This window comes from Lampetra planeri, chromosome 43 (genome assembly GCF_965212315.1).
Source record: "Lampetra planeri chromosome 43, kcLamPlan1.2.h2, whole genome shotgun sequence".
Taxonomy (NCBI): Eukaryota; Metazoa; Chordata; class Hyperoartia; order Petromyzontiformes; family Petromyzontidae; genus Lampetra; species Lampetra planeri.
Window position 1 is genome coordinate 8,588,850 of NC_136149.1, and position 121,896 is coordinate 8,710,745.

Below are 121,896 nucleotides of genomic sequence, written 5' to 3' on the forward strand. Positions count from 1 at the left end.
GTCTCGCCATCATGGCTCTGGAAGGAAGACTATTCTCCAGAGTTCATTTTAAAATATCCCAGCTATCCACAATGCACATTACATTTGTACCATCAGTGGTTAGCAGCGTCATCGCCGTTCCACCCACTATTAATGATTGTAATCTGCGGATTTTATAAAAAAAAAATAGTTGCAATGCCTCCGTGGGCAGCTCGGAACAAAACTTAACATTTTAGCTTGGCTCTACTTCTTTTTGCCTCGACCACAAGTGTGATCTGTTCTAAGACATGACACAGGCAGGATGGGTTTCACCTGCTGAACCAAGTAGGCGGCTCCAATTATACAATTTAAAAGGCACGTTCTTCTGGTCGAGGTGGCGGCCGTGTTGTCATCCAACATGATTTTAATTTGACACACTTACATATATTTTTTGAGTATATGGCCCTTCAGGTAAGGTACACAGTGCCATTCATCATTTTATCACCCACCAAACTAATGCCATATTTTTTACTGAATACTCTGATCTTAATGTCTATATACCACTTACAATCAAGATGTTACTCAGGTGATTTGAATATTCACGTCGATTCCCTGAACTGTTCCTCTGCGAATGAAATTTGATCCCTTCTGGATTGCGTGGGTTTCTCCCAACACGTAAACTTTTCATAATCTTGGTCATATCCTTGATCTAGTTATTACGTCTGGCTTGCCCATATCATATTTTAATTCGTGCAATGTTAATGTATCTTACCACTTTTACATTTTTTTTTTACTTTGTCACTTTCCTTAACCGCAATCAAACGCATCATCAAATATAAGAATTTAAAATCTTTATAATTCAACTTTCCAATAGTATGTAATGATATGTTTTACCCTTTCTGTCAATAAAACAGGTGTTAAGATGTTAAAACACCAAACATAAACATTTTGACACTGGCAAGTGAGGTCCCAGGACTTTACAAAACTCTTGACTCTTTGGTGCCATTTAAATCACGTCGTCTCCTACAATCGGCGATCTTCCTTGTATACTGACCATCTGTATTCCTTAAAATATTTGGGAAAACCTTGAGAATAGATGGAGGGATACAGGTTTGGAGATTCATTTTCAGATCTGGAAGCAACATCAGTATATGGGGATGCATTAAATTCAGCAAGGTCTGCATTCTGCTCTACGCTTATTAAGGATGGCGGTATAAACCCAATAACACTTTTTCCTACAAATGATAAAATCAAATTCTAAATCAATCTTACCTTGTTCCATCGTCACATGTTTAGTGACTAACTCTGAGATGATAAGATTTGGAGGCACTTTTTTATTAACAAGCACCATCGGGGTTAACACACTTAATAATTGGTCCGTCTATTGTCAGCGACGCTACTCAGCCAGGACAGTTGGTAGGCTGCCTGACTAGCGGCGCCCCGAGATGGTAGAGACGGAGACGACGATGAGAAGAATGGTGGAGACGACGAGCAGAATGGTGAAGACGACGAGAAGAATGGTGACGATGGACTTCAGCGGCACGACGGGGATCCCACTCCAACAACAGCTCCGAGGTCCCTCACAGGGGCCCCTCTTATACTGTCAGTGTGGCCTCGCTCTGCCCCAGCCACACCCCCTTTCTGGAACCTACTAGCGGGTTCCTGGTGTGCCCCTTCTGTGACCTTTCTCTTAGATCCCCCTCTCGTGTATATCCTGGCCTGCTAACATCAGGACTGCCGTACACCGCAGATCCCCTTTCTGCCAGCAGCCAGTGCTATGCCACTACATCACCCTTACACCCCCCCCCCCCCGTGAAAAAAGACTAAACCAGCCGTCTCGGCTGACACCAATCACATATGGAGAGGGGGTACTCACAAGAATGCGATAACGCAATTAAGCTAACACGGAGGGATAACGAACTTTAGAAGAGAAAACTTATAACTATGAACCCGAGCATCGGGAAGGACCCCAAATCAACCAGTAGTCACAGCCCGGCTCGCGTCTGGGGCCACCCACCAGACGGCATCGGAACTCCATTGAAGGACCAAAAGGGAGCGGTTCATCAAAACGAAGCACTCTTTCAATGGGTCCTCGCCGCCGGGCCCCCATCTGGGATGGGAACTGGCATGCTGGGGACCCCCGGGACATTACACAAATGGCCTAATGGGCGCGGCCCCTCCCGGGGAGAAGAAAGCCACCGGTCCCTCACACCCGGTCCATCCTTCAGAGGTGCTGCTGATGGGTCTGTGGGCAGAATCTTACGGGTGATACAACGGAATCCTTCTGAGGAGCAATTTCCAGGCTCGCCCGCCCTGGCTCGTCAGACACGTCAGACACCCGGCACTCAGGAGGTGGAGATGAACCGTCAACATAGGGTGGAATGTAGGGTTTCAACCGTGACAGGTATACAAACCAGCGAAGGCGACCGACCTGTATATGCACTCACTGCGGCCTCTTGACCTCAATCACTTCAACAGGGCCCTGCCATAGCCGGTGCAATTCAGGGGATGTACCCAGGGGCACCTGGGGACAATGCAACCACGCCTTGTCCCCAGCGGTCCATGGGGTCCCGGACTCTCATTGTCCTACGAGTTTTTCATTCGTGCCCTGTCATTTAGCCAAATTCTCCCGAGACACCTCCCGCGCCTCCGTCAGTCGCCTAATCGTGACCTGCATGGACATGGGCATAACGGCCTTCTTTTTCCCCATGTCCATGCCCAACTGAGCCTCCATGGGGGGAAACTTTCCCTCCCATACATGAGGTAAAATGGGGAGAATCCTGTTGAGGCGTGAGGGGCCATCCTATATGCGGCCAGGACACCGAGAATGTGTAAGTCCAAGTCCGACTGTGCCTCATTGACCTATTGGCACAAGGACATAAGGGTCCTGTGCAAGCGATCCACCATTCCGTCCATCTGGGGATGGTAGGGCGATGTCTGGATGTTTTTTGTTCCCAGGGAATCGCACACCTCAATTAACAATTTTAAAGAAAAATTATGTCCCTGGTCCGTAAGAAGTTGTTCCAGAGCCCTTTTGTCCAGAACATACCCGTGCAGAAATGCGTCTGCAATGGATGCGGCCGACTGGTGTGGCAGAGGTCATGCCACTTGCCACCGGGACAGGTATTCCACCCCGACAAGGAGGAATTTGATAGCCCTCTGAGTGGCGGGAAACGGCCCGAGGATGTCCATAGCAACTAGCTCATTAATACGAGACACCGCGATGAATTGTAACTGCGGCTGGACCTGCCTCGGCGGCGGCTTGCGGTGTGCGCAGTCAGTACACCCTCTCACCATGTGGTACACGTCCGTCATCCCGGGCCAAAAGAAGTCACGTTTCAGTGTCAGAAAGGTTTAATGAAGTTTGAGGTGCATTAATTTCTCGTGGAGAGACCGTGTGAGTTTACCCCGCAGAGCAATCGGCACCACCATGCAATGACGTTGCAGCTCCTCATCCCACCTCATCAAAAGTCCTTGATGGAGGACTATAAGGGACATTCCCGCTGGCACATTTTTACTACTTCTTGCCCCAATGCGACGCCGCCACTTTAACGAGAAGGCGTCCTTGAAAAAATTCTAACCAGCGGGATAGTTGGCCGGAAGGCTGGTCAACCTGTAAGGCATATTGAAGAGCCGTGTGGTCTATGCACACTACAATGTTCCGTCCATAAAGGTACGGGCTGTATTGCTGCACAAAGTGCACTATGGCAGGGTATCCAAGGGAAGACGCGTTGAGGAGGCCATCGCGCAGCACAAACGCGGCCTCCTCCCCCCACCAAAATCTCTGGCCCTTGGCAGTGAGCGCTTGGAGCGGTTTAGCAATCATTGCGAACTTGGGGACGAACCAGCGATTATACGACATGAACCCGACAAAACTGCGGACTTCACCCACTGACATGGGGTTTGGCCACGTGCGCACGCACGCAGTTTTGTCAGGATTCGTGGATATTCCAGACTCGCTAATAATGTGGCCCAAATACCCCACCGTTGTTTGCAAAAGATGGCACTTTTGCAGTTTGAATTTGAGATTGGCTGCCTGCACCCTGATAAACACTGACCGCAACTGCTGCAGATGCTCCTGAAACGTGCACCCGAATACAATTACGTCATCCAAGTAAATGAGGCACGAGTCCCATTGAAGACCTGCCAAGACCAATGAAACGTGGCTGGAGCAGAGTGAAGACCCATTGGGAGGCAATTAAATTGGAACCCTTGTGGTGTCCAGAACGCGGTTTTAGGCCTGGATCCTTCATCCAAGGGCAGCTTCAAAAACCCTGACAAGTCGAGGGTCGAGAAAAACCGTGCACCTGACAAGGCGTCCAAGGAGTCATCCATCCGGTGGAGCAGATACGTGTCCATCACAGAGATTTTATTCAATGTTTGGAAGTCAACGCAAAAGCGCAGACTCCCATTCAGTTTTTTGACCAAAACAATGGGAGCCTCCCAAGGACTGGTGGAAGGGAAGATGATGTCCGCAGCTAACATTTCGTCAACTGCCTGGCGAATGTGGTCCTTCTCCTTGGGATTGAGCCTGTACAAATTCTGCCGTATTGGAGCAGCGTTGCCCGTGTCGATGTGATGTTGCAAAAGTGAAGTGCAGCCAATATCAAATTTCCCTTGGCTAAAAATATCTTCGAATTCTCGGAGTAAGGCACGCAGCTCGCCCTACTGTTCCCCGGACAATTTTGAATGTTCCCCAAACAACGCTTCCATCCAAGCCCCGTCCGACTTGCCTCCCCACTCCACCGCAGCAACGACCTCTGCAGCGTCTGCACAGGCCTCCTCACAGCGTGCGGCCGTTGCGTGGGCTAAAACTGTACCAGCTTGGACCACCGCAGCCCCTAGCCCGACGTTTAGCACTTTTCAATAAGGGCTCCTGGTACCCTCTTACTATGGTTTGAGCACCCACCAACGCGAGACCCCAAATCGCCGTGTTAGAAGGGGTTCAAAGGACCCCTCCAACATGATCTGGCAAATACAGTTGCTTTCACAACCGCAAGGGCACCAACATCTGAGCACCTGGTGGAACCGTAACAGTTTCCTTTGCCAGGGCCTGAACCGTGGTGTTGGCCCTTGCTAATCGGGTTGGAGACTTCAGAAAGGCCAACCGTTGTCCCAACAGCAATTCAATACCTTGATCAACAAGGATCTTTATGGGCATCCTCCTGAGAAAATCACAGCAGCTCCCTGTAAAGAATCGACTTCAAGATTCTGCTTCTCACGTTTATGGACTTGAATGGGCTGGCTTATAAAAGTCTCGCCAATCTGCTCGAGTTTTTTTTAATACAGTATACCACTGTGAAAACTTAGTTCTGCTGATTCTGGTATACTCATCATTCAAAAGACAAGACTGTAATGTTCTATGGGAGATAGATCCTTCTGCAGCTACACGATTGTGGATTCACTTTTTAAATCTTATCTTAAAACTCACCTATTTTTACAGGCTCTCCTTGAAACTTAAGATTTGAAAACCAATGTTGGTGTCCAATTTGATTAATCTATAATTGTTATCATTCCCTTTTATCATAGTTCTTCATTTTATTTGAATTTCGAGTGTAGTCATTGATACTGTATTCATCAGCTTTCTATTTCGCTAAAATTTTATGTATATTTTGAGTGTAGTTTCATTTTAATGTACAGCGCTTTGAGATACTTCAATAAAAAAGGTGCTTTATAAAATATGGGTTATTATCATCAATTTCATCAGATTCGCAGAGAAATGTAATCAGATTCGCAGGTGACTGATGTAACCAGAATTACAGGGACTGATGGAATCACATTTGCGAGTGACCAATGGAATCATATTTCCAGGTGACCGATGGAATCAGAGTTTCAGGTGACTGGAAATAATAAAATAATACAAATAAAACATGATAAATTAATTCTCACGACGTTTCGGCCACAACGCAAGCAGCCGTTCTCAGGTGAAGAACAGGTCTGTCAGAAAGACAGCGTCTGAATGAACACCACCAGGCTTGGCAGCGTATATTTAAGCTGGGTTGGAGGGGGAAGAGCGCCTTGACAAAGGAATTTGTATATCAAGAGGAATTTAGCATATTTATGGGAAATGCAGGTATGTGATTAGTACTACTTATGCCCGTGCATTATGCAGGATTAGCAGCATCAAAGGGAGGGGATATGGGAAATGCAGGTATGTGATTAGTACTACTTATGCCCGTGCATTATGCAGGATTAGCAGCATCAAAGGGAGGGGATATGGGAAATGCAGGTATGTGATTAGTACTACTTATGCCCGTGCATTATGCATTATAGCAATACAGTATATAATTTAATGTTGGGTTTGTCTATGGCAGTATATGGTGCGGTGTAGACTCGTGTGATGTAAGAAAATAAAGTTTAGATGGAAGCATATTATATTTTTTACGACGTAGAATTGTAATGTATTACTTACTGTTAGTAACTCAGCTCATTGTAGAGTATATTTAGTATACTGATGATACTATGTAGTTTATACTTTAGTTGTTTACGTGGTGGTTTTAGTTACTGCAGCTACATAGTATTAACACTCCTTCCCTTTATTAATGCTACCCCTATCCCCTCCCTTTGATGCTACTAATCCTGACTTTACCGAAATAACCAAGAAGATGAATCCCTGCAGTCACGAAAGCTTTAAATCGAAATTTCAGGTGACTGTTGGGCAGTCGCAGGTGATTGGTGGAATCACAGCCTCAGGTTACTGATGGAATCAGTCGCAGCTGACTATTGCTGTAATTGATAAAAGTTTGGGGAAAAGAGACAGTGGGAGGGAATTCCGAAGTGGAGCAGTGCAGGGAAATCTGCAAAAAGAGAAGCGTTGTGACCTGCAGTGTGGCGAGTGGATGGGTGAGTCAACCCATGGCACTGTCTTGTGACCTGTTAGCGAGCCTTCAACAATTCACGTAGTCTCAAAGTGAACATCGCCTAGCATAAGCGCTGTGGTGACGTTTACCACCACTTAGTGGCAAATCGCGGCTGTTGTTGTAGTCCAGTGGCTGAGTGTGGGAGTGAATTAGAGAGTGGGTGAGTGGGTGGCTGAGTGTGTGAGTGAGAAAGTGAGTGCATTGTTGTAACTTGCAATGTTGGTGGTGGTTGAACATAGTGTAGATGAAACGGAAGTCAGTGTCGTAGACCAAGTCTTCAATACTGTTTTAGGAATCAACGAGCAAATTGAAATCGAGCAAATTAAAATGGCCGATTATGATTCCCTTGCACGGCATTGAGTCACACAGACACATGGCTTGAACCTTGACCTTAGCAACTCGGAGGGTGTTGTTTCTGACACTCACCCTTTTAGGAAATAGCGAATGCACCCAGCGCTCGAGTCTTGAACACAGGGATCTCTGTGACGGCGTCCTCTGTGTGTGTAACATGGCCATTATACATCTCCAGAGAGAGAGAGAGAGACACACACCCGACTACAGTGTAAACTGATCTCTTGTAACCACAAAATCAACAACAGAGTGCTCTGGCTCCTCGGCTCAAGCCTGCTGTAACAGTTTCGCGTGGTTGTGTAATTATCAGCACGTGTGAGCCCACGTTAAATTAGATCTCTCAGGAGTTAATTTTAAACACGGCGAGCGCCACTCTGTCTTCTGAGCCCTGGAGCTCGCTGGGTCCTAAAGAATCAAATTTCTTTGTTTTTCTTTCCACGAGTGTGCCCAGGCAGCTGTGCGGTGGAACCATCAGTATTTTTGGGGTTGCGAAGTCCAGATGCCTTCAGGGTCGCGGCCAGAAATATACCTGTCCGACACACACACGTACACATTATTAATAAATGATCCCCCCGAATAGCCTTTCTACAGGCTGTTAGGGAGTGTTTGTCAGCGAGCACCTATTCAAGCCAGCAAGACACACAATAGCATGTGTGGCCCAGCTCCATGTTTGACCGCAGTTATCTCTCCAGCGCTGATGTTTATACACACACACCACAATCGGTAAGCATTTATGATCACATTTATGAGACTGAGTTGACCTAGGGGAGGTGCAGGACTGGTTCAGATTACTACTGATGCTCACCGTGGTTGAACTCATATAGCCAGTTTTATAGCGCAGTGCACAAAGCACTGCGCCATCACTCCATCCACAGGAAGTTCTGGATCAGTGGTGGCCATGACACCATGCATTGTGGATCCATTTTGGTGGATGTCAATGTGCTCCTCGATCCACCACAAGCCATGACCAACAACTACCTGGATTAAACCCTGCAATGTTCAAACATTTTTCTACGGAAGCTATTTTATGTAAATAGATTCCGTTTCTTTAAAAAAAATCTCCTGTCCTGCCATAATGTACTGTAAACGCAAAAAACATGCAACTAGAGCATATCAAATATAAACTTGCATAATTTTTTTACGCATTTAAAACATCTTAAACAGTATTATTAAAAATAATCTCAATAATGTAAACAAGTATCCTAAATTGTGTTTTTTTATTATAAAATAAAAGCAAAAATAAAAAAGTTAAATAACCATAGGGACACATCGTGTTTTTTTACATTCAGTGCATCAAAAGCCAAACTCAGGCTCTGCCAAAAGTGCGACCCACTGGGCTGGACTCAACCATGGGTGGGATTTACTAGGCCGAGCGTAGGTCTGACAATGTGCACAATTAACTAGGTCCGGGTGAAGGCCCGACCATGTGCACAGCCAGCTAGGACCAAGGCAAACGCTCAACCACCCACTTGATTGTCTATGCCTGACTCACAAATGTATATAACAGCGGTGACCAATCCACATTTTGGCCACCATAATGCTATATTAAATACCACAAATAATTATTTAAAATTATAACTTCACCATATAGCATTGGCTCATTCTAGAAGAGGGGAGGAATTAAAAAGAGCAATTCCCCAATCTCTACAGTCCTCCATATGTTAATATGTTACTGGCCAAGTAATGACTATTTATACACGTTGGGAGAAACCGGAGCACTCGGAGAAAACCCACACTTGTGAGGTGCCAACATTATATCCTATACAGACAGAACAGGTGAGGTCCACATTTTCGGTAATGCCTTCTCAACGGTATGGTGTGCATAGCCACCACCGCCTGGCTAAAGTAAAGGCAGTCATTTTCATAATGAATTTTTAAAGTGACTCACATCGTCAATGTGATCGAGAGTAAGATGTAGAATAGAAGAGAAAATGGAATGGAAGCTGTGTAGAAATGTAAACCAATGGTTCACATCTCTGCAATCTGTAATAGTAGGCATGGGAGCAATTGTAAACGAGACGTACAATGTATCTCTGCATGTCCAAGTTAATGCTAGAGTTTTCCATGACGTGTTGTGAATGTGTTGATTTGGCATAGTTTAGCACAGTGTCTAGCCGCCTTATTCTTTCCCAGTAGTGTTTATTTGTTTTTACCGCACCGGGTACATAATAGGACGAGTCGACCTAAAGGAAGCCAAGGCAGGACCGGTTTAGATATTTGTCACCGATGTTGGCCATGAACAGATAATAATCTAACTCAGGTCACTAGGCTTGTAGTGAACTAACCATTACACTACCACTCTACACAAACACAATCGCTGTTCACCACGAAGTAGCTGTGATGTCACTATGGCGCTTGCAGAGGCGTAGCTAGGGGGGGGCAGGGGGGTACATATGTCCCCGGGCGCCAAGATAAAGGGGCGCCAAAATTAGGCTTACAACGTTACATTATAACTTATTGCGGCGGGCGCGGCAGCCTGAAACTACTGCACAAATCTACACCTCAACCTAAAAGTTTATATATCCCGCCACACACAGCCTACATGTCATGTAATTACATTTTGGTATGCGGAAAATTTGAATGCGGATGAGGATAAAAATGTTGGAAACTTTCTCGCGCTGATCAAACTCGTTGCTCAGTATGACCCATTGTTAGCAAAACACGTACAGCACGCAGGAGAAAATCCGGGATCAGGTTCTTATTTGTCACCGGAAATACAGAATGAATTTATCCACATAATTGCGTCGACTGTAAAGAACCAATTGTTGAGCGATATCAGGAAAAACAAGTACTACGGTATCTTACTTGACTCAACTCCTAATCTAGGACATCGGGAACAGCTTTCTCAGGTCATATGATTTGTGGATGTGGATTTTCAAACTAAAAAAGTAACTATCAAAGAATCATTTTTAGGTTATATCGAGATACATGCAAAAGATGCAGCAAGCCTAGAAAGAGTCATCGTCGAGAGACTGAAATCTGACAACATACCTCTAGCCGACTGTCGGGCACAATGTTATGGCAATGCTGCTGTGATGACTGGGCATATATCCGGCCTTCAACAACGAATATGTGACAAAAATCACAGAGCATTGTTTGTCAACTGTGACAACCACAGCTTAAACTTAGCAGGAGTACACTCAGCTAAACAGGATCCACTTGTCACATTTTTTGGAACAGTTGAAAGTATATATTTGTTTCTCTCTCGTTCAACAATTCGTTGGGAAGAGTTAAAAAAAGCTGTGCCCATCACAGTAAAGCGGGAGGCTGAAGCACGCTGGAGTGCACGATCAGAAGCTGTTAAAGCTATCTATGAAGGACTGGATGAACTAGTAGGGCTGCTAGACAAATTATCGGAGGACGTAACTATGACGCCTGAAACCAGAAGTGATGCAGAACAGTTACAGGTGTAACTCACTACACAGCTATGCGTATTAAATTTTAACTTCATAGTTTTATTACATTTCTGGAATGTCATTCTTGGAAAAATTGATCGTGTTCAGAAGCGCTTACAGGATCCTACTATGAATTTCAAGGAAGCAGCAACTGATCTTGAATCTTTGGAGCATGAATTTGTCAAGCTTCGTGATGATTTGAGCCAAGTTGCTGTAGAAAACGCCAAAACAAGATGCACAGCCTGGGGGATCGATGTGGACAGAAGAATTAGGCGACGTCGGAAGATGCCAGGAGAACTGGCAAGAGTTGCAGGACTTTCAGCAAAAGAAGAAATTGTGCGCGTTATGAAGAGTATATTTTATCGACTTCAACAGGAGATGTCAACACGGTTTTTACGACTAAAAGACCTGAACACAAAATTTGGATTTCTGCTGGACGTCAAAACTCTTCTATCCGACACAGATGTCGATGCAATTCGTCGAAATTGCACAGATTTTGGAAATTTCTATGACACCGACATCAATGGCCACGAACTTTTCACAGAAATTGGAGATTCCAAAATGCTGCTCAGTAACCGGAATGAAGTTCTACCAGAAACTCCTTTGGATCTTCTTGGTTTTATTGTGTTTTATGGAGACGACATATTTCCGAATTTGCGAATTTCACTGCAAATTGTATTAACAATAGCAGTTTCAATTCCAAGCTGTGAGCGGTCGTTCAGCAAATTGAAACTTATTTTGTCGTATTTGCGTGCTTCAATAGGACAAGATCGTCTCAGCGATCTTGCTCTTCTTAGCGTTGAAAGAGAAACATTGAAAAAAACAGATTTTGATTACGTGATTGACCAGTTTGCGACAGTGAAATCAAGAAAAATTAATCTTTTGTAGACTATGTCAACCAGTCTACGACAGTGACTGAGTGAGCCATGTAATATAATTTCTATAAATTTGTGTCTTTAAATACAATGTTTCATTACAATTTAAATTGGTATTCCTTTTTCGATGTAATTGGAAAATGTGAATAAACGGGGGGGGGGGGGGGGGGTAGGCGCCAATTGAAGGCTCACTGCCAAGTCACAGGACTCAGGTGTTATTCGTTGTCTGACTTAGATGATTGCCAGATGAACCACCTGTTTCCCACTGTGCCAACTGGCTGCGTTTTAGCCACCTGTCGCCCCCTTGTTATTGCGAGTGTCGATCCTCTCCCTCAGTTGATATTGGAGGGTGACTGCCTCCAACTACCCAGTAACATCCTTCACAGACCTCCTCCACAGAGGCTGATCATGACACCACTGGTACCAGTTATTGGAAAGCTACACATTATCCCTCCTGGATTGAATCAGTCCATCTTTTGTCTAGCCCGTGCTACATCCGTTGAGCCCCCTCTCTCCTTCCAAACATAAGCTGCTTAGGCATGTGGTGGCTGGGACTTTGTCTAGATATTTACAAACAATCCAGTCTGGTTAAATCCAGGATAGATTGTAGGCAGGCCATCCTGAATATTTTAAACCAGAGCAGGTGTTCCTTTTAAAAGTTGCACGTTTCACAAGCATAGATAAGGGAGGGCATAAAGAAGACCCAAAGCTTTGTATAGAGCGGTACGCCAGGTAGCTTTCACATAGCATTACACAGTTGATGAAAAGATGATGTTGCTTGACTGAGTCGGAGTTCTCCACTGCCAAACCGGATTTGGTCAGAAGCACACTGCACAGGTACAGAGAAGTCTCCACTCTCTCAGCAACAAAGATCCCCCCAAGTATCCTCAACACCCGATTGGAGCAATGTTGTTAGTGGGCACTTATGAAGGCTGGCTCGGCACACCATGCCAGGCTTCCTTTGTCTCCTGAGTGGCGATGTTTACACATCGCACCAAGTACTCATTGGAGGCTGGGTCGACATAGAGGAGGCCCAGGACCGGTTCCAATATTCATCACTGGTGTTAGCCATGAGCAGCGTGCTAACCCTTGTGCCACCGATCCCTACACAAACATACACACACGTATACACACAGGGGCTCTGACACGCGCGTGCCCACACACACCTGCATTAGCCCATCACTGTCATTCACTGGAGCCCATTCCGTCCCCCCCTCTCACCTCCCCCCACGGTCCCAGCGCTGGGACGAGGCATTGACACTTGACCCCAGTGCTTCCTTTTCATGCCGCCTCCCTCCTGGATACAAGCTGTCACCATGGCACCCACCATGACATAACAAGGCTCATAATGGAAAGGTCAAAGACACCACGTGCCAGCACTGCTGAAGTCAAGATTCGAGGTCAAGATTCTTGGTTCTGCTATTTGTTTTGCGTAGGAGGTTCGTAACGGCCATGCCTGGGACACTGAGCCAGCACAGCTAAGACCTTGGGCTTAATCCGAGTTTCAGCTGCCCATGATTAAACCGAGTACTCAAGTGTCCTGAATTGTTCTCAAACCAGTCCCCAATGACTCAAAAGATATTAATACACCTACACAGAGTTATATAGACTTGCATAGACCGGGTTATTATTAAACCAGATTCTCTAGTTCTGCGAGTTGATAGTTTCAGCCTGGTCACCGTTGACCGACACAGAGATGCACAGACTCATATTGTGAATGAGGGTCTGTCGGAGCCCTCAAAGTAAGTGAAAACTTTGATTTTTGCTTGGTAACTTTTGCTGTTCCACTCTCCAGCACAGGAAAATATTGCTTCCCACTGTCTAGTGATAGTGGGGGGCAGTGGGAACCCAAAGCTTTGTAGTCCCGACATCAGCTGTTCCGCCAGGAGCAAACTCGCACCACCACTGTCAACGAGAGGCTTAACTCTGTCATGTCGTTTCACAATCTAGTGTTTAGAATAAGGTGTAAACATAGACATCAAACTAATATCTTGCTGTGTCACTGAAGAAAGTTAGCACGGATGGGTATGCACAATTTCTACCTGGAGTGTAGTTCTCAATTCACATCCTCTATCAAGTCACGAAATAAGAGTCTGGAGGTTTCCTAAATTTAGCTCAATACAAATGAAGTATTGGAAAATGACGGCAGGAAACTCCTTGACGGGAACACACTTCTTTTATTAAATCTTGACTTGTAACAATACAACGCGTGGCCTCTCTTCTTCACAATGCGCTTCTCTTGACTCTGGATTCTGTGCTGCTGGCTCTCTGTGCCTCGTGTAGACTCCGCGCCTCGGCTACACTCCTCTCTCGCCTCGTGTAGACTCTGCGCCTCTGCTACACTCTCCACTCGCCTCGTGTAGACTTTGCATCTCTCTCTCTGGCTACACCGTATGCATACTCGGCTCGTGTAGACCTTCCTCTCTCTCTGGCTACACCGTATGCATACTCGGCTCGTGTAGACCGTTCTCTCTCGCTGGCTACACACTATACATTACTCAGCTCGTGTAGACCGTTCTCTCTCGCTGGCTACACACTATACATTACTCAGCTCGTGTAGACCGTTCTCTCTCGCTGGCTACACACTATACATTACTCAGCTCGTGTAGACCGTTCTCTCTCGCTGGCTACACACTATACATTACTCAGCTCGTGTAGACCGTTCTCTCTCGCTGGCTACACACTATACATTACTCAGCTCGTGTAGACCGTTCTCTCTCGCTGGCTACACACTTATACCTTACTCTCCTCTACTCTCCATTACTCTCCATTACTCTCCATTACTCTCCATTACTCTCCTCTCCGGGCTCTATCTCTGCACCTTCGTCTTCATTCTTAGATGGTTCCACCTCTCCCCCTGCTCCTCTGTGCATCACCTTATATACCCCTTCTTCCCGGGAGACGGAGCGGATGCGGACCTCAACGTCGGCACCGCTCCTCAGTTACCCAATCCCCACGCGCTATCCCTACGATCCGGTTCCGCTCAGCGCGTGTTTCCACTCCCCGACCAATCACACCGCGCTGCTACCCGATCACTCCCTCTGGGCGCGTCACCGGCACACAGCCAATCAGCAGCACTACCCCCACCCGCGCACTGACGCCTGCTCCTCCCCGTCAGCGCGCGTCACCACACACACACCCGTACATACGCGCTGGCACACGACATATACACCCAGCGCGTATCACCACTACATCACCCCCTCCCACATAGCTCGCAGCCGGCCCGGCTGCTAACAACAACCAACCGCGACGATAAAACGACAACCAACAAAAAAAACCCCGTAACCCCCCGAGTGTGCCCCGTAACATAACACAACAACAACAACAACAAGAATAACTATGTACAGATTGACAATGAACCCGAAAAGTCAACAATAACACGATACGAGCAAATTCGAAACGAACGCGCCCCACGTCCCTGCGACTACACGCAGTGACGAGGCGCTCCAACTGCCCCGACTCCTCACGAGGCAGGTCATGCAAAGTAGCACGACCTGGCGCGAGTCCGTCTGGCTGGTCCATCGTATGGGGCGGGACACTGACGACCGTCCGGCGGTTCCGGCTGCTCCAGACGGCGCGGAACGGGCCTGAAAGGGCCGGCCCTGCCGCGGAGATCCGGCCGCCGGTGATCGGCAGCTGTCAGTTCCGAGACACCTGGGAGCAGATCAGGCGAAAATACGTGTGGATCAGGCAGAGACATTTCCCCCTCTGGGTCGCCGGTCACGTCACACGCCCGGCCATCACGACACAAGGGGAGGCCATATGGAGGCGAGAACGGTTTCAGTCGGGAGGGGTGAACGTACCAACGGCGCTTTCCCCACTTTATCTGAACGCACTGGGGCCGTGCAACGCGCACGACCTCCACGGGTCCCCTCCACGGTCTCAACAATTTAGGCGACGTAGCCAAGGGTGCCTGAGGGCAATGCAGCCAGGCCCTGTCACCTGGTTTCCATTCGTGCATGGACACCTTCCGTGCCCGCAACCGTTCATTAGCAATTTGGCGAGCCCGCGAATTAAGCCGCGCGGCCTCCCTCGCCTCTGTCAGCTTGTGAATATTAAACTTAATATGTTCTGCCAAATTAGAATTAGTTCGTGGAGCGGACAGGCCAAGTTGCATTTCTATTGGCGGGTCAGCTTCCCGACCGTACATCAAATAGAATGGGGAAAACCCCGTAGCTGCATGGGGGGCCATTCTATACGCGGCAAGGACTCCCGGGACCTGCAGGTCCCAATCTACATGTGCCTCGCACACCTGCTGGCACAGCATGGAAGTCAAGGTTTTGTGGAGTCTCTCCACCATCCCGTCAGTCTGCGGGTGGTACGGGGAGGTACGCACCTTCTTGGTACCCAACAGATCGCACACCTCTTGCAACAATTTACTCGAAATTTTTTTACCTTGGTCGGTCAGCAGGCGTTCGGGAGCCCCCTTGTCCAGGACATAGCCCTGGACGAAGGCATCCGTCACAGCCGCTGCCGACTGGTTAGCGAGAGGCCACGCCATAGGCCATCGGGTAAAGTATTCGACCCCCACTAACAAATATTTATTCCCTCTCGGCGTGACTGGGAAGGGCCCCAAAATATCGAGTGCAACGAGCTCGTTGGTACGCGAGACCTGAATAGATTGCAGCGGTGGATTAGCTGCCACGGCCGGTGGTTTACGCCTGGCGCACTCAACGCACCCCTTCAGAATATGCACCACATCACTTCTCATTCCCGGCCAGTAATAGTCACGCTGAAGCAGGGCAAGCGTCTTGTTAACTCCCAAGTGCAAGAGGCGTTCGTGTGCCGCCAAGACAACCCTCCCCCTCACAGCGGAAGGCACCACGAGTGCGTTCCGCCGGGACAAACTGTCCCATTTCAATAACACGCCCCGCTCAAGTACATAGGAGCCGGTACGCTCCTGGTCCCCCTCGGGACCCCCAACCTTGCGGCGCAATGCTAGCAGCGAGCTGTCCGCCATCTGGAGGCGGCCCCATTCGCTGAGCGACAGCGAGAACAGCGAGTCCCGACCCTGAGAGGCAGTGGAGTCATCCCCGATCGGTGCGCCCGCTGTCGCAGCCAGTGCCCCCATCTCCCCCGCAAGCGTCGGTTTACAGCGCGCCGATCCCGACAAACACGCGCATTCATCACAAGGCAACAACCGCGACAAGCAATCGGCATTCGTGTGTCGCAACCCCTTACGGTACGTAGTCGTAAACTGATAGTCCTGGAGGACTTCCAAACAACGCGACAACTGGCCCGAGGGCTGGGCGACCCTCAATGAATACTGTAGCGCCGCGTGGTCCGTTCGGACTGTAAAGTGACGACCATAAAGATATGGCCTAAACTGCTGCACAAAAAAAACAATGGCAAGCAGCTCGCGACGGGTGACACAGTAGCGCTGCTCCGCCGGAGACAACACCCTACTACCGTAGGCGACAACTCTTTCGACACCCCCAACGACTTGGGATAGCACCCCCCCAATGCCCGTGTTGCTAGCATCCGTGTCCAGCAAAAAGGGACTGGCAAAATCGGGATAACACAAGGGTGGGGCACCCACCAAGGCGTCCCGGAGGGAGCGAAACGCGGCCTCCTCCTCCGGTCCCCATTTGAACTTCACTCCCTTCGCCGTTAGAGCGTGCAAGGGTTTTGCAATAGTGGCGAAGTGCTCAACGAACCGCCGATAATAAGAAGCAAACCCGATGAAACTACGCACGTCGGAAACGGACGTAGGTGTCGGCCACGAACCGACACAATCCGTCTTCGCGGGATCGGTGGAGATCCCCGAAGAATCGACAATGTGACCCAAGTATCTAATGGACCTACGAAGGAGGTGACATTTGGCCGGTTTAAATTTCAACTTAGCCGATCGCATTCGCAAGAACACCCCTCTCAATCGCCGGAGGTGTTCCTCAAACGTTTTACTGAAAACAATGACATCGTCCATATAAATCAAGCATGTATCCCACTGCAAGCCCGACAAAACCAGCTCCATAAGTCGCTGAAACGTCGCTGGAGAGGAGTGAAGTCCCATGGGTAACCGGTTAAACTGGAACAGCCCCCCTGGAGTCCGAAATGCTGTCTTAGGTTTCGACTCTTCGTCGAGCGGCAACTGCCAAAACCCCGATAACAAATCAAGAGTCGAAAAATATCGCGCACCAGACAATGCATCGAGGGACTCATCCATCCTGGGGAGCGGGTACGCGTCAGCCACAGAGATCTTATTCAGGCGACGGAAATCAACGCAGAATCGCAGGGACCCGTCCTGCTTCTTAACCAGCACAATAGGCGCTCCCCACGGGCTAGAGGAGGGCGAAATAATATCGGCTTCTAGCATATCGTTAACAGCCGACTGAACATGTTCCTTCTCCACGGGACTCAGTCGGAAGGGATTTAGCCTGACCGGCGCCGCATCGCCCGTTTCAATGTGATGGTGCAACAAATCCGTGCACCCAATGTCATACTTATGTTTACTGAATACATCAGAGAATTCAATGAGCAACTCGCGCAGCGCACCCAACTGCGCCGCCGACAAATCGTCCGAGGCGGCACATAACGAATGGACCCACTCAAGGTCTTCCCTTGGCTCAACGTTCCGCGCGGGGCTCGAGCCCACCTGCGCAACCAACCCATCATCCCCAGGGACCTGCGCCGCGTGAGCCAGCACGGTGCCCTGCGGAATGACAGCTGGTCGCGACCCCGCGTTCAAAACCATCACAAACGGATCCCTGTCAGCCCGCACCAAAGTGTGAGCCACCGATAAATCAAGACCCCCGACAGCCTTGTTAGAAGGACCCAAAAGCATACTCTGTCCCGAAGCCTCCCTCACCCATGGTTTCCGCAACCGGAGGGGAATCAACATCTGTGAACCCGGGGGCACTTGCACTGTCTGCGTCGCCACCGCTTGTATCGTAGCGCACGCCGTCCGAATGTCAGTAGGGCCCGTCAAAAATGAAATCCGGCGACCCGATGGCAGTTCAATGCATCGTTGATCGATAAGAATTTTAATGGGCATTTTAGCCAAAAAGTCAGTGCCCAAAAGACACGGAACTGCCAAAGAAGACGAAACGAAAACGGGTCCCGACAATTTGATATCTCCAATGCAAATGGACGCCCTAACCTGACCGATAATGCCCAACGATCCCCCATTAGCGGCGTAAAATGGCACATCCACTGGAAGCAGCGGACGACATTGGACCGGAAGAATATTATAAATGAGGTCCGATATAATAGTTGCCGATGCCCCCGTGTCCACTAACACCCTAATCTCAACCCCATCAATAGATCCCGTAACAACGGACGAACCCGCCGAAGCAGCCACAATTCTATGCCCCAATTCCGCCCATTCAATGTCTCCCTGGTCCCGGCCGAACCCCCCTCGCCGAACCGAATCCCCGAACCTTAACCGGCCCTCCTCCGCCGCAACGCGGCGTCCCATGTGTGCCGAATAAACAGGCCGAGCGTGTGAGGTGCCGCGACTTGCCGGGGATTGTAGAGATGACTTGGGCTCTCGGTCGTCGTCCAGCCGAGCTCCCATGGCGCGCTGCCGCGGAGCGCGCCACCCGGACGCCACGTGGCCCCGGAGGCCGCAGTTATAGCACGTGACGAGGGTCGGAGTAGATCTTGGTTGCTCCGACTTTCGGCCCGATCGCAGAGGCGACCGGGCCCCCGGCCTCCAGTCCCCTGGTCGTCCCGTAGCGAACGCCTCCTCTCGTGGGCTGACGACTTGGGGTTCGGCGACCACCAAACCCGGGGCTGCGACGACAGCAGCGTTGCAACCAACGCCTTGCTTCCGTTGTAGGGCCTCGTGCGCTTGAATACTCGTGGCGACTCTCAAAGAAGAAATATCAATCTCGTCAGCTGTGTTGATAGGGACCCCCAGGTCCTGCGCCAACTTGAGCAGCTGCTCCAAAACCATCGCGTCTTGGCCCTCCTCGTCCATCCGAGGGAACGCAGCATCAGCAAGAGCCAGCAACGCCGTGCGATAGGCCAGCGCGGTCTCCGTGGCCGCTTTCCGTCTTGCGTAGAACTGATGGCGGCACGTAGAGGGAGGCCCGTAGACCCTGGCCAACAAACCCAGCACATCCTTCAGCGTGGAGCGGTCCGACTTCCGTGCAGCCCTGAAGGCCGCGAGCGCATCGTCGTCCAGCATGGCGGGCAATGCCCGCAGCGCCGTAGCATCGGACCACGCTGACATCTCTTGATGCGCCAAAAACCTTCGCTGAAATTGGCCCCAGTCTCCGCCTTCCGCCTTGAAGGCTGACAACGTGGGCAGGCGCTGCTGAAAAATGAAGTCATCCGCCTCGTGGTTCCTCTCCGCCTGTCCGTCGGTGTCTAAGATGGCGGCTCCAGCAGCAGACGTAAGATGGCGGACCCCCTCGCGCGCTGATGACGTCGATGCGCGCGCTTGGGAACCCACCACCACGTGGCGCTCGCCGTTCCCGCCAAAAGTAGGCCCAGGCGCAATGGCGGGAATCCCCCATTCGTTTTGGCGGGAATCTGCGGGGCGACCTTGTAAAATGTCCCCCACCGTCCCCGCTCCTCCCGACGAGCTGATCTCCGCCACGATGGACGCGGCGGCGAGCAGCAGCTCCGCCAGTCGGGAGTGCACCTCACGAAGCCCGGCGTCTGTCCCCGGTCGCTCGGCCGGCGCCGTCGACGGACCCTGCAGCGTGGGCAAGTCCTCTTCCTCACCCCCCGCCACCAGCGGCCCCGAGTCGTCCAGGTCTTCCTCGCGGTCAATCCTGTGGGTCCTACGGGTCTTCCTCGTCTCCATACTTGGAAGCCCGTTTCACTTCTGACGCCAGATGAAGTATTGGAAAATGACGGCAGGAAACTCCTTGACGGGAACACACTTCTTTTATTAAATCTTGACTTGTAACAATACAACGCGTGGCCTCTCTTCTTCACAATGCGCTTCTCTTGACTCTGGATTCTGTGCTGCTGGCTCTCTGTGCCTCGTGTAGACTCCGCGCCTCGGCTACACTCCTCTCTCGCCTCGTGTAGACTCTGCGCCTCTGCTACACTCTCCACTCGCCTCGTGTAGACTTTGCATCTCTCTCTCTGGCTACACCGTATGCATACTCGGCTCGTGTAGACCTTCCTCTCTCTCTGGCTACACCGTATGCATACTCGGCTCGTGTAGACCGTTCTCTCTCGCTGGCTACACACTATACATTACTCAGCTCGTGTAGACCGTTCTCTCTCGCTGGCTACACACTATACATTACTCAGCTCGTGTAGACCGTTCTCTCTCGCTGGCTACACACTATACATTACTCAGCTCGTGTAGACCGTTCTCTCTCGCTGGCTACACACTATACATTACTCAGCTCGTGTAGACCGTTCTCTCTCGCTGGCTACACACTATACATTACTCAGCTCGTGTAGACCGTTCTCTCTCGCTGGCTACACACTTATACCTTACTCTCCTCTACTCTCCATTACTCTCCATTACTCTCCATTACTCTCCATTACTCTCCTCTCCGGGCTCTATCTCTGCACCTTCGTCTTCATTCTTAGATGGTTCCACCTCTCCCCCTGCTCCTCTGTGCATCACCTTATATACCCCTTCTTCCCGGGAGACGGAGCGGATGCGGACCTCAACGTCGGCACCGCTCCTCAGTTACCCAATCCCCACGCGCTATCCCTACGATCCGGTTCCGCTCAGCGCGTGTTTCCACTCCCCGACCAATCACACCGCGCTGCTACCCGATCACTCCCTCTGGGCGCGTCACCGGCACACAGCCAATCAGCAGCACTACCCCCACCCGCGCACTGACGCCTGCTCCTCCCCGTCAGCGCGCGTCACCACACACACACCCGTACATACGCGCTGGCACACGACATATACACCCAGCGCGTATCACCACTACACAAATATTACTCCCTCATGAAAATCGCTTAAACTTGGTAACAGTTAATCACATTTAGAAATTTGGCCTTGCACTTTCATCTTAACGTTACATGTGTGAGCAGATAAACACCGTGATAAAGGTGGTTTTATCCAAAACTGTATGGGAAATTTTACAAATATGCAAACCCGACCAGGATTGTTCAGGTAATGTGGACACAGGTAGATTTTTGTGTAAACACTTTCATTGGAATCTTGCCTTTAACTGGGAAAAATGCAATTGAAAATGGGTCTGTCCGAAGATGATACATTAAAATGAGCGCTGCTTAATTATCACAATGAAAAATCATGTCTCTGTATCTGTCGGTGTCTGTCACTGTATGTCTCTTGTGTCCCTCCGTTTCTCTGTATCACTGTCTCTGTATCTGTCTTTGTGTATCCCTGTCTCTTGGCCGAGGGTAGATTTCCACCTAAATTTCACTGTGTAATAAAAACGCACCCAATTATTCAAATACCTAAATGTAGCAACATTTTTTTTGTTTCACTTACTATAAACACAGTGTCACTCCACCTGTCACTGTAGTCACACTACTTCAGTCCCCTCGCTCCTGGCCAGGTTCAGCGAAGGTCGGTCGAGTCTTCATCTGCAGACTTCCACCACCACCTGCATCGAGAGAAAACCCCAAAAAGGCTAGTCAAACACAAATTAACCGTAGTCCCTCGTCGAGCGATGCCCAGCTGTGGCCTCGACTAGTGTTTTGGCCAGCCACGCTACGACGAGCGGCTATGTTGGCACAAGTAGCACCTTACTGTAACTTGAAACATTACGTTACTTTTATAAACTTAAATCTGTAATAGAGGTTTTTTTGGGGGTTAGATCGCGTAAATACAAATGTGTCGTTAAACCTGCCACCACCTAATAAACAATTAGTAAGGTTTGTAACATAAACATAACGTACCAATTTGTTACTAGTACAGCACACCGGTGTGTTGGACAGTAAATCCACAACATTTACAATTTGAGTACGACGTGTCACCTGATGATGCTAGCTGTAATTATGGATAACATTGGTCGCTAAAGCCTACGTGTTATACAAACTTTAATCTATGCACGTGATAGCACAGCGATAAAAAATGGCCGCCACTAACTTTTCTCGCTCCCCCGACTCCTCCCACCTTCTTCCTTGCCCATGCTCTCTCCGCCCCCCCCTGGGTGTGGCTTGCGTGGTCGTTCTTCCCCCTGACCCACCACGCCCCCACAGCACCACCTCCCTCGCGGCCCACGGGCTCGGGAGGGAGGAAAACAAAGGGGGGGGGGGGTTGCCGCCCGTGCGGGTCTAAGGACCTTGAGTGTTCTATTGCTGCACCTGAAAGAGGCAAACCGATCCTATTCTATCACCGTCGACTGTGCGAACGCGCAAATTTTTACTGAATCGGAGAGCGTCACGCTGTGTTAAGGGGCCGTCCATAAATGACGTCATGCACCTGGGGGGGGGGGGGTCAGACATTTGTGACGATGTGTGACAAGGGGGGGGGGGAGAAATGTGACGTCACATCAAAATGCGCAACTTTAAATAAATATAGACAACACGTTCTACTTAATTAAATCGACTTTTTAATTTATGTTTTCTCCTACAACATCAGAGTGCAGCGCCACATTAAATACGCACTACAATGGCAATAGTTTAAAGCGATTTTAACCATATTTTATTTTCAAAATGGAAATATGGTTGGGGGGGGCAGAGCTTTGTGACGTCATATTTGAGGGGGGGTCTGACTTTGTGTGACGCCGTGTGACGAGGGGGTCCAAAATCGCGTGACGTCATTTATAAACGGCCCCTAATGAGTGTTTGTGAGCTCTGAGTGGAGCGATCATCGAGACGCTGTCGGGGATTTACAACCTTAGGACATCGATGATGATGATCGATGAAGATGATCGATAATGATGATCGATGATGGTGGGCCAAGGGTCTTGCACGTCATGGGAATCGCAAAGAGAGAAAAAATGCTTCATCACAACCCTTGCGCTCTGTTTGAGGACAGCGACTTTTCTATAAGCTGTCATACCATCACCACAGCCTACCTTCCACCACCCCCACCACCATTATAACCACCATTATTTACAATAAACACCACCCTCACCTTAGGAAGCCATAGGAGCTATGCCCTTTATAAATTTACATTGAAAAACTAATTTCTATTCAACTGCTGTTTGTGTCTTATTGGTTCTTTCGGTAAAGTCACGTAGAAGGGAAATAATAAAATAATAAAAATAAAACATAAAATACAATTCTGACGACGTTTCGGCCACAACGCAAGCAGCCGTCCTCAGGTGAAGAACAGGTCTGTCGGAAACACAGCGTCTGAATGAGCACCACCATGCTTGGTAGCGTATATTTAAGCTGGGTTAGAGGAGGAAGGGCGCCTTGACAAAGGAATTTGCACATCAAGAGGAATTTAGCATATTTATGGGAAATGCAGATATGGAATTAGTCACTAATTGTGGAATGCGTAGGAGGTGGGGGGGGGGGGGGTTCAAAGTCATATTATGCCCGTGCATTATGCAGGATTAGCAGCATCAAAGGGAGGGAGTAGGGTTAGCAGCAGTGGCGGCTCCTGCAAAATCTCTCAGGGGGGGCAAATGTCTGGATGATTGATAAGGATAAGGTCCACCCATGCAAAGGATAAATTAACTGCTTAAGCATGTAAAGGCAACTTCACTTCTTTAATATTAATGCAAAATAAAGTGACTCTTACAATACATCTTGTTTGTTTCTATACTCACTATTAATACAATCCACTCATGTTTCTTTTATTAAAGATTCCACTAGGTGGCGACAAATAATTTTGTTGGATGAAACGTGCTTACGTATGATGACGTAAGCACGTTAGTGCGAGCCCTCCCGGAAGCCATAGAGAATGCATTGCAGCGCCCCCCGTTCGAAAAAAAACATCTTTGAATGTAAGTCTATGGGACCACTCGGGGCGATTCTCAGCCGGAGGGAAATCGCCCAAAAAGAGGCGGTACTCCACAGAACGTAGCATGACGCTGATTGGACTATATCCAGAGGCACAGTGACGGCTAGCGTGACTCTGTGGTTGAATGACATTGGTGGTGTGTCGCCCAATCGCCCTAATGAAGAAACCGCCCCTGGTTAGCAGTAATAAAGGGAAGACATTTTAATAGCTAGGAGCTGCAGCAGCTAAACCACCACGTAAAAAACTAAAATATAAACTACATCAGTATCATCAATATACTAAATATACTCTCCAATAAGCTGAGCTACTAACGTCGCAAAAAATATAATATGCCTCCAGCTAAACTTTTTTCTCATACATCACATGGGTCTACCCCGTACTATATACTGCCATAGACAAACCCAACATTAAATTATATACTGCATTACTATACACCACCCTATACCTTAGACTATACATTGTAATATTACCCTACTGTATACCACACAGATCACGGATTTTATGTACTGTGTTGAATCGGACCTGGATCTTGGACCTGCTTTTTGTGTGTTCGTTTGTTGTCCACCCGCCGAACCTCTGATTAACACGGTTGGCTACGTACATACATCTCTAACCACAACACACATATATAACCACAACATACATATATAACAACCACCATGATTAACACCACGGTTACTATTGACCACCAGCAGCAGCACGGCGCTATTGCGCACGTGTGCACGCATAGCTTCCGTTGGACATCACGCGGCGTCGCCCCGACGCTAAATTAACCCTGCCGCTCTTTCCGACGCAAATAGCCGCAGCCAAATGCATCCCCTGTCAGAGCCTCTGCCGACTTCTATTACAAAGCGCTACTTTTGGCTGCCGGAGAGAGGGAGAGAGATGGCGAGATGGAAAGAGAGAGCTGGATAAGTTGGGAGAGAGAGAGAGTGGCGGGAGATGCAAGATGGGGTTGTGGAAAGGTAAAAAAGACCCCTTTGCAATTCACAAACTTGAGATGCTTATCAAAGTGGTGTGTGTCATCAGCCCAACCCCCCGGCCACCTTTGTCTCCCCTAGCGCTGTTGTTCACACAACATGCAGGTAATATTTTTTTTTGAACGGGGATTGAACCCAGGTAATCGAGATCGTGCATTGCTGCTCCCAAGATCCACAGACTCTCACTCATGCGTGTATATTCTGACATAAAGACAAAGATCCCCCGTATAGTATTAACATACTGTTGGGGCAAGTGCTGTTAGCGAGCACCTATGAAAGCCGGAACGGCACACAAGGGGGAGGGGGACCAGCACCACGCCCGACCGACTTTGTCTTCCCAGCGGCTATGTTTACACACCGCACCAAGCATGTACTCATTTAAGGCTGAGTCAACCTATGGTAGGCTCAAAACCGGTTCGCCACTGTTATTGGTCGTAAGTGGGAATACAACTCGAGTCGCTGGAGTTGTAGCGGAGTGCACTAACCGCTGCGCCACCGTTCCCCAGCTCCCTACTACATACGTACGTACACACACACATTCGTCCTCACACACGGACATATGTACATACACACATAACTGTGTACGTCCACAAGTAGACACGAGCGAACAGCACCCACACACGCGAGGCAGTGCTCGCCTCCCTCTGCGACCCTGAGCCAGTGGTGGAAATCCGACATTCCTATGACAGGTCCAGCCTATTTATTGACTTCATTGACTTTCCCGCAAAGCGATGCTATTTAAAAGCATTATGAATGCAATGTATTTACCAAGCAAAGCCTCACTGAGTCTCAAGGCTCTTGTTCGAGGGGGGGGGGGTCATGCTTCATCGGGATAGTTTTTCCAATTCCATGAATGCGCATTCATGCGAGAAACCCCCCAGAGAACCCGGAGAACCCCCACCCCCCTCCCACAAAAATCTTCCTCCCCACCACCCCTCACACGTACACAGCGCCGGTCACAGCGGCCACCACCATACATCGATGGGTCGCCACCTATTCCACTCGAGACCAAATCCACACACATTCCTCAGTCGGTACCAGGTCAAACGGAACTGAAGTCGGCGGCCGCGCGGCTTTGGTGGCTATGCACGTGGCCTGTACCCCAGCACTGTGGAGACAACAGCGAGGGTTGGTGGATTACCGCGCACAGGTGTTGCAAAACTCCCTCCCTTCGCGTGGGCTTCGAGGAGGAGACATACCCTTGCTTGCCAGAAGGCGGAACAGCAAAAATCCATCGGTATCGGATAGAGTGTCTCCCTCTTGCATGTGTGGGTTCTATTTCTAGTTTCATTCCACGTGAAAGCTCACTAATAATTGGTCAAATAGACCTTTCATTTATAGAGGACCGCAGAGCTTGGGAAATTATTGGCAGCACCGGCTCCTCGTCGCGTGAGTGCTGTTGCATAGCCGCTCATCTGTGGTTTCTCCTCGCGCTCCCGAGTCGTTCTCTCTGCCTCTCTCTCAGCACACCACCCACCAGCCTGCAGACGCCACCTGGTCTCTGGCTCAAACCACCTGTGGTGTGCCACAAGGTGGCACCTTTTATAGGCGGGACGTAATGGCGGCACGGGTGATTGATGTGGGATTCTGAATGTATAGCGTGATTGTCACTTGGGAAATGCTTCTTATATAACTTTCTTTAAAAGGGGGGGGGGGATACGCCCAATCGGTACTTTGCGTGCGATTGAGTTTGAGGACGACCGAGTTTATACGTGAATCAGTTTGCATCTGATTGCGTCTACGTGCGTGTGAGATTACACACACACACAACAGCAGTTCCATGACCATCATGAACCATGCAAACACACCGTGGCACCATCATCGAAAGCACAAACACCCAGCGGCGCCATCACCTGGCCGAGTCGCGCCATTGCCCCACTGAGCCGCACTCTCGCCCTGCCGGGTCGCGCTGTCACCCCACTGAGCCGCGCTCTCGCCCTGCCGAGTTGCGCCGTTACCCTGCTGGGTCACGCTTTCACCCCACTAAGCCACGCCAATCATGTCATGCTGTCAACCTGCTGAGCCGCACCGTTGCCCTGCCCTGTTGCGCTCGCGCCCCGCCGAGACATGCCCTCGCTCTCTCGGGTCGAGCTGTAGCCTGTTGTTCCACTCGATCGACTCGCTGCTCCACTCCCAGTATCACCGGCCAGGGGTTCCTGCTGGCTATGACCCAGTGGCTTGTTTTGGTGGTTTTCCGTTGCTCATCGGGATTCACCCAAAGCTTGGCCCTCCTCCGATGTGTGTATCTAGGCTACATTTTACTCAACCAACCACTTATACTCAACTCCAGCATGCCATCAAGTTCTCAAGCCTTATACATGCAACTGTCCTGCCAACCCTTAAAACAGTTCATTTGGATCTTGTTAGGTTATTTTAACACGTAGGAGGCTTTCGCGACCAATATCATCCATAATACAGGTTTTTTTGGGTTAGATCGTGTAAATATATAAATGTGTCGTTAAATCCGCCGCCACCCGTCACAGCCAATTAGTAAGGTTTGTCATGTAAAGAGAACATGCCAATTCATTACTTGTACAGCACATATTGTAAACGTTGTGGCTTTGCTCTCCAACACACCGGTGTTGCTGTACTAGTAACGAATTGGCATGTTCTGTTTACGTGACAAACCTCACTAATTGGCTGTGTCGGGTGGTGGCAGGTTTAACGACACACATATTTACGCGATCTAACCCAAAAAACCCTGTATTATGGATCTCGGGTATTATTGGCCAATCTCAAATGGGCGTCGAATATCAAAGACCTGTTGAAAGAATTGTCGTTGACAGATTCAGTGGACAGTGTGACAAGTACAATCGTTTTACCTCTGAACTGGTCCACCTGCCGGCTAGATCGCTCTCCTAAGATGGCCGTGGTGACCATTCTCAATGATATTCTGCGTGCCTGGACATAAGTTCGGCTATTGATACGGTGAATCCAAGAAGACTCTTCTCACGGTCCCTGGATCGGTCTTTCAGTGTATGGGACAGGGCGCTGGACTGGTCCACTTCATATGAATTTGAGTGCTCACAAACATTCTGTACACTGTGGTGTCCCACAGGGTTCTCTGTTCGTGGTCCGCAAGACTTTATAGCCCAGTACGGAAGATCTTGCTAACCTCGTCGGCGCGTTAGATATAAATCACCACGTGGATGCTGACGACACACAAGTGTATCTCCATCTTAAATTAACCGATATCCCTACGGCTCTTGTCAAAACTTCAAGAGTGTGCCACGGATATCAACAGCTGGTGTGCATCAGGGCGACTTCTACTGAAGTCAACAAAAACAAGAAATAATCTGGCTTGGCAGCCAGACTAGCGTACGGAAGACGAGCAGCTATGGCTGCAGTATTTCAAACCATGCTGCTGAAGTTGAGCCCGGTACATGTCGTTCGACATTTGGCGACATGCGACAAGTCAGGGTGTTTCCCCTGGTCAGGTAAACCACGGCTGTGCTGGTACAGGCGGGCCTCGCGAAGCGCTCTAAAGATGCGTTTCCTGGAGAAGTGAGCACTCATTGAATCAGCGTTCAGACAGGTCATTGTAACATGGCATAGATGGGGATGCGTTCCCGACAGCGTGATTTTCTTTCCTATGCGCAATATAGGAGGGCTTCGTTGTGGTATCGGTAAGAGCGCTAATAATGATACAGATGGTAAACATTATTCCTGAATGAAAAATAATAATTTATTCCAAGAGCATTAGTAGGTATTTTGAAAATGTGCTCGCCTACATCAGCAGTTTTTTTCTTGGTGTGGTTGTCCCACCTGATGACGATTGCTTGTGTTGCGATCGAAACGTCGTGATCTATTATTTTTCTTTCTACGTGACTTTACCGAAATAACCAAAGAGTATGGATTCCTGCAGTCACGAAAGCTTGAAATCAAGAAGTGCATTCTACTGCACTCCTACAAGACAGCGAGTGGTAGATGAGGCTGCAGGAGCTGGTGCGCTCCCAATTCGAGTCATTCTCAGAGAAGAGCTCCAGGAACTCCGTGACCGTAGTGATTGCTCTCCGTCTACATTTCCGTGGTGAGCGTTCTTTTACGTGGAGCCCGAGAGACTTTATCCTGGTCTCGTGAGTAGTTCTCACTTCGCCAAAATGTTTTTAATGCAATCGTCACCACGAATCGTGATGATCGTATCGCGGGGTGGGGGTTCTGGTTGGCTGAGAACGGAAGTAGCTCTCATTGGCTGCGTGAAGAATGGGGGGGGTAGCCTCCTACGTGTTAAAATAACCGAAATCATCAGGATCCAAATGAACTTTTTTAAGGATTGGCAGGACAGTTGCATGTATAAGGCTGGCTGGAAACACACTCACGTGAAATGATGCACATTATTGTAATTGCTGGTGGGTGATGTGCTGAGAGAGAGGCAGAGAGAACGACTCGGGAGCGCGAGGAGAAACCACAGATGAGCGGCTATGCAACAGCACTCACACGACGAGGAAGCGGATACGTTCCCTCGGCCAGCGCTGCTGCGTGTTCTCTCACTCGAAAGCGCTTTGTAAATTGCTTTAATTTTCTGAATTTTTGCTTTCGTAAAAAGATGTCTGCAGAACAAGGAGCGCTATAACGAATCAGCGTTCTTGTACAAAGCGAGGTCTGCCTGTATTCGTTTAAGACTTTGCCGCGATACTGTGTTCGCTCGTTCACCCACAATTCACAATCGCCTCCCCTTCACAGGCACGTGCAGAAGAAATTCAGCAGCCTATGCTGGTTACCACGTCTCACACACACACCAGCTCGCTCTTCCAGAGGTGCACTCGCTCCCGGTGCACGTCCGGATAGTGAATCAGCTCTGCTGCCTATGAATGCACGTGGCCGTTACAAAACAGAAAAAGTGTTCAGTATACACTTGTCCATAGCCAATTACACACCCATAGCAAAGACAAAGATCCTCCGTGTAGCCTTAAACAGACTGTTGGGGCAAGTGCTGTTAGCGAGCACATGTGAAGGCCGGCATGGCACACGAGGGGGTGGGTGGCCAGAACACACCGCACTAGGTACTCATTTGAGGCTGAGTCAACCTAGGGGGAGGCTCAGGACCGGTTCAGATAATCGTTACCGGTCTTGGCCATGAGTGGGAATCGAACTCGGGTCGTCAGGTTAATAGAACAGCGTGCTAACCGCTACACTACCGCTCCCCACAAACCCATAGCAAAACCTCATATCACGGGCTGGTCTTCGCTCTGCAGACAGCTTATCAGAAAGACGTTCCACGTGAAAAAAATAAATAACAAGTTTGGCGAGTATGACTTCTCGTCAGCTGATCCTCAGGCTTGAAACTCACTTCACCGCAGGCCGCGTGTCCATGAAACGTCAAATGTATATTTGAAACCTCTAAAACCTTATCTTTGCAACCTGGCTTTTACATTCATCAACTCAGAATTCATAAGGTGATGTGCGAATGGTCAATATTGTGAGAAGTGCATTATAAGTACATTTCGTATATCGTATGGTCGTAAACCGCGCGCACAGTGACATCAACATTACGAACCACGCACACATTGGCAACACCATCATAAAGAACGCACATACATAACGTCACTATCATCATTATCATCATAAACCATGTACACAACGGCACCATCATCACAAACCACGAACACATTGGCACCACCATCATAAAGAACGCACAAACATAACGTCACTATCATCATCATTATCATCATAAGCCACACATACAGCGGCACCATCATCATGATCATAAACCACGCAGACACACAGCGTCACCATCAAACAAGGCACACACAGCGGCATCAACATCATGAACCATGCACACACACACAGCAGCACCATCTACATATACAACGCACACACAGCAGCATCCACAGCACTGACTACATCCATCGCTCGTGGACGCATCTGAAACCGGTTGCTTCGAGCATTTGTTCTCCAGCAACGATCGATCCATGTCGTGGCGATTTACATCGACGGATTTTGTCTTCGCCGCGTGGCGACATTCGCGCGTCAGTGATCCTGGATGTTGCGCAACACTGCAATGTATAGTCATTGTTACGCAGCTGCTTGCTCAGATGCGGACAAAGCAGTTGCTGCGAGTGCTTTACAAAGGGCAATTGGGAGAAGGATGGGGGGGGGGCACGACTGATGCGCTCTGGTGTGGAGCCGGCCTGATTGCTGCTGTGCTGTGCAGTGGTTCCCAAAGTGGTGCATATTTTATCGACCCTGAAGTGATGATGCACGGAAGTTAATGTCCTAGTTTACGAATTCTCCTTTTGGATTTCCACGCGCACTTATTGCACTTCCGTCCACGCGAGTCCAAAATAGTGAAAATAAGTAAAAAAAAATCCGAACTGGCCAAACATTCTTGAAGCAGAAGACCCTTCTGAAAATAGAGCCGTTAGACTCCCATCAGCTTCCCTGTGCAAATACGGCGATTTGTCCCGTATAATTAGAACAAACGCACTGAGCGGATCAGATCGCATGAGATAGATTGATTAAGCTACTTGAGACTGCCGTGTCAGATCGCCCACTCGCCTGCTCGCCTGCTCTTACACCTCCGCGATCAAACCGCCGCTCTTCTCTCTCCCTGTGGCTCCGCGTGCCTCGCAGGGAGATCGTGTCATGGCCAGTCACGGGATAGAAGCGCCTGATTCCTAGGCGCCATTACCTACGAGCAGCCCCTGGAGACACCAGTGATGTATATTGCCACGTTGTTATGGCCAGTGGGGCGAGTCACAGGGAATCCACTTGTACAACATTTTCGAAATCTGCTCGCTTTTCAGCATTCCTCCGTTTGATGATATACCACATCGATGAACATGTTTGCCCATGACGTGACAACGTGATTGCATTGGCTCTGTCGGGTGGTGGAGAGTTATAATACATTTTTTGTATATATTTTGTAATATATTAAACCTCCACGAATTTCACTAAATTTAACTAATTGTGAATCAGGGCAATGACTGTTGACGGCCTCACGAAGTGGTACCCATTTTTATAGACCCCCCAATGGTAGGCTAACTGAATTCCACTCCAACCAGGGTTTGAACTCGAGCCCTTTCGATGACGTGCCGCTCTTCCACTGAGTAGCCGCCTGGCCCGAGAGCTCCCCAAGCTCTGATGACAAGTGTAATAAAATAAGTAATATTTAGAAATACTTTTTTTTTTAAACACGCTTTAATGAGATGTACCGTACGAGTAATGGCAGAACCCCACGACTCCAGCAAGTGGCCATAACGTAAGGGGCCGTGGTGATTTACAGCCAACGTCAGTTGAGCGTGGACAATTAGACCCAAGCCGAAACACAACATGTAAAAAAGATTGCTTAAAAATATGTTTTATTTTAAATGATAGAATATAGTATTGTCATCAGTATGACATACGTATACCAAGTTGTTTTTTTATACAAACATCTGTGTGTGTGTGTGTACATGTGTGTGCACACAAATAGGGAGCGGTAGTGTAGCGGTTAGCGTGCTGTGCAATGAACCCGGCGACCCAAGTTCGATTGCCGCTCACGGCCAACATCATTGACGATAATCTGCACCGCTCCTGCGCTTCCCCTAGGTCGACTCAGCCTCAAATGAGTACCTGGTGCGGTGTGTAAACATCGCCACTAGGGAGACGAAGGCGGTCTGGTGTGGTGCTGACCACTCACCCCCTCGTGTACCGTTCCGGACTTAACAGGTGCTTGCTAACAGCACTTGCTCCAAATGTCTGTTTAGGCTACACGGGGGATCTTTGCCAGTGAAGTGTATGTTTGATTAACTGCACTGGGGATCATTGTCAAGTTACCGAAGGAAGCTCCATGTAATCCCTCATCTCCATTCCACTTTCAGCGTGTAGTTAAATTACAGTTACTTAGCACTTGCCTGTTGATTACTTTTTTTCATGATAAGTTTCCTCCAAAACAACTCCATGAATAATTACGCGTACAACCCACAGACAGGATTCGCCACCTTCACCACAGAACCGAACCTAGACATATTGTGTCAGTCAGCACGAGATCTTTGCAGGTTACCGTGATAACGTTCAACAGAGCGGTGCCCAGTACCAGATCTCGGTAAAGCACAAATCAATTCCTGCCGTCCGAACGCGGATGCCAAATCCCGGACTGTCCTGGTTAAACCTGGGCAGGTGGCCACCCTACCATGCAACCACAACAACAACAACCACCGCCGTTCGCCAGGGCCACGTGAGGTGAAGAAGGCTCGCTGCCCAGGTTATGAATCGACTGACTGAGATGACTGGCAGATGCTTCACCTGTGCTCCCATGCTGTGCCACCACACTGTGCTACCTCGCCGCATTTTAACCGCCAGCACTCATCTGCCCTCCGCCGTTGTTGAAGGACAGCCGGCTCCAACTGCTCAGTAGCGTTCTTCACAAGCCACCTCCGCAGAAAACCAATGTTGACACCGCTGGTACCAGTCATCGGCAAGTCGGCTCAGCGCCAGATTCTCCTGTTCTGCCCATCTCTTCTCCAGCTCGTGCCGTACCAATTTAGTCCCCTCTATCTGGCCAAATTGAAGCTGAATGGGGATGTGGGCTCCATGACCCAGCCAGCGCAGCCTTGCCTGCCGGATGAGCTTACTGAATGTGTCTAAATCTCTCAAGGATATGTGAGCTCCTCATACAATCCAGCCTGGTGAAACCCAGGATGGATTTGTTAGGCAGGCCAGTCTGAATGTTTTAAACCGTCGTAGATGTTCCTTTAAAGGACTCCACATTTCGCAATTGTAGAGAAGGAAGGGCATGACTGTGGCCAAGAAAACCCGAGGCTTCGTATGGAGCAATATGCCAGGTAGCTTCCATATAACACAACACAGCTGATGAAAAAGATAATGCCGCTCGAGTGATTCGGAGTGAGACATCTGCTGCCAAACCAGAGTTGGCCATAAGCACACTGCCCAGGTATGGAAACTTCTCAACTCTCTTCACAACTGCCCCACTCGGGCATTAAAGCCAAAAGGATGACTCTATCCAGAGGGACCACTTTTAGCCAGTACTTGAACCAGGAAATCATAGAAGGCATCTGACTCATCAGCCTTGCCTGCATCCCTCCACTGATGTTCATCTTTGGTGAAGGCGTAAACCATCCCCACCATAATTTGCCTGCTGTTGATGGGGAGACGAGCCCACAATAGTGTAGGGTTGTTACGGGAGGGCTGTAGGTGCATGGGATCCAACGGGGAATAAACACAGTGGGCGGAGCTCCGGGAGTACACGGGGGGGGTGCCCGCAGCGACGTCCGCATCAGGCAGCCTGGGGGGTTGTGATCCTGACGGGGGGTATAAAGGGGGAGGACAGAGAGAGCTCGTGGCTCAGTCTGGGAACGAAGGAGGAAGAGTGAAGATCCTCTAGCTAGAGCCCTGGACTCCCCTCGACGCCGCCCTTGTCAGGGCTGCAGAGGATCGAGCCAGAGGCGTGGTTCCGTGAACCAGGGTTAGACCCTGGGACTCCGGAGACCGTAGCCCGACTCACCAGTGTCGGGCCAGTTAGCCTCCCCTAGCCCGTTAGTGGAGGACTTGGGGATAGGTGAGGTTAGCTAGGGGGTATCCCCAGTTATCCGGGTGAGGGGGCCGCTACCCCCTCTGGTGTTGTCCTGTACCGACAAGCTGAAATAAATATACGTGTGCCTCAACCTGGGTGTCCAGCGTCTTCACCGGTACTTCATCTGGTGTCAGAAGAACTACGGACATGGAAACACGCCAGACAGCTCGAGCCAGAGTACCGGAGGAGGACACTGCTGAAGTCATTGAGCCCGAGACGGCTCACCAAGACATGGCGCAGCCGGGGGCCGACGCGTTCCTACCGGGGCATCGGCATGAGGAGGGGCCGCAGCCAGACGCGCTGCGGCTGGCTCACGAGAGACTGGCGGAGCTACTGTACGCCGCTGCCGCCACGCTGGAAAACATCACGCGGCTGGGGGCTGGTGGTCCACCACGGGGCGAGGGGAGTCGTCGACCTGAGCGCCTTCCCGCCATTTCTGAAGACTCCAACTTTGAATTTCCCGCCATCGTTACGGCAGCTGCAGAGGGCGTGGCCGGGCTCAACCTTGGGTCCGACACCGCTCTCGCTGGGACAGCTGCGTCATCACCGGCGGAGGGAGCGTCATCACATCGGCGACAGGCGATTCCATCTGCCATTCGCGCCGACGCACAGCCGAGTCCCGGGAATAACAGCCTGCAGAATTCCAAGGCGAACGCTGCGCTGCAACAACGGCTGCCTCCGCTGAAAGAATTTGTTGGTGCAGAGGGCGACTGGGGCGGCTTCCAGCGACGCTTCATCGCCCACCAAGAAATGGCAAGGTGGTCCGACGATGAAGCCCTCTGCGCGCTGCCGGCGCTCCTCGACGCAGACGCGCTCGCCGCCCTCACATCGGCGCCGAAAGAGAAGCGGTCTACTCTGCCGAAGGCGCTACAACTGCTGGCCGGGGTCTATGGACCTTCAGCAGAATGCAGAGAGCAGTTCTACGAGCGCAAGCGGGGTGAAAAGGAGTCGCCCCTGGCATACAGGACGAGCCTCCTAGCGCTGGCTAAGACGGCTTTTCCCCGTATGGACGACGATGGCGTGGACGCGATGGTCACGGAGAAAATACTCCTCCTGGCAGACGACCTGGACATCGCTGTCGTCGCACAGGAGGACGCTGAGATGACCTCTCTTCAGGCGGCGCGCCTCCTTCACGCCAACCTTCTGTCCCTGCGGCGGAAAGCCAGCAGGGCATCGGCAGGGCGTGCGGTGGCTGCAGCCACCCTTCCGACGGAGGAGCTCTTCGCCGTCGACCATCGACGGCAACAGGCGCAAGAAGCACGGTCGGCCCGGGACGGGTCAAGCCGTTTCAACCGCCCATCGTCTCCACCGGGGCTCCCGCGGTGTTTCAACTGCGGCGTCCGGGGCCACGTCGCCTCGGGGTGCCGCTCTCCGCGACAGCGCGGGACGACGCCTCGACGGGACGCCGACCCTCCTCTTCCCAAGCTCCAGCAACATGATCCGGCGAGTCGCGGCACCACACATGCTTGGCCAAAGCACCCACCCGTTGCACACTCTCGCACCACAACGAACGGGGGGCCGATGTTGCGTTGCGACGGCCCAACGCGGATCACTGCGGGGACTCGAATCGAGCCCAAACAGTGGTCCGTCTTGGCCCATCGCGTGGTAGCCGCGTCGTCAGGGTCGTCGGCCGTGGTCGGACACATTGACGGGGTAGAGGTACGCATCCTGGTCGATACGGGGGCATCGGCGACAATCATTTCGGAGTTAATTTACAATATTCTGCCTGTACAAAGCCGGCCCTTACTGCCGGTTAACGTCCCATTCTATGCCGCTAACGGGGGCTCTCTGGGCATCATGGGACAGATTCGCGCACAAATTTGTATCGGGGACATCAAATTGTCGGGGCCGATTTTCGTTTCCTCCTCGCTGGCGGTTCCGTGCCTGCTGGGGACGGATTTCTTAGGAAAAATGCCAATTCGTATTTTGATCGACCAAGGATGCATTGAGCTTCCGTCAGGGCGACGCATGGCCTTCCTGCCTTCCCCTGCGGCGGCTCGGACGGCGTTCGCGACGGTACCGGCGTTTGTCGTCAGAACAGTTAGTGTGCCGCCGGGAGCTCAAATGCTAGTGCCTCTGAAACTTCGTAAGCCCTTCGCTATGGGCGTAGGGGATCAGGGTGTTTTGCTGGGACCGTCTAGGGCCGGGGTTAGTGCACCTAATTTGATTCCGGCCCAGACCGTCGTAAGAGGGGACGAGGACCCTTTCATCGCGGTCCTCAATGTGGGGTCGCAGACAGTGGTGGTTCCTCAAGGGACGGTGCTCGCTCACGCGACGCCGGTACCCTGCGAGGAACCTGTCGCGAACCATGTTGGCACTGCTTCCCGAATGCTCCCACATTCGGACAGCGATGAAGGGTGGCTCGACGCGCTTTGTGCGGGATCGACGGACCTGACAAATTCAGAGCGCCAACAGCTTAGAACGCTACTGAGGGAATTTTCCGACGTTTTCAGTCGGGATAAATATGATTTGGGTTGCACTCACCTGCTGCGTCACCATATTGACACGGGTGACAGCGCGCCAATTCGCCAAAATCCGTTTCGGTTAAGTCCCGCCGAAAAGGACCATGTCAAATCGGCTGTTGATGACATGTTAGCCGCCGACATCATTTCTCCCTCCACCAGCCCTTGGGGAGCGCCGATCGTCCTGGTTAAAAAGCAGGACGGCTCGTTGCGGTTTTGCGTGGATTTTCGGCGCCTTAATAAAATTTCGGTTGCCGACGCATACCCGCTCCCACGGATGGACGAATCGCTGGACGCCTTGGCGGGAGCGCGATTCTTCTCCACACTAGATTTACTTTCGGGATTCTGGCAGCTTCCTCTGGACGATGATTCTAAGCCTAAAACTGCTTTCCGTACACCGCACGGCCTGTTCCAATTCAACCGGTTGCCGATGGGCTTACACTCAGCGCCGGCAACTTTCCAGCGATTGATGGAATTGGTTTTGGCTGGATTGCAATGGGAATCGTGCCTGATTTATTTGGATGACGTTATTGTCTTTGGTAAAACTTTTGATGAACATCTCCAGAGGTTGCGGGCGGTTTTCCTAAAGATGCGGGCTGCTAATTTGAAATTTAAGCCCCAGAAATGCCATTTGTTACGCGAGTCGGTACGTTATTTGGGGCACATCGTAGGGCGCTCGGGTATTGCTACCGATCCCGCCAAAACGCAGTGTGTCAGCTCCTGGCCGACTCCCACCTCGGTGGGAGAGGTCAGGAGTTTTATTGGCTTCGCATCATATTACCGACGCTTCGTCGCTAATTTTGCAACGATTGCCAAACCCCTACACGCGTTAACATCTAAAGGGGTTCGGTTCCACTGGGGTCAGGAGGAGGAAGCTGCTTTCTGCTCCCTTCGGGACGCCCTGGTAAAGGCTCCTCCCCTGATTTACCCAGATTTTTCTAGGCCGTTTTTGCTCGACACCGACGCGAGCAACACGGGTATTGGAGGTGTGCTTTCCCAGGTGGTTGACGGCGTGGAACGGGTGGTTGCGTACGGCAGTCGGGTGTTGTCTCCAGCGGAGCAAAGATATTGTGTCACCCGTAGGGAACTGTTGGCAATTGTCTATTTCATCCAACAGTATCGCCCATATCTGTACGGTCGGCGTTTCACCGTCCGCACAGATCATGCGGCACTGCAGTACGCCCTGAAGGTTCAACAGCCATCGGGACAATTGTCCCGATGGTTGGAGGTCCTCCAGGATTTCGATTTCGAAACCACCTACCGTAAGGGCGTTCGCCACACCAACGCTGACGCTCTGTCACGGATGCCAACCGCCTCCGAATGCGCATGCCTCCTGGGGTCTGGGCGTTGCAAGCCGGCAGGGGACATGATGGTTCCGGTCCTGGCGGCCGCCGCCAATGACGAAACATTGGTCACCAATGATATCGCGGAACAGGGGAAAGATTCCCTGCTTGGGTTGCCCGTTAATGAATGGGGGCGCCTCCAAATGGAGGATACCTCCCTCCTCGCGTTGCGTCGTCGCGCCGGGGAGAGGGGGCGGGGGACAGGTGAGGCCGACGCTTGGGGCATGCACGCAGGGTTGCTCATGCATTGGGACAGCAAATCCCACCGTCACCGGCTGGTGGTCCCTTCGGGATTACGGGGTAAGGTGGTGTGGGCTGCGCATGAGCGCCTCCTCCACCTGGGGACCCAGAAAACTCTCGCCTTGCTCCAGCTGAATTTTTTTTGGCCAGGCATGACAAGGGATGTCACTGATCTGTTGGCAGCATGCCCTCGGTGTGCGCAGCGCAAACCACCGGCACGGGAGTCGAACCCGCCCTTGCAGTCCATCCAGGTCTCCCGAGTAAATGAACTGGTCGCACTCGACATTCTGGGGCCATTCCCCGCCACCCCCAGGGGAAACAGATATTTGCTTACTGGGGTCGAATATTTTACGCGCTGGCCTATGGCCTGGCCCCTGCCAAATCAGTCGGCAGCAGCCATCGTCGACGCCTTTGTCCAGGGTTATGTCATGGACAAAGGTGCTCCGGAGCGGTTGCTGACCGACCAGGGTAAAAATTTTTCCGGGAAACTCCTAAAACAAGTCTGTGATCTCCTAGGAACGAAAAAAATTCGAACCTCTCCTTATCACCCGCAAACGGACGGGATGGTCGAGCGTCTGCATCGCACCATCTCGTCTATGTTGTCGCAGCAAGTCTCGGACTCACAGACTGATTGGGACTTACAAATTCAAGGGGTTCTAGCGGCATACAGATTGGCTCCCCATGCTGCGACGGGATTTTCACCATTCTTTCTTATGTATGGCCGCGAACCCGACCCACCTGTTTCGGCACAGCTGCAGATCCCCGCGCCGCTGGGTAAAATTAAATTGGATGAACACGTTAAATTTAACCTTGACAAACTGACTGAGGCGCGGGATGCTGCGAGGCTAAATTCTGACAGGCGTCAAAAGGCGAACGAGCGCCTCAGGCTGGCTCGCGCGCACGTGCTGCAGTGGAAGCCGGGGGACAGGGCATGGCTGCACTGTCCCCAGGTACCACTCGCGACCTCCTCTAAACTCGTGCGCCCGTGGCGGGGCCCCGTCGAGGTTGTCGAGGTTTTGAGGCCTCAGTGCGTCCGAATCAAATGGGGCAGGCGCCGGTGGTTTGTACACCCCTCTAGGCTAAAACCGTTTGTTGCGGTGCGAGGGCCCACTCCACACGCGCGGGGCCAAGCATGTGGGGGGTCGACCGACTCGGAGGGTCCGTCGCTGCTCTCGCCTGATGTGTTGCCGGCTGTCCCACCCACAGGTGCACCGGGAATGACGGGCTCATGCCCTACAACACACACGGGTGATGCCGACGGTCGCGCCACTTCAATCGCGACCTCATCTCGAAAGGGACAGCCGCCACCGGATGGTCCGCCGTCCGGGGTTGCCCCGTGTGACGGGCCTGCGGCAAGGACGCGCGCTAAGATGCGCAGACTCTTATAATATACAAAAAGAAGAAATTTTTTTTATTTCACGTGTCATGGTTACTGTATGCTGCGTCGGTGGCGCGCTCCTGCCACATTGTGTGTGTAGTGTTGTGGGTGTGGGCGGGGTGTGTGTGTTGTGGGTGCGTTGTGTGTCGTGGGTGTGCTGTGTGTGCTGGGGGAGTTCCTGGCTAGTTGTATATACGCGCTTTTACGGATTTCGTATTTATACGGGGGGGGGGGGGGTGCGTCGGACATTCCCTTCGGGGGTGTGCTTGTTCTTCTTGTTGTTCTTGTTGTTGTTGTTCAATTTGCATTTTGTTGGAAAAAAAATGAGGCACACACGGGGTTGAGGGGTAAATGTTCCTTTATTGGAATTGTTGCAGCCGGGACGGCTGCGAGCTGTAATGGGGGGAGTGATGTAGGGTTGTTACGGGAGGGCTGTAGGTGCATGGGATCCAACGGGGAATAAACACAGTGGGCGGAGCTCCGGGAGTACACGGGGGGGGTGCCCGCAGCGACGTCCGCATCAGGCAGCCTGGGGGGTTGTGATCCTGACGGGGGGTATAAAGGGGGAGGACAGAGAGAGCTCGTGGCTCAGTCTGGGAACGAAGGAGGAAGAGTGAAGATCCTCTAGCTAGAGCCCTGGACTCCCCTCGACGCCGCCCTTGTCAGGGCTGCAGAGGATCGAGCCAGAGGCGTGGTTCCGTGAACCAGGGTTAGACCCTGGGACTCCGGAGACCGTAGCCCGACTCACCAGTGTCGGGCCAGTTAGCCTCCCCTAGCCCGTTAGTGGAGGACTTGGGGATAGGTGAGGTTAGCTAGGGGGTATCCCCAGTTATCCGGGTGAGGGGGCCGCTACCCCCTCTGGTGTTGTCCTGTACCGACAAGCTGAAATAAATATACGTGTGCCTCAACCTGGGTGTCCAGCGTCTTCACCGGTACTTCAATAGCATGGGATTTACAGCTTCCCACATCTCGCTTTCACGCTCCCACGCGCCTTTCATTATTTTGTTCAGAAGAAGAGCCACTCCCTGTTGTTTGGTAGTTTCCTCTACCTCTACCAGCCACATGCATCACAATAGGCATAACACTCGGGTCTATCCGATTACCTATTGCAGTTCAAATGTCAAGGCTCAACGTTTGGAGGCTGTCGAATAAGGAATGAGTGAGACAAACACGGACAGAAAAACAGACATGTACAGACAGACACATGAACAGACTAACATGCAAACACGAGGACAAAGATAGACAGACAAACCAATATACAAACATCCAGAGACACACGGACGATCAGACACACACAGACAGACACACAGACACATGGACAGACACAGAGGCACGGAGAGTGATTGAATGAGAGTGAGATAGTTTAAATCGGGATGTGATCCGGACGTCCGATATGCGATCCTCACGTAAATGAGTTTCAACGCAAGAAAAAAAAAACTATTTCGCTCAGGCTCCGTGTCCATCCCCTAGTCACGGTGTGAAACATCTCCCGTGCCTCTCCCTTCCTCTCTCACTCCCTCTCCCATCCTCCCACTCTCTCTCTCTTGTGTGGGGCCCGTGGTGCTTGTGAATGTCTGCCCACGCTTCTGAATCGCTGTAACGTCACTGCCATGGAGACAGAGAGTCTCCACTGGCCTTTGAGACGGGAGATTGCTCCCCGTCTCTCTCTCTCTCTGCACATCTCCCTCTCTCTCCAAGTCTCATCCTCCTCTCTCTCCACGTCTCTTTTTTTAATTCAGGACCTGTTTAATGAAGGCAGCTATATCAAAATCAACAGAGATCCCACCAACCGCCTAACTACAAAAACCAACAATATCTTCACTAATTCAACTTCTCTAATCGATTCGACCAAGCAGCACTCTCTAAAACCTTCGGCTGCTAGACCACCCAGATTTTATGGCCTTTCAAAGATCCACAAAGAAGGTACCCTGCTCTGTCCTATCGTCTCCACCATTAACACACCCACCTACAAACTGGCCCAATTTCTGTCTGAGACCCTGCTTCCTTTCATGGGCAAGACCACCTCAGCTGTACTTAACTCAGCTCACTTGGTTTCTCTAATCAAGGACATCTCACTGACTCCAGATGATTTACTTGTCTCTATGTAGTCTCCCTGTTCACCAAGGTACCTGTACCTGACACCATTGCAATAATTGAAGACTTGGTCCAACAGGAACTGAATCCAGATGTACCAACTTTGGTAAGGCACTGCCTTAGCAACACTTACTTCACCTGGAATGGTACCTTCTACAAACAAAATGAGGGTACCCCAATGGGTACTCCCTTATCGCCAGTGGTAGCGAATGTTTTCATGGAAAATTTTGAGACAGATGCCATCCAGACATCCACCCTACGTCCTTCCTTGTGGAAGAGATACGTAGATGACACATTCGTCATCTGGCCACGTGACCTGCCAGCACTGAACCAATTTCTCAACCACATAAATTCCATATCTCCATCTATCAAATTCACGATAGAAGTGGAAAAGGATGGCTAGCTACCATTCCTGGATGTTTTGATCGAGAAGAGACCTGATGGCTCGTTGGGACACTCTGTCTACAGGAAAGCCACACACACGGATGCCTATCTAAAGCCTGGCTCCCACCATCATTCAGCCCAGAAGAATTCCCTCATCAAAACACTACACCATGCATCTCCGACCAGCACGACCTAGCCAGTGAGCTGGAGCACGTACACCAAGCCCTCAGGATGAACGGATATTCTGACCGTACAATCCGCAAAGCTGTTTCCCCAGCCATGGGGAGACAACCATCGCAGGATCCAACCAATACTATCACTTTACAATTCACAGCAGTGGTTCCTCTCTCGAGACATCTCTCACTGTCTCCACGTATCTCAATCTCTCCACGTATCCCTGTGTATGTATGTTGAACTTCTTTCGCACCGTACGTATCCAACCGTGCTAATTGGAGGTGCGGGGAAAGGAACCGGAAGTTGCGGGGGATAGCTTACGACTGTCCACTCGCCAGTGGATAGTCGGGAGCTGTCCACTGCTGGATGAAGGCCTCCATAAGTGGTCAGCATCTCTCTCTCTGACCTGCAATATCACAACTACGTCTAGTTAGTACCTACACATGAGCTCATGTCATCGCTCCACCTCCGTGGCGGACGATCTCACGGATGTGAGTTATCTCCTTCGGCTGCCACTCGTTGATGAGTTTGGCCCATTGGTAATGACGTGCGCTGCCCTCGTCATACTTTTCTTTCCTTCATGAGTGGATTGTGTAACTCGCCCGTGTGAGTTCACAAATCCATGTGTTCCTCGTTCTGTCTCTCAATCCCCAAGAGTGCGTCTTAAATCCGTGATTTTTTTGCGCACTTGTCAGCATTTGTTTCACCTTCTTTGTCTGTGCTCACGGCTCTCATCAGTCTAGCAAAAAGCTGGAAATGTGCACCGATTGAAAAACTCCCCGGGTCAGGCTCATAGCGAGTTGCTTTTCATCATTAAGCTCATTCCCCTCTTCATTCCATCATATTGTCAGTGGTATATCCATAAGCACAACCATCGTGATTCTCAATGTATCGACCCCCCCTTCCCCCGGAGAGATGATGAGCTGAGTTAATCCCCCAAACAGGGTTTGAACTTAGGATCTTATGGCTCCGAGCCACTTGCTCAACCGCAGAGCCACCTCGCCCGGTGATTGATAACATTACTCGTGTCGGTATCGCGAACGCTGCAACTAAACGTGCACACGTTAAACATAGAATTATAGCAAAAACAGCAAAACAAGGGTGATATTAATCTCAAAATAGTTAACATCAATAATATTTTGCTACAGCAAACATCGTAGCACAAACGGCGAGTGGTGGAGGAGCGTCGGTTTCCAAGACTGGCACTGCTCAGAACAGAACAGCACGCAGATTCCACCCCGACTATTCACAACGCGTTGCCTGAGTGTCACATCTGCCTTGTTTAAGCAGGTGACAACTCGAGACAAGAATTAATGAATGAGTGAATTAATTAAAGCATTGAGTGAGTGGGTGAGTGAGATGATGGGTGAGTGAGATGATGGGTGATGAGTGCGTGAATGAGTTCACTTTTCAAGAACTCAAGAAGATACCAGAAGGATAGTCTCATTTGCACGAGCGAGTGAATGGGTGAATGAGTGAATGAATGAAATTATTTGAGTGTGTAGTGAGAGATGATGGGGAAGATGGTGGGTGAGACGGGTGAATTGTTGGGATGATGAGTGAATAAAATTTCCAGTCGTGTTCTTTTTGTTACAGGTTCAGAACTCAAGAAGAGACCAAGATGCACGAGTCGCCTGGGGCTTTAGACTGCCAGTTGGGATGCGATGGTTGGTGCTGTGTGTGTGATCCCAATTCAGTAATGTGCAGTGTAATGTATATAAATGTTGGACTTCAACGAACATAATCTCTCAAACTCCACAAATCTGGGACCGTGACGCCGGCACACGATGGCTTTACTCTAACGTCAAGGGACTTTTTTTTTCTTAACGTCTTTCTCAACGCAGACGGCGCGTAGTAGTGTTGTGGTAATACTGTAATATCATTATTATCACGGCAGTCATAATCAGGGCGCCCGCTGGATATGAACCGAATCTCGGCACGGGCAGCAAATCACAGGCACTGCTCCACAACGCGTCCTATTCCTATACCGCGATGGCTTCACAGAGGGGAGAAGGCAGTGAGGCGGGTGTGTGAGCGTGCGAGTGTTCGGGCGTGGTGCTGGCCACCCACCCCCTCGTGTGCCGTTCCGGCCTTCATAGGTGCTCGCTAACAGCACTTGCCCCAACAGTCTGTTGAGGCTCTACGGGGGATCTTTGTATTTGTTAGAATGTGAGTGAGGATGAGAGCGGTCGTGCACGAACCTGGTGGCCCGAGTTCGATTCCTGCTCACGGCCGACAATTATCTTAACCGGTCATGGGCGTCCCCTAGGTGGACTCAGCCTCAATTTAGTACCTGGTGCGATGTGGAACACAATATCACTCAGGAGACAAAGGAAGCCGTGCGTGGTGCCGGTCACCCACCCCCTCGTGCGCCGTTCCGGCCTTCATACTATAACAATAATTGACACTTCTACAGCACGTTTCACCTGGAGACCGCACATACTGCACACAATGCAGGCTCACACCAATACAATCCCACCCGAAACAAAGGATTAAATAAATCTTAATTTTAGAACTTTCGTGACTGCAGGAATTATTATTTGGTTCTTTCGGTTAAGTCACGTCTAAAGATAAAATAATAAATTAAATTAAATAATAGAATACGACGTTTCGATTGCAACACAAGCAATCATCATCAGGTATAATGATATAGCGACATAAAATCTAACCAGAAAACTATAGACAGACATATTAGCAGACAGATATTACCAAGATACATAGCGAGAGTAACACAGGTAACAGAGAGGGGTGATCGTCTCTGTGTGGTGGCCTTAAATAGACAGAGGGGGGGGGGGCGGAGGCAGAGAGAGGGAGGGGGGTAGAGAAAAAATTAGCATAATAATTGGTGCTGCAAGAACGATTACACGGCAAGCAAGCCTGAAAATCAGGAGAAAGACACACTAAAATTAAATAACCTAGTAAAATATCGAAATGTAATTTAGACGTGACTTAACCGAAAGAACCAAATGATTAAATAAATATTTAAAAATCCCTTCAAAATAAGTAGTCTTAAGGCGCGATTAAAAAAGAACGGGGGGGAGGGGTGGGAGTCAGCGGAGCGAGCGTCCAGTGGAAGCGAATAGCACAGCATGGGAGCCACGAGGAACAGAAACCCGGTCACCAACCATCATCATCGTACAGAAGAGACGTGACCTCGGCACTCGCAACATGCCAGACTCGGACGACCGATGTACCCTTGTGGGAACACGTGGGCGAAGGAGGAGGTGCTGTGTACACGAGGGAGCAGCATCAGTGAGGGCCGAGTAGGCGAGGAGAGGAATCTTGAACTCTGCTCGAAACCGGAGCGGCAGCCAACGGAGAGATGCCAGCACAGGGGTCAATAAGTCCAGCAACAGGCGAGCTGCACGTGGGGATTCCGTCACCGCATGCTGCACGCGTTGTAGGCAACTTCACAGTTGAAGGGAGATGCCGGCAAACAGCGAATTACAAAAGTCAATATAAGAGACAACAAACGCTTGGACCAGCTGCTAAGTGGCCGATAGTGAAAGGATGGGGCGCAGCCTGGCCATATTTATAAGATGAAAAAAAAAGAAGCCTTAATGATATTGTTAATGTGCGATTCAGAGGCTAATGAAGCATCAGGGGCAACAACAATACTGTGAACTGCCTGAGCAGCACCGATATTGTGGCCATCGATTGTCAGACAGACAGAATCGACCTGAGAGAATCGGTGCGGTGAGCCAACAAGCAACACCTCCATCTGATCAACATTCCACTGCATTTATGTTAAGGATATGGGGGGTGGGGGGTCATTCGCCTCTGTGTGTGAGTGAGGTGTACGCGTGGAAACCTCTTGGCCTATCGCTCAATTCGAAGCACCGTGTCTTCTCGGCCACAGCTAATGCCCCCTCCTTTCTCCATGCTTGCGAAACGTTGAGAGCTCTCCTTCATAGGGACATCTGCGCCACTTTGAAACATTTAGGCTGGCCTGCCGACGATCCATCCTGGGATTAGCCAGGCTGGATAGATCGCAGATACTTGAAAGATCTGTGAGTGTAAGGGTATGTAGTGTGTGAGTGTGAAGGTGCGTGTGAGTGTGGTGGGGAGCGGTAATGTAGCGGTTAGCGCGCTGCGCTACGAACCCGGGGTCCCGAGTTCGATTCCCACTCACGACCAACACCAGTGACGATTATCTGAACCGGTCCTTAGCCTCCCCTAGGTCGACTCAGCCTCAAACGAGTACTTGGTGCGGTGTATAATCATCGCCACTGGGGCGACAAAGGCGTACGGGCTGGTGTGGTGATGGCCACCTATCCACCTATTCCATGCCGGCCTTTGCAGGTGCTGTGTGAGTGTAAGGGTTTGGTAGTGTGTAAGAGTATGTAAGAGTCAGTGTGAAGGACAAATAGGTTTCACATTGGAATTTCTATATTCACGCTGCACGGGCGAGAAAGATGTATTTCGGAATAGAGATGAAGGCAGGGAGATGCATCCGCGAGTTGAGAGAAGTGAGAGGCATGAGATGTGTTTAGAACAAATCATACATCTATTTAGAATAGGCCACGTAATGAGTTTGAGCTACGTGAATAGATGTACGGATAGACCACGTGACTACAGCCCCATGAGCACCCCCACCCCCTATCCCCCCCACCCCTCCCATCGCGTCACCATGGAGACCAAGACGGCTCACTTAATTACTTCACACAATCCCTTAATGATGTCGCGCCGTCACGTGGGGGGTAATGAACTCAGTCACGTGCGACGTTATTAAGTTTGTGTCAAGTTAACGTCAGGGGACGGGAGCGGTGGCGCTGTGGTTAGCGCGCCGCGCGATCTACTCGGTTCGCATTGCCGGCTGACATCAGGGGCTGTGACATTTCCGCCTCCTTTGTGTGAACGCATTTATGTTGAACTTCTCTCGCGCCGTACGTAGCCAACCCGTGCCTGTCGGTTAGCTATCGCTCCATTCGAACTGTTACCAGAATGGTGAAGTATGGCCAACCCCCCGTCCCGCCGCGACCGACAAGTTGGCCTTGGGAGCCCCTTCACGAATCGGTCGAGAGTGGTTGGCCGTAGTCATGGAGTAAACATTGGGGGGACCAAATCTTCCAGGGGGTCTGGGGGACCCCCCCCCCGAGAAAAAAAATCTAAATTTGGAAACCAATTTCCAGGCTAAAATATAAAAAAAAATTCATTAACATATAGGATGCACTTTTTTTTACAATAATGTCTAATAGTGTATTGTATTACATTGCTCTGTTTTTTTTATTTTTCACCTTTTCTTGTTTCATTGTATGTAATGGCCAGAGATTAGGGATTAATAAAGTACAACCATAACCACAATCATATAAACAGAAATCTATTTTATAGCAATTATATTGGGGGGGACATTTTGAGCATATTTGAATATTGGGGGGGATGTGTCCCTCCCAATATATATTATAATTACGGCCTTGATGGTTGCAATGATATTTTTTTAATGGATGTGGGTTAAACGTGACAGCCGTGGCAGCTGTTTCTATCGGTGAGTTTGAGTGGCCGTATATGTTGTGTTTAGACATCCCATCAGCCACAAACGGCCTTCTGGGAGTTATTTGTATTTATGTATTGTTGGTTGTTCCAGCTGCATTGGTTCAAGACAAGCAAAACTCTGCACAGGTTTCGACGTACGGAGTCTTCATCAGCAGAGTCGGGGGTGGGGGGTGTTTGCTGAAATCCAATGCTGGTGAACTGCCAGATATTACAGGCAAAGGAGGAACCCCCCCCACCCTCACTCTCGATAAGTTATGGGTCCGAGTTTGAGACGGCGCTATATAATACGCGTGGCAGCTGATGGGGGATGTGTCAAAACTGATGTTATATTTTTTGTTGTTTACGTGAATTATCTGGCGATGCTGCTGTAGCGACGTTGAGCAGTGGTGCACGCACAAACAACCTCAATAACACCGTGACCTTGAGATGAAAATGTACCAGGCCGTTTGTATGCTAGGTGAGTGCGTTTGTGACGAACGCTCCACTAGAAACGGTCCCCGGTTCCTGACTGGTTCGTGTTTAACAACCAGAATGAAGTCTCCGTTCACACGGCCAACCTTGAGGTGCACGCACCCCCTGCGGATGCGAGATGTCCTTTCTGGGGATGCCGAGACATGGCCAGATTTGTTTTTTAGAAGGTAAATCATCGAAACACAAATTAAGGACGGGCACGTAAGTTCCAACGACTTCGTTTCATCAACACATACCTCTGCATTTATTAACATTGTACAACGACTTAGTTTCATCAACACACACCTCTGTATTTATTAACATTGTACAACGACTTAGTTTCATCAACACACACCTCTGTATTTATTAACATTGTACAACGACTTAGTTTCATCAACACACACCTTTGTATTTATTAACATTGTACAACGACTTAGTTTCATCAACACACAACGATGTATTTATTAACATTGTACAACGACTTAGTTTCATCAACACACACCTCTGTATTTATTAACATTGCACATTTTTGTAACAATTGAGAACCAAAGGGGTGCAAGGCTGCAGTATAAATGTTTACAAACCACTGCGTTAATAGTACCCGTCTGAATAATGTATGAGGCTCTTCGTTGGCCTAAACAATGTGCAATATTAAAATGGTGCTTTTTCATAGCACGCACAACTTATCAATAAAGAAGGACCATCAAGGAGGGGCATTGCCCGAAGTGTCGCCTTATTGACGAATGCGTGGAGTTATTGTATATTTATTTACATGGAGTGACTGGACGTGAATAATCGTCATCGAGTTTTATTATTCTCCACGACGGCGCTAATGATGCTGCTAGGATGATGCTGTGGTGCTGTGATGATGCTGGGATGTTCCTGTGATGATGCTATTATGATGTAGGGATGATGCTGTGCTTCTGTGATGATCCTGTGATGATGTTGTGATTATGCTGGGATGATGATGATGTTGGTATGATGCTGTGATGATGCGCTGCTGTGGATGAGCGTGACTGAGTGAATTGATGTAAAGTTTAATCAGGCTCCCACTAAGCCGCGATTTCTCATGCTCATCTCTATTTGTGCCTATGCCAGTGAATATCTGAAACCCAACATATGTCGATTTGAGGGCCTCTAACATATCTGGGCAAATATTTTTTGTGGATGAATGGAGGCTTTACAATCAGATTTTGAGGTCGCCGATTATAAATAGCCTATACGATTAAACACACGCATAAACTCACACACTTGCACAAAGACAAATGGTCTCTGTTTAACCTTAACATACCGTGGGGAGCAAGAGCTGTTTAATGATCTCCTATGAATACTGGCCCAGTGCTGCACGAAGAGGTTGGTTAGCTAGTATCATAATCTTTAGAATCATAATCTTTATTTATCGTGGAGAAATCCGATAAGCTATGAAGCTCTCATTCACAGACGTCCAGCAGTGAAGGGCCACAGAGCCGCGCCCGGCTACCTTTGTCTCCCCAAACCTATTATTTTACACACCGCACCAGGTAATTATTTAAGGCTGAGTCGACCTTGGGGAGAGTGCCCAGGATCGTTAACTAATTTGTGGCCCTGAGCGGGAATCGAACTTGGGAAAGCGGCTTCGTTGCACAGTCCACTAGCCGCTGCGCCACCGCTCCCCACACGATCTCACACACACACACTCGCACTGTGACTCTGGATGTCACACACACACACGCTCTCTCTTTCTCTGTAGAACTCCAGATGGAGATGAGGCTGCGGTGCGGATCGTAATGTGATTACATTTTGACGTTGAGGCAGCGCCTGCCCTAAATTTCTCTGCCTGTCAATCGATTCCAAGTGCGGACTCCACTGCCTCCCTCCTTCCTCCCCCTGTCTCCCTCCCTGTCCCATTGTCTCTCTCCCTGCCTCCCTGTCTCTCTGTCCCCTCCTCACTACCACACTGTCTCCCTCCCTCCATGTCTGCCTTCTTGTCTCCCTCCGTCCCTGTCTCTCTGCCTTTCCCCCCTCCCTCCCTGTCTCTGTATCCCTCCTCCCTGTCTCCCACCCTCCATATCTCCCCTCCTCCCTGCCTCCCTCCCCCTCTATATTCCTCCGCCCTGTCTCCCTCCCTTCCTGCCTCCATGTCTCCCTCCCTGTCTCCCTCGCTCTTGCCTGTCTCCCACCCTCCCCATCTCCCTGCCTCTGTGTCTCCCTTCCCGCTCGGCGCGCCGACACGAGCTGCCCATGTGTTCGTGCAATGCTGCCCATGTTTACACATTCTCGGCGCTCGTCCATTATCTCTGCATTCGGAATTCAACCACTTTATAGGAAGAAAAAGCTCCGTGCTCTCTGGATGAACTGGTCGCCTCCATAGTAATGTGGAATTTCCAATCTGGCTGAGCACCGCCCGCTCGTTCAAATGAGCAGAGAGAAATCTCGAGAATTTACGAATCCCTTGGGCTCGGTGCAGGTTCAGAGGGTGTGCGGTGAACTGCAGCTCCCGCCGTCTCCCACACAGCTCCTCCCAGCAGCCACACGGCACAGCCTCCCCGCACTCGGCCACTCACTCAGTAACTCACCGCCTCACCGTCTCACTCATTCAGCAACTCAGCCTCTCACGCACTCACTCACTGGCTCAGCCTGCCACTCACTCACCACCTCAGTCTCCCACTAACTCACCGGCTCAGCCTCTCACTCACCGGCTCAGCCTCTCACTCACTCACTGGCTCAATCTCTCACCGGCTCAGCCTCTCACTCATTCACTGGCTCAGTCTCTCACTGATTAACCGGCTCAGCCTCTCACGCACTCACTCACTGGCTCAATCTCTCACTCACCGGCTCAGCCTCTCACTCATTCACTGGCTTAGTCTATCACTAACTCACCGGCTCAGCCTCTGACGCACTCACTCACTGGCTCAATCTCTCACTCACCGGCTCAGCATCTCATTCACTCACCGGCTCAGCCTGTCAGTCACTCACTCACCAGCTCAGCCTCTCATTCATTCATTCACCGGCTCAGTATCTCATTCACTCACCGGCTCAGTCTCTTACTCACTCACCGGCTCAGCCTTTCACTCACTCAACGGCTCAGCTCCCGCACACTCTGTGCAGGCAATAGTTTGAATATGATTTCTCGAGCAAACTTTGTTTAACCAAGTGAGCACTCGTGAGACCAGCATCGTCTCATTTGCAAGATGTGCTGTGAAGAAGTGTCCTTGTCCGAAACGTCGCCCATTATAGACCTTTTCTCGTTAAGGCTGCAGTGTTATTGACGATTTTGTTGAGTGTTTTTTTTGTCATTTGTAAGAGTGACCTGGGTCACGAACAATGACAAAAGCACAACAACAAACTGTCAAGTGAGAAATCGAAAATATTCCAAAAACAAATGAATGTTAAATAATGAAATATGTGTTTCACTCACCGCAGTAGGATTATAATTTGCAGAAACATTTCACGGATTAGGTTGACTATTGATTACGGTGACTATTGATTAAGGTGAACTATTGTTTATGGTGACTATTAATTAGGATGATTATTTTGCGGGTCACTATTGTTAGGGTGGCTATTGATTATGGCGACGATTGTTCTCAAGTCTGAACAGAACGTTTGGTTACGCTACTGCTGCATTCGCTGTGGTGAACAAGCAGAGACAACAACAACAGCAACAACTTAAAAGAGGAAAACAAATAGGCGAAGTTTCGGGAAAATGGCCCTTCTTTGTCACACATGAAGAAGGTCCATTCCCCAAAACGTCGCCGATCATATTTGCTTTAAGCCCACGCACACAGTCCTGTTATTGACGAACATTTTGAGTTTTTTTAATTTTTAATATGGAAAGGAAGAAGTCTACGCGTCAGAGGCAACTGCCAGTCGGGTTGAGCCGTGATGCGATGAAGGCTGTTTGAGTTGCTGGGGCATGTAGCCGGCAGCGGCAGTCGTGGATACGCTGCACTCGGCTATCTGTAATCATCCAGCACTACGAAAGGGAGCAGCGAGGATTGGTGGATCGGGCACAGATGGTTGTGAAACTCCTTCCCTTCCCGTGGGCGTCGAGAGGGAGCCGTATCCTGGCTCGTGTCCTCGCTCGCCAGGAGACGGCTGGTGCAGCAAATTGGTGGACTAATCTCCATCTGTTTCCATCTGTATGGAGATTTATGCCCTCCCGCGCGCGCGTGGGGTTTCTCAGGGTTTTCCGATTTCCCCCACAAGTCACGAAGTGGCTAATAACACCTTGATACCTAGAGGACCGCGGAGCTTGAACAACTGTTGGTAGCGCCGGCTCATCCTGCGCGGCTGCTGCCTTCCCCGCTCGTTGGGGAATGCCTCGCGCCTCCGAGTCGTTCTCTCTCTCTGCGAAAGTGAACGAAAGCTGTGCGGCAAGCAGTGGCGGATCCAGTGGGGGGGGGGGGGGGGTGGCACGTGCTCCCCCAATTATTCGATCGAAATCCCTAATATCGATCGGATTATTTGTTTATTAGTAATAAATCGGCATTTTGCGACCCACACTGCCACTGTGTAGCATATTATTACGTGCCAGGGACTCTATGAGATGATAGGTCAACAGTCTGAGTCCATAATTGGCAATAAGTAACGACAAAGCAGTTGGAAGTGACTCAGAATTGTGCGCAGTTGCGTATACAGCACACGACTTCCCTGAAGGCAAACACCTTCAGCGAGCGCGATGCCGATCACACAACGCGGTTCGAATTCGACCCTCGATCGATGGCTGCGCCATCGCCGCACACGCGTCGAATAAAAAGTCCTTACTTACTAACAACTCCTCTATCATTTTTCATTGCTGGAGGGGTTGCCCCCCCTACCTGAAAATCCTGGCTCTGCCATTGGTTGCAAGTTGCCATCTATATATATAAAAAAGGGAAATTTGTGATTATGTGTGTCTTTTTAAAATGTTTTGCGTACTTCCCGACATGCAACAAACTTGAAATTTGCCATGTGGGTACTTTCTAGACTGTACACCATGCAAACATTATAAAAATAGACTTTTGTATTTTTTTTGGGGAGGGGCGCAATAATGCATATATTTTGCACGGCAAGTGAGCTGTGACGTCACATCTGTCATGTGACCCGTGTGCGGAAGCGTAACGGAGTGTGTCTGCTGATTGCGGGTAAAGTGAAATACAAATGTGTTGCAGGTCTAAGGCGTTCTTCGTGCAGCATAGCTTTATTAAATTTCGATTTAAATCTTTCGTGGCTGCAGGGATTCATCTTCTTGGTTCTTTCGGTAATGTCACGTAGAAGGGAAGTACTAAAATAATAAAAATAAAACATAATATTTGTTTTATTATGTTTTATTTTTATTATTTTATTACTTCCCTTCTACGTGACTTTACCGAAAGAACCAAGAACATTGCTTTATTATTTCAGTCGTTTCCTGCAACCCTGAAAGTTGTGTGCCTGCTGCAGGCGCGTGTATGTGTACCTATGGACGCGCGCGCGCGTTTGTGTGTGGGGAGCAGTAGTGTACTGGTTAGTGCACTGCGCTATGAACCCGGCGACCCGAGTTCGATTCCCGCTCACGGCCACTACCGGTGACGATTATTTTAACCTGGTCCTGGGCCTCCCCTAGGTCGACTCAGCCTCAAACGAGTAACTGGTGCGGTGTGTGAACATCGCCACTGGGGAGACAAAGGCGGCCGGGCGTCGTGAATCCAAGTCCCGGGCGAAGTCGGGTAGTAAAGCTAGTTATCATATAAACGGAATATATTCTAACGAGGAGGCTTGCTATGTTTTGTTTTGGTCCCTGCCATCTAGATAGGAATGTGGAATTTCCACCAATTGGCTCTGCAGGGCTGTCAACAGGCGATGTGCTGGCAATGCCCTCGGCGCTTTTTTGAGCAGCAGCAGCACGTGACTGCGACTTTAAATGATTGTATTGTGTTAGTCGTTGTGGCCATTCTGCCAGAACTGTGGAGGTTGTAGCGAGGGTTGGTGGATCGTTTCAATGTCCCGAAACTCAGCTGTCCGTGGAACACGAGAATTTGTACAAGACGCAATGTGACCATAACCCGTGTTCAAGTTGAAGTTGCAAATGTATTTTGTATAACCAGGTGAAGAATTTGCACGCGCGAGTGGGTGAATGAGTGGGTGAATAAGTGTATTAATTATGGATTGATTGGGTGAGAAAATCGATAAGATGGTGGGTGAGTGGAGTAAACGATTGAGATGATCAGTGAGTGAGTGTATGAGTTCAAGTGTCAAGTCGAGGTTTGTTTAACCAGTTGAGGAACTTAGACCAGGATGAGTCTAATTTACAAAACGAGTGACCTGGCCTGGGTCACCACACGTGACAAAAAATGAAACAAATAGAAATCACCCCCCCCCTCCCAAAAAAACCGACTGCATCAATCACACGAGGAATGGGACAAATTGCAAACACAATTTTGGTTGGCTGACTGCGTTCCTCTCGCGAGTGAGTGCATCTGCTATGCGTGGACACCTAGCCTGGCACAAGCGCCTTGGTGACGTCAGCGCGAATGGCGGTTGTTGTTGTTGGGCAAGCGGCAGTGAGGCATCCCCCCCCCCTCCTCAGCCCGCATCATCCCTCCTAGGGGCGTCATGACCGATTTCACTGGGGGAGGGGGGGCTAGATCCGACGGTTCGCCCCCCTCCATTCTCCCGACTCACTTTTTACTGAAATAGCTCCTGAGGATGTTTTTAACCCAGTACATAATAATATACGTAGATTGTCTTAGTTGCACCGTGTGCTGGGTTTAGATGAAGACATTCTCACAGTGACAGGATTAATAAAAACATATTTAGAAGTACAATACTATTCACAATTAAGTTATCGTGAGTCTTGCTTTCATGCGGAGCCCCCGTGGGTTTAGGATTTTCTCAAAGGAGGTGGATCGCGCCACGTGATGCTGCTCTATTGATATCCTGATAGCCAGACGCGTTAATCATCGTGCTTGGTGCATGGTAGACCGCAGGTTATTTTTTTAAAATGAATTATTATTTCTTTCATATATTTAAATGTTTTACATGTTTATATCTGTTGATTCGGGCCCCCCCTGTATTGTGGCCGATTGGGCCCCTATGCGTCGCATAGCGCTGCCACCTCCTCCTCTGGCGAGTTTCCAACTATTCAGCGAGGTGCTTAAAACCGGTTTATTTTTTTATTACATGGAAAAAAACACTGGTCAAAACCGGTTACCCTTTACGACAGTCGGTAACCGGTAACCGTCTCCGGTGGAATGTTGCCATTGTGACGCGCGCGAATTTCGCGATGGCACCAACGGCACGGCGGCACCAACGGCACAGCGGCAGGCCCAAGTTACCGAGTGGCCGCAACCTTGCCCTCGTGTCCCAGTTGTAGAGGTAAGGGCGCGGGCCCCTGTAAACTGCTCGCTCGCGCTACTGCTGGCGGAAGAAGCCTCCACTAAGCGGGAGATCTGGGGTGGTAGTTGGTCTACTCGTCCAAGTGTGGGCGTACCGACACGTTTCCCCGCCACACGCGACTTAGCCTGTCGATCGACTCACTGCAGTGAAACCATTACCGCTGGGTGCCGTGCCGGGACATGGAATTGTGTTCTAAGCCTCAAAGCAGGGCAGAACTTTTCGATGTGGTCATGTTTATTGTTCGAGACATTTTGAAACGTGCGGGGAAAAACCGGTAATTCGGTTACCGTTTTTTTTTATGTGTGAGCGTGCGTGAGCATGTGTGTGTCTATGTGTGAGCGTGTGCGTGTCTATGTGTGAGCGTGTGTTTGATCATGTGTGTGGGAGAAGATGACAACCTGCTCGCGGTCTTCCCTGCTACGTGCGAAAGCACAACAAATGTCATCACACCGGCGGCCGAATACCCGACAAAGGTATCCCGGCCTGAAAGGCAACAGCACAGAGAGCATTTCACAAGGTCAGAGCAATGTGAATGTCGGTCCATCGCTGCGAATCAAGTAGCTTAATATCGAGGGCCCCTCCAGTGTGAAATGCGATTCTATTGCGAAGATTCTCCAGTTTAAAGACGTCGACGTCCTTGCATTGGAAGAAACGCATTTGGATCGACAATGCCCTCGATCAAAGATAATCGGATACACTCTCCTTTACTGCAGGCCACCATACAAAACATGGCCTTGCAACATACGTAAAGAACGACCTGAAGGACACGGTCCAAGTCGTGCCACACACCTCGCCACACGACATCGCCATCAAGATCAACGACGTGACAGTGGTCAATGTCAACAAGCCTCCAGATATGGAATGGCCGTGTCCGGCATTACCGCAGCCAAGTCACCCTATCATCCACATAGGCGACTTCAACAGTCATCACACCTTGTGGGGCTAGAGCGCCAACGATAGAGCTGGTGAACAACTGACATCATGGGCAGCGGCAGAAGACCAGCACTTGCTCTATGACACAAAAGACCACGGTACTTTCAAGTCAGCGAGGTGGAAAAAGTGCTATCCGCCCGATTTATGTTTTGTGTCTCGGGACCTGAACAGAAATCCGATGCTGTCGACGAGAACAATCCTAGACGACTTTCCAAATAGCCAACATAGACCTGTAGTGATCCATATCGGTCTTCAGATTCCGCTATTCCGCTGCGCACCAAAACCACGTTGGAATCTGAGATAAGCTGAATAGATAAATTTCACTGCGGACTTGGAAGAATCAGTTGGAATGATACCTTCACACGCAGTCAACTACCGTCGCTTCATTGATCTCATCAAGGCAGTTGCCAAGGCCAACATCGCAAGAGGCTTCAGAAAGGTCTTCACTGCGTGTTGGACTCCAGAAAGCGAACAGCTATTCCGGAAATTCAATGCTGATAAGAAGCAGGAGACTGCAAAAGCCTTACTCGATTCACTGAATTGGCAAAGAAGATAAATGTGGTGCGAAATAGTTGAGGCACTTGACTTTGTAAAATCGAGCCGTAAAGCCTGGCGCCTCCTGAGGTTGATTGGAGCTGCCGCGACGCCAGCCTATAAACCTCTGCAAGTCAGTCCTGACGAGATTTCTAGGCATACGTATCAACAATTCACGAACTTCAATCGACAAAAGCATAAGATGGCAAGTCTACAAATAACTTTATTGCACACTAGATAACTGCCAAGAAACCTCAGAATTCTCCCATCCATTCTCAGTGGAGGAAGCAGATGTTGGTATTGCCCAGTTGAAATGCGGGAAAGCCTCAGGTCTTGACGCTATTTATCCAGAATTCATTAAGAACTTGGGACCAAGAGCAAGAAAATGTCTAGGCTGATGCCCACGCTTGATGAAATAGTTCCCCGGGAACAAGCAGGATTTAGAACTGGTCCAAATTGTTGCGACAGCTTTCATCGACCTCTCTTCAGCTTACGATACCGTATGGCGGAAGGGACTACTGCTGAAGCTTGCGAAAGCCATGCCTTGCCGCCCGACAATTAGACTAATCACCGAAATGCTGAGCAACCGATGGCTCACCGTCCACCTTTGTGAAGCTGCCAGCAGCCCACGAAGATTGAACAATGGACTCCTACAGGGACCAGTTCTGGCACCAGCGCTGTTCAATCGATATACTAGTGACATTCCAACGACATATTGTCGTATGTTCACATATGCGGATGATATTGCACTTGAAACCCAAGCACGGAATATGGAGGACACTGAGGCAGTCCTCAAAACAGATCTGAAGACTCTGGAAGAATACTTCAAGAATTGGCGCCTTAAGCCAAACCCATCGAAGAGCATCATCTCCGCCTTCCACCTGAACAACAGACAAGCTTCTAAAATGTTGAACGTTAACTTCTGCAGGCGGCGAAACTAAGGCATGATGAACACCCTCGGTATCTAGGAGTTACTCTGGATCGGACGCTTATCTACCATCACCACCTCAAACAAGCTAAAGGTAAAAGAAAGCATGAGTGAATATTATTCAGAAACTTGCAGGAACAACCTGGGGAAGCGATGCCTGCACGTTCAAGATATCGACGCAGGCCCTAGTTCACTCCACTGTGGAGTACTGTGCACCGTTGTGGGGTGCAAGCCCTCACACGAACCTTGTCGACGCCGATATTAACAACGCGCTGTTGTTAATTAATATCATCAGCGGTTCTCTAAAGTTTACTCCGCTCCCGTGGCTTCCAGTGCTGGCGAATATCGCTCCGGCCAACATGCGACACAATGATGCAACGACACGGGAGGACAACAACAATATAATGAAAAACTTCACTCTGACGCTCCATCAAGATCTAAAGGAACCCCCATGCCCAAGGCTAAAATCCAGGAAACCGTTCTGGATACGTGCCTCTACAGCCGAAAATAAAGACACCTCCACTCGGTGATCTGAATCATGGGCGGCTATGGACGTGGCAAACAAAAACATAATTCACGATCCGACGGTGGAAGTACCGGGATTCTCTCTTCCAAGACGACTATGGACCACACTGAACCGCGCTCAAACACAACACGGCAGATGTGCGTACGCATTCCATAAATGGAAGATCAAAGAATCGCCCAACCTGGACTGTCGAGATGTCCAAATCATCAAGGACATCACCGATGAATGCTCCATCCATGCACATCCTGGCGGTATCGCTGAAATCCACACTGCGTCAACCACATCATTGGACTGGATGAGGAACCTTTGCATTAATTGATGACGATCATTAAGAAAAAAATTAAACTGTTGCTTTTTTCAATGCCATACGAAAGAAGAAGAATAAGAATCGTGTGTATGTGTCTGTGTGTGAGCATGTGTATCATTTATGGGAGCGGTAGTGTTGTGGTTTAGCACGCTGCAATTCGAACCCGGCGACCCGAGTTCGATTCCCGTCCACGGTCAAGACCAATGACGAATATCTGAAAAAAATTAGTACCTGCTGCGATGTGTGAACATCGCAACTTGGGAGACAAAGGCGGCCGGGCATGGTGCTGGCCACCCCCCCTCGTGTTCCTTGCCGGCCTTCATAGGTCCGTGCTAACAGCACTTGTCCCAACAGTATATGAAGGCTATAAGGGGGATCTTTGTCTTTGGGCGTGTTTATGAACATGTCTGTGTGTGTGTTCCTGCGTGTGTGTGAGTATGTGCTGCCCTCCCCCGATCTCGCCGTGAGTCTCGCGAGATCTCGACTCTGCTCGTGCACGGGAACAAAATCGCGCTCGGCTCAGAGCGCGGGGCGACACGGGGCGAGCAGCGGCGAGGTGCGTGCGGGTGCCTGTGCGTGTGGGTGACAGCGTGTGTGTGAGTGGGTGACAGCGTGAGTGGGTGACAGTGTGTGAGTGATAGTGTGCGTGTGGGTGACAGCGTGAGTGGGTGTCAGTGTGTGTGTGGTGTTGTCAGTGTGTGTGAGTGACAGTGTGTGTTGTGTTGTCAGTGTGTGTGAGTGACAGTGTGTGAGTGGGTGTCAGTGTGTGTGGGTGACAGTGTTTGGATGACAGCGTGAGTGGGTGACAGACAGTGTGTGAGTGAGTGGGTGCCAGTGTGTGTGAGTGAGAGTGTGTGAGTGGGTGTCAGTGTGAGTGGGTGTCAGTGCGCGTGTGTGAGTGACAGTGTGTGTGAGTGAGTGGGTGAGTGGGTGTCAGTGTGAGTGGGTGTCAGTGCGTGTGGGTGACAGCGTGAGTGGGTGACAGTGTGTGTGAGTGACAGCGTGTGTGTGTGTGGGTGACAGTGTGTGAGTAGGTGATAGTGTGAGTGGGTGACAGTATGAGTGTGAGTGGGTGACAGTGTGTGAGTGGGTGACAGTGTGTGAATGGGTGACAGTGTGTGTGTGGGTGACAGTGTAAGTGTGAGTGGGTGACAGCGTGAGTGGGTGACAGTATGTGAGTGGGTGACAGTGTGTGAGTGGGTGACAGTGTGTGAGTGGGTGACAGTGTGTGAGTGGGTGACAGCGTGAGTGGGTGACAGTGTGTGAGTGGGTGACAGTGGGTATTGTGTTGTCAGTGTGTGTGGGTGTCAGTGTGTGTGTGGGTGTGTGAGTGGGTGACAGTGTGTGAGTGAGTGGGTGACTGTGTGAGTGTGTGAGTGACAGTGTGTGTGTGAGTGGGTGTCAGTGTGTGTGGGTGACAGTGTGTGTGACAGTGTGTGTGGTGTTGTCAGTGTGTGTGAGTGGGTGTCAGTGTGTGTGAGTGGGTGACAGTGTGAGTGGGTGACAGTGTGTGTGGTGTTGTCAGTGCGTCTGCGTGTAGATGGTAGTGTGGATGTTACTGTGTGTGTGCGCGCGTATGCCAGCATGTGTACCAGTGTGTGGACCAGAAGGTATTCGTGGAATCTTTATACCAGTGTCTTAGTTTGTGTGCCAATGCGTGTGTGTCAATGCGTGGGTCAGTGTCTGTGTGTCTTATGCGTGCGTGTGTGTTAGTGTCTGTGTGTCTATGCGTGCGTGTGTGTCAGTCTCTGTGTGTCTATGCGTGTGTGTGTGTCAGTGTCTGTGTGTCTATGCGTGCGTGTGTGTCAGTGTCTGTGTGTCTATGCGTGTGTGTCAGTGTCTGTGTGTCTATGCGTGTGTGTGTCAGTGTCTGTGTGTCTATGCGTGTGTGTGTGCCAGTGTCTGTGTGTCTGTGCGTGTGTGTGTGTCAGTGTCTGTGTGTCTATGCGTGTGTGTGTGTCAGTGTCTGTGTGTCTATGCGTGTGTGTGTCAGTGTCTCTGTCTATGCGTGTGTGTGCCAATATCTGTGTGTCTGTGTGTGTGTGTGTGCCAGTGTCTGTGTGTCTATGCGTGTGTGTGTGTCAGTGTCTGTGTGTCTATGCGTGTGTGTCAGTGTATGTGTGTCTTATGCGTGCGTGTGTGTTAGTGTATGTGTGTCTATGCGTGCGTGTGTGCCAGTGTCTGTGTGTCTATGCGTGCGTGTGTTAGTCTCTGTGTGTCTATGCGTGTGTGTGTGTCAGTGTCTGTGTGTCTATGCGTGCGTGTGTGTTAGTGTCTGTGTGTCTATGCGTGCGTCTGTGCCAGTGTCTGTGTGTCTATGCGTGTGTGTCAGTGTCTGTGTGTCTATGCGTGTGTGTGTCAGTGTCTGTGTGTCTATGCGTGTGTGTGGGCCAGTGTCTGTGTGTCTATGCGTGTGTGTGTGTCAGTGTCTGTGAGTCTATGCGTGTGTGTGTGCCAGTGTGTGTGTGTGTGTCTGTGCGTGTGTGTGTGTCAGTGTCTGTGTGTCTATGCGTGTGTGTGTGTCAGTGTCTGTGTGTCTATGCGTGTGTGTGTCAGTGTATCTGTCTATGCGTGTGTGTGCCAATATCTGTGTGTCTATGTGTGTGTGTGTGCCAGTGTCTGTGTGTCTATGCGTGTGTGTGTGTCAGTGTCTGTGTGTCTATGCGTGGGTGTCAGTGTCTGCGTGTCTATGCGTGTGTGTCAGTGTCTGTGTGTCTATGCGTGTGTGTGTGTCTGTGTGTCTATGCGTGTGTGTGTGTCAGTGTCTGTGTGTAGATGCGTGTGTGTGTGTCAGTGTCTGTGTGTAGATGCGTGTGTGTGTGTCAGTGTCTGTGTGTCTATGCGTGTGTGTGGGCCAGTGTCTGTGTGTCTATGCGTGTGTGTCAGTGTCTGTGTGTTTATGCGTGTGTGCCAGTGTCTGTGTGTCTATGCGTGTGTGCCAGTGTATGTGTGTCTATGCGAGTGTGTCAGTGTCTGTGTGTCTATGCGTGTGTGTGTGCCAGTGTCTGTGTGTCTATGCGTGTGTGTGTGTCAGTGTCTGTGTGTCTATGCGTGTGTGTGTCAGTGTCTGTGTGTCTATGCGTGTGTGTCAGTGTCTGTGTGTCTATGCGTGTGTGTGCCAGTGTCTGTGTGTCTATGCGTGTGTGCCAGTGTCTGTGTGTCTATGCGTGTGTGTGTGTCAGTGTCTGTGTGTAGATGCGTGTGTGTGTGTCAGTGTCTGTGTGTCTATGCGAGTGTGTCAGTGTCTGTGTGTCTATGCGTGTGTGTGTGCCAGTGTCTGTGTGTCTATGCGTGTGTGTGTGTCAGTGTCTGTGTGTCTATGCGTGTGTGTGTCAGTGTCTGTGTGTCTATGCGTGTGTGTCAGTGTCTGTGTGTCTATGCGTGTGTGTGCCAGTGTCTGTGTGTCTATGCGTGTGTGCCAGTGTCTGTGTGTCTATGCGTGTGTGTGTGTCAGTGTCTGTGTGTAGATGCGTGTGTGTTTTGCCAGTGTCTGTGTGTCTATGCGTATGTGTGTGCCAGTGTCTGTGTGTAGATGCGTGTGTGTGTGCCAGTGTCTGTGTGTCTGTGCGTGTGTGTGTGCCAGTGTCTGTATGTCTATGCGTGTGTGTGTGTCAGTGTCTGTATGTCTATGCGTGTGTGTCAGTGTCTGTGTGTCTATGCATGTGTGTGTGTCAGTGTCTGTGTGTCTATGCGTGTGTGTGTGCAGTCGCTGTGTCTGTGCCCGTTTGCGAGTGCGGGTCTGTGCAAGTGAGTGTGCCAGTGCGTGCGGATTTAACTGTGTCACTGTGTGTCACTGTGTGTACGTGTGCGTCAGTGCGTATATGAGTGCTGTATTGTCAGTGCGTGTGAGTGTGTGCATGTTTGTCATTGTGGTCTGTGCTGTCAGTGCCTGGGGTGTTCCAATGTGCCTGTGTGTGAGTGTTTGTGTTCATGTGTGTGTGTGTTTGTGTTCATGTCTGTGTGTTGATGTATTTTGATCAGTGTGTGCCAATGCGTGTGTGAGTGTATATGTACACGTCATGTACGACTGCTGATGTACACGTGTCTGCGTGTGCATGAGGTGCGTGCGTGTCTGTGTATGGCTCAATCATTGCGTACATGTGTACGGCTACGGGATTGTGTGTCAGTGTGTGTGTGTGATCGTGTGTGCTGTGCCAGTGCTGGTGTCAGTGTGCCGCCTTGCGGAGCGGTGGCGCAGTGGTTAGCGCTACGAATAATAGTGGCGAATACTTGAGCGGGTCCCGAGCCTACTCTAGGTCGACTCAGCCTCAAACGAGTATCAGGTGCGATGTGTAAACATCGCCACTTGGGAGACAAAGGCGACCGGGCGTGGTTTTCGCCTCCCACCCCGTTCGTGTGCCGTGGAGGGCTTTTTCACAGGTGCCACTCGCTGACAGCACTTGCCCCAACACTCTGTTGAGGCTATGGGGGAGATCTCTGTCTTTGTATGTGGAGAGCGGTGGCGCAGTGGTTAGCGCTACGAACCCGGCCACCCGAGTTGGATTCCCGCTCACGGCGAATATCTGAATTGGTAATGGGACTCCCCCAGGTCGCTCGCCAACATCACTTGTCAAGGCGAGACGGGGATGTTTGTGTATCTGGTTTGTGTATGCCACGGTGCGTGTTGGTGCGTATGAGTTTGTGTTTGCTTGTTCTTTATGTGGCTTCGTGTTGTTGTGTGTCTCTGTCTCTCTGCGCGTGTCTCCGTGCCTCTACCTGTCTGTGTGTGTCCCCGTGCCTCTGTGTCTGTGTGTGTCTCCGTGCCTCTACCTGTCTGTGTGTGTCCCCGTGCCTCTGTGTGTCTGTGTGTGTCTCCGTGCCTCTACCTGTCTGTGTGTGTCCCCGTGCCTCTACCTGTCTGTGTGTGTCCCCGTGCCTCTGTGTGTCTGTGTGTGTCTCCGTGCCTCTACCTGTCTGTGTGTGTCCCCGTGCCTCTACCTGTCTGTGTGTGTCCCCGTGCCTCTACCTGTCTGTGTGTGTCCCCGTGCCTCTGTGTATGTGGCTTCGTGTTGTTGTGTGTCTCTGTCTCCCTGCGCGTGTCTCCGTGTGTATAGACCCGTGTCTCTGTTTCTGTACCAGGCGATGTGCGTTGGCGTGTTTGTCTGTGTGCCATTTGAACACGGAGCCGGCTTTCGCGACCAATATTACCCATAGCAGGGTTTTTGGGTTGTATTGTGTAAATACGAGATGTTGACTCACGACTGAGGTGTGCAGTACTCCACGTGTGTGTGTGGAGCGGTGGCGCAGTGGTTAGCGCACTGCGCTACACACCCCAGGACCGGGCTCATTTCCCGCTCACGACCAATACGAGTGGGGAAGATATATAAATATATAGTGCACGTGAACGTGTCCAGAGTCTCCCCTAGGTCGGCTCAGCCGTCAATGACTCCGTACATGGTGCGGTGTGTAAACATCAACACTGGGGAGACAAAGCCGGCCACAGGGGGGACAAATCGTGTTAGCGAGTGAGGATCACGCCCGTCTCTCCCCAAGCGCCAATGTTTGCACACCGTACCAAGAAATCACGTCGGGCTGAGTCGAGATGAGAGGAGTCCGCCACTGACGGTGGCCGTGAGCAGGAATCACCGGGGGGGGGGGGGGGGTTCGCAGAGCGCAGTGCGCTAACCACTACGCCCACCGCTCTGTGCGTACACACACACACTACTATAACATGGTACACGTGTAGCTTCATATAAACACACACACTCACTACTATAACATGTTACACGTGTAGCTTCATACACACACTACTATAACATGTTACACGTGTACCTTCATATAAACACACACACTCACACTACTATAACATGTTACACGTGTAGCTTCATATAAACACACACACTACTATAACATGTTACACGTGTAGCTTCATATAAACACACACACTACTATAACGTGTTACACGTGTAGCTTCATATAAACACACACACTACTATAGCATGTTACACGTGTAGCTTCATATAAACACACACACACACTACTATAACATGTTACACGTGTAGCTTCATATAAACACACACACTACTATAGCATGTTACACGTGTACCTTCATATAAACACACACACTCACACTACTATAACATGTTACACGTGTAGCTTCATATAAACACACACACTACTATAGCATGTTACACGTGTAGCTTCATATAAACACACACACTACTATAACATGTTACACGTGTAGCTTCATATAAGCGTACACACACACTACTATAACATGTTACACGTGTAGCTTCATATAAACACACACACTACTATAACATGTTACACGTGTAGCTTCATATAAACACACACACACACACTACTATAACATGTTACACGTGTAGCTTCATATAAACATACACACTACTATAACATGTTACACGTGTAGCTTCATATAAACACACACACACACACTACTATAACATGTTACACGTGTATCTTCATATAAACACACACACACACTACTATAACATGTTACACGTGTAGCTTCATATAAGCGTACACACTACTATAACATGTTACACGTGTAGCTTCATATAAGCGTACACACACACTACTATAACATGTTACACGTGTAGCTTCATATAAACACACACACACTACTATAACATGTTACACGTGTAGCTTCATATAAGCGTACACACACACTACTATAACGTGTTACACGTGTAGCTTCATATAAACACACACACTACTATAACATGTTACACGTGTAGCTTCATATAAGCGTACACACACTACTATAGCATGTTACACGTGTAGCTTCATATAAACACACACACTACTATAACATGTTACACGTGTAGCTTCATATAAGCGTACACACACACACACTACTATAGCATGTTACACGTGTAGCTTCATATAAGCGTACACACACACTACTATAACATGTTACACGTGTAGCTTCATATAAACATACACACTACTATAACATGTTACACGTGTAGCTTCATATAAACACACACACTACTATAGCATGTTACACGTGTAGCTTCATATAAACACACACACTACTATAACATGTTACACGTGTAGCTTCATATAAGCGTACACACACACACACTACTATAGCATGTTACACGTGTAGCTTCATATAAGCGTACACACACACTACTATAACATGTTACACGTGTAGCTTCATATAAACATACACACTACTATAACATGTTACACGTGTAGCTTCATATAAACACACACACTACTATAGCATGTTACACGTGTAGCTTCATATAAACACACACACTACTATAACATGTTACACGTGTAGCTTCATATAAGCGTACACACACACACACTACTATAGCATGTTACACGTGTAGCTTCATATAAGCGTACACACACTACTATAGCATGTTACACGTGTAGCTTCATATAAACACACACACTACTATAACATGTTACACGTGTAGCTTCATATAAGCGTACACACACACTACTATAACATGTTACACGTGTAGCTTCATATAAGCGTACACACACACTACTATAACATGTTACACGTGTAGCTTCATATAAGCGTACACACACACTACTATAACATGTTACACGTGTAGCTTCATATAAGCGTACACACACTACTATAACATGTTACACGTGTAGCTTCATATAAGCGTACACACACACTACTATAACATGTTACACGTGTAGCTTCATATAAGCGTACACACACACTACTATAACATGTTACACGTGTAGCTTCATATAAGCGTACACACACTACTATAACATGTTACACGTGTAGCTTCATATAAGCGTACACACACACACCTTTGAAGGCCGGCACGGCGAACCGATCATGGGGTGGGTGGGTGGTCAACAGCACGCGCGGCCGCCTTTGTCTCGCATCCACAAATAATTATTTGAGACTTTCTCGGTGGGCAAATGTGGGTACGCGCCTATGTGTACAGGGTGGTGTGTATGTAGCTGTCTATGTGGGCGTACCTGGAGCGGTTTGTCAACATTGCCACTGGGGAGACAAAGGCGGCCGGGCGTGGTTCTGGCCACCCACCACTTCGTATGCCGTGTCGGCCTTCACAGGCGCTCGCTAGCAGCACTTGCTCACGACCAACACCACGAACGATTATCTGAAGTAGCCCAGGGCCTTTCCTCTAGGTGGACTCAGCCTTACATGAGTATCTGGTGCTGTGTGTAAACCATCAGCATTTGGGAGACAAAGGCTGTACACCTTTCGTGTGCGCACACACACACGCAATGTGGGTTGTCATCAACAATGCGTGGGCTACCACGCGAACTCACACGGCGACGACGCGAATTCCGTCGGAAGAAAAAAAACGACTGCCCGTGGCTGTGTGCGTGTTTTTTGTGCCTGTGTGTGTGTGGCTGTGTGTGTCGCTGTGTGTGGATGTGGCTGTGGATGTGGCTGTGGCTGTGTGTGTGTGTGGCTGTGTGTGTGTGGCTGTGTGTGTGTGGCTGTGTGTGTGGCTGTGTGTGTGTGTGGCTGTGTGTGTGTGTGTGGATGTGTGTGTGTGTGGATGTGACTGTGTGTGTGGCTGTGTGTGTATGTGACTGTGTGTGTGTGTGGCTGTGTGTGTGTGTGGCTGTGTGTGTGGCTGTGTGTGTGTGGCTGTGTGTGTGGCTGTGTGTGTGTGGATGTGGCTGTGTGTGTATGGCTGTGTGTGGCTGTGTGTGTGGATGTGACTGTGTGTGGATGTGACTGTGTGTGTGGCTGTGTGTGGATGTGACTGTGTGTGTGTGTGGCTGTGTGTGTGTGTGGCTGTGTGTGTGGCTGTGTGTGTGTGTGTGGATGTGGCTGTGTGTGTGGCTGTGTGTGTATATGTGGCTGTGTGTGAGTGAGTGTGGATGAGGCTGTGTGTATGTGGATATGTGGGGAGCGGTGGTGTAGCGGTTTGCGCTACGCTGCACTACGAACCGGACGACCGAGTTCGATTCCCGCTCGCAGCCAACACCAGTGACGATTATCTGAACCGGTGTGGGCCTCCTCTAGGTCGACTCAGCCTCAAGTGGTTCTGGCCACCCACCCCCTCGTGTACCGTGCCAGCCTTCAAAAATGCTTCCTAACGGGACTTACCGCGACACCCTGTCCAGGCTCTACGGGGGATCGTTGTCTTTATCTTTAGCTGGATTTGTCAATGTCTATAGCAATGCGTGTGAGACGGTGTACAGTCATACCTCGGTATACGACCGGTTTGGAATACGTCGAATTTGGTATACGTCGTGTTTTGACGGGAAAACATGTCTTGGGATACGACGTATTGCTTGGGATACGACGTCTTGCTTGGGATACGACGCGCTTGCTAGAACTTGTATGGGTCGGGATGAGTCACCGCGTACCCGAGTAGACCCCGTTCACGACTCCTCCCCTTCCTCACCACCATCCTCGTAGGCTATCAAGTCCTCTCAGCAAGGTAAAGTGATGTAAAATTTTATTTTAATTTATTTGTATTTATGCATTTATTTAAATATATGTATGCATTTTAGTAATAAGTAGTGTCTAAATTTTTTTATACAACCTCATTATGCCATATAAAATATAGCTTCTTATACTCTGAAACGGATTATTTTCTTTCCCTTTATTTCTTATGGGAAAAATTCGTTTGGTATACGTCATTTTCTTCTGGAACGAATTAATGACGTATTCCGAGGTACCACTGTATATTGTGTGTGAGAGGCATATGGTTGTACGGTACTGTATGTGGGACGGACCTGAGTCCGGTTCCTGACCACGGCTGACAGCGGTGGCGAGTGATATCTGAACCGGTTTCGGTCCTCCCCGACGCATCGCCAATGGTGCTGTCCACGCCACTCTGTCGTGTCCCGTGACGACCTTGATGGGTGCTCGCTAACAGCGCCGCTTGCCCCGACAGTCAAAGGCGACACGGGTTATATTTGTGTGTGTGTATGTGTATGTATGTGTGTGTGTATGTGTGTGTATGTGTGTGTGTGTATGTGTGTGTGTATGCATGTGTGTGTGTATGTATGTGTGAGTGTGTATGTATGTGTGTGTGTATGTGTGTGTGTATGTGTGGGAGCGGTAGTGTAGCGGTTAGCGCGCTGCGCTATGAACCTGGCGACCCGGGTTCGATTCCCGCTCACGGCTAACACCAGTGACGATTATCTGAACCGGTCCTGGGCCTCCCCAAGGTCGACTCAGCCTTAAATGAGTACCTGGTGCGGTGTGTAAACATCGCCACTGGGGAGACAAAGGCGGTCGGGCGTGGTGCTGGCCACCCACCCCCTCGTGTACCGTTCCGGCCTTCATAGGTGCTCGCTAACAGCACTTGCCCCTACAGTCTGTTAAGGCTATACGGGGGATCTTTGTGTATGTGTATGTGTGTGTGTGTGCGTATGCGTGTGTGTGTATGAACCGGTCTTGGGCCACCGTGAGGTCGACTCAGCCTTACATGAGTACCTAATGTGGTGTGAAAACATCAGCATTGGGGAGACAAAGGCGGTCGGGCGTGTTGCTGGCCACTCATCCCCCACGTGTGATGTGCCGTCCTTCATCGGTGCTCGCGAACAGCACTTGCCCCAAAAGTCTGTTGAAGGCTATACGGGGGATCTTTGTATGTGTTTACCTCTCCGGCTTATTGCTTATTTTATTTTTACATTAAAGGCCACTGTTATTGACGAATGTGTTGAGTTGTTTTTGTTTATGTAATTGTGTCTTTGTGTATGTGTGTCTGTGTGTGTGTCAGGGCGTTGTCTGTGCATTGGGTTGTGTGTTGGTGTGATTGTGTATCAGGTGTGTGTGAGTGTGTCTGTGAAGGCTGTTGGTATGTGCGTGTCATGTATGTGCGTGTGTGTCTTTGTGCCTGTTTGTACTTGATATGAGTGTGCGTGTGTATGTGGCCGGGCATGGTGCTCGCTAACAGCACTGCTTGCCCCGACAGTCTCTTCAGGTTATATGAGGGACCTTTGTCTTTCTGCCGTGTGTGTGCAGTGGTGGTGTGTGTGTGTAGTAGTGGTGGTGTGCGTGTGTGTAGTAGTGGTGTGTGTGTAGTGGTGGTGTGCGTGTGTGTAAGAGTGGTGGTGTGCGTGTGTGTGTGATAGTGGTGGTGGTGGTGTGCGTGTGTAGTGGTGGTGGTGTGTGTGTGTAGTGGTGGTGTGTGCGTGTGTGTGTGTAGTAGTGGTGGTGTGCGTGTGTAGTGGTGGTGTGCGTGTGTGTGTAGTGGTGGTGTGTGTGTGTGTGTAGTGGTGGTGTGCGTGTGTAGTGGTGGTGTGTGTAGTGGTGGTGTGCGTGTGTGTGCGCAGTGGTGGTGGTGTGCGTGTGTGTAGTGGTGTGTGTGTGTGTAGTGGTGGTGGTGTGCGTGTGTAGTGGTGTGTGTAGTTGTGTGTGTGTAGTGGTGGTTCTGTGTGTGTAGTGGTGGTGTGTGTAGTGGTATGTGTGTGTGTAGTGGTGATGGTGGTGTGTGTGTGTAGTGGTGTGTGTAGTGGTGTGTGTGTGTAGTGGTGTGTGTGTGTAGTGGTGGTGTGTGTTGTGGTGTGTGTGTAGTGGTGGTGTGTGTGTGTAGTGGTATGTGTGTAGTGGTGGTGTGTGTGTAGTGGTGTGTGTGTAGTGGTGTGTGTGTAGTGGTGTGTGTGTGTAGTAGTTGTGTGTGTAGTGGTGGTGTGTGTGTAGTGGTGTGTGTAGTGGTATGTGTGTGTAGTAGTGGTGTGTGTGTGTAGTGGTACGTGTAGTGGTGGTGTGTGTGTAGTGGTGTGTGTAGTGGTGTGTGTGTAGTAGTGGTGTGTGTGTAGTGGTGGTGTGTGTGTAGTGGTGGTGTGTGTGTAGTGGTGGTGTGTGTAGTGGTATGTGTGTGTAGTGGTGGTGGTGTGTGTGTGTATTGGTGGTGTGTGTAGTGGTATGTGTGTGTGTAGTCGTGGTGGTGGTGTGTGGGTGTAGTGGGGTGTGTGTGTAGTGGTGTGTGTGTGTGTAGTGGTGTGTGTGTTTGTGGTGGTGTGTGTTTGTAGTGGTGTGTCTGTGTAGTGGTGGTGTGTGTGTAGTGGTGTGTGTGTGTGTAGTGGTGGTGTGTGTGTAGTGGTGTGTGTGTGTAGTGTGTGTGTGGTGGTGGTGTGTGTGTAGTGGTGGTGTGTGTGTAGTGGTGATGGTGGTGTGTGTGTGTAGTGGTGTGTGTAGTGGTGTGTGTGTGTAGTGGTGTGTGTGTGTGTGTAGTGGTGGTGTGTGTAGTGGTGTGTGTGTAGTGGTGGTGTGTGTGTGTAGTGGTATGTGTGTAGTGGTGGTGTGTGTGTAGTGGTGTGTGTGTAGTGGTGTGTGTGTAGTGGTGTGTGTGTGTAGTAGTTGTGTGTGTAGTGGTGGTGTGTGTGTAGTGGTGTGTGTAGTGGTATGTGTGTGTAGTAGTGGTGTGTGTGTGTAGTGGTACATGTAGTGGTGGTGTGTGTGTAGTGGTGTGTGTAGTGGTGTGTGTGTAGTAGTGGTGTGTGTGTAGTGGTGGTGTGTGTGTAGTGGTGGTGTGTGTGTAGTGGTGGTGTGTGTAGTGGTATGTGTGTGTAGTGGTGGTGGTGTGTGTGTGTATTGGTGGTGTGTGTAGTGGTATGTGTGTGTGTAGTCGTGGTGGTGGTGTGTGTGTGTAGTGGGGTGTGTGTGTAGTGGTGTGTGTGTGTAGTGTGTGTGTGGTGGTGGTGTGTGTGTAGTGGTGGTGTGTGTGTAGTGGTGGTGTGTGTGTAGTGGTGTGTGTAGTGGTGTGTGTGTAGTAGTGGTGTGTGTGTGTGTAGTGGTGGTGTGTGTGTAGTGGTGGTGTGTGTGTGTAGTGGTGGTGTGTGTAGTGGTATGTGTGTGTAGTGGTGGTGGTGTGTGTGTAGTGGTGGTGTGTGTAGTGGTATGTGTGTGTGTAGTCGTGGTGGTGGTGTAGGTGTGTAGTGGGGTGTGTGTGTAGTGGTTTGTGTGTGTGTAGTGGTGTGTGTGTGTGTTTGTGGTGGTGTGTGTTTGGAGTGGTGTGTGTTTGTCGTGGTGTGTGTGTGTGTAGTGGTGGTGGGTGTGTAGTGGTGTGTGTGTAGTGGTGTGTGTAGTGGTGTGTGTAGTGGTGGTGTGTGTTTGTAGTGGTGTGTGTAGTGGTGTGTATGTGTAGTAGTGGTGGGTGTGTGTAGTGGTGGTGTGTGTGTGTAGTGGTGGTGTGTGTGTGTAGTGGTGGTGTGTGTGTATAGTGATGGTGTGTGTAGTGGTATGTGTGTGTGTAGTGGTGGTGTGTGTGTGCAGTGGTGTGTGTGTGTAGTGGTGTGTGTGTGTGGTGTGTGTGTAGTGGTGGTGTGTGTGTAGTGGTGTGTATGTGGTGTGGTGTGTGTAGTGGTGGTGTGTGTGTGTGTAGTGGTGTGTGTGTGGTGGTGGTGTGTGTTTGTAGTGGTGTGTGTAGTGGTGTGTGTGTGTAGTAGTGGTGGGTGTGTGTAGTGGTGGTGTGTGTGTAGTGGTGGTGTGTGTGTGTAGTGGTGGTGTGTGTGTATAGTGATGGTGTGTTTAGTGGTATGTCTGTGTGTAGTGTTGGTGTGTGTGTGTAGTGGTGTGTGTGTGTAGTGGTGTGTGTGTGTAGTGGTGGTGTGTGTGTGTGTAGTGGTGTGTGCGTGTGTAGTAGTGGTGGTTTGTGTGTGTAGTGGTGGTGTGCGTGTGTGTGTAGTGGTGGTGTGTGTGTGTAGTGGTGGTGTGCGTGTGTAGTGGTGTGCATGTGTGTAGTGGTGGTGTGCGTGTGTGTGCGCAGTGGTGGTGGTGTGCGTGTGTGTGTAGTGGTGGTGTGCGTGTGTGTGTAGTGGTGGTGGTGTGTGTGTGTAGTGGTGGTGTGCGTGTGTGTGTAGTGGTGGTGTGCGTGTGTGTGTAGTGGTGTGTGTGTGTAGTGGTGTGTGTGTGTAGTGGTGTGTGTGTAGTGGTGTGTGTGTGTAGTGGTGGTGTGTGTGTGTGTAGTGGTGTGTGCGTGTGTAGTAGTGGTGGTTTGTGTGTGTAGTGGTGGTGTGCGTGTGTGTAGTGGTGGTGTGTGTGTAGTGGTGGTGTGCGTGTGTAGTGGTGTGTGTGTGTGTGTAGTGGTGGTGTGCGTGTATGTGCGCAGTGGTGGTGGTGTGCGTGTGTGTGTAGTGGTGGTGGTGTGCGTGTGTGTGTAGTGGTGGTGGTGTGCGTGTGTAGTGGTGTTGGTGTTCGTGTGTGTGTGTATACTGGTGTGTGTAGTTGTGGTGTGTGTGTAGTCGTGGTTCTGTGTGTGTAGTGGTGGTGTCTGTAGTGGTATGTTTGTGTGTAGTGGTGGTGTGTGTGTGTAGTGGTGTGTGTGTGTACTGGTGGTGTTTGTGTGGTGTGTGTGTAGTTGTGTGTGTGTGTAGTGGTGGTGTGTGTTTGTAGTGGTGTGTGTAGTAGTGGTGTGTGTGTAGTGGTGTGTGTGTAGTGGTGTTGTGTGTATAGTGGTGGTATGTGTGTAGTGGTGTGTGTGTGTGGTGGTGTGTGTGTTTAATGGTGGTGTGTGTGTAGTGGTGTGTGTGTGTAGTTGTGGTGTGTGTGTAGTGGTGGTGTGTGTAGTGGTGGTGGTGTGTGTGTAGTGGTGGTGTGTAGTGGTGGTGTGTGTGTGTAGTGGTGGTGTGTGTAGTGGTATGTGTGTGTGTAGTGGTGGTGGTGTGTGTGTGTGTAGTGGGTGTGTGTGTAGTGGTGGTGTGTGTGTGTGTGTAGTGGTTTGTGTGTGTAGTGGTGTGTGTGTGTAGTGGTGTGTGTGTAGTGGTGTGTGTGTGTAGTGGTGTGTGTGTGTAGTGGTTTGTGTGTGTAGTGGTATGTGTCTGGTGGTGTGTGTGTAGTGGTGGTGTGTGTGTGTAGTGGAGTGTGTGTAGTGGTGTGTTTGTGTAGTGGTGGTGTGTGTTTGTAGTGGTGTGTGTAGTCGTGTGTGTGTGTAGTAGTGGGGGGTGTGTGTAGTGGTGGTGTGTGTGTAGTGGTGGTGTGTGTGTATAGTGATGGTGTGTATAGTGGTATGTGTGTGTGTGTAGTGGTGGTGTGTATGTGTAGTGGTGTGTGTGTGTAGTGGTGGTGTGTGTGTAGTGGTGGTGTGTGTTTGTAGTGGTGTGTGTAGTGGTGTGTGTAGTGATGTGTGTAGTGGTGGTATGTGTGTAGTGGTGGTGTGTGTATGTAGTGGTGGTGTGTGTATGTAGTGGTGTGTGTGTGTAGTAGTGTGTGTGTGTGTGTAGTGGTGGTGTGTATGTGTAGTGGTGGTGTGTGTAGTGGTGTGTGTGTGTGTGTAGTGGTGTGTGTGTGTAGTGGTGGTGTGTGTTTGTGGTGGTATGTGTTTGTAGTGGTGTGTGTAGTGGTGTGTGTAGTGGTGTGTGTGTAGTGGTGGTATGTGTGTAGTGGTGGTGTGTGTGTGTAGTGGTGTGTGTGTAGTAGTGTGTGTGGGTGTAGTGGTGGTGTGTGTGTATAGTGGTGTGTGTGTAGTGGTGTGTGTGTGTAGTGGTGGTGTGTTTGTAGTGGTGTGTGTAGTGGTGTGTGTGTGTAGTAATGGTTTGTGTGTGTAGTGGTGGTGTGTGTGTAGTGGTGGTGTGTGTGTAGTGGTGGTGTGTAGTGGTGTATGTGTGTGTGTATGTGGTGGTGTGTGTGTGTGTAGTGGTGGTGTGTAGTGGTGTGTGTAGTGGGGTGTGTGGTGGTGTGTGTGTAGTGGTGTTGGTGTGCGTGTGTGTAGTGGAGTGTTTGTAGTGGTGTGTGTGATGGTGGTGTGTGTGTAGTGGTGGTGTGTGCGTGTGTAGTAGTGGTGGTTTGTGTGTGTAGTCGTGGTGTGCGTGTGTGTGTAGTGATGGTGTGTGTGTGTAGTGGTGGTGTGCGTGTGTAGTGGTGTGCGTGTGTGTAGTGGTGGTGTACGTGTGTGTGCGCAATGGTGGTGGTGTGCGTGTGTGTGTAGTGGTGGTGGTGTGCGTGTGTGTGTAGTGGTGGTGGTGTGTGTGTGTAGTGGTGGTGTGCGTGTGTGTGTAGTGGTGTTGGTGTGCGTGTGTAGTGGTGTTGGTGTTCGTGTGTGTGTATACTGGTGTGTGTAGTTGTGGTGTGTGTGTAGTGGTGGTTCTGTTTGTGTGGTGGTGGTGTCTGTAGTGGTATGTGTGTGTGTGTAGTGGTGTGTGTGTAGTGGTGGTGTGTGTGTGGTGTGTGTATAGTGGTGTGTGTATGTAGTGGTGGTGTGTGTATGTAGTGGTGGTGTGTGTTTGTAGTTGGGTGTGTAGTAGTGGTGTGTGTGTGTAGTGGTGTGTGTGTAGTGGTGGTGTGTGTGTAGTGGTGGTGTGTGTGTAGTGGTGGTATGCGTGTGTAGCTGTGTATGTGTGTGGTGGTGTGTGTGTTTAGTGGTGGTGTGTGTGTAGTGGTGTGTGTAGTGGTGGTGTGTGTGTATTGGTGGTGTGTGTAGTGGTGGTGGTGTGTGTAGTGGTGGTGTGTGTGTATAGTGTTGGTGTGTGTAGTGGTATGTGTGTATGTGTGTAGTGGTGGTGTGTGTGTGTAGTGGTGTGTGTGTGTAGTGGTGTGTGTGGTGTGTGTGTAGTGGTGGTGTGTGTGTGTGTAGTGGTGTGTGTGGTGTGGTGTGTGTGTAGTGGTGGTGTGTGTGTGTGTAGTGGTGTGTGTGTGGTGGTGGTGTGTGTTTGTAGTGGTGTGTGTTAGTGGTGTGTGTGTGTAGTAGTGGTGGGTGTGTGTAGTGGTGGTGTGTGTGTAGTGGTGGTGTGTGTGTATAGTGATGGTGTGTGTAGTGGTGGTGTGTGTGTGTAGTGGTGTGTGTGTGTAGTGGTGTGTGTGTGTAGTGGTGGTGTGTGTGTGTAGTGGTGTGTGCGTGTGTAGTAGTGGTGGTTTGTGTGTGTAGTGGTGGTGTGCGTGTGTGTGTAGTGGTGGTGTGTGTGTGTAGTGGTGGTTTGCGTGTGTAGTGGTGGTGTCTGTAGTGGTATGTGTGTGTGTAGTGGCGGTGTGTGTGTGTAGTGGTGTGTGTGTAGTGGTGGTGTGTGTGTGGTGTGTGTGTGGTGTGTGTATGTAGTGGTGGTGTGTGTATGTAGTGGTGGTGTGTGTTTGTAGTGGTGTGTGTAGTAGTGGTGTGTGTGTGTAGTGGTGTGTGTGTAGTGGTGGTGTGTGTGTAGTGGTGGTATGTGTGTGTAGCTGTGTATGTGTGTGGTGGTGTGTGTGTTTAGTGGTGGTGTGTGTGTAGTGGTGTGTGTGTGTAGTGGTGGTGTGTGTGTAGTGGTGGTGTGTGTAGTGGTGGTGGTGTGTGTGTGTAGTGGTGGTGTGTGTGTATAGTGTTGGTGTGTGTAGTGGTATGTGTGTGTGTGTGTAGTGGTGGTGTGTGTGTGTAGTGGTGTGTGTGTAGTGGTGTGTGTGTGGTGTGTGTGTAGTGGTGGTGTGTGTGTGTGTAGTGGTGTGTGTGTGGTGTGGTGTGTGTGTAGTGGTGGTGTGTGTGTGTAGTGGTGTGTGTGTGGTGGTGGTGTGTGTTTGCAGTGGTGTGTGTGTGTAGTAGTGGTGGGTGTGTGTAGTGGTGGTGTGTGTGTAGTGGTGGTGTGTGTGTGTAGTGGTGGTGTGTGTGTATAGTGATGGTGTGTGTAGTGGTATGTGTGTGTGTAGTGGTGGTGTGTGTGTGTAGTGGTGTGTGTGTGTAGTGGTGTGTGTGTGTAGTGGTGTGTGTGTGTTGTGGTGGTGTGTGTGTGTGTAGTGGTGTGTGCGTGTGTATTAGTGGTGGTTTGTTTGTGTAGTGGTGGTGTGCGTGTGTGTGTAGTGGTGGTGTGTGTGTGTAGTGGTGGTGTGCGTGTGTAGTGGTGTGCGTGTGTGTAGTGGTGGTGTGCGTGTATGTGCGTAGTGGTGGTGGTGTGCGTGTGTGTGTAGTGGTGGTGGTGTGCGTGTGTGTGTAGTGGTGTTGGTGTTCGTTTGTTTGTATACTGGTGTGTGTAGTTGTGGTGTGTGTGTAGTCGTGGTTCTGTGTGTGTAGTGGTGGTGTCTGTAGTGGTATGTTTGTGTGTAGTGGTGGTGTGTGTGTGTAGTGGTGTGTGTGTGTGTGTAGTGGTGGTGTTTGTGTGGTGTGTGTGTAGTTGTGTGTGTGTGTGTAGTGGTGGTGTGTGTTTGTAGTGGTGTGTGTAGTAGTGGTGTGGGTGTGTAGTGGTGTGTGTGTAGTGGTGGTGTGTGTGTAGTGGTGGTATGTGTGTAGTGGTGTGTGTGTGTGGTGGTGTGTGTGTTTAATGGTGGTGTGTGTGTAGTGGTCTGTGTGTGTAGTGGTGGTGTGTGTAGTGGTGGTGTGTGTAGTGGTGGTGGTGTGTGTGTAGTGGTGTGTGTGTGTAGTGGTGTGTGTGTAGTGGTGTGTGTGTGTAGTGGTGTGTGTGTGTAGTGGTTTGTGTGTGTAGTGGTATGTGTCTGGTGGTGTGTGTGTAGTGGTGGTGTGTGTGTGTAGTGGAGTGTGTGTAGTGGTGTGTTTGTGTAGTGGTGGTGTGTGTTTGTAGTGGTGTGTGTAGTCGTGTGTGTGTGTAGTAGTGGGGGGTGTGTGTAGTGGTGGTGTGTGTGTAGTGGTGGTGTGTGTGTATAGTGATGGTGTGTATAGTGGTATGTGTGTGTGTGTAGTGGTGGTGTTGTTGTGTAGTGGTGTGTGTGTGTAGTGGTGGTGTGTGTGTAGTGGTGGTGTGTGTTTGTAGTGGTGTGTGTAGTGGTGTGTGTAGTGATGTGTGTAGTGGTGGTATGTGTGTAGTGGTGGTGTGTGTATGTAGTGGTGGTGTGTGTATGTAGTGGTGTGTGTGTGTAGTAGTGTGTGTGTGTGTGTAGTGGTGGTGTGTATGTGTAGTGGTGGTGTGTGTAGTGGTGTGTGTGTGTGTGTAGTGGTGTGTGTGTGTAGTGGTGGTGTGTGTTTGTGGTGGTATGTGTTTGTAGTGGTGTGTGTAGTGGTGTGTGTAGTGGTGTGTGTGTAGTGGTGGTATGTGTGTAGTGGTGGTGTGTGTGTGTAGTGGTGTGTGTGTAGTAGTGTGTGTGGGTGTAGTGGTGGTGTGTGTGTATAGTGGTGTGTGTGTAGTGGTGTGTGTGTGTAGTGGTGGTGTGTTTGTAGTGGTGTGTGTAGTGGTGTGTGTGTGTAGTAATGGTTTGTGTGTGTAGTGGTGGTGTGTGTGTAGTGGTGGTGTGTGTGTAGTGGTGGTGTGTAGTGGTGTATGTGTGTGTGTATGTGGTGGTGTGTGTGTGTGTAGTGGTGGTGTGTAGTGGTGTGTGTAGTGGGGTGTGTGGTGGTGTGTGTGTAGTGGTGTTGGTGTGCGTGTGTGTAGTGGAGTGTTTGTAGTGGTGTGTGTGATGGTGGTGTGTGTGTAGTGGTGGTGTGTGCGTGTGTAGTAGTGGTGGTTTGTGTGTGTAGTCGTGGTGTGCGTGTGTGTGTAGTGATGGTGTGTGTGTGTAGTGGTGGTGTGCGTGTGTAGTGGTGTGCGTGTGTGTAGTGGTGGTGTACGTGTGTGTGCGCAATGGTGGTGGTGTGCGTGTGTGTGTAGTGGTGGTGGTGTGCGTGTGTGTGTAGTGGTGGTGGTGTGTGTGTGTAGTGGTGGTGTGCGTGTGTGTGTAGTGGTGTTGGTGTGCGTGTGTAGTGGTGTTGGTGTTCGTGTGTGTGTATACTGGTGTGTGTAGTTGTGGTGTGTGTGTAGTGGTGGTTCTGTTTGTGTGGTGGTGGTGTCTGTAGTGGTATGTGTGTGTGTAGTGGTGTGTGTGTAGTGGTGGTGTGTGTGTGGTGTGTGTATAGTGGTGTGTGTATGTAGTGGTGGTGTGTGTATGTAGTGGTGGTGTGTGTTTGTAGTTGGGTGTGTAGTAGTGGTGTGTGTGTGTAGTGGTGTGTGTGTAGTGGTGGTGTGTGTGTAGTGGTGGTGTGTGTGTAGTGGTGGTATGCGTGTGTAGCTGTGTATGTGTGTGGTGGTGTGTGTGTTTAGTGGTGGTGTGTGTGTAGTGGTGTGTGTAGTGGTGGTGTGTGTGTATTGGTGGTGTGTGTAGTGGTGGTGGTGTGTGTAGTGGTGGTGTGTGTGTATAGTGTTGGTGTGTGTAGTGGTATGTGTGTATGTGTGTAGTGGTGGTGTGTGTGTGTAGTGGTGTGTGTGTGTAGTGGTGTGTGTGGTGTGTGTGTAGTGGTGGTGTGTGTGTGTGTAGTGGTGTGTGTGGTGTGGTGTGTGTGTAGTGGTGGTGTGTGTGTGTGTAGTGGTGTGTGTGTGGTGGTGGTGTGTGTTTGTAGTGGTGTGTGTTAGTGGTGTGTGTGTGTAGTAGTGGTGGGTGTGTGTAGTGGTGGTGTGTGTGTAGTGGTGGTGTGTGTGTGTAGTGGTGGTGTGTGTGTATAGTGATGGTGTGTGTAGTGGTGGTGTGTGTGTGTAGTGGTGTGTGTGTGTAGTGGTGTGTGTGTGTAGTGGTGGTGTGTGTGTGTAGTGGTGTGTGCGTGTGTAGTAGTGGTGGTTTGTGTGTGTAGTGGTGGTGTGCGTGTGTGTGTAGTGGTGGTGTGTGTGTGTAGTGGTGGTTTGCGTGTGTAGTGGTGGTGTCTGTAGTGGTATGTGTGTGTGTAGTGGCGGTGTGTGTGTGTAGTGGTGTGTGTGTAGTGGTGGTGTGTGTGTGGTGTGTGTGTGGTGTGTGTATGTAGTGGTGGTGTGTGTATGTAGTGGTGGTGTGTGTTTGTAGTGGTGTGTGTAGTAGTGGTGTGTGTGTGTAGTGGTGTGTGTGTAGTGGTGGTGTGTGTGTAGTGGTGGTATGTGTGTGTAGCTGTGTATGTGTGTGGTGGTGTGTGTGTTTAGTGGTGGTGTGTGTGTAGTGGTGTGTGTGTGTAGTGGTGGTGTGTGTGTAGTGGTGGTGTGTGTAGTGGTGGTGGTGTGTGTGTGTAGTGGTGGTGTGTGTGTATAGTGTTGGTGTGTGTAGTGGTATGTGTGTGTGTGTGTAGTGGTGGTGTGTGTGTGTAGTGGTGTGTGTGTAGTGGTGTGTGTGTGGTGTGTGTGTAGTGGTGGTGTGTGTGTGTGTAGTGGTGTGTGTGTGGTGTGGTGTGTGTGTAGTGGTGGTGTGTGTGTGTAGTGGTGTGTGTGTGGTGGTGGTGTGTGTTTGCAGTGGTGTGTGTGTGTAGTAGTGGTGGGTGTGTGTAGTGGTGGTGTGTGTGTAGTGGTGGTGTGTGTGTGTAGTGGTGGTGTGTGTGTATAGTGATGGTGTGTGTAGTGGTATGTGTGTGTGTAGTGGTGGTGTGTGTGTGTAGTGGTGTGTGTGTGTAGTGGTGTGTGTGTGTAGTGGTGTGTGTGTGTTGTGGTGGTGTGTGTGTGTGTAGTGGTGTGTGCGTGTGTATTAGTGGTGGTTTGTTTGTGTAGTGGTGGTGTGCGTGTGTGTGTAGTGGTGGTGTGTGTGTGTAGTGGTGGTGTGCGTGTGTAGTGGTGTGCGTGTGTGTAGTGGTGGTGTGCGTGTATGTGCGTAGTGGTGGTGGTGTGCGTGTGTGTGTAGTGGTGGTGGTGTGCGTGTGTGTGTAGTGGTGTTGGTGTTCGTGTGTTTGTATACTGGTGTGTGTAGTTGTGGTGTGTGTGTAGTCGTGGTTCTGTGTGTGTAGTGGTGGTGTCTGTAGTGGTATGTTTGTGTGTAGTGGTGGTGTGTGTGTGTAGTGGTGTGTGTGTGTGTGTAGTGGTGGTGTTTGTGTGGTGTGTGTGTAGTTGTGTGTGTGTGTGTAGTGGTGGTGTGTGTTTGTAGTGGTGTGTGTAGTAGTGGTGTGGGTGTGTAGTGGTGTGTGTGTAGTGGTGGTGTGTGTGTAGTGGTGGTATGTGTGTAGTGGTGTGTGTGTGTGGTGGTGTGTGTGTTTAATGGTGGTGTGTGTGTAGTGGTCTGTGTGTGTAGTGGTGGTGTGTGTGTAGTGGTGGTGTGTGTAGTGGTGGTGGTGTGTGTGTAGTGGTGGTGTGTAGTGGTGGTGTGTGTGTGTAGTGGTGGTGTGTGTAGTGGTATGTGTGTGTGTAGTGGTGGTGGTGTGTGTGTGTGTGTGTAGTGGGGTGTGTGTGTAGTGGTGGTGTGTGTGTAGTGGTGGTGTGTGTGTGTGTAGTGGTGTGTGTGTAGTGGTTTGTGTGTGTAGTGGTGTGTGTGTAGTGGTGTGTGTGTAGTGGTGTTGGTTTGCGTGTGTGTAGTGGAGTGTGTGTAGTGGTGTGTGTGTAATGGTGGTGTGTGTGTAGTGGTGGTGTGTGTGTAGTAGTGGTGGGTGTGTGTATTTGTGGTGTGTGTGTAGTGGTGGTGTGTGTGTAGTGGTGGTGTGTGTGTATAGTGATGGTGTGTGTAGTGGTGTGTGTGTGTAGTGGTGTTGGTGTGCGTGTGTGTAGTGGAGTGTGTGTAGTGGTGTGTGTGTAATGGTGGTGTGTGTGTAGTGGTGGTGTGTGTGTATAGTGATGGTGTGTGTAGTGGTATGTGTGTGTAGTGGTGTGTGTGTGTAGTTGTGTGTGTGTGTAGTGGTGTGTGTGTAGTGGTTTGTGTGTGTAGTGGGGTGTGTGTGTAGTGGTGGTGTGTGTTTGTGGTGGTGTGTGTTTGTAGTGGTGTGTGTAGTGGTGTGTGTAGTGGTGTGTGTGTAGTGGTGGTGTGTTTGTAGTGGTGGTGTGTGTGTATTGGTGTGTGTGTGTAGTAGTGTGTGTGTGTAGTGGTGGTGTGTGTGTGTAGTGGTGGTGTGTGTAGTGGTGTGTGTGTAGTGGTGTGTGTGTAGTGGTGTGTGTAGTGGTGGTGTGTGTGTAGTGGTGTGTGTGTGTAGTGGTGGTGTGTGTTTGTAGTGGTGTGTGTATTGGTGTGTGTGTGTAGTAATGGTGTGTGTAGTGGTGGTGTGTGTGTAGTGGTGGTGTGTTTGTGTAGTGGTGGTGTGTGTGTAGTGATGTGTGTGTAGTGGTGTATGTGTATAGTGGTATGTGTAGTGGTATGTGTGTAGTGGTGTGTGTGTGTGTGTATGTGTATGTGGTGGTGTGTGTGTGTGTAGTGGTGGTGTGTGTGTGCAGTGGTGGTGTGTAGTGGTGGTGTGTAGTGGTGTGTGTTGTGGGGTGTGTGGTGGTGTGTGTGTAGTGGTGTTGGTGTGCGTGTGTGTAGTGGAGTGTGTGTAGTGGTGTGTGTGTATAATGGTGGTGTGTGTGTAGTGGTGGTGTGTGTGTAGTGGTGGTGGTGTGTATGTAGTGGTGGTGTGTGTGTGCAGTGGTGTGTGTATTGGTGTATGTAGTGGTGTGTGTAGTGGTGTGTGTGTCGTGGTGTGTGTAGTGGTGTGTGTTGTGGTTGTGTGTGTGTGTGTGTGTGTAGTGGTGTGTGTGTGTAATGGTGGTGTGTGTGTAATGGTGGTGTGTGTGTGTAGTGGTGGTGTGTGTGTGTAGTGGTGTGTGTGTGTAGTAGTGTGTGCGTGTGTAGTGGTGGTGTGTATGTGTAGTGGTGGTGTGTGTAGTGGTGTGTGTGTGTGTAGTGGTTTGTGTGTAGTGGTGGGTGTAGTGGAGGTGTGTGTGTAGTGGTGTGTGTGTGTAGTGGTGTGTGTGTGTAGTGGTGGTGTGTTTGTTGTGGTGTGTGTAGTAATGGTGTGTGTGTGTAGTAATGGTGTGTGTGTGTAGTGGTGGTGTGTGTGTAGTGGTGGTGTGTGTGTAGTGGTGGTGTGTGTGTAGTGGTGGTGTGTGTAGTGGTGTATGTGTGTAGTGGTGTATGTGTGTGTATGTGGTGGTGTGTGTGTGTGTAGTGGTGGTGTGTGTGTAGTGGTGGTGTGTAGTGGTGTGTGCAGTGGGGTGTGTGGTGGTGTGTGTAGTGGTGTGTGTGTGTAGTGGTGTTGGTGTGCGTGTGTGTAGTGGAGTGTGTGTAGTGGTGTGTGTGTAATGGTGGTGTGTGTGTAGTGGTGGTGTGTGTTTGTAGTGGTGTGTGTAGTGGTGTGTGTAGTGGTGTGTGTGTAGTGGTGGTGTGTGTGTAGTGGTGGTGTGTGTGTATAGTGATGGTGTGTGTAGTGGTATGTGTGTGTAGTGGTGGTGTGTGTGTGTAGTGGTGTGTGTGTGTAGTGGTGTGTGTGTGTAGTGGTGTGTGTGTAGTGGTGTGTGTGTAGTGGTGTGTGTAGTGGTGGGGTGTGTGTAGTGGTGTGTGTAGTGGTGGTGTGTGTTTGTAGTGGTGTGTGTATTGGTGTGTGTGTGTAGTAATGGTGTGTGTAGTGGTGTATGTGTGTAGTGGTGTATGTGTGTGTATGTGGTGGTGTGTGTGTGTGTAGTGGTGGTGTGTGTGTAGTGGTGGTGTGCAGTGGTGTGTGCAGTGGGGTGTGTGGTGGTGTGTGTAGTGGTGTGTGTGTGTAGTGGTGTTGGTGTGCGTGTGTGTAGTGGAGTGTGTGTAGTGGTGTGTGTGTAATGGTGGTGTGTGTGTAGTGGTGGTGTGTGTTTGTAGTGGTGTGTGTAGTGGTGTGTGTAGTGGTGTGTGTGTAGTGGTGGTGTGTGTGTAGTGGTGGTGTGTGTGTATAGTGATGGTGTGTGTAGTGGTATGTGTGTGTAGTGGTGGTGTGTGTGTGTAGTGGTGTGTGTGTGTAGTGGTGTGTGTGTGTAGTGGTGTGTGTGTAGTGGTGTGTGTGTAGTGGTGTGTGTAGTGGTGGGGTGTGTGTAGTGGTGTGTGTAGTGGTGGTGTGTGTTTGTAGTGGTGTGTGTATTGGTGTGTGTGTGTAGTAATGGTGTGTGTAGTGGTGGTGTGTGTAGTGGTGGTGTGTGTGTAGTGGTGGTGTGTGTGTGTAGTGGTGTGTTTGTGTAGTGGTGTGTTTGTGTAGTGGTGGTGTGTGTGTAGTGATGTGTGTGTAGTGGTGTATGTGTATAGTGGTATGTGTAGTGGTATGTGTGTAGTGGTGTGTGTGTGTGTGGTGGTGTGTGTGTGTGTAGTGGTGGTGTGTGTGTGTAGTGGTGGTGTGTAGTGGTGTGTGTTGTGGGGTGTGTGGTGGTGTGTGTGTAGTGGTGTGTGTGTGTAGTGGTGTTGGTGTGCGTGTGTGTAGTGGAGTGTGTGTAGTGGTGTGTGTGTGTGTAATGGTGGTGTGTGTGTAGTGGTGGTGTGTGTGTAGTGGTGGTGGTGTGTGTGTAGTGGTGGTGTGTGTGTGTGCAGTGGTGTGTGTAGTGGTGTATGTAGTGGTGTGTGTAGTGGTGTGTGTGTGTCGTGGTGTGTGTAGTGGTGTGTGTTGTGGTTGTGTGTGTGTGTAGTGGTGTGTGTGTGTAATGGTGGTGTGTGTGTACTGGTGGTGTGTGTGTGTAGTGGTGGTGTGTGTGTGTAGTGGTGTGTGTGTGTAGTAGTGTGTGCGTGTGTAGTGGTGGTGTGTATGTGTAGTGGTGGTGTGTGCAGTGGTGTGTGTGTGTGTAGTGGTTTGTGTGTAGTGGTGGGTGTAGTGGTGGTGTGTGTGTAGTGGTGTGTGTGTGTAGTGGTGTGTGTGTGTAGTGGTGGTGTGTTTGTAGTGGTGTGTGTAGTTGTGTGTGTGTGTAGTAATGGTGTGTGTGTGTAGTGGTGGTGTGTGTAGTGGTGTATGTGTGTAGTGGTATGTGTGTAGTGGTGTATGTGTGTGTGTATGTGGTGGTGTGTGTGTGTGTGTAGTGGTGGTGTGTGTGTGTAGTGGTGGTGTGTAGTGGTGTGTGTAGTGGGGTGTGTGGTGGTGTGTGTGTAGTGGTGTGTGTGTGTAGTGGTGTTGGTGTGCGTGTGTGTAGTGGAGTGTGTGTAGTGGTGTGTGTGTAATGGTGGTGTGTGTGTAGTGGTGGTGTGTGTGTGTGTGTAGTAGTGGTGGGTGTGTGTAGTGGTGGTGTGTGTGTAGTGGTGGTGTGTGTGTATAGTGATGGTGTGTGTAGTGGTATGTGTGTGTAGTGGTGGTGTGTGTGTGTAGTGGTGTGTGTGTAGTGGTGTGTGTGTGTAGTGGTGTGTGTGTAGTGGTTTCTGTGTGTAGTGGTGTGTGTGTGTAGTGGTATGTGTAGTGGTGTGTGTGTGTAGTGGTGGTGTGTGTTTGTGGTGGTGTGTGTTTGTAGTGGTGTGTGTAGTGGTGTGTGTAGTGGTGGTGTGTGCTGGTGTGTGTGTAGTGGTGGTGTGTGTTTGTAGTGGTGTGTGTAGTGGTGTGTGTGTGTAGTAATGGTGTGTGTAGTGGTGGTGTGTATGTAGTGGTGGTGTGTGTGTAGTGGTGGTGTGTGTGTGTAGTGGTGTGTTTGTGTAGTGGTGGTGTGTGTGTAGTGATGTGTGTGTAGTGGTGTATGTGTATAGTGGTATGTGTAGTGGTATGTGTGTAGTGGTGTGTGTGTGTGTATGTGGTGGTGTGTGTGTGTAGTGGTGGTGTGTGTGTGTAGTGGTGGTGTTTAGTGGTGGTGTGTAGTGGTGTGTGTAGTGGGTGTGTGGTGGTGTGTGTGTAGTGGTGTGTGTAGTGGTGTTGGTGTGCGTGTGTGTAGTGGAGTGTGTGTAGTGGTGTGTGTGTAATGATGGTGTGTGTGTAGGGGTGGTGTGTGTGTAGTGGTGGTGTGTGTGTGTAGTGGTGGTGTGTGTGCAGTGGTGTGTGTAGTGGTGTATGTAGTGGTGTGTGTAGTGGTGTGTGTGTGTCGTGGTGTGTGCAGTGGTGTGTGTAGTGGTGGTGTGTGTGTGTAGTGGTGTGTGTGTGTGTAGTGGTGTGTGTGTGTAATGGTGGTGGGTGTGTAATGGTGGTGTGTGTGTGTAGTGGTGGTGTGTGTGTAGTGGTGTGTGTGTGTAGTGGTGTGTGTGTGTGTGTGTAGTGGTGTGTGTGTGTAGTGGTGGGGTGTGTGTTGTGGTGTGTCTGTGTGGTGTGTGTGTAGTGGTGTGTGTGTAGTGGTGGTGTGTGTGTGTAGTGGTGGTGTGTGTGTGTAGTGGTGGTGTGTGTGTGCAGTGGTGTGTGTAGTGGTGTGTGTAGTGGTGTGTGTGTAGTGGTGTGTGTAGTGGTGTGTGTGTAATGGTGGTGTGTGTGTAGTGGTGTTTGTGTGTAGTGGTGTGTGTAGTGGGGTGTGTGGTGGTGTGTGTGTGTAGTGGTGTGTGTGTAGTGGTGTGTGTGTGTAGTGGTGTTGTGTGTGTGTAGTGGTGGTGTGTGTGTGTGCAGTTGTGTGTGTAGTGGTGTATGTAGTGGTGTGTGTAGTGGTGTGTGTGTGTCGTGGTGTGTGTAGTGGTGTGTGTGTAGTGGTGGTGTGTGTGTGTAGTGGTGTGTGTGTAATGGTGGTGTGTGTGTGTGTGTAGTGGTGTGTGTGTGTAGTGGTGGTGTGTGTGTGTGTGTGTAGTGGTGTGTGTGTGTAGTGGTGTGTGTGTAGTGGTGTGTCTGTGTGGTGTGTGTGTGTGTAGTGGTGTGTGTGTAGTGGTGGTGTGTGTGTAGTGGTGGTGTGTGTGTGTAGTGGTGGGGTGTGTGTGCAGTGGTGTGTGTAGTGGTGTGTGTGTGTCGTGGTGTGTGCAGTGGTGTGTGTAGTGGTGTGTGTGTAATGGTGGTGTTTGTGTAGTGGTGTGTGTAGTGGGGTGTGTGGTGGTGGTGTGTGTGTAGTGGTGTGTGTGTGTAGTGGTGTGTGTGTGTAGTGGTGGTGTGTGTGTGTAGTGGTGGCGTGGGGAGCTGTGGTGTTGCGACTCGCACGTCCACTACGAGCCCGGCGACGCGAGTTAGATTCCTGCTCAAGGCCAACACCAGTGACGATTCTATGAATCGGTCCTGGGAGTCCCCTAGGTCCACTCAGCCTCAAACGAGAGCCTGGTTCGGTTGTGTAAACAATCGCCACTGGGGAGACAAAGGCGGCCGTGCGTGATGTTGGCCACTCACCTTCTCGTGTACAGTGGCTACACGGGGGATCTTTGTCTTTGTTACGCGCGTGCGTGTGCAATCGGGACAGGAAACCCCAGTTTTACAGCACAATTGCGATCAGCAGGAATCGGAGCAAATGTTATTTTAGTACAGTGCGATAATTAGCTGAGATAATTACTGCTAATCAATAGCGTTTAGAACTGCATGTGTTTGCCATGTGTTGAATAATTGCTATGTAAATACACAACACGACACAGCACGCGATACACAAAGATAACACCCCCCCCCCCCCCGTATAGCCTCACTGACTTTTGGGGCAAGTGCTGTTTGCGAGCACCTATCAAGGCCGGCACAGCACACGATGTCGGTACAGGGGGTGGGTAGCCAGCACCACGTCCGGCCGCCTTTGTCTCTCCAGTGGCGATGTTTTTACACACCACACCAGGTACTAATTTGAAGCTGAGTCGACCTAGGGGAGGCCCAGGACCGGTCCAGATAATGAATCATCACTGGTGTTGGCCGTGAACGGGAATCGTATAGCACGTCAACACACGCACATACACACGTTATTTCACCACGCCTTCGCCACGCTGGCGAATGGGATGGTGGTGGTGGGGGGTGAGGCATCTCCGAGTGAGGTTCAGCACAGTGGATGATTCTTTACTGCCCTCTGCTGCCCACATCCGCCGTGGCTCCACACAAAAAAAAAACCCCGAGTCGAATGGACCACGGCTCTGTGGTGGCTTCGGCACAGAAAGTGGCTCGCGTTGGGTCCCAGCAGCAGCGGTGGTGGTGGTGGTGGTGTTTCACCTTTGCTGCCGCCTTGAAACCCTTTGGTTCTCAGTCGTAAACATGTACAATGTTAATACACACGTAGGGGGGTGTGTGTTTGATGAAAACAAAGTAGTTGGCACGTCCGTGCCCGTGATTAATTTGTGTGTTCGATGATTTATTTACCTTCTAAAATAATTTCACTATGTAACACGATTTTTGTTCCTGGGTCATAAATGTTATTTTCTAATTGCTTATGCCTCAAAAGTATAGAAAATGTCTGTTATTCCCCACAAACGTTGCTTTTGTGACCACGACTTTACGTGAAGGAATTACACAAATGCACACTGAAAATAGGTACATTTTAAAATATCACTGGGGCCTTCATCGTAACATTACATCGATAGTAGGTGTTAAAAAATGTATTTTATGAACGATGAAGAAGGGCCATTTCACAAAACATCCATCCCTTTCATTTAAGGCCACACACTGTTGTTGTTTGACGGCCGTGTTGAGTGTCTCCTGTTCGGGCGACAGCTCGTGTTTATTTAGGGGTTCACGTTGACTCGTGTGACCATGGGGAAGCCACGCTGATTAAACACAACAACCAGGAGGGTATCGCGGCGCTTTGGTGAATCCACTGATGGATGAAGGCATCCCCTCCCCCCCACTATGCTCTGTCGGTCGTGGGGGTTGTTTGACCATACTTCACGACACTGGGCAGTGCCCAGCGGCTACCCACCAGTTCGATTTCCACTCTTGGCCAACTTCCATGGCGAAAACCTTAAACGGACCCTTGGCTCTCCCCTGGTGCGATGTGTAAACATCAGCATTGTGGAGAGACAAAGGCGGTCGGGCGTTGTTCTGGACACCACCATTATCGTGCGCCGTGTCGGCCTTTATAGGTGCTCGCAAACAGCACTTGTCCCAACAGTCTGTTGAAGGCTGTATGGAGGATGCTTGTCTTCGTGGTGTGTGTGTATTGATATGTGTGGGGAGCAGTGGTGTCGCGGTTAGCGCGCTGCGCTACGAACCCGGCAACCCGAGTTCAATTTCCGCTCACGGCCAACATCAGTGGCGATTATCTGAACCGGTCCTGGGCCTCCCCTAGGTCGACTCAGCCTAAAATGAGTACCTAGTGTGATGTGAAACCGTGGCTACTAGGGAAAGCAAACAGCCTGGTGTGGTTGTGGCCACCCAATCCGTTGTATCCCATGCCGGCCTTCATAGGTGCTTGCTAACAGCACTTTCCCCAACAGTCTTCTGTATGTATGTTGAACTTCTTTCGCACTGTACCTAGCCAACCGTGCTAATCGGAGGTTTATTGATGTGGGTGTGTGTTGGAATGTATGTGTGTATGTGGTGTGTGTTCGATTCCTGGCTGTGGGTGACATCAATGGGGAGAGATATCTGCCCTGTTTTGTCCGTCCACTTAATCAGCAGTGAAGTATGGTAAACCCCATAATCCACATGACATTGGGAAGGAGGCCTTCATCCAGCAGTGGATTGACAAAGGGCGTATAAATGATATTATTCGAGACCCAAACATCACACCACCTGGCTTTGGCATTCCTCTAAGACACCCGCATCAGAACGTCCCCGGGCCGATGCGAACATCTCCTCCACGCCGCAGTCGTGCGATTTTGGCCATGCAACTAAAACTGCAGATCAAACACTAACACCAGATATACATAGGGATACACAGAGACTCGTAGATATACTTAGAGACACATAGAGATACATTCAAGACAAGCCACATTCGTGCGATTGTGGCCATGCAAAGCCACACTATGGACCATATACTAAACCTAGAGATACATAGGGATTCATAGAGACGTGGAGATACATAGAGACTCGTCGAGATACATTTAAGCCACAGGAGTGGTTATGCAACCCAATAGAAAACCACTGCAGTGCGCGCTCCTTCAACGGAGGAGCAGCAGCAGCCAAACCACCACCCAAACTCTCTCTCACCCGAAGCCCTCTCGTCGTGGCCAGCAGACCCCAACACTGGGCGCCGAGCTCCTGAACGCACTGCTGCCATCATGCGCAACAACAGCATTGGTAGCATAGTGAGAGACGGAGGAATACAATGCAGTGACGCTGTTCTGGATTCATGGCTGTTTAATAGCAACCCGGCTCTGTAATGCACAGCACGGGATAATTAATAATTACTGTGCGGGGCAGACCGCAAACCGCGCAATGAATCAGCCACAAGCAGACTGCCTGCTGCACAACCGCGTATTTTCTAGCTGGCTATTCATTCATCGACTCATTTTTTTATTCTTTCGGCATCGGGATCCGTGGACATATCTGTCGCCTTCCGCGCGCGTGAGAACGTCGACGAGCTTTCGAGCTGGGAGGAGGTCCCCTCGGCCGTGGTGTCAAGCAAAGTCTCGCCGTTTTATTTTATGAGGCTTTTTATTTTACGACCAATGGTAGGATACGTAATTCTTTCGTGTAAACAATTGTCAACGTTGAGCTCGCTTTCCAACATTCCTCTTCCTCTGGTTTTGCAAAAAAAAACATATGGATTCGGCTATATTTGTCCACCCATGTAACAAGTTGATTTTTGATTCGCTCTGTCGTGTGGGAATAGCTGAACATTGGCATTTTACCTTCTCCACAATCAGTTCAGTTCAGTTCATTTATTAGGCATAGCCCTGTGAGCCATTCGGCTCTTGAATCGGGTGCAACCGCAACAAACAAAAACATGAACAAGAAACATCTTAAAGTGACTACGCGCAACAGAAAAATCCAGGGAAAAACAGCAAAGTCTTCCAGAAAAAGCACCGTATATCAACGCTGTGGGCAAAAATTTCAGTGGGATGCAAGTAAAACAATAACAACCATAAGACAATTTCGATTAAAGTTATCAGTCTAACTCTGTACAACCTACAAACAAATATGGCTAATCCAAAACGTTTTCGAAATCACCAAAATAAAGCTATAAAAACAACGTAACAGTGATCATAGGAACTGTGATTCAAATTTAACAATAAACGATATACATAACATGTACGATCAAACTTTGCAGCCATAGCTGGCAGCGTGAGTCACTCCATAACAGCAGGAGTATTAGTAGGAGTATAAAAAAAATGCACCTTTAAAGATCAGACCCCAATAAGTAACTGGTTATAAATCATACTTGGCTCTGCTCGATGAGACCTCTGAACGTTGAAACCGGTTTCGGAGTTTTTCACTTGAAATGATCGATGCCGCTTGAAATGATGCTCTCCCCAGAGAGGCAGGCCGCGGCGGCTGATAGGATGTGCGGGAAAAAAACATTCGCTTTGATTTCATTGTATCTGGAGGGAGAGATATGCGAGGGAGCCGCGTATTGTCAGACTGTTGGTTGCGTTTGGTCTGAGAGCTGTTCACGGCGGGAAGAGTCTACCACTCACTGGAGCTGGAGGCGTTGTATCAACGTGTCGTTCTATATAAACCACAAACAACATACCAACGTGTCCTATACAAGACAACATGCAGATAATATTCCAACGTTGTTCTTTTATACCAACGTTTCCAGTTAAAGTCGCCAAAGATTAGGATGACATTCAGTGAGATTAATTTGGAATGTTTGCTGCGGATTTTGAGACCGCAGTATTTAGTTCAGGGTGGTGTAACAGTTCCAGTAGATTTGTTGGTGTGCTTGTGTTTATAGCGAGTGGGGGATCAGCGTTTAGCGCACTGAACCTCATCTCCATGGCGTGGTGCTGGCCACATCACCCCTCGTGTGTCGTGTCACACCAGAATAGGTGTTCGCTGCCAGGACTTAGAACGGTCTTTTAAAGGCTCTATTGGGCATCGTTGTAGTCGTGAACGGAGCTCATGAAACACTTGCTCGGTGTTTTACAGAAGGCTGCTTGGCTTGCAGTTGGAGCAGGAATTATTGGCGCAAGGCACCACCACTCGGGTGTAAGGTACGTTCATCCTTAATAATAATCCTATATTATTGTGTGTGTGCATGTCGGTGCGTGTTTCTGTATGTATGTATGTGTGGGTATGTGTGTATCTTTGTGGGTGTTGGTGTGTGTGCGCGTGTTGGTGTGTTTTTGCGTCTCTGTGTGTGTGTGCGTGTCGGTGTGTGGGTGCATGTCGGTGTGCGTGTTTCCTCCATAAACGGAAAAAAGCCATTGCACTTGCCCACGTGGAATGTTCAAACTCTTAGGAGGAGAGGCTGCCACTCCTCTGTTGGGGCCTGGACCGGTACTGACTGGATCTCTGTTGTATTCAGCAAGTCTGGTGGACTGTTTCTGGCTCCTGTCATTATGAGGGGTGGGCAGTCCTTTACTTGGGGCAGGAAACTGCCAACAGCAGGGAGTGTCTCATCTTCTGAACAAAATAATAAAGGGAGCATGGGAGCATGGTGGTGAGGTGCGGGAAGCTGCAAGCCCAAGGCGACTATGGGCTCGCCTCCACATCAGTGGGAGGTGAGGAATAGTGGTTGTAGCTTACGCCCCCACCGAAGATGAACATCAGTGGAGGGATGTAGGCAAGGCTGGTGAGTCAGATGCCTTCTATGACCACCTGTCATAGGTGCTAGCTAATGTGGCCCTTTGGAATAGAGTCATCCTGTTAGGTAACATTAATGCCTGAGTGGGCCATGACGCAGGCACCTGGGCAGGAGTGATTGGAAGGCATGGGTCAGATTAGTTGAATAATATCGGTAAGAGGCTGCTAGACTTCGCTGCAGCCCATGGTCTTATAATCACCAACACGCTATTCCCAGATCAGGGCATCCACACAATATCATGAGTCCAAGCAAGAACATCTGCTGGACGATATAGTGACGGAACAGCGGATGTGGGTCCATGTCCTTGACACCAGGACCTATTGTTCAGCTGATCTGCCCACTGCCCATCGTCTTGCCATATGTAAGATGCACCTGCCATTTTTGCACTGTACTGGTGGACGTTCACCTAGGACCTCATTCAAACCGACAATAGCCTGGTTTTATCTATCTAACAAAAATTTCAAGCGAGAATTTCATCATTGCGTGCAGCTAAGGGTGGCATTGTCCCCCCTCCTCCTGAAGCTGATCGGAAATTGGTGAGGTTCAGAACTGTGGCTTCTCCAGCTGCAATGGCCGCATTGGGTACGCAGTCCAGACCTCCCAAGAGACCCCTAAGAGAAAGCAACAGGCCCACTCCCACCATCTACAATTTCCCACATCGGAGAATGAGGAAGCTTAATGCAGCCTTTTCTCGGAGGGTTGGAGAGCTGTGCAACACTGCAAGGATGAGTGGTATTTGCGGGTCACTGGAGAGACAGAATCTGCCTCAGTAGCCCACATTCACAAATCACTCTTTAATTCCATCAAAAATTTACTTGCAGCATCACATCTATCACCATTCTTAAGGGAAATAATGGTGATCCGTTTGCAGAGCATTTCCTTGAGGTCTTGGAGGAGGGGGATTCCCTTAGCCTAGATAAGATCATGAGGCAAGGTGGGGATTACCCTGCTGGGGCTGCCGTGCCTTTAATATTGGAAGAAGTAGCCACCCGCTGTGAGTCGCTGGCTGAGGTACCATCTGTTGAGGAAGTGCGAGGGGAGATCCAGAGCCTGAGACCATGAAAGTTCCAGGCAGAGATAAGCTCCCATGCAAACTGCTGAGGGAGACTGACATCTGTGTGCCGAATGCACTGTATGACATACTTATAACTGTGTGGACCACAGGGAGGGTTTTTGCAGGACCATAGTGATTGTAACAACTACAGGGGATCTCCCTCCTAGTGTACGGGGAAAAGTCCTGGCAAGACTTATACAATGTCGCCTTGCCAGGCACACTGAGGAGAGGCTTGTGGAGCTTCCATGTGGTTTTAGGCCACAGCAATCCTGCATGGATGTCATATTATCTATACGTCTGCTGCAGCAAATGTATAGGGGATTTCAAGGGAACCTACTCCTCTGCTTAATTGACCTGGTCAACAACGATGGTACCATCAATTGGCCAGGGTTGTGATTGCTCTTTGTGCTTTCTAGTCCTGGACTCTCTGCTCACAATCATCAAGGATCTTCATAATGGTGAAGAGCCCCGAGAAAAGCGACGTTACTGGGAGTTGGAGCCATTCCCTATTCATCTTGGAATGTGACAGGGGTGTCCTCTGGCTCTGACCTTATATAACATATTTTTGCGACCACGCAGTTCAAAAAGCTTTCCATGGCTGTACCACAGGAATTTCCTTCTAATACAGATACATTGGGAGGCTGATTGATACCCAGGTGCGGGCGAGGAATTTGCTCCCTATTGGTCAACAATGTTGCATATGCTGATGATCTGGTAATTTCAGCTTACTCTGATAGGGAGTAGAAGGCTCTGCTGCTGAACCATGAGCATGCGACAAATAGGTAGGTAGGACCTTACCATGAGCCCTAACAAAACTAAGCACCTTACTGGGTATTTTGTGTCATATAACACTATACCTCAACTCCCTATGAGCGATGGGGCAGTTGTGGAAATAGTGGAGAAATTTCCATGCCTGGTGAGTATGCTTAGGAAAAGTTTTGGTTTGGCAGCTGCCTATTGCTGTGTGGAAGCTACCTGGCCTGTTGTTCCACATCAAGCTTTGGATCTTCTTGGCCTCAAGTATGCCCTCCTTTTTTTTGTGATTTGCAAAACATGGACCACATAAATGTAACATCTGTGCTAGTTTTAAACATTAATTCTGGCCTGCCTATGATCCATCCTGGGTTTATCCATGCTGGATTGTGTGAGGACCTCACAAATCCTTGACATATCTAGACACATTAGTGATCTCCTTGGCAGGCAAAGCTACATTGGCTGGGTCTTGTTAGCCTGCATGCACAGCCATTGCATGCCCAAGTAGCTTTTGTTAGGTCGGATCCAAGGTGCTAAACGGGAGCGGTACGGGCTAAAGAAGAGATGGGTTGTTGTGGTACAGGATCATATTGAGCTGAGTGGACTTGCCCAAGACTGCTACCAGCCATGTCAGGATCGGCCTCTGTGGAGGAGGCTCATGAAGGACGCTACTGGACAATTGGAGGTAGTTGCTCTCAAGCAATAGTGGTGGGCGGAGGAGAGATGGGCAGCTAAAACTCAAGCAAATTGGCATGGTCGGGGGCATAGGTAGTGGATCTGCAAATCATCTCAGTCAGTGAACCCATGGCACCTGGTTCTGTCCTGTGACCTTCCAGCAAGTATTTTACACTTCACGTGGTCTTGGAGTGCACAAGCGCCCGACTGACGTCACTATAACTGAGTGGTGAATGGTTTTTGTTATTGTACTGCTATGGGTGTGTTGGTATACACGTGTGTGTTTGTGTATGTTGGTATATTTGTGTTCGTGTGTGTTGGGATTTGTGTTTTGGTTTTTCAGGGGAAGCCTCACTCCTAATCAGTCAAGCATCAGGTCTCGGGGCCACAGTTTGTTCACCTGGTGGCTACTGCCAAACTTCACTGTTACGAGGAGTTGAATGTTCAGTCTCCCTGCCAGAGCCAGCAATCTGAAATGAAAAACTGTAGGCCCAAGCCCCGCCCCTTCCGTACGTGATGCCGGAAACATCATCTCGGTGGTTTTCGACTTCTACCTGAGCGCCATTTATTTTCACTAGCCCACATCAGGAAAATAGTTTAGGTCACCTATTATTAGGTAGCTTTTGGTGTTCGAGCCTGGCTGTTCCAGTGATCATTGTGATCACGGTACTGTGCAGTTTGCAGTGCTGGATATACTGAAATAATTTGTTCTCACTGTAATGTATGCATGTATGTATGTATGTCGAACTTCCTTCACATCGTATGTAGCAAACTGTGCTCATTTATTACCTCAGCAGTCCTGCTTTCGAGTTGCACTTGGTGATCTCACTCCATTGCGGCAGCAGAGAACCCAGAAATTCTCACGAATCTTAGTTAACTTTGAAAACTTAAAGAGGTATTCAGTCCATGTGACAGGCAGGGGAAGGGGGAATACCCACACCACTGACTTTCTTTCCAGACTCCTCAGTTCCGAGTTCTCGCAGCAGTATAGGGCCCTGTTTGAGCTCCTGCATAGTTCGATAAAAAGTGTGAGTTTTACCACAGGAGCAGTATCTTCGATTCTTCAAATCGTTATTGTCGTCTTAGTGATAACCTTTTAATTTTAATCAATCTTCACGGCGATATCTGTGTAGTTTTATTTTGGTGCACAGTCGCCAAGTCTTAAGCTTTATTCGCATGCAGTCACAGCACCTGTGTGGTAATAGTGGCGATGGTGATAGCTGGCGCCAAAAAGTAAAGTATGGCCGTTCGAACCAGGTGTCACAGCCGTGGTTTAACCATGCGAGCAGGAGACCATTATGCCGCGCACAGCGAAGAAAAGGCCAGTGCCATTCACCTCATATCGAACCTGGAGCAAGGGTCCCATTTTTGGGCCTTGTACCGTCTGCAGTGGCCAGTGTGAGGTGGGTCAGCTGCGAGGCTCGCCAGAGACCAGTGGACCGCACCGGAGGGCGAGTCGGCGACTACGAGCACAGTGCCCGCAAGTGACATCTTGGAGGTGGACAAACCCCATCTTGTGCGTAGATGCCAACCGAGCATCCCTCATCACGGTTCCCATTACTCAGGTCATATGTACGTGTAGTATGCATCTCACGAGGCACACACAGAAGTCTGGAGGCACCACGATTTATTTGTAATAAAGGTCGCGGAAGCAACTTCTGGAATCAGGTTTGTTTATTATCTTTCTTTCACAGCTCTCATCATATGGACTCTTCTGCTATCTAACTCCTTCACGCTGTTGACAGCGTGAGAGGGAGGGATAGAGAGAGAGAGAGACTGTCGCTGCCACGTGGCAGGCTCTGGACCCCCGCTCCTGCGTGGCTTCTCCCTTCGTTCGTTCGTTCCAGTTCTGATCACGTGTTGCCCGTCTCCACCCCTTTTAATCCCTGGGTCACGTAGTGCCTTTCAGCCAGTCCTGGGTAACCTCCCTGGAATCTTTTAGATTCCATCCTACGGTCCCAGGACCACGCCCCTAACTCATCGGCGGTGTCTAAAGCCAGCAGGGCCAATCATCTCCTTCTAGGTGTCACCTTCCCATTACATCAGGTCCACGCCCCTACACCTCTTCCCATTGGTTATAGGCCTGGACCGGTAGAGCCAATCATTACAAACGAGGTGTGACCATTCAATCACCCAGGTATACTCTCACATTACATATTCACAACTCAACAGGGCTATGGGTTAACAATACTCGGGGTTACTCTAGACCGACAAAGGGGTCTCTATGTAAAATTGAGTCCCCGACGACCAACGCTCTCAACCCCAGCTCCCCCACCAGACAACCCTGATCGCTCCGCCCCCGTCCCTCTTATCCTCACTCCGCCTCCGGCCACACCCCCTCCTCGGTCTTTCGAGATGGAACGGAGCCAGCGTCACATGTCCTTTGGGGCCCCTGTTTCAGGGCCCCCTTCACTTCCCTGAGTTGGCACGTCCCCTCTCTCTCTCTGCGACGGGACCCTGCTCTGTCAGGTCTGCTTCTCCACCACATCTCCGTCGGCTCCCTCGAGAGGTACGTGCACACTCCTTTACCATTTGTAGTTGTTGTCGGCATATACGCCGTAGAGACGCTATTTACGTCTCTACATCACCTTCCCCTATATGAAACTCAGCCGTCTCGGCTGACCGACATATATCCCATGTAACGTGTGGGCCTCCAATTTAGAACGCAACAAGAGAACAACAATAACACAATAAAAATCCCGAATGAGGAAGAACCAATATATACACTATATACAGGGCTAGGGAGAGAAGACGAGTGGGAGGAAGAGAGAAGAAAAAAAACTTAGTTGCAACTATTTACAATGGACGAGCCACCCCCTGGAGAGGCCACAACTACACCTCGCACATGCAACACCGCACTCGAGCACAAGATGAACCCGGGTCAGCTATTGACCCATCTGGCTCGAGTGGCGGCTGTGGACGACGGTGGTAGGCGCACTTCGACGCCAGAGGATGGTCATTTAAATTGAGCTGTCTTTGCCCAAGTCCTTGATGCTGGCCCGTCAAGCGAGGAGGGTGCGGTCCTCTGGAGGCTTCGGGGGCAGCCGGAAGATGGCTCGACGAGCACGGCACCTCCTGAGTCGAAGAACCCCCATGTGGTAGAGGGTCGGGTGATGGCGGCTCTGGACTCCCCCATTCCCCCCGGGCCAGTCTGACCGGTGACGTTGGTCCCGTTCGGCGCTTGGATCCTGCGGGCGGAATAATAGAACTGTCCTGAGGAAGGACGTCAGTCAACGCGCGCCCCAGCTCATCGGGCTGACCAGACACCCGGCCCTCGAAGTGGAGATGAAAGACTAATGGCAGGTGGAAAAAAACTTTTAGCAGCGACGGGTACACAAACCAGCGGCGGCGACCACACTGAATCTGCACGCACTGTGGACTCCTCACCTCCACCACTTCGACCGGCCCCTGCCATGGTTTATGTAATTTTGGGAAGGTACCCATCGGGACGTGGTCGCAGTGGAGCCACACCTTGTCCCCTGGCGTCCATACGGTAGTGGACTGGCGAGGCTTGACGAGCCGTTCGTTGACCGCCTGCCACAAGGCCGAGTTCCCTCGAGACGCCTCCCTAGCTTCAGCCAATCACTGTAGGGGAAGGGTACGATATCCTAGTACACTTCTCCAGTGGTTTGAGCTGCACATCAATTGGTGGGTCACGCTCCCTTCCATACATTAACAAGAATGGGGAAAACCCGGTAGAAGCGTGCGGGGCGGAACCGTATGCTGCGAGCACGCCTGGAACATGTAAGTCCCAGTCAGACTGGGCTTCATTGACACGTTGGCACAACATCGAAGTCAGGGTTCTGTGTAACCTTTCCACCATTCCGTCCGTCTGGGGGTGATAGGGCGACGTGCGCACCTTTTTGGTACCCAATTGCTCGCAAACCTCCTTCAACCGCTTGGACGAAAATGTTTTGCCTTGGTCTGTCAAGAGACGTTCAGGGGCGCCTTTATCTAATACGTAGCCATGAAGGAACGCATCTGTGATGGTCTCAGCTGATTGGTTTGGTAACAGCCAGGCCATTGGCCAACGCGACAAATATTCCATCCCCACCAATATGAATTTATTCCCCCGCGGAGTGGTGGGGAACGGACCGAGAACATCGAGCGCGACGAGTTCGTTCACCCGGGAAACGCAGATGGATTTCAGCGGTGGGCGATCTGCTCTCGGCGGAGGTTTGCAGCGAGCGCATTCCTTGCAACCTTGCAGCACATTATAAACGTTGTCGGCCATACCGGCCAGAAAAATGTAATTTTTAAAGTAGCCAAAGTTTTTTGGACACCAAGGTGCATTAACCGCTCGTGCTCCGCCCGTGCTCCGCCCGTATAACCTTCCCCCGCATAACAAATGCCACGACCATGGCGTATCGATGGGATTTCTAGTCCTATTTCATCAGCAAGCCCCCGTCTAGGATGACCGACGCTCTCAACCCCGAGGCAACGCCACACAGTCAGGTCCCCCGCCAGACAACCCCGATCGCTCCGCCCCCGTATCTCTTATCCTCCCGAGCGTGGCCTCGCTCCGCCTCCGGCCACGCCCCCTCCGGCCACGCCCCCTCCTCGGTCTCTTGAGACGGAACCGGAGCCAGCATCACATGTCCTCCGGGGCCCCCGTTTCCGGGCCCCCTTCACTCCCCTGAGTTGGCACGTCCCCTCTTTCTCTCTGCGAATGGACCCTGCTCTGTAGTGCCTGCTTCTCCGCCACGTCTCCGTCGGCTCCCTCGAGAGGTACGTGCACACTCCTTTACCATTTGTAGTTGTTGTTGGCATATACGCCGTTGAGACGCTTTTTACGTCTCTACACACGCATGTCGCCATGGGGGGGCTACCATGTGGCCTTTGGGTTGCGACTCACGTTCGACCCGGGCTCCCACAAGTACTTCCCACAGAGGGGAGCGTAGCCGCTCCAGGTCCCCCGTGCAAGGGGGGCGGGTGACGGTTCCGTTGGTGTGGGCTCCGCGTCATTGGGCAATTTGAGCTCTGGGTCTCTGTGATTGGGTAGAAAAAACTTACTGGGACAAGCGCAACAGTGCAGGGCCTTCGAAAAACCAGGCCGTGCAGGCCCCCGATGTGACAAGCGACCTTGTAGGCTCTTCTGTTAGAGGGGGTGTGAGCACAGAATCTATTGTGAGAGGTGAGGACCAGGGCCCCAAAAGGAGTGGCAATATGCATTCATTCAGTCTCTCCCATTGTTGGGTTGGCCCAAGAAGGAGAAGGCTCGCATCGGGGTCATATCGCCATTATGGTGTGTCTGACAGACCTGACTCGTCAGGGTTAGAGGATAATGAGGACTCTGTAGCGTCCTCATCTCGTTATATTTTGGGGTTAGGCTCCCACCTCTTGTGGACTGCTCGATGTCGGCTCTGAATGTTTGGGTGTTTGCTATCTTTTGCCTTCCACGTGAATGCTGGGCAAATGCTGATAGGTTCCTCTCCTATCTTGTCATAATTGTTTAGGGCTTTTACCCCAGATGTGCTCTCCATTTGGGTCAGTGTTTGTTCCTTCAGACTTGCACCTGGTGCTTAACAACTTAGTGGCTTCTCCGTTTGAGTCCTCACTACCTATTCGGTCATGTTGCTGACTCTCAAGATGGAGTTCTTGATTGCCATCACGTCTGCAGGGAGAGAGAGCGAGCGAGTGAGCTACAGGCCATAATGGCCGCTCCCACCTTCACGGTGATCATCAGGGAGCACGCTAGCCTTCGTGATCTCCCCTCGGTTCGTCCTGATTATTTTTTTCACAATTTCACGTTAACTAGAAGATCATTCTTCCCTCTTTCTGTGCTCCCTCCTTTTCGCCGCCCCCCCATCTAGAGAGCAACATCTCCACCTGCTCCATCCGGTGAGGGCCTTGTCCCTCTATCGCAGTGAAACCGCTCCCTTTCTGGTACCCAGTGCAGTTAGTCGTCTACCTCAGTTTTCTTGTTTTTCTCAGTGATGCTATTGAGTTTGTGTTTATGGAGTCACGTGATATAAGTGCTAATGTCAGATTATGTTTTACAACTTTCCAACCAAGGTTGAAAGTGCTAATGCATCAGCAATGTTCATATGTATGTCCATATGTCTGTATCTCCGTACGCCTGAAAATCTCTCCATCCATCTGTCCATCTCTCCGTCTGTCTGAGCATCTCTATATCTGTCCATCTCTCTGCCTGTCTAACGATCTCTCTGTTTGTCTCTCCGTCGGTCTGTCTATCTCTCCGTCTGTCCATTTCTCTGTCCATCCAACCGTCTCTCCATCCGTCTGTCTGTTTGAGGTGGAGAGAGGGATTGAGGGTGGGGAGTTCGCGATAAATCATCATCATAAATCAAATTTATGATGTGCAGCTATAATTGCGATGTTCATTCGAGGACTTTGAGGCGTGGAGCCAGAGCTCAAAGTCCCTCATGTGGCAGCTTGAACCAGGTGAGATCCTAGACAGGTGATCGCCTGAACCGGTTAAACCATAAATGAGCTGCTGCTTGAAGGTGGATGATAGTGCCTGGATACTGCTGATGCTGCTGCTGCGGGGTGAGTGCAGCAGTGGGAGGGAGTTTCAGATGGCCGCTGCTGCTACTGCAGCTTACGGAGAAACGCCGCTCAGCCAGGACGGTCCCGACTCTGGGCACGATGAACAGATTGTTGGACGATCTTTGTAGGATGAGGCGGTTTTGCCGTGGTCAGTGGAGTGAGAAGGGTGGAGGAGAGGTAAGGGCGGGAGACTTTGAGAGAGAGAGAGCTCCGTGGCACTGGATAGCGATGTTGCGCTGTGTCCATGATTTTGTTGACGGGATCAGTGCAATTATATTTGTGCAGCGCTGGAAGTTCAGTGGCCCACGCGTGACGCTGAAGACAGTGCGAGGACGCCATAGTTTTTTGAGCTGTGCCACTGATGCCCAAGTGTCGCTGGTATTGTAATGCTTAAGGTGAGTGCTGACAATGTTTCAAGCCAGAGAGTGTTGTGGTTGTAGTCAGCATTGGGCGGATGTGCCAAGAGACCCTGAGATGGCATTTGCCGCACTTATGCCTGTGTTGAGGATGTCATTGTCCCAGTGAGAACGTCGAGTCCACGGCGATTCCGAGGATTTTCAAACAATTTGAGAGGCCCAGGGCGGACCTGGCGATTAGTAGGTCCTGCGGGAGCAACGCTATGCTAAGCTGCTTACTGTGTAAGTGATGGCATTATATTTATAGGAAGTTATGTTGGCATTCAGGGGGACAGGGCAAGTTTTTTTTTTTTAAACGGTCGACCAAGATTAACCGATTGTATCGGAGTCTGCGAGCACCGCACGGGACGTCACCAGTGACGCCGCACATCGCCAGACCCCATCCGCGACTGCGGACGCGCCCCATGAATCTTATCTACGACATGACGGCGATGGCGTGAGTGTGACGTCGTCGCGGTGCGTCATCGTGCCGCGAAGGACGTTTCTTTCCTTGACGTCGTCGGCATATTTCGGCAGCTCCCGTAATCCGCCGTGCATGGCGGCAGAGGGGAAACACTTCGGGCAGCGGTAGACGACGGCGGTTCGTAGCAGCCGGGGCTCACGTGGAGTTAGCTGCAGGGGAATGCGGAGGTGCGTTTTTTTGTTTATGTTGTACAGACTTAACCGTGCTGATGTGACTTCCTCCTTTGATATTTTTTCTTATATAAAAAATAGGAAAACTATGCTAAAACATTTCACGCGATAGCCACGTGCGGCAGATTTAGGCAAACTTCGTCATGTGCAGATTTGCTGTGGATTACCGGGATCGCGCGGCTGATTCCCCCACTAATCCGCCGCATACTACGTCGACATTATCTTTCTTCCGTGGATCATACAACGAACCGCTGCGGTGCAGCGCAGGTGACAGGCTCGGCGGTCTGGCGTGATGCTGGCCACCCCCTCCTGTGCCATGCCGGCCTTCATAGGTGCTGCTACTCGCTAACAGCCTGTTTAGGCTATACGGGGGATCTTTGCCTTTCCTGTGTGCGTCTGCTCACTCACACAGTTGTTATAATGAACCTCCTGGACTTTGACCCGTACCCAAACCCAGCCCCAGGGAACCCAGTGGCCTGAACTCGCTCAGCCTAAATAAATAAATAACGCAGGGGCATGGGGGGAGGAAAGGCGGGGGGGGGGTATGAGTGGGGGGGGTGACCGGGGGTAACTCCGCGTGTTGCATACACACGCAGGCCAGAAGCCACAGCAGCTGCAGCGCAGGCAAAGCCATTGAGCAGTGCGCAGGCGGTGAGGCTATAGCAACCCAGCCCCTGCCGGTCGCAGGGGGCCCAGGCTGACGCCGGATATTGGACACGTGGGTGGGGGGCGCTTAACTCCCGGCCACTGGGGGGCCCATGCTGTGGGTTCCTGGATGGTGCTGTGCGGCTCTGCCACTGTCAAAAACCCGTGTCGTTCGGCAGTGACCGCGGTGGTGCCTCCACTCGGCGTAGATTTTGCCAGGTGTCACGGTTCGTGATAACAGCCAACATGGGGCGCCACGGTAGCGAGATGTTAACTACCTCGCCTGGTATACAGGAGGTGAGTGAGCAACGTTCATACCACAGGGGGCAGTCGGTGTCGTTCGCAGCACAGGGCGGTGCAGCCAAACATTGGTATTCTGCACTCCGCCCAATCACCACTGCCCAGCGTGGTGAAGTATGCTCAAATAACCCTCACTGCCCGCACGGCTTGCGGAGGCCCCTCATCCAGCAGTGGATTCAGCAGCGGATGGGGCGCCTTGCTGTTCGACATGTTAACTCCTTCGCCTGGTATGCAGGAGGTCGTGGGTTCGATCCCGACCCTGATGCCTGCTGTGTATTTGGAGTTTGCATGTCTCTTTCTCCCCGTGGTGGCGTGGATTCTTCTCCGGGTGCTCTATTTTTTCCCTCCACATTTAGAATAAACGTCACGCGTTTAAAGACTGTGGCTGCTATAAGCCACTTCGTTGAGCTATGATTCGTGGGAGAGAGAAGAGGAAAGAGAGAGAACGGGAAACTCAGAGGACAAGGACGGAAAATGAAACGGGAGCAAAGGGTCAGGAGAGATGAGGAGAGGGAGGAGGAAGAGGCTCCATCGAGGCCTCGATGCTGCTGCACGGTGGAGCAGCGACGTCTGTTCTCACATTGGGCGCGGGGAGAGGGGTTCAGAGTTGGGGATGGCCACACAGACGCCACGTGCTTTACAGGAAGCTTTGGCTCGTTGACATGCAGAGATTTAACTTGCAGCCGTTTTGACCAGTCGTCGGGCTTGTTTAACCAAACTTCACCAAGCTGGCCCGTGTGTGGGTTGGCGATGGGAGCCGGGGAATTGAACGACTCGCAGCTGGGCTGTGATCCTTGTTTGACTGGGGAGTGGATATCGCAGAGCAAGCTCTAGGAATTTAGGGGCCCATCTGCGGTTAAGTGTGGATAATTATTAGAATAATTTTCTGTACATCCTGGTGACTCCCCTTCTACCCCGTGCTCTTGCGCACGTAACAGGAGGGATTGATGTGCGGATAATTGGAGGATTTTGCGGATAATAGGAAGAGCGAGTATTGGGAGGAGTTTCACCCCGTATGAGTGCGTACGTGTGTGTCTGACCTTGTATGTGCGGTGGTCTCGCGGTTAGCGCGCTGCACATGGAACCCGCTGACCCGGTCCTGGGCCTACTCGGCCTCAAATGAGTAGCTGGTGCAGTGTGTAAACACGACCACTGGGGAGACAAATGCGGCCGGGCGTGGTGTTGGCCACCTACCCCCTAGTGTACCGTATTAAAGGCTATACGGGGGATATTTGTTTATTCGTGTGGTGTGTGTGCATGGGTCTCTCATTCACGAGCCCCACAAAACCCCCCGTGACGTCTGCAGGCCGCCTCCCCCCCCCCGTTCCTGACCGACGCACGTAGTTAGCGAACGCCTATTGAGGCCGCGTGGAAAACGCCGGTGGCCGCCCCTCCTGCATGCAGACGAATAACGACCCCCGTCCGTCCGCGCGCACTCACACAACCCCACACGGCCATTGCGATTCCGCACTGCCGCCAGGGGCCGCGGGCCAATGTACGCTCTGATTAAATGTTACTCTCGTCCCCGGCCCCCCCTTCCCCCTCCACCGTCCCTCACCACCGCCACCATTGCCGCCGTCCGCCGCCTTCCCACAAATCCCATCGGCTCCCCCCCCCCAACTCGTGTAATGTGTGCGTGTCCACATCGCGTCCTGTGGCATTCATCATCATCCAGTGGGGGGTGTAAGTGGTGGGGGGGGGGGGCGACACGGCAGAGCCCCCCCCTCCCCCCACCACCATTCGTGCCGGATGGCACCAATGCTGGTACCAGCGGAAGCTCAGCTGAGGCTGGAGCTGCTTTAAAGGGCTTGGATGTGGGACGTTTGGTTCTTCCTGTTCTTGTCTTAATTGGACTTTCCCTCCGTTACGACTGACAGGTCACTGACTGGTCACTGACTGGTCACTAACAGGTCACGAGCCGTCAAGCCCCAGGACCGAGATGTCGCGTTTATGTAAAACGTCTCGGGTCAGCGGGCGCAATGTCGCGGGTAAAGAGAGTCCGCCACAGCCTCTGAGGCCAATGGCGATCTGAGTCTCCTCGAGATTTTTTTCAAGGAGCGCTCAGAATCACTCTCCGAAGGAGGGATCCCGCTCTGCCCCACACATTCTTGTGCTGTACCGCGTTTCCAAAGTCGACACCGCCCTCCTTCACCGACCCGCGTTGACCGGCGCGATGAAGTACGGTCGAAAGCAACCCCACGGCCCCCTACGGCCCAGGGAGGCCCTCGCTCATCCAGCAGTGGATTAGAAAGAGCTGTTCGTCTTGGCCATTCGCAGCACTCGTTCCGAGTAACTTTGACTCTGCAGTGTCCACTGAGGCGTCATCCTGACTGGACAAAAACACACCCCAGAGACCTGTGGGTATTGAAATTGACCCACGTCTGGCCTCCTATGACCTCTTGATAATTGTGTCAGTTCCGTTGTCAATGCCCGAGGCTCACAGAGCCAGACGAAGGCAGTGGCGGAATCCGTGCGGTGGGGTGTTTAATGCGCCAGTCGAGCCCTGCACGGGCTGGCTGGTGGCCACGCGAACGCTAATTCTGTGTAAATGTCAGTCTGTGCCGCGACACGAGAGGCATTAGAATTTCAAATGGGAACCTTTCCGTCAGACGTCAAAATTGGCGGTGTCCATGTGTGTGTGTGTTCGTGTGTGTCCATGCGTGTGTGTTTGTGCGTGCGTGTGTTCATGCGTGTGTTTGTGCCTGCGTGTGTGTGTGTCCATGCGTGTGTGTGTCCATGCGTGTGTGTGCGTGCATGTGTGTCCATTCGTGTGTGTGTGCGTGCGTGTGTGTCCATTCGTGTGTGTGTGCGTGCGTGTGTGTCCATGCGTGTGTGTGTGCGTGCGCGTGTCAGGGTGAGCGATGAGCGTGTCGGAGTGACGAGTGTTGGTGTGGGGAGCGGTGGCGTAGCGGTTCATGTACTCCGCTATGACCCAAGTTCGATTCACCACTCACGGTTAACATTGGCGACAGAGATGATCTGAGCCGGTCCTGTACCTTCACTAGGCCGGCTTAGCCTTAAAATGAGTACCTGCTGCAGTGTGCAAACATCGGCCCTGGGGGAGGTAAAGGCGGCCGGGCGTGGTGCTGGCCACCCACCCCCTTCGTGTGCCGTGCCGGCCTTCGTAAGTGCTGCTGCTCGCTAACAGCACTTGCAACCCATCAGCCTTTTAAAGGCCACACATGGGGGATCTTCGCCACTATCGTAAATCATCGCGCTCTCTCCAGGCGGAACTCAGTTAACTGGAATGCATTGCCGCGACTTGCTCCGTTCAGCCCACCCCCCCTCCCCCACGACTCCCTCGCACACAAAGAGTGCCCCTGGGGCATTTCTCGAACCCCCCCCGCCGTGCAGACATCACTCGAGGCAACACCCCAAAACCGTGTGCTCATCAATAATATCATTATTGTAGTAATAATAATTATATGGTTCTTTCGGTAAAGCCACGTATAAAGATAAAATAATAAATTAAATACTAGCATACGACGTTTCGATTGCAACACAAGCAATCGAAACGGCGTATGCTAGTATTTAATTTATTATTTTCTCTTTATACGTGACTTTACCGAAATAACCAAAGAGTAATTCCTGCAGTCACGAAAGCTCCAAATTAAGTAGTAATAATAATCTTAATTATACGTGCATGTGTGGTGGTGCTCGCTTAAACGCTAAGCGGATTTAAAGCGCATCTCATCTGAAAACATCCCAATGCCCTGCTTTGATCTATAGCCCAGGGGCGGTGATTGCTGCTGTGTGGTCTGGCCCAGGGCACCCCCAGTGGCAGCTGTCCCAGGACCGGTTCAAATAATTGTCACTGGTGTTGGCATTGGGTGGGAATCGAAATCGGGTCACCGGGTTCGTAGCTAACCAATGCTCTATCGCTCCCCACTCCCCTACTCACCCACTCCGATTAGCACGGTGATCTACGTACGGTGTGAAAAAAGTTCAACATATATATACTGACCAACCCATTCACTCACTCACCAACTCACCCACTCACTCACCCATTCACCCACTCACCCACAAGAGTTGCCGCCTGTCACCCACCCACTTGGGTGGTACCGAGATCTGGCACTGGTATTGACTGCTTTGTTGAACTGGATTGCAAGGGGACTGCACAGTTCTGGCGATAGCCCACGAGCTCACAGTGTCAGACTTCACTCTGTGGTGGAATAGGTGAGAGCAACCCTAGGTGGTGTATTCTGCTTCCACATCTCTGCCAGAGTTAACACCAGCGACCAGTGGTATCTATAGAGGTCCTTTTCCGAAAACTAGGTCAATGCGGCCTCAACAAGAGTGTCCGGTGCAGTGTGTGAGCACTCGTGCTGGGAACACAAAGGTAGCTGAACGTGGTGCTGGCTACATCACCCCCCACCCACCATTGTGTGCTGTGCCAGACTTATCATCATTAGCCTTTGTCTATCGACTGCTGGGTGAACTCATTAACATGTGTTTAGGAATCTACGTGTGTAATTCACACGTGTCCGTCCGTCATGCTCTGGATTCCCCCGGACGGCACGTTGGCGTGAGAAGCCAATGCACCACACTCTCTTGCTGGCGACACTCCCGGCAAAACTGTGTCCAAACGTTTGGGAATGTACAAAGCAAATTTGAGCGCCCCGGCGTCGCTTCATTGTAACCGACGAGCGTGCGCTGCTGAAGCGGCCCAAGCAAAGTGAAATTTGGTTGGGTCCAGATTCGGCGGGAGAAGCGGCATCACGCCAGCTCCCATTGCACCCGCAGCGGTTGTGGGCGTGGTTGTGGGTAGATTGCTTTTGCAGTTGTGGATATATAATGCGGTTATGGTTTGAATGTGCTTGTGGTTGTAATGTGGTTATGGCTGTGGCTTTAGAATGGGAGTCGTTGTGATTTAGAATGTGCTCATAGTTGTGATTACTCGCTCATGGTTGTGGTTATAATGTAGTCAGAGTTGTGGTTATAATGTAGTTGGAGTTACAATATGGTAATGGTTAAAATATGGTTAGCATGCAGTTATGATTGTGTGCTCATGGTTATGGTTAGAATGTGATTACGGTTGTGGATATAATGTCGTGGTTTTGGTGGCTGTGGTGATTATATTGCTTCGGTTGTGGTTATATTGTGGTTATAGTGCGGTGATTATAGTTGTGGTTATGTGGTGCTTATCCTTAGAATGTAGCGGTTGTGGTTACTTGGTAATGGTTGTGGTTATGTGATCATGGTTGTGGTTATAACGAGTGTATGTTGTAGTTATGTTCGGTTTAGTTGTGGTTATAATGTTGCTGTTATGTGTATGGTTACGTGGTTGTAGTTATGGTTATAATGGTTGTACAGCTGTTGTTAATATTTATGCACGTGGTGTTGATGATAGTAACGTTGTTAATGTAAAATCGTTTTTCGTGTTGCTGATATGTCATAGTGTGGGTGCTGATGTGTTGTCGATTGCAAAGTCAGCCAGCGAGTGTCATTGGAAAATGACGAGGAAGACATCCAAAGCGCTTTTGCACTTCACCAAAGTGATCTCCAGCGCAAATGGCAGCGTAAGCAACGAACGAAGCTGATTCGGGAGTGTTCGCACCGTTGCTGAGCATGGGCCCAATTGGCCCCACACGTCCGATGGCCAGCAACAAACGGCACTAATTAAGGTTGTAACATATACGTTTCTGGAATTGAGCGAGGCTATTATAAGAGATTGGGGGGGGAAGATGATGGTGGTGATGATGGGAGGATGGGGATTCAACAGTGGAGCGGTGCGAGGGAAGAAGCAGAAAGAGAAGTGAGGTGACCTGCAGTGTGGTGAGTGGATGGGTGAGCGTGTGGGTGAGAGTGTGATGAGCGGTAGTGCAGCAGTTAGCGCGTTGCACTTTTGATCCAAACCACCCGGAGTTTGATTCCCGCTCACGGCCAACACCACGTGACGATTATCTGATCCAGTCCTGGGCCTCCCCTCGGTTGATTCAGCCTCAAGAGTTTAATCATCGTCACTCAGGCGACGAAGGTGGCCAGACGTGGTGCTGGCCACTTGTGTGCCGTGCTGGCCATCATAGGTTAAGGCTATACGGGTGATCTTGATTTGAAGCTGTCGTGACTGCAGGAATCCATACTCTTTGGTTCTTTCGGTAAAATCACGTCGGTATAAAAACAAATAAAATAATAATATATCACGACGTTTCGATCGCAACACAAGCAGTCGTCCTCAAGCGGAAAAAATAATCCAGCAGTGGGACTTCTGAACCAGCGAGAGAGCTGTTACAACAAGAGGTTATTTATGTGGCGATGGGCAAGCAAGCGGGGTCTGAGCTGGAAAGGAATTCCATCCCCGGACGCAAGCACGTCAGTTGTGTTAATGGGGGAGATTAGGGAAAGAGAGATTAGGGAGAGAGATTAGCATGAAATGAGCTTCCGTCGTGCATAAGAGTATCATTCGCGTATATGTGCACAACAGCAGTGTTAATGGGAGATTAGCATTATGTTGATGGGAGAGATTAGGCATGAACATTAGGGGGATTAGTAAGTTAATGTCATGTCTATGTCTAACACAAGCTGCGGCGCTGCCAACTGCGATGTGAGACTAGCGCGTCCATGCAAGGGAAACACCGCAACGGTGGTGGCGTCAGTGAGACACAAAGCCCATCACACAGCCAGAACCATCGGCACATCAAGTCTAAGGGAACAGAAGTGGCCATGTTAGTGAGACCCCAGCTCGTTAATGCAGAGGTACCTAAAAGGGCAATGCAACTCAGAGAGTCGGAGATAACAGTCAAACGGCAGGAAAGAATGGAAGCACCACAGCAAGTTACGACTTTGCTTGGTTAATGACGTCCTTCCAATGATTGCTCAGCTTATATCCAACTTCTCTGTTGAAATTGTCTCTGTGTTTATATATCTGGATAGCTTAATGGACAAATCTTTGATGGTAACCTGAAAGTTTGCAGAGTACATTGGTCTCGGAAAAAAACTATATCGTGCAAACCCACTGCATTATAACAATGATCAGTCACAGCAGAGGTATTGGTTCTGCCGTGTTTCAAATCTGCCTTGTGTTCGCAAACACGGTCCGAGACATGTCGTTTCGTTTCCCCAATGTAACTGCTGCCGCAGACGCAACTTAATTTGTAGACACCAGGGTATTGCATGTCAGGAATGACATCCTTCACAGATGGGATCAAATCACGGATTTTGTGTACTGTATTGAATCGGACCTGGATCTTGTGTTTGTTTAAGATTTTGGAAATCTTGCTGGTAACACCTGCTATGTATGGCAAGGTTATGGTTTTGATTGGGTCCTCATCTTGAGGGCTTGGTGTACGTGCTCAAGTTCACTGGCTAGGTGGCGCTGGTCGGAGATGCAGCGGGCCCTATGGTGTAGTGTTTTGATCAGGGAGTTCTTCTGGGCCGGATGGTGGTGGGAGTCAGGCTTTAGATAGGAATCTGTGTGGGTAGTTTTCCTGTAGACGATCAAAACAACCAGGAATGGTAGCTTGCCATCATTTTCCACTTCCATGGTGAATTTGATGGATAGGTGTATGGAATTGATGTGGTTGAAAAAATGGTTCAGTGCTGGCTGGCCATGTGGCCAGATGACGAAGGTGTCTTCTACGTATCTCTTCCACAGGGAAGGACGTAGGGTGGATGTCAAGATGGCATCTGTTTCAAATTTCTCCATGAAAACATTCGCTACCACTGGTGATAAGGGAGAACCCATAGGGGTACCTTCATTTTTTTTGTAGAATGTATCATTCCAGATGAAGTAAGTGTTGGTAAGGCAGTGCCTCACCAAAGTTGGTACATCAGGATCCAGTCCCTGTTGGACCAAGTCTTCAATGATTGCTATGGTGTCAGGTACAGGTACCTTGGTGAACAGAGAGACTACATCGAAGCTGACAAGCAAATCATCTGGAGACAGTGAAATGTCCTTGATTAGAGAAACCAAGTGAGCTGAATTAAGTACTGCTGAGGTGGTCTTGCCCGTGAATGGAAGCAGGGTCTCAGAGAGAAATTAGACCAGTTTGTAGGTAGGTGAGTTGATGGTAGAAACGATAGGACGGAGTGGAGTATCTTCTTTATGGATTTTTGGAAGACCATAACATCTGGGTGGTCTAGCAGCTGAAGGTTTTAGAGAGAGCTGGTCTTTCGATGCGATTATAGAAGTCGATTTAGTGATGATATTGGTGGTTTTTATAGCCAGGCGGTTGGTAGGATCTTTGTTGATTTTAGTATAACTGCCATCATTAAGAAGGTCATGGATGTTGTTGTTGTATGTGGTTTTATCCATGACGACCGTGACATTGCCTTTGTTGGCTGAAAGGATGACAATGTCACCTCTCTTTTTCAATTGAGCGAGTTCAGAGCGCTCGTCCCTGCTGATGTTACTAATAGGTTTCTTAGCCTTTTTGAGAATGGCGGCGATTTCAGATCTTGCCACGTCTGCTGGGATATGACCTAAACTTTTGAGGGCTACGTCAATCTGGGCAATGCTATCATTCACTGGGATGTGTTTGTGGGTGACTGCAAAGTCCAGCCCTCTAGCTAGTACCGATTTTAGGCTATCAAAATTGGGCTGTTACTCTGATTGATGACAATCTTGTTAAAATCTAACTTTTTAACGTGTGGATCTGGCTTATTTTTTGACAGGATGTTTTTATTTTAGCAATCAAGTTAACATGCCATTTGGTTGACATTGTCATGGCAGAAGAAACAGTCATGATATCTACAAGGTCCCAATCAGATGTGGACATTTTATCTGTTAATGCTAAGTGTGATTGTAAGAGACATTTGTCTAAATTATCAAGTTCGAAACGGAACAGTCTTATCCTCTCTGAGATTAGCGATAGGCTAGCTTTGAACAAGATCCGTTTAGCGTTAGGAGAAGTGACAGCAGCAGATGTAAGTGTAAATGCGATCGGTATTACCTTGCTCTCGTGGCATCTCTTGGGAAAGGTGAGCGACTCGATCATGTGAGCCTTCTTGTCTCGCAGTCTGTTAAAAGCTCTAACAGATGTGTGGAAACCCTCCCCATAGAGGCGGTTCAATCTTTAGTTTAACTGCCATTTTTAAGGCAGATTTGAAACACGGCAGAACCAATACCTCTGCAGTGGCTGATCATTGTTATAATGCAGTGGGCTCGCACAATATTGTTTTTTCCGAGACCAAGGTACTCTGCAAACCTTCGGGTTACTATCAAAGATTTGTCCAAGAAGCCATCCAGATATATAAACACAGAGACAATTTCAACTGAGGAGATGGGTATAAGCTGAGCAATCATTGGAAGGACGTCATTAACCAAGCAAAGTCATAACTTGCTGTGGTGCTTCCATTCTTCCCTGCCATCTGGCTGTTATCTCCGACTCTCTGAGTTGCATTGCCCTTTTAGGTACCTCTGCATTAACGAGCTGGGGTCTCACTAACATGGCCACCTCTGTTCCCTTAGCCTTGATGTGCCGATGGTTCTGGCTGTGTGATGGGCTTTGTGTCTCACTGGTGCGACCACCTTTGCAGTGGTTCTCTTGCGTGGACGCGCTTCCCTCTAACAGCGCAGTTGGCAGCGCCATTAACGTGCTAATCCCCCTAATCTCCCTACCTAATCTTTCCCATCAACATAGTGCTAATCTCCCATTAACACTGCTGCTGTGCGCATATGCGGGGACGATACTCTTATTCGGCGACGAAAGCTCATTTCATGCTTATCTCTCTCCCTAATCTCTCTTTACCTAATCTCCCCCATTAACACAACTGACGTGCTTGCGTCCGGGGATGGAATTCCTTTCCAGCTCAGACCCCGCTTGCTTGCCCATCGCCACATAAATAACCTCTTGTCGTAACAGCTCTCTCGCTGGTTCAGCAGTTCTACTGCTGGATAATTTTTTCCGCCTGAGGACGACCCCTTGTGTTGCGATCAACACGTCGTGATATATTATTTTTTGTTTTATTTTTATACCTACGTGACTTTACCAAAAGAACCAAAGAGTATGCGGGTGATCTTTGTCTTTGTGTGGGTTTGAAGTGGGTGGGTTCGTGAGTGTGTGGTTAAGTGAGTGAGTGGGTGAGTGAGCGCGTCGCGGTGGTTGAGTGCACGTGCACTCAGTGTTACTGTCGAGCGGTCATCTCCCGTCACCTCCCCTCACCCTTTTCCTTTCCCTTCTCCCCCCTCTCCCACGCTCACCTCACCCCCCCCCCCCCCACCCATCTCTGTGGTTGCGCAGGACCCGGGTGACCGCAAGCCGCGACGCTGGGAGTCGAGACGTTCATCGTCGTGCCTGGAACTGAACCGAAAACATTGGAGAGGCGTTCCGGATCTCTTGCGCCGCTGTGGGGACACGCGTCCGGGCAGGCTCGGGTGGTCGCCCGCTGGCGTCTGCAGCCTCACGGGGCCGCCACAGGCTTCACTCGGCGGCGACGCCGGCGAGCCGGGGTGGGGCAGCGGGGAAGGGCTCTTCGTGTCGCCGCTCGTGACGGCCAGAAGATCGTCCCGACAAGTCGTCCGATACTCCTGTGACCGCCAAACGGGGCGTGCGCGTGAGCGCCAGAGCAGACACGAGTGCATTGTTGTTGACCGTACGCTTGCAACGCGCTGGTTCTTGCTTCGTCGCAAAGGCAATTTAACCAAATTGCAGCAGCTTTATCCTCCTCAAAGCAAAGTATAATCACATTCGAACCAAATTAAATTTTATTGACCAAATTCTCGTCCTATTTATTTGAACCACATTTATATAGATATTATGTTATTGTCATTTGAACCTTAACACTGTGAATTGTAATACTGTCTCATCGAACCTGATATCGACAAAAAATACCAAACCTCGCCTCGCCAAACCTCACGCAGCTCAATCCCATCGAACCTCCCCAAAAATCCAACATTCGACCGATCCCACCGTCTCCCGCCCCGGTGTCGCTCCAACAAAGAGTGGGCCCGGCAGTCTCGCCGCGTCGCTCCTCATCCTCCTCCTGCACGATGCCTCCCCCGTCTCTTACGACTCCGCCGTTGCTGCCGCTGCTGCCGCTGCTGCCCTTGCCGCCGCTGCTGCTGCTCCTGCTGCTGTGCGCATCGCCGTGCCCGGCATCCCAGCAGCAGCACGATGAGCGCGAGCTGTTCGCGGTGACGCGCGCCGGCCGCGTCATGGGCCGCCGCGCGCCCGTCCTCACCGGCTCCGTCGTCGTCTTCTCGGGCGTCCCCTACGGCGAACCCCCGGAGGGCGAGCGCCGCTTCCTGCCCCCGGAGCCGCGCAAGCCTTGGCCTGGCACCCTGCGCGCCACGCAGCCGCCCCACTCGTGCTTCCAGTACATGGACATGGCCTTCCCGGGATTCTGGGGCACCGAGATGTGGAACGCCAACACGCCCATGAGCGAGGACTGCCTGATGCTCACGCTCTGGGTGCCCTCGCCGCGCCCGCGCAACGCCAGCGTCATGGTGTGGATCTACGGCGGCGGCTTCGTCTACGGCACCTCGTCGCTGGACGTCTACGATGGCAAGTACCTGGCCTACAGCGAGGGTGTCGTGGTGGTTTCCATGAACTACCGCGTGGGCGCCCTCGGCTTCTTGGCTCTGCCCGGCAGCGCCGAGGCGCCGGGCAACGCGGGCCTCTTCGACCAGCAACTGGCGCTGCGCTGGGTGCACGAGAACGCGGAGGCGTTCGGCGGCAACCCGGCGTCGGTGACGGTGTTCGGCGAGAGCGCCGGCGCCGCATCCGTGGGGTTGCACGTGCTGTCACCGCGGAGCCGGCGCTATGTGACGCGCGCCATCATGCAGAGCGGCGCGCCCAACGCGCCCTGGGTGACGATCAGCGACGAGGAGGCGCGCCGGAGGGCGCGGGCGCTCGCCGCCGCCCTCTCCTGCCCCACGGGGGACGATGCGGAGCTGGTGCGCTGCCTGCACTCGTGCCCGCCGCAGCAGGTGGGGGCAGGGGCAGGGGGTGAGGGGGGAGGGGGGATGGGAGGACGTCACGGGGGGGGGGGGGGACGGTTCACCGTTTGTGGGGAGCTGGTTTGTATGGTCGCTGGATATATGTGAACTCTGCCCTAGTTCCGGCCACCGACGATGCTGGATGTGTAAATACCAGCGAAACGTCACAGTACTCAAATTGTAAATGTTGTGGTGGCAGCATTACACGTTGACATCATTGTTATGATTTCGAGATATTGTGGGTTTACTCTCCAACACATCGGTGTGTTGGAGTAGTAACTAATTGTTCATGTGACAAGCCTTACTCATTGGCTGTGTCGGGTGGTGGTGGTGGAACGACATTTAATATTTACGTGATCCAACCCAACCCAACATAAACATTATGATGAAAACCATAAACGTCACGATTTATTTAACTTTTTTTTCTTTAAATATTTAAATAGGAGCCCAGTACAGAGCACAAACCGTGTCGTGGGGAGGCGGTTGTACAGAAACTCCGCGGACACAAGTCCCGAACCCCCCCTCCCCATGCAACCGAGTTTTGAGAAGGGGGGGGGGTAGAGTGGTTGCAGTGCCCCACCGAGTGGGTGAAGCAACGCACCAAGAGACCCGGCATGAGGCACAGACCGTGGGAGGGGTGGGGAGGTGTGGGGAGGTGTGGTGGTTGCAAAAACTGTGCAGACTAAAGGCCCGGGTCCCAAAGATGGTGGAGGAGAACTGGGCAAAGTCAAAGATCCCCCGTATAGACTGAACAGACTGTCGGAGCAAGTGCTGTTAGCGAACTCCTATAAAGGCCGGCACACGAGGGGGTGGGTGGTCAACACCATGCCTGGCCGCTATTTCCTCCTGACCGGTGATGATTACACACCGCACCAGGTACTCATTTGAGGCTTATTCGACCTCGGGGAGGCCTAGGACCAGTTCAGATTATCGTCACTGGTGTTGGCCGTGAGCGGGAATTGAACTCGGGACGCCCCACACACACACGCGGGGGCTGCGAGCAGGAGACTGTTGGAGCACAGTGCTCAGGGGGAGTCGTAGTGTAGGGGTTAGCGTACCGCTGCGCTACAAACCCGGCGACCCGCTCACACCAGTGACGATTATCTGAACCCGTCCTGGTCCTACTCTAGGTCGACTCAGCCTTATATAAGTACTTGGTGTGTAAACATCAAGGGGAGAGGGACACAAGTAGGGGGGGACCGACACGCACCGAGTGAACTTATTGTCGACAAAAGTTCCGCGGGGCTGTGATTGACTACACAGCAATCCCTCGCCAACCGCGGGGGTGAGGTTTACTGAAAACCCCGGTGGTTCGTGAGGAACTGCTGTCCTGTCTATCCCCATAGGGGGAGGAGGGGGGGTGGCGAGGGGTGGACCTTATTGTACTCCCCTCATATGGAGGGCGGGGAGACCAGGCTTCATCCTAGCTAGGTCTCTTGCAGGTGGAGCCTGAGACTCTTTCCTCGTCTCGTGTCAGTTCTCAGGCCGACTAAACAAATAGATTAAACAATTTTGTTTTACTCATGCTGGCTGGTTGGCTCGAGCGTGCGTCGCTCTCATTGGCCGAGCGAATGCCAAAAACAGCAGTGGCTTCTGGGTGCGTTTCCCTCTTCTCGTAAGAGCTTTGTAGAATTTTTAGGATTTTCTTCGTTATTTATTTTTGAGTACAAAAGTTTTCTCAAGGACGTTCCGCCTTCGTCTTGTGCTCAATCCACGCTGTCGCTCTCTCTCTCTTCTCGCCCGTCCCCCTTCACTGGAACAAACTTCCCCTCCACATTAAACAGTCGCCTTCGCTCACTAGTTTCCGCTCCTCACTCGAAACTCACTTCTTGTTCCCGAGATCACCCCACGACCCCCTTATTCTCCCCCTTATAACCATCACCGTTACTTTTCCCTCTTCATATTCCCTTTCCCCATTCATTCAATCCATTCATCATCGTTTACTGTTATCAATTTTGCTTTAAATGAATTCACACATCACAGATTTGCCCCCATCGCCTCCTCACATCTATTTTATTCACCTCATCTCCAATATTACATTCATATGTAACATTATTAATTATCTGTAAATTGCCTTGGTTAATGCACTATATAAATGCAGTTGAGATAAGATAAGAGAATCCACATTTGAAGCAGTCACTGGTGGTCTCATGTGCCCAGTCGGCGCTGGGGTCACCCCCCTCCGATCACGATGCAATGCGTGTGACAACCCAGAGCAAATTCCGTGTACAGACACGTAGAGCACGCGTGCAGTGTGTTGTTATTCTGGCAAAGCGGCGATCGCACAAGGGGTGTTTGGCTGTTCGTCACCACTCACAAACAGAATAATTAATCTTGCAGGAGAATCCAATTACTCTATTTGAGGAGGGTACCTCTAAATTAGATTTTTTTAAGATGTTGTTTTCAACCAATTAATGGGCGTGAAACCAGAGCACCCAGAGACAACCCACGCCTTGTGTGAGGGAGCAACGCTCTACCCCACACAGAAGCGACAGATGATGTCAGTGCACACTTTGCTGTACGGCCTGGCGGCGAGCTAGGGTATGGCTCCTCGACGCCCACGGGAAGGGAGTTTCACAACCATCTGTGCGTGATCCACCAACCCTAGCCACTGCCTCCACAGATGTGATCGGCTCTGCCGCTGGGTGGTGCAACGTTCTAGCAAAGCAATTGACGTGATACCTACACGGCGATCTGACCAACAATAAATCAACTCGCACAGCTGGTTGCGCTTTGTCAACAAAGGGGCGCCGTGTAAAAATAAGTCGTTATTCTCGTTAATGAACAACGCCGAACCCCGTGGCGCAGATCATCGACAACGAATGGAGCGTGATTGGTGTGACGAGCGTCTTCCGCTTCCCGTTCGTGCCGGTGGTGGACGGCGACTTCATCGCCGAGGCGCCGTCCACGCTGGTCGACCGCGGCGCGTTCAACCACACGGACCTGCTGGTGGGCGTCAACCTCAACGAGGGCTCCTTCTTCCTCGTCTACGAGGTGCCGGGCTTCAGCAAGGACGCCGACAGCCTGATCACACGCGAGCAGTTCCTGCAGGCCATCGGCATGTGCCTGCCGTACATCAGCGACCTGGGCCGCGACGCCGCCGTGCTGCAGTACACGGACTGGAACGACGAGCACAACCGCGTGAAGAACCGCGACGCGCTCGACGCCATGGTGGGCGACCTGAACGTGGTATGCCCCGTGCAGGAGGCCGCCCGGGTCCACGCGGCCCGTGGCGGCGCCGTCTATGTGTACCGCTTCGAGCACCGTGCCTCCAACATGGCGTGGCCCGAGTGGATGGGCGTCGTGCACGGCTACGAGATCGAGTTTGTGTTTGGTCTGCCCGTCGACCAGGGCCTCAACTACACGGCCGAAGAGCTTGCGCTCAGCCGAAACATCATGCGCTACTGGGCCAACTTCGCCAAGACCGGGTGAGAAGAGGAAACGCGTGGGGTGTGCGGGTGGAACAGAGTAGTGGGGCGCCGCGGTGGCTAGGAGATGGCAACTACCTCGCCTGGTATGCAGGAGGTTGTGGGTCCGATCCGGACCTTGACGCCTGCTGCTGTATATTTGGAGTTTGCATGTTTTCCCCATAGTCGCGTGGATTTTTCTCTAGATCCTCCGGTTTTTCCCTCCACATTTAAAATCAACATCAAGCGTTTAGAGTATTTGGCTGCTATTTCCACGTGATGATCAGCCACTTTCGTGGAGCAAGCATTTGTTGGCTGTGTTGCGTTCTGAAACAGAGCTATATATAGCTCAGTGGACCTTACTTGGTAAAATATTTTTTTTTGTTTTTAAATAGTGGGGGGGCAGGCGATGCTCGTGGGGTTTGACGCATGGGAGGTTTTACCGGTGACTTTGCGGCTCGTAATGCGCAGTGCGTACGCAAAGTGATGCCAACTCCACAATAATAATGATGACGATGATCATAATTGCAACTTGTAAGGCTGCATGTGACGGCTACCGCACGGTACTGGGTCACTCCCGACAGAGAGAGAGATGCACCAGGAGGAAGAACCACGGACGAGCGGGAGGCAGTAGCCAGCCAGGCGGTGGGCTCGCGCTACCAATTGCCCAAGCTCTGTGGTTCCCTACATATTAAAGACATTAGCAGCCAATTACTGAGTGTTTATACACGTGGGAGGAAATACGCATGCGAAGGGGCAACACTTACGGAAGGAACAGATTATATTCCTATTATCCCACAGTTTTCTGTAACCACATTCTCCTGGCGAGCCAGGGTATGGCTCCTCATTGACGCTGGCATGGAAGGGAGTTTATTAACGTCCACCAACCCCTCACTGCTGCTGCTGCCTCCACAGTAGCTGGATTCGAGGCAGCCACACGTGCAGCAACACTGCTGCCCGACTGTGTTAACGCAATTCTTCCCATCTCGTTTCGATATGACGTACGAGTGAAAATGCACGCGTCCGCACGCTCGAAATGGTGCATCCTATTGGCAACCAGATTCAGAACCCAATGCGTCAAACAGACGCAGACTAATTTAACACGTAGGCTTTCGCGACCAATATTATTCACGATAACAAAAAGTATGTTCGTGTAAGATCGTCAGGTGATTGCCAGAATCGTGTTTCCGGCCTTAAACAGAGTGAGGTGATGCCATTGCTGTGCACCCACAAGCGCAAAGATCCCAGTGAGGGGTGGGGGGGCGGTTAATGCTTCACATTTAGTCCAATTTGTTACGCCAACCTGTAAATATGCAATACATGCTACCGGTTGGGTTACGCACAGCTCCTCAGCGTAACACCGGCACACAGCGATCGTTGAAACATCCCCCGCGTCTCTCGGTGCGTGTGCCTGCCCTCCCCCTTCCCCCCACCGCGCCCCCCAGGAATCCGGCTGGACTGGGGGGCACGGAGTGGCCCACCTTCTCCGCGGAGAACCCCCAGATCATGGCCCTGGGGGGGTTCTCTGCGCGTGTGCAGACGGGGCTCCGCTCGCAGCAGTGCGCCTTCTGGAACCGCTTCATGCCCAAGCTCATGCAGAGCACCGGTGCGGACACGTGCGTGTGTGCATGTGTGTGTGCGTGTGTGCATGTGTGTGTGAGAGTTAATGTGCTATGAATCCAGCCGCTCGAGTTCGATTCCCGCTCACGGCCAACACCAGTGACGATTGTCTGAACTGGTCCTGGGCCTCCCCTAGGTCGACTCAGCCTCAAATGAGTACCTGGTGCGGTGTGTAAAATCATCGCCACTGGGGAGACAAAGGTGGCCGAGCGTGGTGCTGGCCACCCACCCCCTCGTGTGCCATTCCAGCCTTCATAGGTTCTCGCTAACAGCACTTGCCCTAACAGTATGTTAAGCCTATGCAGGGGATCTTTGTTTTTCTCTTTTTGTGTGTGTGTGAGGGGAGTGGTAGTGTAGCGGTTAGCGTGCTGTACTACGTATCCGGTGACCCTAATTCGATTCTCCTCACGGCCCATAGTAGTAACGATTATCTGAACTGGTCCTGGTCCTCTCCTCGGTGCGGTGTGTAAACATCGTCACTCAGGAGAAAAAGGCTATGGCCGGGCGTGTTGTTGGCCACCCACCTCCTCGTGTGCTGTGCCGGCCCTCATAGGTGCTCACTGACAGCTTTGGTTAGCATGCTGCGCTACGAACCTGGCGACCTGAGTTCGATTCCCGCTCACGGCCAATATCAGTGAAGATTATCTGAACCAGTCTTGGGCCTCCTGTAGGTGCTACTTGCCGAACAGCACTTGTCCAACAGTCCGTTAAAGGCTACGCGGGGTGTGGGAGGGGACCTTTGCCTTTGCGTGTTTTTCCCACAGCCACGCTGGACGAGGCCGAGCGCCAGTGGAAGGAGGAGTTCTCCCGCTGGAGCGGCTACATGCTGGACTGGAAGTCGCACTTCGACCACTTCAGCTCCAAGCGAGAGGAGTGCGCGCGTGGCCTGTGAGGCGTCTCGATGAGGGGGACGGCTGGGGGGGGGGGGGGTGGGGGGAGATCAATAACATTGTTAACATCATCATCAGAATCGTCGTCAGCGACATCACCATCAGTGTGATCGTCGATATACTACGACTATTATTTGTCTTTCCCCCGCACCTCTGATTGGCGCCGGTGGCTACGTACGGTGCGGCAGAAGTTCGACACACGCATGTACGTCATTAGTGTCATCATTGGCAGCGGTAGCAACAGACCCATCAGAGTGAGCTGCCTCTCAAACGAGCAGTCCCCCTAAACATAGATTCGCTCGAACCACGGGCGTCGCCGCGGATTAGTTGGTGTGACGTCCGCAGCCACGAGGGGCCGCTATGCTCCTCGTGTTTGAGTGAATACGCAACCCCTCCCCCCATCCGAACTGCGACGGATCAGCGAAGCGCTACGCGGGAGGGTCGTGACGTTCCCTGCGGTGGATGAACCCACAGAGCATTACCGATTTTATCCACCCTGGGGGGATGAGGAGGACGATGATGGAATGAGTTGATTCCCAGCTGGGGAATGATAACTCGCGACGTTCTGATTGTGAGTCGCGTGCTCAGAATGCCACCGCCCGTGTTGTACGCGTGTGCTCGTCGGAGAAACGCGCACACACCTACAGCTATAACTGTGAATTTTATTATCATGATTTTTGCGGCTCAAATTTGGCATCTACCTGCAGCATAGGCTCAGTAGACATGTCAACGTTGAACCAACGTTGGCATGTCAACGTTGAACCAACTTTGGAATGTGATTGGAACTGTTCGGCCAACGTTGAACCAACCTTGGGCCAACGTTTAGCATGCGCGCGATCAACAATCACGACGATGGTGGCGACGGTGTTGTTGTTTAACGATCCCCGACTCTCGCAGAGGTAGAGTTGCAAGGGTC

General features: G+C 50.5%; 1 protein-coding gene across 1 annotated transcript; it reads left to right on the plus strand.

Annotated features, from left to right (window-relative positions):
- Positions 1-59,746: 59,746 nt before the first annotated feature.
- ACHE (acetylcholinesterase (Yt blood group)) lies at positions 59,747-121,020 on the plus strand. Its single transcript, XM_078614282.1, has 6 exons — positions 59,747-59,881; positions 91,542-91,606; positions 113,367-115,054; positions 117,872-118,491; positions 119,916-120,076; positions 120,855-121,020. The coding sequence occupies exons 3-6, from the start codon at positions 114,116-114,118 to the stop codon at positions 120,980-120,982; spliced, it is 1,848 nt and encodes a 615-aa protein (XP_078470408.1). The 5' UTR covers positions 59,747-59,881; positions 91,542-91,606; positions 113,367-114,115; the 3' UTR covers positions 120,983-121,020.
- Positions 121,021-121,896: the final 876 nt, after the last annotated feature.

Coding starts and splice junctions, on each gene's coding strand:
- ACHE (XM_078614282.1), top strand. CDS start 114,116: ATGCCTCCCCCGTCTCTTACGACTCCGCCGTTGCTGCCGCTGCTGCCG. Junction 115,055..117,871: donor ACTCGTGCCCGCCGCAGCAG/GTGGGGGCAGGG, acceptor CCCGTGGCGCAG/ATCATCGACAACGAATGGAG. Junction 118,492..119,915: donor GCCAACTTCGCCAAGACCGG/GTGAGAAGAGGA, acceptor CGCGCCCCCCAG/GAATCCGGCTGGACTGGGGG.